At 35.3% G+C, this 144,179-nt stretch overlaps 1 protein-coding gene and 1 pseudogene across 1 annotated transcript; one reads left to right on the top strand and one right to left on the bottom strand.

Moving 5' to 3' along the window:
* Window positions 1-76,754: 76,754 nt before the first annotated feature.
* RGS21 (regulator of G protein signaling 21) lies at window positions 76,755-123,860 on the bottom strand. The gene is made up of 6 exons (XM_057495180.1): window positions 123,794-123,860; window positions 114,888-115,026; window positions 99,100-99,172; window positions 94,695-94,884; window positions 90,440-90,606; window positions 76,755-77,783 (listed from the first exon to the last, which is right to left on the bottom strand). Exons 1-6 carry the CDS (start codon window positions 123,858-123,860, stop codon window positions 77,580-77,582), a joined length of 840 nt encoding a protein of 279 aa, XP_057351163.1. The 3' UTR covers window positions 76,755-77,579.
* Window positions 123,861-141,303: 17,443 nt separating this feature from the next.
* LOC118929534 (ferritin light chain-like) lies at window positions 141,304-142,306 on the top strand (annotated as a pseudogene).
* The last annotated feature ends 1,873 nt before the right edge of the window (window positions 142,307-144,179 follow it).

The following is a 144,179-nucleotide window of genomic DNA, read 5'->3' as shown; positions in this document are numbered from 1 at the left end:
CCTGCTGCTCTGTGATTCTCATTGCCAAAAGAGCTGTAGAATAAAAAATATTGTTAAGATTTTAGAGTAGTGTTTTCAACCGTGGCTGCACATTGGAATCACCTTGAGAATTTAAAAAATCCTGATGCCCAGTTAGCTTCCCAAGCCAATTATATCAAGTGTCTGCAGGTGATTCTGATGTGCAGCCAAAGTTGAAAACCACTGGCTTGGTGGGAGGGAGAGGTGACTTCGACGTAAGTTGGTAGGGAAGTGTTTATGGAGAGAGTAGTCTTTAAGTAGAGTTTGACAGATGAATTACATTTTGATAGAAAAAGAAGGATACATTTTAGGTGATATATTCATTTCAGAGAACAGAGACTGGTGAAAGGAGAGAACAACACAGACACACACAGAAAGAAAGAGATGGAGAGAGAGAGAAGAAAATCAGAAGTAGAGCACGGCATTAAGAATCATAAATATCTTGTTATGTTTACTTCTGGCTCTATTATTATCTGTGAAAATATGGCCAAGTTTCTTAATCACTTAATCTCTATTTCTTCATCTGCAAAATGGAAAATAAATGAACCCACTGATGAGGTTTAGGAAAGGCTAAGTGAGAAATTAATATAAAATAAACTGAGGCAATGCATTAAATGTGTGTAACAGCAGTGTGCAGGAATGATGGACGAGCGTGGGAAGCAGGGGCTGGGAGACAAGCTAAGGGAGGTGTGTGTACAACAACCCAGAAATGAGGTTCCTGGGGCATGGCAGTTGGAACTTACGAGAAAAAGTTATAAAACAGGTATTGTTCAGGAAAATTAGAGAATAGAAACGGATTTGATTTCTGTGGCAGTAGTGAAAGAAAGAAAAAGGTCAGTGACTTTGAAATTGAAAGAGTGACAGAGAAGCCAATACCTACTTTGGAAGAAAAGATGAGGAGTTCATTGTGACTTTCTAAGTCTGAAGGAAAGCAGAGTTTGAAACATAACCGGGATATCGGGAGACGTATGGTCCATGGTACGAAAGTAACTGAGATTCCGGAGGAGGATCATAAAGTCAGAGGGGCAGAAAATCATTCAAATTCCATAGTTGATCATAATGTGCCTTTATAACCCCCCTTCCCATTCTCCCTTTCCCTTGCTTACTACTTCTTATCCTCCTTTCCATCTTACTTTCTCAAATCCTACCATTTCACTCACATAGACAGGTACATACTATTCCTCATCCTCTTCCACATGCCTGAGATTCTGCATATAGCTTCCACCGATTGAGATATTCTTTCACTCTTCTCCTCTTATGCTTCCTTCAAAACAGATTAGACATATAAGTGTGTGTGTGTGACACACACACACACACACACACACACACACACACGTATATATATATTTCCCTCCATAGCCTTCTCAATTTCCCAGTCATTTCCTTCCTTTTATATTAGCATCTTGTATATGTTTTTGCAGTACTGTAAGTTGGGTAGGGCCATTGATCATTAAATATGTTTGTCTCTCCAATTAGATAGTGAGTTCCTATTAGGTGTTATTTGATTTATAATTACAGATATTTAATAAACTTATTGAATAAATGAATAAGCATTTCTCTTTTGCCTACTTCAGTACTCATCTCTGTGCTCCCAAAACTTTAAGGAGCATCTGAAAATATATAGAAAATATATATATGATTTTTAATAGAGACTGGTGAGTGCTGCCGGTATTCGGTGCCTGAATCCAAGGGATGTAAATATGCTGCAACGTGTGGGACACTGTTTACAGTGAACAATTGCTTCTTCTCAAATGTCAGAAGGGGCACTGTTAGAAAACACTGATCTAAGCGGTGTTAAGTGGATAGCGTGACTGTTGAAGTGGGTAAAGGATTCCTCAGCTGACAAGCAGGAGGGGTCCCTACTTCAGGGGCAGAGTCATGTTTGAAGTGGTTTTTAAGTACCATGGGGCAAGAGAGGCAAGGATAGAGGGAGGTAGAAAAGGGAGTTCCAAGTGAACTGAGCTTTGCTTTGATACTATTATTTATTAATTTAAATTAGTGTGCTCTTTTTACCCCCTGAAATGTATATTACATAATTTGATCAACCTTTGGAAAGGATTGTTCTATAAATTTCACAATCGCCAACTACTTATTTACAATTTTAATCTCTTGAAGCGGTGATCAACATAATTTTTGATGTCTTCAGGAGTGTGAACACCCTGCAAAAAGTGTTTTCTGACTAAAACTGTTTTGATTCCTTCTGAAATGTAATTATTACATAATTTTTGCTGTAACAAAATTGAATCAATGTCAGACAAACCCAAAGAATCAAAGCAGAATAAAAAACAAACAAACAAATACATTTCATTTCATGAATTGACTTAACTTGGGTAGGGCCATTGATCATTAAATAGAAACTCACTGTGTGCTGCAGAGTTGCTTACCTCATACTCTTATCAAACCTGCATATTTACTGTGGGGTTTCTAATGGGACCATTTCCTATACATTCATTATGAATCATTCCAAGTTCAAGACAACTTTTTCTACTCAGTGAAGTCATTTAGTAAAACACAAAATAAGTCAAAGCAGACTGTTTTCTAAGGCATTTTTTATTTGACCTCCTTTCGAAAAAGGGGGATGTTCTCATGAGCCTTATGAGAAGTGGGGTATGGATTCCAGCGATCCCCTCCTATGTGCCATATAATTTCTGAGGTCTGGAGTGCATTAAGTTAGCTACCTCACTATAGTGTAGCACACTTGGTGTGAGACTCCAGAACCTTTATACATTAATTAAGCATGAAAAATAACATTGTAATTATAAAACCTTTCTACAGGATATACCTTTATAGTTTTCCCAAACAGAAAATCACCAGCACAAGAAGTTTTTTTCAATCTGACACAAACTGTGATGATTTCCATGTTTATTAAAGGTACTATAACAGGGTTTAATAATTGATTTCTCAGTTCCAGTCTCTTCTTCAAAACACTTACCAGAAATCAAGCCCCACTGAGAAAATGCACATTTATTATTTTGTTTTTGTGAACCTAGTGGCTAACAATGTTTCTGATCCCAATATAATCCTTAATAATAATTGTTGGCTAGATGCTTGAGTATAGTATTTTAAAAGTTTTCTACAACACGACAAAAGTGATATAGTAGTAGGTTGTTATATGGAAATGTGCCACAAGGTGTCACCAGAGCATTTTAAGTAAGGGCATTTAGCCATCATTACAAAACTGATGGGATAGGGCTCTTTCTTTAAAAAAATAATTAATTTACATAAATAACTTAGTAAAAACGTTACAATTTTAAATGTAACACATCTTCTGGGTACTATTATGCTTTCAAATGTGAGAAGACGCTGAATAAGCATTTTAAAAAACAACTGTGGATCAAGACAGAACTGAAGGGCCAAAGTAGAGGTGTACAATAAACAGCACCCCAAAGGCTGGTGAAAATGGTTCCATTACTCTAAGGCATGGAAAACATATATATGTATCTGTAGATATGTATGTATGTACACCCATATTCATTTATTATAAATATTCATGTATGTGTATATTTTACATATATTTTATATAATGTATATGCTACATACACATTGCATGTAATATATGACATATATTATGTATTTTGTCTATTCTTTCTACCTGTCAAAGCAGAACATTTTCTTCAAAGGAAGCTGACTGAGCCATTCTGTGCCCCTGTGCCTTTCCTGGAGCTGTTCCCTGCCGCACATTCCTTTCCAGACTCCGCTCAGAAACCCCTTCCTTTCTGAAGCCATTCTGATACCTCTCCCAGGTAAAATGTGCTATTTGCTTTATTGTTTGTGCCCTATTGTTTCCTTGCATATTTTATATCAGTATCTATGCCTTTTGCGGTAGTTTTTTACTCTCCTATTTGCTACATTTTATTTAATGGTGAGTCCTTTGAGAAATGAACTGAATCTTATTTGGTCTGACCCAGAGCCTGGCAAGTAACAGGCACCTAAGAATGCTTCGTCGAATGAATGTCAGCATTCCATTTTTGGAAAACACTGTGAAAAAAAGTGTCTAGAACAAAGAATTCATCTTAAATTGTGGCCCTAAATGTCAACATTTTCTGGCTAACATAGATAGCAATCACATTTAATCAGTAAGAGTGATCATGAATTTATGAACTTATCATTATTTTGCTAATATTATTAATTGGTAATTATCATAAATGGTTTCTATTCTTATTTCTTGGGATGTGGGCTGGAAGAACTTGAAGGAGAACAGAATTTATCACTGTAAAATATGCCTCATTAGCATAAGGATTATTTAAGACCAGTTGTTTTTAAGAAATAGCAGACAATGGAGAAGTTCTGAGAAATGAGTAAAAATTACCATTTTGTAAGAGATTTCACATTTGTAAGGGAAATCTTCATTTGTAAAGGTGTCTCCCTCTCTGCCCCAGGGGAAGGCAGAGACATCTTCATAATAATCTTCCCTACAATTATGGCGCTTTGCCTGAAAACCTCTAGTAACTGGCTCTCCATCCCTAACATTTTATGTTGTCTTTAGCTGGAGATGTTATATAAGGTGGCAGCTTGGGCCATTTCAGGGAGTTGGCCAGTTTCCCTGGGTCTCTCCCATGCATACAGTAGGCATCATGTTAATTACTTCTGTTTGTTTTTCTCCTATTAATTTGTCTTTTATTACAGGGGGGTCTCAGTCGAGAACCTGGAAGAGCAGAGAGAAAATTATTTTCCTCCCTCACAAAATTAATCTTAATAGATATGAGGATTAAATAGATAACCATTTTCTTAGCCATTTTGCTAAGATTAACTTGTACTGTTAAACTTTCAGCCTCCCTATTCACTGCATCTATGAACCAGATCAATGAAAACTAAACTCAACATCGATCCTTCCATATGCTGGTTGACACTCTGTCATCACCTAGGAGTTCAGATTCTAAATTTTCTTAGAAACTTCACTTATAAACCTGCTTATTAAAAAAAAATGCAGCAATGCTAAAATCCTGAGCCAACAAGACTTAATTTTCAAGAAACAAATGCTCAGCTAAATAATGATACAGTATCTTGGAGATATGTGGATTAATGAATACCTTTGTGAGTAGTTTAGTTTCTTTGAAGAAAAGTATTTAAAATAATTGTTTGCATTATACAAAATTGGAATCGTATTTAAAATGGCAATATTATAACACAGTATTTTAATTTCAATTTTAAAAGTAGAAAATGGAATTGACCAAGATCTCATTTTGCTACATAGTAATACATTATAGAAGTGCATGTGGGCGCACATCCACACACACATGTGCACACACATACACCTATCTCCACTAATTAAGATCTTTAGTGACTTGCAATTAAAGACAGTTGATGATAATGCATTCTGACCAGATACAGAAGCCTCCCAGAGTGTCCACTGGGCAAATTGAGAGGTAGCATAGAATCTGGTGCTCATAGAATACTAGGGTTCTAACCCTGCATTTTCCTAGATATTTCTTATGTTTTCTCAAATTCAAAAACAGTAAAAATGAGCTATTTGACATGGAAAGTCTAGAGGAGATATAAACATTTTCTATCTTTTAAAAAGCCATCTTTGTTTTCTTCAGCACTTTGGACAAAACCATTTTTTATTCCTCAGAATGCCTTATGTAGAGTTTGTAGACAAAACTTCAAAAATGTACAGCAGATTCTTAAATCTATGGATTTAAAACACTCCCTTAAGCATGCATAACTTTATTCATAGATATTTCACATCAATTTTAATTTATTCTTCCCAGGAAAAATCTATGCATTCTCTCTCTTCCCTGTATCTCTCCCTTCTCCCCTCTCCCACCCAGGAACATGCATACCTATTTTAGTCATTTCTTCCATGCTTTAGGTAATCTTTTAGAATCTGTTTTTCTGTGCGTGAGTTGTGCATCACTTTGATGAGCCATTATCACAAGAATTCAATCCTACTTCGGTTTTTCTTTTACTAGCAAGGTGTTTTAGATATCTTACTCCTAGAATAGAATGCAAGTGGGTGATTTATAAAGGTGTCCTTTCTTTCATTTCACCACTTGCTGTTCTCTCTGCCTATACTGTTGGCTGGTTTTCTGATTAATACTATGCTAGGCACTCAGTAGCCACTTATCAAATGCTTGATTAATGAATGAATGCACCATTTCCCAGGTTGTTGAATTAAAGATTTTTGAGAAGAGAGCTATTGTCTCATATGTGTCTTGACTTCTTATTTTGCTTATAGAAGTCTCAAAAACAAGGGTTAGTTTATATATTTATTTCATATTTATTCAGCAACTGGCAGTTTCTTACCTATAGTATATGTCACAATGCTGTCTTTACAGTTTCTGATTCTATAACTGTGTTTGAATGTGGCTTTTCCATTTGTTAGCTGCATTAACCACTCTCAAGGCTCAGTCCCCGTTGTAAAATGCAGATAATAATAATCCCCAGCTAATAGATTTCTTTTGAAGATTAAATGAGATTATGTGACACTAACACTTAACATAATTGTTCCTATAATGAATTGCTGCTTAATTAACCACCCCTGAAATTTAGTGGCACAAAAATGGGAACTATTTTATTTTGCTCACAAATTCAGAAGGGAAACATTGAATTCTGAGGCCTCAGCTTAGAAAACTCAAACAGCAGGGGATGCATCAGTTGCTGGGGGTGGTCCTATGGAGGGCTTCACACCTTATCGTAATGACTTAAGGAATCAAAAAGCATTTTTGTAAAGCATTATTGTAAAGGATGCTATATCATTATAATGTATACTTGTGAGCGTTTTTGCCTTTGTGGGATTCGCAATGGACTCTGAATTCAGTGAGCACCTAGGAGAGTGACTCATGCAGTTAGTTCTCAGTCATTATTAGTCGAATGAATATGAATGATTTAGTGACTAAGCTCGTTCTATCGCCTGGTCGTGCTTTTGGGTTCTTAATCTCCACTGCTGCCTGATACACTTTCCTGGAATGAGGTACAAGAGTTTGGCCACTGAGATAAGTAGAGCCGGTGATTTATGGTTCTTACAGAGTATGACAATGAATGCACCCAAAAACCTCATTTGCCTTCTGTCTTCCCCATGCTTTCAATTGCTCATGTTAAAATTTATATGATCATTTCTGTCTCCTCTTTCTCCTACCACCTTTTCCAATATGGAAGATAATTCTCTCGGCTCTGCCTTTAAAGTATGTGCTCATCATTTCTCACACACCCTTAGTGGTGACCCTGACCCCTTCCATCATCCCCTCTCGCCTTTGTTATATCCATATAACCTTGTCCCTGGTCTCCATGCTTGTGTGTCTGCCTTCCTCTGGTCTATTCTCAAAAAAACAGTAAGAATGAATTTTTAAAAATATAAACTAGTTCATGTTATTTCTTTGTTCAAAATCCTCCTGTCTTGCTCAGTGTCTTCCTATCTTATTCAGACTAAAGTTGAAGTTCATATATTGGCAAAAGGCCCTTCTTCAAACACACAGACATAGACACATCCACATCCCTGTTGGACATCCTTTCTAGTTTCCGTGCCCTGTTCTCTTCATCATTTCTGTACTGTCCTCCGGCCCAGTACACTCCTGCTTTAGGGCCTTTGCCACTGCTGTTTCTTTGTCCTGGATTTCTGTCCCTCTGGAGAGAAATCGAGCCACAAGACCATTTTGCTCGTCTTCAGGCCATTGTACAGTTGTCAGCTCTTCTGTGAGGTCTTCCCGAGCATCCTATTTAAATCACAACCACTCAACAGTCCCCATTATCCTTCTGTACTTAATTTTTTTTTTTTTTACCATCTTGCATAATATTTATTCATGTATTTTGTTTGTGTTTCATTCCTTCCCTGGAACGCAGGTTCTGTGAGGGCTAGGATTTTTGTCCGTTTTGTTTTCCTTAATGTCTCCCAGCTCCTAGCGCAGGGCTTCTCCCAGGTACTCGAGAAATATTTGTTGAAACAATGAATAAATTATATCATATAAGCTATTATAATATGTTTATATTCAAATGAAACAAAGAATAATTTATCATCTATAAGATATTTATCAAAATGAATACTCATCAAAAACACTCCATATGTGTTTTTTTATAAGCTAGATTTTCCAAGTGCCCTGCACTTATTTCAGGTTGCTTTGTTTCCCTAAGAGCTTCGGCAGGCTGCAGGCCCTTCATTAAATGCTTTGTATGCATCGATGCAGCTTCCCTAGCGAAATAGCTTGTACACTAGGAGCCATTCTGGATCCTAGAAGAATCTGGCTCCATTTTTAACCTTATTTTAAATATATTTTTATTAAAAATAGAAGTTTCCTGAATCATTTTCAAAGATAATAGCATGCACTTTTAAATATTATTTGTACATTATTTTTAACAAATGCAGGAAAGTTTGGTGCTTTCCACTGTAAGACAAACGCAAACCAAATCAGGTCGATGTTTTAGTCAATATTATAAAAGTATAAATGTTCTTGTCTTACAAATATGTTTAGTGCAAAAATACACAGCCAGGTGTAAATTGGCTCCTCGTGTGTAAAATGAAGATCAAGAGTCCAACTTAATCCTCTAAATCTAGGCTGGTAACAATTGTGAATTATGTGCATCATGAAATTCAGGTGGGTGATCTGGCCATGCACTCAGATTTTTCAAAGCTTATTTGGAGAACTGCGTGAACGGTGCTGTTTCCTGCGCTCTCCCACAAATGAATTCCTTTATCTCTGTAGATTTCCTTTAACAACCAGAGAAAAGAAAAAGAAAAAAACGCACCTGTTTTATTTCAAAGGTGAACTGTTTTCCTGCATTTAAAAGACATGTATTTGGTTCTATCACTCTTGCTCGACTTTTCATTCAGTTTTCAATTTTGTGACATATAATTCGAAAAAGCTAAATTTAAATTTGAGCTGTTAGACATGATTGGTTAAGAAATTAGAAATATTGAAAATTGAGTAAACGTTGATGGAATTAAAGCCTCTGGCTATCTTGGAGCTCGGAGTCGGGGGTTGGCACATGAACTCATCCAAGGTCAATGGCTTGTGTCCGGGAATAGAAAAAAAATAAACAAAAACCGAACCACTTGTTTCACGAAAAATATTTCATAGTATCGATGGACAAGCCACACTGCCTTCGGATTCCTCGCACCCGGGATGGGCGGCACTGGCCGTCGGCAGAGGCCGGGCCTGTCTTCACCCGCACCGCGGAGCCCGTGTGGACGCACTGCTGTCACATGAGAAAGAGCAAAGCGGCGTCTCAGCGCGGCTCCGCGAGCATGTTCTCTGGGATTCGCTCACTGTTCCAACATCTCCAAGGAGCAATAAAAGAAAAGTGAACAGTACTCCCACTTAACAAGTGAAAAAACAAGTTCAATGACACCAAGTAGCTTATCCGTTATGATGAGTAATTTACAACCCAGTCAGTAAACAGCGAAGGCAAGGATAAAAGCCACTTCCTTCCATTGCACAGAGCCGTGACGCCTTCTTAGCCCACATGGTATTGTTGCTGTGTAGACTGCTTCCCCACCACACCTTGACACCTTAGAATGCTGTCTCAGGGCAGGGACCTAAAGGTACCTGTTGGATATCAGAAAAAAGTCAGACACCACAAACTTAGAGTGGAGTACTGTGGAAGCATTTAAAAAGAGTAAGTAGTCACTATGCTATCTTATTTCAGCCTCTTGAGCTAATAACAATTTATTTCCTAAGTATCTCCTCTGTAACATCTGAAACTTTTTTAAAGGAGAATAAATGTAATTATCTGTGAAAGAGTAGATATAGTGCTTAAATGTTTATTGCTGAGTAGAAACAGGGATTAACTGTAAACAGGCACAAGGGAACTTTTGGGAGAAATGGAAATGTTTTGAAAGTGGATTTTGATGAAGATTGCACAACTCTACAAATTTACTGAAACCGTTGATTGCACATTTACAGTGTGAATTTCATGATATGTAAGTTATACTTCAATAAGGCTGCTAAGAAAAGAGTAAGAAAGAATGGGGGAAATTGTATTATTGTTAAAAATGAATAATATGAATATATTAACATAAATAAAATAGTATTAGATTTTAAGTAAAGGAGACAACAAAGTCAATGAGTACCTGGATTTAAAGCAATGAGGACTTGGGACCCAGAAAGAGAATGCTAATGGGAAATGATAATAACATCAAGTATTTTGTAGCACTTTGACTATTACATTGCACAGTGTTAAAATTACAATCTCATTTGATCATCACGAAGCTCCCATTTTATATTTCCATGAGGAAAAGGTAGCATGGAGAGAGATTTGATCAAGATCACAGAACCAGTCTCAGAGATAGATTTCACATTCAGCCCCTATAATATAAACCTTGAATTCCAAAGAAGTTAGGTTTGCTCTGGAGCACGCTGGTACTGTTCTGTTGTTTCTAAATATTCATTCATTCAATAAAGTTTTGTTGAGCAACTGTTATATGCCAGCCATGGCTAGCCATATATCCTCAGGGATAATCCCATGAGGCAGAAATTATGATTGTGATTTTAGTGTAATGTGAGTCTCTCTAGGCCTGACCTATGGGGATAGGGTCATGTGAACATCCACCAGTATTTTCCCAGCACTTACTAACTCTTTCCTTGTAGGACCCCAAATACTTGACGAGGACCGCCTTGTCAGACATCCCTGCAATTCCCAAAAAACATGCTTGCAGAGCCGCGCTGAGACGCCGCTTTGCTCTTTCTCATGTGACAGCAGTGCGTCCACACGGGCTCCGCGGTGCGGGTGAAGACAGGCCCGGCCTCTGCCGACGGCCAGTGCCGCCCATCCCGGGTGCGAGGAATCCGAAGGCAGTGTGGCTTGTCCATCGATACTATGAAATATTTTTCGTGAAACAAGTGGTTCGGTTTTTGTTTATTTTTTTTCTATTCCCGGACACAAGCCATTGACCTTGGATGAGTTCATGTGCCAACCCTGACTCCGAGCTCCAAGATAGCCGAGGCTTTAATTCCATCAACAGTGAGGGAACTGCCTATGGAGGCACCTTGTAAATAAAAAATCCCACATGTAGGTTAGTTCTTCCCTCTCATCAGCGATACATTTATGACCAACTGTGTCTACAGTTAACTCGTTTTGCCAAAGCTCTAGGATGGAGTTAATAAATAAATAAGGTAAAGTATTTTTCATCTGTGTATTTATAGACTCTGTCCTTCATTAGGTACATGGGTTGAAAGTAATTAGCAACCATTTGAATTACATGTCTGCATCCCTTGAATGACTGAAATATTAGTATTAGTACTGCATGTAGAGAATTTATTTAAATTTTAATATAATTTTATTTTTGAGCCCCAGAAATCTAATGCTTGACTCTTCCTGATGTAATTTGCCAAGAACTTTCATCTTTCCCCCTGAGAATGAGTTTTAAGTTGCCAGTGGCGCTCAGCAGGGAGCTTCCTGCAAAAAGAGATGGCAGTTTCACTCTGCATCAGGGCTAAAAGCTCAACACTATCTTGTCTTATAAGGTAGAAATAAGCTATTTGAATTGTCTTTAAGTGGAAAGAAATGGAAAAGGGAATTTATGAAATTCTTCAAATCCCACTTCTCAAACATCTTTTCTGTCAGATTTCTCTGCTTTTGAATGAACCCGTTGTTGATAAAGCCATCTGAGCCTTCTATTGCTGAACTTTCTTCAGATTGTGTGCACCAGAGAAAAGACTTATTCTTTGCAGGCGTACACTGCACAGCTTGAGATGACTGGGCATTATAGATTTTAAGTTCTATTTCAGTATTCTTTCCTTTTAGGGTGCCATCTTGAGTGGCTATTGGTATTGTCTACAAAGGGCGTGCCATTCGAAAGAGCTGAATTTAATAGTAGGTGGCAAAATCAATGAGAATTTTTCAAATACAGTTTTCTCACAATCATTGCCTCAATTATTCTTTAATTAAAGTGAAATCAGAGATGAATAAGTGTTAATAAATAACTTGGTTCTCTCTCTTGTTTGTTGCATTGGTAAGAGAAACTTCCATATTTCCCTTTTCCAGGGTTTCTTATTCTGTTTTTGATCTATTATCTAATTTATGTACTATCTTATTATTTTCATATTTTCATCTTTACTTGAGATTAGTTTTTAAATTTTGAGTTCACAAGTGGTTTTCCCTCACACTCAAGTAACAAACCTCTGTATCCTGGAGTACACAGCCCTACATGACCTAACACTGGCCTCTTCCTGTGGCCTGATTTTCTGACTTCAAATTGAGCCATTCTTCTGACAGTTGAACTCTAACCTTAACCACTTTTCTTTGGCCTGTCCTTCCTACTTGGAAAGCCACTGCACCACCAGTCTCTTCCTGGAATGCGTATTACTCTAATCATGACATAGCTAGTGCTGCAATTCACTTTCCCAGGAAACAGGCTCTGAGGTGGAAATTAGAACGTAGGGAGTTTATGAAGGAGAGCTCTCAGAATCAACATTATTCCAGGGAGGAAAGCAAGATTAGGCACAAAGAGAAGTTGGGCTGCAGCACAGCCTCACTAAAGTTCTCAGGTGACCCCGCAGGGAACTGTGAGGTTGGTTGGCCGCTCAGAATTGTCTAAAGCTGAGCTGAGGAGATCAGGCTTTTATTCTCCATCACGAACAGTTACTGCATCAATGCTGCTCCTGGAAGGGGGTGATCTTGGGCAAGGTCAGTCTCTCCAGTGAGGGAAGGTTCTGGAAAGGACTGACCATTGTTAAAAGATAAACTGAGGCATACTAAAAATGTTCAGAGTGTCAGGTTCTCAATTTGAATGAGGTAGGGCCAAACCAGAAGTGATTAGGAGCATTCCACTGACACGAACTGGAAAGAGGCTTTTCTAGAGAAAAGACAGAGGCAAAGTAAGGAAATTGTTACTTGGCTACAGTTGAAAGCTAGTTGGCTGTTTGTGATTATTTGCCCTTGAGTTTCAATTTAATAACCCTGAGGCATTTACAGGCTTAGAATTTGGTTTGTTTTTGTAGGCTAACAGAGCATTAGAGCCACCTCAGTCTAATGGTCTCTTTGTTGAATTAATTTAACACAACTGAGGGCTGTCAGCCAGCAGCACTTCCAGGAGCTGGGGGAATATCCCTCCGTCCTCGGGGAACTCTGTGTGGTGAGTCACATAGTCCAGCCCAGCTGTTTGTTTCTGGTAATTCAGATCTCAGACTAACCGCCACCTAAAATATAAACTCACAAGGGCTGTTCTTGATCACTGGGGCAGACAGACACTCCTAAGGTGACCCTCAGTGAGTCAAAATCCTGTATCCTCTCTTCCCCGTGAGTGTGGGTGGAATCGGTAACTTGTTTCTCATCAGTAGAATATGGGTGACGGGAAGCCACTCGCATGACTATGGCATGCTATACAAGATTTCCCTTGTAGAGGAGCAGAGAGCCTGGCTGTCCTGCATGAAACAGCCTTGCTGTGAACCGCCCATGGAGACAGCTCAGTGGAACAGAAGTGGGGCCATCTCTAGGACCTGGGACTGCCTCCAGCTATTAGCCACCAAGAAGCCAGTTGGGTCTCCCCATCATACAGCTTCCAGGACATGAATGCTGCCAACCATCTAAAGGAGCTCGGAAGAGAATTCTGAACTGCAGAAAGAAGGCAGCTTGGCCAGTATCTTGACTGCAGTCTCGTGAGACCTGGGTAAGAGGACCCGTAACATCTGACCCATGGAAATTGAAATAATGAGTAGGTGTTGTGTTAAGTCACTAAATTTGTGGCTGTAAAAAACCAAAATGTGCAAACTAAAGTATACACTAAATTATTCCCTATCATATCTGTTTTAATTCTGTGTATAATACTTTGATCACTACAATAGTTCATTTATAAGCTGTTTTTCATCAGCAGATGGAAGGACCATGAAAGCAGTCAGCTTGTTAGTCTCACTTATAGGTTTGTTCCCAGCATGTAGCACAGTGAGTGACACGAATACATGTGAAAAAATATGCGACAACTCTCCCTCACAGTCCTCCCTGTCCCTACTCCTTTCCTGGAGTCCGCTCCTATTGATGTTCTGGAAGGCACCTTCCAGTTCTAATTTTATTTTAATCTCATACAAATATGAAAATATGTACACTTTACATATTAAACACTTTAACACTTTAATGTGATTTTGCTGTATGTCTTATTCTTTGACATGCTGTGGCCATTTAACATCTTTTAGAACTATTTCCAGGTCACGTCACATCTCTTTAAGTCTGTCTTGTAATTGCTGTGTAGCATTGTATGATACGAATATATTGTAATTTGTTTACTATTTCCTTGGTAACATTTAGGTAGTTTCCATTAAAAAAAATCACTGTTGTTAAATAGCCATATAAACTTTTCTTTACATATATGTTCGTATAAATATACCGGTATCAGTGTAATAGATTCTAGAAATGAGAATTGCTAGAGTAAAAGTGTTGTGTATTTCATTTTCCTCAATTTTTCTTACCTGAGCCATTTCAGTAATTTATTGAGATCGTGTCATTTCCAGGTCTTCCTCACTCCTCCATCCCACAAACTTTTAGTGTTTCACTAACACATCTGTGGTCATGCAATAAATACTTTAAAGCTTTCAGTGTTACTTTATAGTCTACCAAATAAAGTTTTAACTCCTTAATCTGGCACTCATGACAGCTACATTGTTCTTCTGACCTTCCTGCCTCATATTTAACTATTTACCTCACGTATTTTATTAGTGAATTAACCAGAAGATCTATTCTGCAAAGCTTCCCTGGAAAAGCTGTCTTCTGCATATCCCACTTGTTCCTTCCCTGGAATGCTGTCCTTAGCCTGCCTCTGCTGCCCCTGCTCTTTCATGTGGTTCAGATTCTCTCCTTTCTAATAAAATATTTTTTGTTTCCTAGTCTTTGATAATGCTCTTTATATCTGTAGCTTTTTTTTTTAATAGTTCACAAATACCTATTTGTTATATCCTTTAATTCCTAAAACAATCCTCTGAAATAGGTTATTCTATATGTTTTGCAGATGAGCAAACCGAGATCAGAGAGATCAAATGGTTTACCCAAAATACACATTTTTTTTAAAGAGGCAGGGCTGTAATGCAAAACCTTCTAACTCCAAGTCTAGTACCCGGACCACTCTGCTATGGCTGCTTTTTTTCCCTGAATCCTTCCAGTGTCCTGCCTGTTTAGTGTAGACTTTGGTGCTTATTCATTTCTGATGTACATTTTAAATAGCGTTTTTATTATAGTATATTCCCTCCTAACATATAAACTCACTGACATCAGAAACTCCTTTTAATTTAATTAAAAAAAAATTTCCCCCCTGTCTGTATTCCTTCAGTTATATTTTATTAGTGAGTGAGGATGAAGGATCGAGTTACATGTCTGTTGTGTTTAATGGGGACAACCACTGTGCAGAGAAGAGCCTGTCGGAGTCTAGCCAGGCCAAGCTTCCTTTTGGGCTATGTGCTCAGGCGCACACATCACCGACACTGGCCGTACAGGGACTCTCCCTCTGCTGCCTGGCGTCTGGGTGCGCTTGGTCCCCAGGCACTCAAGCACATGGCTCAGCTACTATTTTTACACACTAGTTCACAGCAAATTTTCTAAATACTACCTGATTATCAGTAATCAGTCTGAGGAACTCAGCAGAGATTTTAGCCACGTTGAGACTTTGAGTCACCCCCAGCAGACTGAAGGTTGAATCCTCTCTCCGTCCCAGGGCCAGAGGTTTTGCTGGGGCTGGCCAGGCCAAGACTATTCCTGCATGCATGTGTTTCGCCTCCTTTTTTCATATGAGAACCAGAAACTCACCAGTTTACAGAGAAATCTGTAAAACCACAAATGCATGCTCAGGGACAGACCCACTGATCAAGATGAACAGTTAAGATAATGTTTGTATATTTGCTTTTATAAATATTTTAAATATTGATTTATTTCATTCTCTTAAGGATTCTTGACAGATAAAATATTATTAATTCTCCCTTAAAGCTATGCTGCCAAGAAGAAAACTGATAAATTCATGAGTAAATACTGCTTATACCAAGACCAAGATCTTTTCTGTCTTTTCATTCACAGTGTTCTGCCTGACAATAAAATAAAATAAATTGTCACAGGGTATGACCAGGTCTTAAAGGGCATATTAAAAACTGGTGAACAGGTCCCTCTTTTTCCCTCCTAATAGCAATTTATACAGTTCTAAGCCTTTCTTGTAGTAACTGTAGGTTGTTTTTAAATTATGCAAGTACATAAATCAGTGAATATCTCCATTTTTCTCCTACTTTTATTTCCATGAATAGTAACTGTTAACATTTTGGGTTATATTTTTCCAGATGTGAGAGTATGTATAAGATACATTCATGCTATTGCACTATTCTGCAAATTATCCTCACTCAAAAATTATCATGGGTCCCTTCCCTGTCAGTATATAGCTTCTGCCCCTATATTCCTCTGGCTACAGGCTGTCCTACACAGCTTCCTCTCAAAGCTTTGTTTATATTCATCATATTTCCTTATCAAACCTCAACTTTACCCAGCCCTCAACCAGGGCTTGAGGGGTGTTGTCATCTGCAAAACATATACAATAACCTATTTCAAAGGTGAGGTGGTCAAAGGTGAGGCAGTGATGTGGCAGGGTCTGCACTGCCCTGCAGCTCCCTGGAGGGGCTTCACTTTATCCTTTGACTCCATGTTGTATGAGAGCAAAATGATCTTTCCTAACAATAGACTGACCACCCTTAATATTTGCAGGTAAACTGTAAAACAAAGTAGAACATTTTTCTTTTTACTTATTGATTACTGAGTCATACCATCCTCTGGACACTTCCCTGGTGATGTGAAAGAAAAGTTTTGAGCCTGTCAATGCATTTTCATTTTCTAACAATAACCAGTGCCTTTTAATGGGCTACATATTTTTGATAGACTACTTTTTAGAGCAGTTTTAGGTTCATAGTAAATTTGAGAGAAAAGTACAGAGATTTCCCAAATGCCTCTGTGTCCACACATGTATAACCTTACCCATTATCAATGTCCCTAACCGGAGTGGTACATTTGTTATGATCTATGAACCTAACTCAACACATTATTGTTACCCAAAGTCCATAGTTTACATTAGGGTTCACTCCTGGTATTGTGCATTCCATGGGTTTGAACAAACGTGCAATGACATTTATCCACCATTATAGTAGTCTCACTGCCAAAAAATCCTCTGCACTCTGCCTATTCATCTTTCTCTCTCCTCAAGCCCTGGAAACCACTGATCTTTTTAAAGTCTCCATAGTTTTGCCTTTAATAGAAGGTCATATTGCTGGAATCATACATATTTCATTTAGTAATTTGCATTTGAATTTCCTTCATATCTTTTCATGGTTTGATAGCTCATTTCTTTTTAGTGTTAAATAATAGTCTGTTATCTGGATGTACCACAGTTTATCCGTTCACCTACTGAAGGATATCTTAATTGCTTCCAAGTTTGGGCAATTATGCATTAAATTGTTATGAACATCCACATGCAGGTTTTTGTGTAGACGTATGTTGTCAATTTCTTTGAATTGATGCCAAGCAGTGCAATTGCTGGATCCTATGTCAAGAATATGTTTAGTTCTGTAAGAAACTGCCACATTGCCTTTCAAAGTGGGTGTGCCGTTTTGCATACCTACCAGGAATTGATGAGAGTTCCTATTGCTTTGCATCATTGCTAGCATTTCATGGTATCAATGTTCTAGATTTTGTCCACTTTAATGGGTATGTAGTGGTATTTTATTGTTTTAATTTGCATTTCCTTGGTGACATAAGATGTGGAGCATCTTTTCATATGCATATTTGACACTTGTATATCTTCTTATATGAGTTGTCTGCTAAGGTCTTTGGCCCATTTTGCAATCAGGTTGTTTGTTTTCTTATTGTTGAGCTTTAAGTGTTAGTAAATTTTGGGCAATAATTCTTTATCAATTATGTCTTTTGCAAATATTTTATTCCAGTCTATGGCTTGTCTTTTTATTCTTTTGACATTGTTTCTTGCAAAACAGATTCTTTTATTTTAAATTCAGTCCAGTATATCAATTATTTCCTTCATGAAATATGCTTTTGGGTTGTATCTAAAAGTCATTGCTAAACCCAAGATAGTCTAGATTTTCTCCTAGTTAATTTCTAGGGGTTTTATAGTTTGGCAATTTATACCATTAAAGTCTGTGATCCATTTTGAGTTTATTTTTCTGAAGGGCATAAGGTTGTCTTTGAATTCTAGCTATTTCAGCATCATTTGTTAAAGAGACCATCTTTGTTCCATTTGTCAAATGTCAGTTGACTATATTTATGTGGGTCTATTTATGGAGTTTCTAGTCTGTCCTTTTGATCTGTTTGTCTATTCTACCAATACACACTTTCTTAATTGCTGTAGCTTTGGTTTAAGTCTTGAAGTTGTATAGTGTCAGTCCTCCACTTTGCTCTCTTCTTTCAGTATTGCATTGAGTCTTCTGGGTCTTTTGCCTTTAATACATAGAATCTTAGAATACATAGAATCAATTTGTTGATATCCACAAAAGAAGTTGGTGGGATTTTGATTGACATTGCATTGAATCTATACATCAAGCTGTGAAGAGCTGACATCTTGACAATATTAAATCTTCCTATTTATGAACATGGAATATCTTTTCATTTATTTACTCTTTGATTTCTTTCACCCTATTTTTGTAATTTTTCTCATATGGATATCATACATATCTTATTAAATGTATACCTAAGTATTTAAATTTTCTGATGCTAGTGTAAATTGTATTGTGTGTTTAATTTCATGTTCCACTTGTTCATTGTTATATAGGAAGAAAATTGAATTTTAGTACATTAACCTTCTATCTTGCAACCTTGCTATAATTACTTTGGCTTACATTTAAAATAGGTCACATATGACTTTTAAAATAGGTCACATCTCTAAATATAATCAAATTATTTAGATTGTCTAAATATTTAGCAGATACTACACATTAATTATTGCTCACTTAATATATTTAAATATTCTTCATGTGATAACTCATCTCAAAATTTCATTTCCATTTTTCTTTACTAATCAAGATTTGAAGATTTTTCTTTTTTCATGCTATGTTCCTTTATACATATGTACAAACATATAGATATTTGTGTACATAAAATACATTTCTTCAAATTAAATGCAATTTTTAGTCAACTTCTCTCATGGTATCCTTTTCTTTTTAGGTAAGTATATATACAAAAAGCCCCACATATTTTAATATGGCTTGGGAGAAATAAAAATGTCTCCTAATTTAAGAAAGTATTTCAAATTAATGGAGAAAATATGTTTTTTATTTGTTCACTTACATCTATGTTTTTGTAAATTTACCCTTTCTCACAGCATAGTTTTGTCCACAATCTTATTTTTTTATTTTTTGAAAAGATATCTCAAGTTTAGTGTTGGAAGGTATTCTGACTTTCTAAAAAGGAGCAAAAATATCTTCCAGGTGTATAATTCATTCACCACTCACAGAATATGGAAGAGACATTGTCTATTATCTATAAACATTCTACATTGATTACTGTTTAGGTTAAAACCTCAAAAATCATTTCCCTAGGAATATTTAATTACTCTTGATATCCAAGTTAGAGAGTCTGGTTAGAATATGTAGTTCTTCTCAAATTGTAACCTGGCTTATGTTGTTGGGATTCATGAAGGCTGTGCCATTTCCCATATAATTGCACAAAATAAGTAATATGAAGTTTAACATGCACATTTAAAGATATTTTGTTATTCATGTCTCTGTTTTGATTATTGCTTATTGATTTTTAAATTCTCTTTTCAAAAGCTTTCAATATAGTATGTATTCACCAGCTCAGGGGTCAGCAAACATTCTTTGAAGGGCCAGATATTAAATATTTCAGGCCTTTTGTGCCAGATGGTGTCTTCTGTAAGTACTCAGCTATGTCTTTGTAGTAGGAAAGTAGCCACTGACAATAAGAAAAAAATGGGTATGATAGTGTTCAAATAAAACTTAATTTATTAAAAAAAAAGTGGTGGGTCAAATTTGGTTCACAGGCCTTAATTTGCTGATCTGCTTTTGCTCAGTTATTATAGTTATTACAGTCCTAGACTGAGATAAGCATTTATCGCAGAATGTAAATCTACACAGTTGTTTTCTTTGGTGAGAAAAATTTTGGTTTTACAAATATGCCAGTTAAATTAAATATTGCTTAGTGACTATACAGTTTACATATATTCTGTTGCAAGTTTCTTATCATGGACTAGGAAAAGTTTTCTGTCACTTTGAGGACCCTTTCATTTGCACTGCTCAAACTTATTCTCCTACATATCAGTCCCCCCAAATTTTGTGACTTATGATTAGATCATATATATTTTTTCCACCATAGAAAATACTTTCTGTGCATTTTGTTGTTACTGTTGAAATTACAGCCCAAATGAAAGACAAAAACTGGAGTTGTGGCAGGGATCACTTACTTCTTCAGTGGCTGTGGGAGAGCCATGCAGCTCTGTCACTCATGAATATTCTTACCTCCTTCCCTTCATTTCCTTGACTCAAGAAATATTCATGTTGTGCTTGCTCTATGGACAACAAAAATTGTTTCTTGAACTTTAAAATAAGTTGTGGTTTTTTTTTTTTTGATAATTATTTTTTATTGAAGGGTAGTTGATGCACAGTGTTACATTACATTAGTTTCAAGTGTACAACACAGTGGTAGAACATTTATATACATAATTCTAGGTTCCAGCTATCACCCTACCAAGCTGTTACAATATCTTGACTATATTCCTTATGCTATACATTACATCCCGGTTACTTATTTATTTTACCATTGGAAGTCTGTCCTTTTTTTTTTTTTTTTTTTTTTTGTGAGGGCATCTCTCATATTTATTGATCAAATGGTTGTTAACGACAATAAAATTCTGTATAGGGGAGTCAATGCTCAATGCACAATCATTAATCCACCCCAAGCCTAATTTTCGTCAGTCTCCATTCTTCTGAGGCATAACAAACAAGTTCTTACATGGAGAACAAATTCTTACATAGTGAATAAGTTACATGGTGAACAGTACAAGGGCAGTCATCACAGAAGCTTTCGGTTTTGCTCATGCGTTATGAACTATAAACAGTCAGTTCAAATATGAATATTCATTTGATTTTTATACTTCATTTATATGTGGATACCACATTTCTCTCTTTATTATTATTATTTTTAATAAAATGCTGAAGTGGTAGGTAGATACAAGATAAAGGTAGAAAACATAGTTTAGTGTTGTAAGAGAGCAAATGTAGATGATCAGGTGTGTGCCTGTAGACTATGTGTTAATCCAAGCTAGACAAGGGCAATAAAACATCCAAGTATGCAGAAGATTTCTCTCAGAATGGGGGGGTGAGGTTCTAAGCCTCACCTCTGTTGATCCCCAATTTCTCACCTGACGGCCCCCCTGCGACTGTGCCTGTCTTAGGTTGTTCCTCCCTTGAGGAATCTTACCCGTCTCTGGCTAACCAGTCATCTTCCGGGGCCATACAGGGAAATGTAAAGTTGGTAAGTGAGAGAGAAGCCTTACTGTTTGAAATGGTTAGCTTTTTATTTCTTTGCATATTTATGCCCTGTGGCTTCTATGCCCAGCATTTGTCTTGAGGTATCTTTACCACTTGGAGGAGTTATGATACTCGGTAAAATCGATATGAGGCACGAATTCTATTTGAGGGTTGTAATTAGGAAGGAAGAAGAAAAGCTATAGAAGTAGCAGGCGGCAGAAAACATGGGAAGATTGATTATTTCTTTGACATATCTTCTTGTAGAGTAACTTCAGCATGTATAGGTTTTAAGCTACTACTTAAATTGCGCACACACATTAACATAATAGGAATATAGTTACATAACCAAAGCATATCTGTAATTACCTGCCATCTCCAGTGAAACCAAGAGAACCAGTTAGGCACCTTAGGCATTTGTGAAAACTTATCTATGATATGGTGGATATTGTCCAACTGAACTTGAACAGTCTGAGAGAAATCAGACAAATTAAAACAACCCATTCCTGGGGAATGTTCACATCCCTTATGTTCTTTTAACAGTAAATAATCTGTAGTTGTAAGATTTTGGAGCGCTACAATTTCCACTTTTCCTAATTCTTGGTTGAGTTCCAACAGTGTAGATCCAGTCAAATTTGTTGTTTTACTGTATGCACAGGCCAGCTTAGATATCTCCTTCCTCATTCCCATGGCAAGTCCAGGAGCTGGTGGGATGAGTGCATCTACAGCTGTAGCAGTGCATGGATCTTTGTTGGGGTTTTTTGATGATCATCTTCTGGCATGAGTCTTCCAGAGAGTGCAGATGTTGGAAGTTCTCTTTCATATTATATCTTAGTTCATTTTCGGGGTAGCCCAATTAGGCTTTGATCCTCCGTATAAACGCAAACAGACCCTTTGCCTACACTTTTATATGCCCTTTATACCCTTGTGTAGAACTCATTGGAGGTTACCACACAGGAACTGCCCTTTTTTTGTTTTGTTTTGTTTTGTTTTGTTTTTGGTATCACTAATCTACACTTACATGATGAATATTATGTTTACTAGGCTCTCCCCTATACCAGGTCTCCTCTATAAACCCCTTTACAGTCACTGTCCATCAGCAGAGCAAAATGTTGTAGAATCACTACTTGCCTTCTCTGTGTTGTACAGCCCTCCCTTTTCTCCTACCCCCCCATGCATGTTAATCTTAATACCCCCCTACTTATCCCCCCCCCTTATCCCTCCCTACCCACCCATCCTCCCCAGTCCCTTTCCCTTTGGTACCTGTTAGTCCATTCTTGAGTTCTGTGATTCTGCTGCTGTTTTGTTCCTTCAGTTTTTCCTTTGTTCTTATATTCCACAGATAAGTGAAATCATTTGATATTTCTCTTTCTCCGCTTGGCTTGTTTCACTGAGCATAATACCCTCCAGCTCCATCCATGTTGCTGCAAATGGTTGGATTTTCCCTTTTCTTATGGCTGAGTAGTATTCCATTGTGTATATGTACCACATCTTCTTTATCCATTCATCTATCGATGGACATTTAGGTTGCTTCCAAATCTTGGCTATTGTAAATAGTGCTGTGATAAACATAGGGGTGCACTGATCTTTCTCATACTTGATTGCTGCATTCTTAGGGTAAATTCCTAGGAGTGGAATTCCTGGGTCAAATGGTAAGTCTCTTTTGAGCATTTTGATGTACCTCCATACTGCTTTCCACAATGGTTGAACTAACTTACATTCCCACCAGCAGTGTAGGAGGGTTCCCCTTTCTCCACAGCCTCGCCAACATTTGTTGTTGTTTGTCTTTTGGATGGCAGCCATCCTTACTGGTGTGAGGTGATACCTCATTGTAGTTTTAATTTGCATTTCTCTGATAATTAGCGATGTGGAGCATCTTTTCATGTGTCTGTTGGCCATCTGTATTTCTGTTTTGGAGAACTGTCTGTTCAGTTCCTCTGCCCATTTTTTAATTGGGTTATTTTTTTTTTGTTTGTTGAGGCGTGTGAGCTCTTTATATATTCTGGACGTCAAGCCTTTATCGGATGTGTCATTTTCAAATATATTCTCCCATAATGTAGGGATCCTTTTTGTTCTATTGATGGTGTTAAAATAAGTTGTGTTTTAAGAGAGGTATTTATTGGGTGATAAATTTTAACTTTTTATGTCAAATAGTAACTATAGAAAGGGCATTTGAAGAAAACTTACTCACATTTACCAACGGACCTGTTTATTCATATCAATAACATACAGTCAAAAATGTTAAGATATGTTGCCATGATAAATAATATGAAAAGTATTTCCCTTTATTATGTAGGTAATTTAGGGGAGCGTTGAGCACTGGATGAATAATATTTGTATGAATTTGCAAACTAACAGCTACACTTTAAACTGGTATTATGGATGTATCTTCTAGTAGGTTTAGTCTTTAAATAATAACAGACATGGAATTTTAAATGTGTAATATCAGGAGATTATGTTCTTTCTTTCTTCTGTCCTTATCTACATGTGACAGAATTTCCAACTTTTCAAACTCTGAAGCACTGGGTGTTTTTCTATACTGTATAAGCTTTTTCAAATTTACCACTTAAGCTTAAAATGATTTACACATTGGCCATTCAGTTTTGAATTTTTCTTCAATTTTCTCAACCTATCAAGTGACAGTTTAAAATGGACTAAATGGCTTCTGTGTCAAACCTGTCACCATTAAATATTTTGTTTCACCAGTTATGATTAGTAGATAATTTGTGCAATGTTGTGCCAATTCACTACTGCAAATAAATAATTTTATGACACATACTGCATTTCTATTCACATTTTTAAAGAACTTATCAATATTCAAAATGTGTAGGATTTCTTCTACAAGAAATACAGCACCTTTTCCTTCTTTTACAAATCACTCAGAAAAGGTTGCCAGCCTTGGTTTCATGTGGATTTTAGAGATGTGAAAGCAAGTATCTCAAAAGATAAAGTGTGGATTGGTAAAACCATATATTCATCCTTCATTAAGCATTTATTGGTTCACTATTCAAAGCTCGGATCTTCTGTTTAAAGTACGAAAGGTAACAATTCAGTTTGATAGGACTTCATAAATGTGCTTTGTAATTTAGATTTAGGTTTTCACGGCTTTTATCAATTTAGTCACATACAAGCAGGGCTGTTTGATCGTATTCTATTTCCTGGCTTCAACGTTTCAAGCCTCTCCAGGGCAGAAATGAAAGATTATGAGTGCGCTACAGTACTATAGCTCTTTCCTTTCTTCCCCAACCCTAGCTTACTTTCATGTCTGCAATAAAAAATTTGATCCAGGTTGGATTTATGTGAACATTATTTTTTTGAGATTGACCTACCCTGTGACTGAATTTTGCAATGAAACCGTATCAGGTTGTTAGACACCATTGCAACTGGGCACCTTAAAATTAGATGGAAGAAACCGAATATGTTTCCAAAGATGTGCTAACTGGATAAAAAGTGGGTTTTACCTTGTTTCATATTTTTTTAACATAGAAGCCACTCTAAAAGTTTTCAAGTCTTTAAAGCATTAGCTCCAGTTATTTTAAATGTGCTAAGTTTAGAAATTGCAATGAAATACATAAAATATTGTTTGAAGGAAATTCTGATGTATATATACTCTTATATTAAAGAAAGTAGATGAAAGTTAGGAATATATTGGAAAAAAACCAAGAAAGCTGTTTTCTTGTTTTAACTTCCCTAAAACTAGTGAGATGATGGATGAGTCATGATCTTCCTTGTGTCTCAAGATGTCTACAGACTTGTGATCACAAACCAATTAGTTGTTACCATTCTGAATTGATGTAATAATTTTGACCAAAGACAAAGAAACAGTGTTTTATTTAGTTCATCCAAAATAGAAAAATCTGCAATGTCTATAAGATAGTTTGGAACTGAAAATAGCTCCCAGACTTTCTATGACTATCCTGAAAGGTTAGTATTCATAGTGATGAAAACATCTAGGTTGCTAGGGTCTGAATCTTAACTCAGTCAGTTACTAACTGAATGACCATGGAAAATGCTTCCTCATCTATCTGTACATTAATATCCTCATCTGTAGAATGAAGAATACTAATCTTATAGCTTTGTTGTAAGGATTAAATATTTAATACACATAAAGTATATAAAACAGTTCCTGGAATACAGTAGGCACACAATAAATGTTGTTTCTTACTATTTTATCAATACCATCACTACATTGTTATTTTAGAGTCCATTTTGGCACGCTGAGTCTGGGGTTCTAGACTGAAAAACATTGATTGGAACTCATAAACTCGCTAAATTGCATTTTAATAGAGAAAAATAATTAAAATGAACAAACATTTATGAAATATTTTCATTGTCTGTTAGAAAAGTTATAAATCATTAAATATTGTGTATATATATATATTGTCTAAATGATTAACTTAAAATAGTTCACCCCATTCTGTTTTGACTTTCTACGTTGAATTGACAAAGATCAATCAAAGGTTGAATGTTATTTACTTATAAATACATAGAAGACTTTTCCACGCAAGGTTATATACACTGAAAAATAAATTGGGATTTATGCTATTTTATCAAAAATCACTTTTATTTTTAATTTCCAACGGTGTTTACTTTTCCTTTCTCTTTAGCATTGATAACTATAGATAAGTTTTCTGTGCTGTAGCCTAAGGATGCTACATTTGGACTATATATCCAATTGTTTTGAAGAGTAGGAACTTTTTATTTATAGTCCTACAAACAATATAAAGGACTCTGGGTAAATAAGATCATGTATCAAAGAGCTCATAGTCTAATATATACCATATTATGAGGGATAATAATATACAAAAGTTATTTTAAATTGTAGACTGAACTGTGATATACTTCCACAAAATGTCATTCTAGTAACACCACATTTGATTTATTATTTCACTTGGGGAGATTGGTTTTGCCTGGGCAGCTCTGCCTTAAAGTAGGACAGGTTCTATCTAATGAAGCATCTTCTCTAAATGTTGCTTGAAGTACTCTGTGTTCTATAATAATGTGACACAAAATAATGTAAATTTAAACAGTTACTGGTTTGGTTTTATTACATTTAGTTCTGAGTTGTGGTAGACATATATTATCTAAGGTCCACTTGGCACCATATAATAACTTATCAAAGGTGCAAAAAATATTTTGTATACAAACAGCACATCGAACTTTTTATTTAAATGCACAGATTTGCCTAAGAGCCACATTATCACTGCTATTTACATGTAAAATGTATTGCCTTAAGAAGCACTATCACGATACCTTTTCTCAAGGTCTTGTAGAAAGCTATGGATTGTAAAATTTTATATTCTGACATTTTCTTCTAGTAATAAAAAAGTCCCACTTTCTCAGAAACAATACACATGTGCAGAACTTCATAAAAATTCTCAATTTTAAATAGCAAAATATTTGTGATAATAGAAAGTATTTTCATTACTGTTTTCATTCATTCTTAACTTTAAATTGCCTAAAAGAAGTTTTAAGCTTTCTTTTCTAAAGTCTTTGTACTTTTCCTCCCTTTCCACATTCAAAGAATTTTGTTAGCTCTTTTACATCACTGACAAAGAAAAATACCAAAAAAAACCACCATGAAAAATAGGCTACTTAATAGTTCTCAGTTGAAATATACTTAATTGTAATAGGAAGATGATTTAATTTTCAAGTTTGTGGCATACAATTTGGTCCATAGTGGTGGATTCATTTGGAAAACCCTGACTGTTTCTTTTTTTCTTCTGTAATTATAATGTTTTTAAATTCACTTGGAGTTTCAATTAAAGTTGAAAATATTATTCATATCATAAGGTGAGTGGCTGATTTGTATAGATTACTTAGGAGTCTTTGAATCACATTTTATTCTATGGAAACTTTAGAAGCATATATTTGTTGGGTTTTGATCATCGAATTTGATGTACTTTGTTGATAACCATTTATGTCGTATATTTAGCTATATATTTGGGTGTGTGACTTTACTGGCATTCAAATCATACCTGACGAATTGATAGGGATTATTTTATAAGAACTCAACAAATCTAATTCTCACAATTTGGTTATTGTAATTGAACATTTCACTCAATCTTTCTGTACATGTCCTAGGCAAGACTATACAGACATTGTTAATAATCCATGTTTGTTTTCAAACAATACTTGAAAATGTATGATGACATAAGAATTTATCAATCTATTCACAATATTAGTAACAAAAATGATATTAATAATTATTTGGGATCTAGCTAAAATAGTTAAATACTGATTTAGTTTGAGATCTCAGGATAGAAGGATAAAAGAGTGTGACTCTTATGCAGTAAAGATGATGTAGTGATAGTGCCTTAGTTAACATTTGAGTTAAAAATAATAGTTCATAGTTTCATATTGGATTGTGCATTTTTAATTTTCTCATTATCCTTATTATTCTCACCATCAAGCATCAGTAAGGGTCTTTTATTCCACTGTCTCAAGCACACAATATTCAGAAATATCCTTGCCTTTAATTGTTGAGTCAAGTGCTTTAAAGAGAAAAGCATTTAGTGAATTTTACCATCTAATTAAAAAAATATCAACAACCAAAATCTAGATGACTCAGAGCATAGGGTTTATATCAGTGAAAGAAGATTGACAGTGAATTGAGATAATACACGAGACTGTATTATCAAATCAGATTCACTAGAATAAGAGATCATGCCAATGACAAGCTTTAATAATAATTTCAAGAAGACATGTAATTGTGAGGCATAGGTGAGACAGGGACTGATCCAGGACTTCAATACAGTTACCCAGGTCACGTCTTGCAAATCAGGATGTGCTCTGGCTCAGTTTTGGCTGAGGGGTTCTGTGTGATATTCATGATTACATAAATGACATAGATGAGGGCCATTCTGCTTTGATGCATTGTCATTTTATTTTCAGACAAAATGTATAGCTATTGTGATTTTCTGGGGAGCCATGTAGTATGAATTCATAGATTCCAGGATTGTTTAGTACAAACAATCCTAAATAAATCAAGTATATTTTGCTAAAATGTTTTCACAGATAAGACTCTCTCGAGGGAAAATACTGTTAGTTTGTGTCCCATGAGAATTGTCATCAGCATGTGTACAAGGAGCTTTGGCTAGACTGGCTTGTTTCTCAGGGTGTCTCTGCTGTCCTCCTGTGCTTCATAGGAGATTATGGACTCCCGGCATTCTGCTTAATGATTTTCTTCCTGGGAGCCATTCTTGAAGAAGATGGTTCAACCACAGGACAGGAGAGAGATTGGAGGAAAAGTGCGCTGTTTGATGGTTACAGTCTTCGGGAAGCCTTTGCCATGTTGCCTGAGCTGAGTCCAGGGGAGAATGCGTGCCTCTGGAGACACCAGATGGTCGGAAGGTATCTCAGAGCTGAATATATTTTGATCGATGAGTTTCAGGGCACAACTAGGCAAGATGACAGTGCCTTCAAATATCAGAGTTATAGGTTATTCATGGTTGTGTGAGGTACTTTGTAGACCAGTTTGAATCATAGCAACATTCTATAATGTTGCACATCCAGGCCAGGAATGTTGAGAGAAGATTTATAAGTTTACTGTGTCTCCAAGAAAAGCATGGAAATAGATATGAGGACCTCACCCTTGGAAACAAGGTTATGTAGAGTGTGGACCTATCAACTGGAAGTCATGTCTAATCAGACATCAACAGCAGATACAATAGAGATAGAAATGACACCTAGGCAAGGAAGGATCAGCTGGCCACAGGGAAGGCCATAGACAGCCTTGGCTCAGTTCCAGGAAAACATGCTAGGTCACACTGGAATTTATATCACTTCATGGAAAGGAAAAGAAGGAGCATGGAGTTGTGGGAGAGGAGGAGAGAGGAAGAGAGAAAGAACTTGATTTGCTTCAATTTTATATTAGAAAGGACTATGCTACCTGGAATTGGCAAGAAGATTCTCTGGGTTAAAAAAAAGAACACAAAATATTGTAAGCCAAATTCCATTTAGTTAAAGAACAGCAAAATTATATTTTTTGAAATATTGAATTAGAGATGATGCAATTTTGAACATGATTATCTTTGCTGAAGAATAAATAAATAATAGAAGAAAGAAAATACCTTAAGCAAATTGCCTAAGAAAATACCTTTGCTCTTACTAATTGTATTATCTTGATCATGTTACTTAATCTCACTGACTCTTTTTATTTATAAAATAAGTATAACTATTCATACAGTTGCTGTAAAGAGTAAATGAGATAAATGAAAGTACCTAGCATTTGGCTTGATACATGTAGATTACCAATAGGTGCTTGAAAGGCATAATCTGAAGTAGTGTGATTGCCATGATACTACTCCTTAACATTTTGCAAATTATGTAGCTCCTGTTTCCACACTAAGGCAACTCTTCCACGGTCCTTTGAGATTTGAAGTCATCACTTTTGTTGTTCTTCTGCAATCCAAACATTGTTTGTGGCAACCAAGTTTTCAGCTGTTATTAGAAGAAATTTCTATTGCAAGTGAGTGAAAAATGTATCAGGTACTACAAAATCCCTTTGTACTAGTGTAGTGATAGGTGTCCTCAATGAATCCTCACTGATGCGGGACTGAAAGAGTCCTTGTGTTTCTAGTAGACATTTAGAGCATCCATTTGTTTTAAACACTGATGTTTAACTGTTTGAATTCATTATGGGACTTTTGTTGTCCCATTGCAATTATATGAGAGGACAAGGCAAACACATCTGTGGTATTTAATTATTCATTTATATATTCATTTTATTTTACATAATCAGTGGAAGCATTGATATTATGGGCATGTGTACATTTTCAGGAGGTGCTACTCTCCTTAAAAATAGTAACAGCTGCAAGCTATGGGGAGCACTTGTTCTCCTATGGGGTTATGAATGTGCAGGTATGAAAGTCATTTCTTCATGACTTTTTTTTTAAGTACCAACCAAAAGTCAATCGATGCCTTCATTTTCAAAAGAAGTCTACTGAGGTTTGCAAATTCATTTGTGTTTGAATGCTGGATGAAGATGTGAAACTGATTAGGGACCAAAAGTTACCCTCCCATTTTGTCTTCTGTACGTAGCACATTTGAGGGGTTCCAGGATAAGGAAGCTTGAGGGGAACATAAACTGAGCTTATCATTCTTTAACAAGATAATTCAAAACAAAGCACATCCCTGCCTATGATTTTTTGAATTTTAAAAGAGACTCTGAAGGAACAAGAAGAGGTTAAAAATACTCTAAATAGAATTTTTAAAATGGCCATTACAGCAACTTTTAATAAAGTAATATATTAATAAGGTTAATTTTTCAAAATAACACGGACTTCAAAAATTCACATTAGCGTGCAAATTACTTGAAATTTGTTAATGGTAGAGGAGGAGAATGTGGCTGATAGAATAATGATCTGGAGAACCCTTAGTTTTGTACCACGGAATTTGTAGTAGAGGAAACTGGAAATTATGAAAGTTTAAAATGTATGTTTGTTTTCTTTGAAATTCACTGATATGAGATTAAAAACATCAAAATGAAAATGAGAAGACTTGGTATTTATTCTCAGTTCTTTCATTAACTGGTTCTTTGATCCTGGGCTCTCGTTTTCTACCCTGATCTGTGTCTTCTCTTAGGCAAAATGAAGACATGGTATTAAAAGATCTCTAATTTTCTTTTTTCTAACATCTCCTGAAATTGCGTCCACATTTTTGTTGACTTTACTTCTGAGTTTTGTAACACTTACCATAAACATATGGTTGTTTTATCTTTCATAACTATGCTTCTGAGATGCACTCTGACTGCATTGTGGACTAAAATGAGAATCATTTGGAATAACATACCGAAGTGGACATTATATAAAGGGCAAATTAAAAATATATCATCACTTGGAATCTGGAACTCCTTTGTTCAGTGAGAAGAATGAGGTCTCCTGTACGCCATTAGAACTGTGTTCGGAATCCGGTGACAAATGTTGCTCTTACATGCTAATGACTTTCCTTGAAATCAGGAGGAACTAAGTATGTGTAGGGTCAGCACCAGCCTTTGTAACAGGCGTCATTGCTCTCTGTAGCTCACGTTCTTATATCCTGTATAATTCCCAGAGTGTTTGGTGAATTCAATTTCAAGTCTGAGAAGCCAGTAGCAATGATTTGCTTTCGCGTCGCAGGCTGAAGCGAGCAGAAACAGAGGGACTGACGCGCAGGATGAATTTACTGGCCTGGAGCCACTAATTACAGAGGCTGTGTTGGAAGAACCTGAAATGCTTAAGTGGTGAAAAAAATCTGATGCTCTTAAAAGGATTGGAAGGAACATTTTCATCTAAAGAAACAATGGAATTTTAAACACAATTGGGAGATGATTGCGTACTCATTTAAAGTCATCCCAGGCTTTGTATTATTATAGACTTTGAATCAGTCTGTCCCAGAAAAATAGTTAAGCTTGGTTTTATTACTCTTTTCTTCAGAAATCTAGAGATGAGAGAAGGAATCTTCATTATGTTAGTAACTGACATAAAACTGGAATTAGAAATGAGGATAAAGTTAACTTTCTGGAAGAAAGAATAGATTTATGCCCATAGTTACCTGGAATATATCTCTATTTGCTGTGCCTAGTAGATAGAGCTTCTGTCTAAAATGTTTCTCGAATTGCATTGGCATAGCCAACTCACAAGGGGTTTTTAAAACGGTCTAACAAAATCAAAATAGACAAGTTAGTATATCTGGATGGTATCTGTCTGAGAGAGTTAAAGGAATCCAAGGAGAAAACTGAGGTTTTACAAGAAAAAAAAATTATAATTCATATATAAAAAGCTTAATGACATTTCAAATTTGATCAGCAGTTAAATTCAACATAAGAAAGTATTTAGCCTCACCTCCACAGTAGATAAACTATAGAAATTTATGAACAGAAGGAACAAAAACCCTGAATACTTAACAAAATGACAAATTAGAAAAAAACAGATATTGTGATATTTCAGTCCTTCTATGGCAAATCATGCTAGTTTAGGATATATAAATAAAAAAGATACTCTCTTTGTCTAATCTACTTGAATTTCTAAAGAATATCTTCAGGGTTATACAAAGAACTAAGATTTAATTTATCAGTAAAAACACAAAAAACATTTTTTTTTTCAAGAAAATGTCTAAGAGCTAACAAAGGGCAACGGCACAGTTATTCTGTGCTAAAGAGACATGCCAACATTTGCATCAGTAGAAGGTCTCAGGTTATTTCTATGTTTGATAAAACGGTAAAATTATAGATTTTTTAAAGCAGTTAAATATTTAATAGCTATTGATGTTGGTAGTGGAAAAGCATCTTAGATTCAGAGATGTTATCCCAAGGTATTAATTCACTGTGATGCAGTGACCAAAAAAGCTAGTGTGATTTTTGAAAACAAAAAATAATAGTTTATTCAGAAATAAATTTTTTCAAAAGTGACAGCTATAAAATGGACAGTGGAGGGCATAAACTTATAGGCTCAAAAGTCTGAAAAAAGTTGAACTATATAGAAATCAAATCTAGATATATGAAATCATGAATCACATGGATGAGGTAAATAATTTTTTTCTACAAAAATCCTGAAATGCTAGAATAAACGTACATCTTTCAAGCCTTAGCAATCAAAGAAAAATAAATTGTATTTGATACAATGAATAATAGAATTTATGGAATCTAAAGGTTAACAGTTATAGAGAATAGAGTTTCAGTAAAAAGGGTTAACATTTTTACTTTTAATTTAAGAACCACATATACCTTTTAACAGAATCTGTGGCTGGTTGTCAAGGAGAACACTGTTCTTACAGTGTCATTTTTAAGGCCCCAGATGCAAATAAATATATAATCCTGGACACTAAATAAAATAATTCTAATTTAGATGATTTGAAGAAATTGTTGAAATAAATGGAATGAAGTTCAATAGAGCAAATTTTTACAATACATGTAAGGAGAAATAATTTAAATAAATATTAAACAAAAATGATATAATTTAGGTAAACACTGTAGAAAAATTCACTAAAAATACCAGTGTTCAGAATAAGCTAAGTAATCTAAATAACAAAATACTGTTATTAAAAACTTTTCATTCTATTTATTCATTTTAAGATTGTATGTAAAGTTTGTTGTTTATTACAGGTATATATCAATATATATAACTATATATAAATATATTAGGTTTCAGAAAGCTCCATTGTTGCAGAATCTATTCATCTATGACCACCTGAATTTTGAGTGTTATTCTTAGCTAATATTAAAGTATTCTGAGTTTTGATTATGAATATACATGAAAGAATATCTCTCTGACTCATTGTTTATTCTATCTCTTTTACAATTAGTCATATGTCATTTTGTGACACCTTTTATAAATTTCTAGCAAGTTTTTCTATCAATTTAAAAATCATTTCATTTTTCTTTCCAGATCACTCCAGATCAAACAATAATACTCCTTTAAATATTTTGCAACACTTCCATAGGAAACAATCTATTATTATCAAATTTCCTTATATGTTGGAAAATGTGTAATTAGTTAAAATTACTTCTCATTAATTTTGTCATGCTATGGATTGAATCAAGTTTTATTTAGATGAACCTCAAATTATACCTGTTTTGCCCTATGGAGACACAGTCTGACTATAATTATTGACTTGTGTCATTTTTCATGAAACAAACCCTAGAGGATATCTTGATCAAAATGTAGACAGAAACTGCATGTTTTTAATGGCACTGACACTGCTGGATAACAGTTTTAGGACAAATCAACTGAAAAGGGTGTTACCTATCAGAACTTAAGTTCTTTCAATGCACATGTTGAGAAATACAGAAAGCCAGAAAGAATCAGTTAAGTGTTTGAAACATTAGAGGTCATTGTCAGCAGTAGAAGAACTGGTTATTCTCTTTATAAATAATATGGCTGCATGTAAATTTAACTTGTCTATACGGTTGATCTGCTTTGATGCAAGGCATAAACAACAGACACTGTTGTATGCTGATCATCGGGTTGGAAAACCACCAATACAAGGCTGTGGGACATGTGATCAGCGGAAGGGGGTGTGTTTGATTCCCCATTTTACTGACATTAGGCTTCTTAGCTTAACAGGCACTTCCTTTCCCATTTGAATTGGACTCCAGTTAGCAATGACCATCTGGTTAGCATTCAGTGACAGTTTATTTAGTCTTTTATATAGTTTCTACTTATGAATTAAGTAGTTAAGATACTCTTATTTTTTTATAAGAAAAAATGAGCAAAAAAACCCCCTGATGAGATATTGTATATATTTTGGCATGTATAGAAAAAAAACCAGGAATTACTCTAGATCAAAAACAATGTAATTGACTAAATATAATTATAAAAATTTAATTATTATTACATACTGACATATTTTCATAACATTTAAGGAAACAATGTAAATCAATGAATATTTATTCTTTGTAGGTGTTATGGCATGTATATACAAAGATTAGTTCCTGCCTCAAGAAGTAATAAACAAAAATATTCAAAAATAATAGAAATTTTTGTTAGAAATAAAAAGTTTTTTAAAGGGTGCCACAGTGGTACATAATTAATTGTGACATTGTTACTGTTAGAATGCAATGTTAAATTTTCCCAATTTTTATCTTCTTGAAGGAAAGAATTCAGTTAAGAGACCAGATAGTGAGAAAAAAGTAGCAAGGAATTTATTGGGTTAAAGTGAAAAGTACACTCTTAAGACAGGAGAACAGACTGTCTGGAAACCAGAAGTAGCGCCACTATTAGGGTTGGGCTGGCTTTTATTTTTTCTTAATATGGCCAGAAGTCCTGCCCTGAGTCTTACATCTTTTGATTGGCAGCTCTACGTTATATAGCCTGTTTCTTGGGGGCTCAGGCACCTTACCCATAAGTGCCTAAGCAAAGCTCACAGGGGGGCCAAAACCACAATGCTAATTAGGTAGATGTTATTTTTTAATTAAGTGGGGTTATTTTTGGACAATGTCTTCAGACTTTGTGCCTGCCCTGTAATCAGGGAAGCCCCTGTGGTTCTGGGCCTCTTGACAATCTCAGTGTCCTTGACTGACTGGGACTCCTGGTAAGCCAGGTGCCCTTGGCTGTGGCACTGAGAACTAAGGGGGACTTAGGGATTGGCCACAGAGGAGTCTTCCTTGGTGATGTGCTGGCCCTTTTTTCTGCTTATGTCTAACTAACTGCCTTCTCTAACAAAATGATTTCTATAAACAATGTGCCAAAGATAGTGTTATCCTATGTACATTTTATAACTCATACTTGCATCACTGATGTTAATATGTTAGCTAAGAGTGATTATAAGCCTCTAGGTCTAGTATTCACATATGAATTGGTATTGCTACTTATAATGACATATGAAATATATTGAATGTAAAATGTAAATGCCTAAACGTTTTTGAAAACAAAAGCTTGAATCCATCAATTAGCTAAACTTTCATGTACATGTAATTTATTGAACATTTTTTTAATTTGTGGATTGAGTGAAGAGGAATTTCAGTTCATTATCTATCCAGGTAACCATATTTTTGAATTAATAGAGCTTATGTTATAAAAGTTTTTACAAGTCTTTAAGAGTCTGAGTAAATATGAATCATTTTTTTCTTCTTCCACATATCTAAAATTAAAGTGTATATCTTTCCAAAGGGCCTACAGATTTATAAACAAAGAATAACCAGGCTAGTAAACTTAAAATTCTTATTTCTCCAAGGAAACCACATACTCATAAAGAATGGCCAGGCTGAGTATTGTGACCAGTACTTAAGATCTAGAGTGATTTAGTGTAATGCAGTTGCTCTCTGTCTTACCCTCTGGTTGTATGAAATGAATTATTGAGTAGCAACTTTGTTTATGTCATTAAGATTAAATCTCTGTCAAAATTGTCCTGGTGGAATTCTAAAAGGTCTGGAAAAATGTTTTTTGGTATTAACAACACAGCAGTTTTTCACACTAAAAAATGTTGCTTTTTCTGACATCTTAATTTGTGTATTTATGTGGGGTGTGTATGTGTGAGTGTGTGTGTGTTTGGAAGACAGAATGAAAAATGTCTAACTTAAAAGTGGGTAGATAGATATTTCATTAGAGATTTCAGATTTATTTTTTGTATATGCAAGTATGAAAAGTTTTGGATGTATCTGACGGTGAATGTGTATTATTTGATATAGTTGAATACATTTGTGTATGGTAAATTTTTCTATCATATGAAATTCAAACAGAAATGCTCAACTACAGAATACTAAAAAGAGGTAATATTATATCTGTTTAATGTGCAAGAGGTATTAGAATGAGAGACATGATGACTTGAGATATTATCATTCTACTTTAATTTCCAAAATCAGTTTTCAATAATTGTTTAATGCATGTTAAATGCTGAATGTGATCATGCCTTAAAGACAGCTACTTTTGATCATGGACGCCCTGTGCCTATGCACTATGACAGTCTTGCATTAAGAAACTGCTAGCAAAAAATTCATTTTCTTCCAAATTCAGACTTGTTGTTATCCTTCTTTAGCTTAAGAAAAGAGAGAGCATAAAAAATGCTATTCTTAATTTCTACTTGAGAGATTTTGGACTTTACAGGAAAAACCTCTTGATCTTAATCATCTTATAGTTCATGATCATAAAAATGTTACATTCTGCTGAGTCAGCCACCTCACTAGTAGTACCTGTTTTTATGGAGAACAGCAGTGTCTTAGAAAGTTTAATCACTTAACAAGCATCGCAGTTCCATTTAATGCTCTGTCTTTATATTTAGAAAGCATTCTAAGGAAATGTGAGGTAAAGGAAATTTATGTGAACTCAGCACACTAAATGGTAATAGGGAGCAGTATCTAGCCCTTAAATCTTTATTGAAATAAACTGATATTGACTAGGTTTTCTATACTTCATTAATTGATTACTGCTGTCATCAAATACATTGTTTTGAAAAAGAGGTTAACCTGCATATTAGTGTTCTGTCATGCCAGCCCTTCCTTTTGTGTCTCACCTGTAATAATTTATGCCATTGTCATAATTTAGTGTGCATAGGAATTGCTTGAGATGATTATTGAAAACCAAATGGAAACCCTGTATCAATATAGGTATATTTTTATTGTGTAGATACTGTGGGAGCTTTCTACATGAAAAGACTGTTCGAGTGATATTTGATAGTCTTATCCCTACAAACCAAATTCATTTGAGGTATAAATTAATAGACAATTAATAGAGTTTATAATAGTAGTAGTAGAAGTCAAAATAATAAATCATTATCTTTATATAAATATTTATATGAATTCTTTCACAGATATGATTAATTTCATGAGAATTTTTCAGTGTTTATTGATGATTCAGATGCTCAGAAGGAGATGAGAACCAAATTCTGGTGAGCTACACTGAAAAATACCATGAGTTATTTTTCACTTTTGGTTCTGAAAATGCTCACCTAACTGTTTTCTCACTCATATTTTCATTTCCCCAACATTCAGGGTGGGAATTTGTTCCCCTAAAATTTCCTGAGAGGTGGCTGGATTTTGGGAAGATGGCAGCATGAGTAGGGCAGCGGAAATCTCCTCCCAAAACCATATATATTTTTGAAAATACAACAAATAAAACTACACCTAACAGAGACACCAGTGGATACAGTACAACAGCCAGGATACATCTACATCTGTGAGAACTCAGCACCTCACGAAGGGGGTAAGATACAAGCTGTGGCCTGGCGGGACCCGAGCGCCCCTCACTCCAGCTCCCCAGTGGGAGGAAAAGAGTCAGAGTGGGGAGGGAGTGAAAGCCCAGGACTGCTGAATACCCAGCCCTAGTCATCTGCACCAGGAGCGCAGACACACAGTGCATGGTGAGCTGGATATTAGGGAAATGGAACAGTAAAACCTGTGAGCGGGTCCCCACAGCTGGCTCCCCTGGGACAAAAGAAAAGCGAGTGCTTTTGAAAGTCTTAAAGGGACAGGTGGCTTCACAGCTCGGTGGAACTGTCCTGGCACACTCAGTCCAGCAGCTGGGAACCCCAGGGAACTTCTGGTGCTGTAACTCCCTGGGAGGCAACAAAGCTCTGACGCCCCTCCTGGTGAAACACAGCCTGCCGTTCATTCCCCCTCCCACATGGCCCCAGCAGAGCAGCCAGGGAGTGGCCACGCCCACAGCAGCCGCCCAGAGTCTCCTCCCAGTGCGCAGCCACCTGGGCCAGATCCAAAAGCTGCCACTGGTGAGCAGCTGCCCAGCACAGGCAGAAGCAGCCAGGGCAAGGCGCAAAGGGTCACCGTTCTCGCAGGAGAGCACACTGGGTATGCCTGCCTCTCCCCGCAGGGCTCTGGGCTTCCCCACCCACCACAACTCAGGAAATTAAGCCAGAGCCTGCTCCCTGTGTGCAGGTAACTGGCACAGGCAGTGGAGAAGGGCAAGGCAACCAGCAAGCATGAAGGGACTTTTTTCTCCCCACTAACACATGTGCTACCTGCCCATGACTACCTCTATCACCATGAAAAGGTGGAAGACTTTGATCAGGTCCAGAATTCCCCCAGACAACCCCTAAGAGAGGGCCTGGGGAGAAAGATTTAACCAACCTTCCTGAAAAAGAATTCAAAATAAAGGTCAAAGCCTTGCTGATGGACCTGCAGAGAAATATGCAAGAGCTAAAGGATCAAGTTGGGAGGGAGAATACAGAAATAAAACAATCTCTGGAAGAACTTAAGAGAAGAATGAATGAGGTGCAAGAGGCTGTTAATGGAATAGAAATCAGAGAACAGGAACACAGAGACGCTGAGGCAGAGAGAGATAAAAGGATCTCCAGGAATGAAAGAATATTAAGAGAACTGTGTGACCAATCCAAATGGAACAATATTTGCATTATAGGGGTACCCGAACAAGAAGAAGAAGAGAGAGAGAGAGAAAGGGATAGAAAGTGTCTTTGAAGAAATAATTGCTGTAAACTTCCCCAGACTGGGGAAGGAAATAGTCTCTCAGACCATGGAAGCTCACAGATCTCCCAACAGAAGGGACACAAGGAGGACAACACCAAGACATATAATAATTAAAATGGCAAAGATCAAAGACAAAGACAGAGTACTAAAGGCAGCCAGAGAGAGAAGAAAGAAAGGTCACCTACAAAGGAAAACCCATCAGGCTAACATCAGACTTCTCAGCAGAAACCTTACAGGCCAGAAGAGAATGGCATGATATATTTAATGCAATGAAACAGAAGGGCCTAGAACCAAGGATACTGTATCCAGCATGATTATCATTTAAATATAAAGGAGGGATTAAACAATTCCCAGACAAGCAAAAGTTGAGGGAATTTGCCTCCCACAAACCACCTCTACAGGATATTTTAAAGGTACTGCTCTAGATGGAAACATTCCTAAGGCTAAATAGATGTCACCAGGGAAAATAAAATCACACTAAGAAAGCAGACCAACGAAATACTAACTAAAGGCAAAGAATAAAATCAACTATGCACAAAAGCAGTCAAAGGAAACACAAAAGAGTACAGATTTAAAAAAACCTATCATATAAAGAATGGAGGAGGAGAAATAAGAAGGAGAGAAATAAAGAATCATCAGACTGAGTTTATAATAGCTTAATAAGCAAGTTAAGTTAGATGATTAGATAGTAAAGAAGCTAACCTTGAACCTTTGTTAACCATGAATCTAAAGCCTGCAATGGCAATAAGTACATATCTTCCAATAATCACCCTAAATATAAATGGACTGAATGCGCCAATCAAAAGACACAGAGTAACAGAATAGATAAAAAAGCAAGACCCATCTATATGCTGCTTACAAGAAACTCACCTCAAACCCAAAGACACACACAGACTAAAAGTCAAGGGATGGAAAAAGATATTTCATGCAAACAATAGGGAGAAAAAAGCAGGTGTAGCAGTACTGGTATCAGACAAAATAGACTTCAAAACAAAGAAAGTAACAAGAGATAAAGAAGGACATTACATAATGATAAAGGGGTCAGCCCAACAAGAGAATATAACCATTATAAATATATATATGCACCCAGTACAGGAGCACCAACATATGTGAAACAAATACTAACATAATTAAAGGAGGAAATAGAATGCAGCGCATTCATTTATGTGACTTCAATACACCATTCACTCCAAAGGACAGATCCACCAGACAGAAAATAAGGACACAGAGGCAATGAACAATGCACTAGAACAGATGGACCTAATAGACATCTATAGAACTCTACATCCAAAAGCAGCAGGATACACATTCTTCTCAAGTGCACATGGAACATTATCCAGAATAGACCACATACTAGGCCACAAAAAGAGCCTCAGAAAATTCCAAAAGATTGAAATTCTACCAACCAACTTCTCAGACCACAGGTATAAAACTAGAAATAAATTGTACAAAGAAAAACAAAAAGCTCACAAACATATGGAGGCTTAACAACATGCTCCTAAATAATCAATGGATCAATGACCAAATTAAAACAGAGATCAAGCAATATATGGAAACAAATGAAAACAACAGCAAAATGTCCCAACTTCTGTGGGATGCAGTGAAGGCAGTTCAAAGAAGAAAGTATATAGCAATCCAGGCCTATTTAAAGAAAGAAGAACAATCCCAAATGAATAGTCTAAAGTCACAATTATTGAGAGTGGAAAAAGAAGAACAAATGAGGCCTAAAGTCAGCAGGAGGGACATAATAAAGATCAGAGAATAAATAAATAAAATTGAGAACAATACAACAATAGAAAAAAATCAATGAAACCAAGAGCTGGTTCTTTGAGAAAATAAACAAATAGATAAGCCCTAGCCAGACTTATTAAGAGAAAAAGAGAATCTACACACATCGACAGAATCATAAATGAGAAAGGAAAAATCATGATGGACCCCACAGAAATACTATGAGAATCTATATGCTGAAAAGGTGCAAAACCTAGAAAAAATGAACAACTTCCTAGAAAAATACAACCTAACAAGACTGACCAAGGAAGAAACACAAAATCTAAACAGACCAATTACCAGCAACGGAATTGAAGCAGTAATCCAAAAACTACCCGAGAACAAAACCCCTGTGCCAGATGGATTCACCACTGAATTTTATCAGACATACAGGAAAGACATAATACCCATTCTCCTTAAAGTTTTCCAAAAAATAGAAGAGGAGGGAATACTTCCAAACTCATTCTATGAAGCCAGCATCACTCTAATACCAAAACCAGGCAAAGACCCCATGAAAAAAGAAAATTACAGACCAATATCCCTGATGAACATAGATGCAAAAATACTCAAAAAAATATTAGCAAACCAAATTCAAAAATACATCAAGAAGATCATACACCATGACCAAGTGGGATTCATCCCAGGGATGCAAGGATGGTACAACATTTGAAAATCCATCAACATCATCCACCACATCAACAATAAAATTTCCTGAGAGGTTATATAGCCTAAGAATCAGACGACACAATGCTGAGAATAATGTTCATATGCAATGAAGAAAGGAAAATTATTTGTTGAGGTTAAAACAAGAGTGACATGTCAGAGCTTCAACACAAAATCCTAATTATTTCCTTGGAAAGACAACATTCAATGAAAAAGGCATTGTGAAACATTGTAAAACCTCTGGATTTTCAGTGTTAAAAAATGTAACAAGACCAAAGCATTTTAATGGCCTCACTGTGGAGAAGAGGATAATTCCCATGTCAGATTCCCAGTTTAGATGGTGATTGCCTTGTACTCCCAGCTATGTGACCAAGTCCGATAGAAGATAGAGGGAAGTTGCATGTAGTTTTCCCCTTGATGTGCTTTCACATATTAAACAAATTGTTTTTACTATGCTTCCTTTGTCTTGTTTGGACATATATACATAAATAAATAAATAAATAAATAAAATGGAGTTTGAAGTGGAATAGGAGCATATCATCTTGGGTCAAATAAGAAATTATGAGTTCCTAATTTGATAGTTTTTCATCCTTTCAAATGATATGGTAAACTCTAGATGCAAAGGCTTTTCTGTCTCTAGGGTCTTTAAGACCGTTTTGGAATTGATATAATTTCAGGGTTATTTTTTGCTCATGAGTATGGAGAAAAAGAAAATAAATTCATCCATGTCTTGTGAAACCATGCAGGTGAGCACGATTTTAATGCTAAATTCTTGTTTTTATACTAATCATACATTATATAATTATGGTTTAGCACATAATTCTTTTCAATATTCAAACCTCTTTAGGATGCTGCAATGCTTACTGCTTGCTTTGAAGTTAAGGAAAGCTCTGGATACAAGTGAGATGTCTGAAAAAAAAAAATACTGTGAAAGTGTTAAATCAGAATAAAGCCAGCATAAAAAAGGTAAAGTAATAATAGGGAATATTCATTTTGTTTTGAAAGTCGCCAAGGCAGTCATGTCAGGACAGCCAATATGCAGCTGGTTTTGTATTCATGCTGTTCAATTACATGAGGGATCATGAGAAATTCCCAGTGTCTCTGCCACATTTCTTTCCTATTATAGTTCTTATTTTAGAACTTGGATTTTCTTTAAAATGCATGAAATGCCTACCTCAGGGCAAACTTTCTCACCCCATGTGTCCTGTGTTGAAATAGCTGCAATTTACAGCTTCTATAGATAAGGAGGTCAGTTTGTTTTATGTAATGTGATGTTATTCAGGAAATACCTTTGATTTTTAAATTTAGGACTTGAGGTTTCAAATATTTGCTCTTTACCCAAGAGTGCCACATGGCCTGACCTGTCTCTCATTCCTAGGGCCAGGACTGCCTCTGGTTCCCTGCTTACCATTTCCCCCAGACACACACTTTTCCTATCTTCTGAAAAGTCATTCCTGCTATTTCTGCACTCTACTCTTGACTTCCAAGTGGACCGGACAGCATGCCTTCTTTGTCAGTGTCAAGATTCACACATTTCACGGAGTGATGCTAAAGATAGATTAGCACCTACATTTGGGTTTCTTCTTTATATAATCAGAAGAATTAGAAATTCAAAGGAGCAAACTTTGGAGACAAAGACAAAACATGAACACTGGGCAGTTGTATGAAATGTTTTGCAACTGGAATAAATGCTTGCAATTTTGTTCTTTCTTCTCAGGCATCTCCTGTCACTGGGGTAAATATTCTATATGAGTATTTTGTTTGAATAAGCCAGTGTAATTATTTATTTACCCAGTCTCATTTCATAAGCTCTTCAAGTGGCTCACAAGAAATTAGTACAACAGAATACATGAAGGTAATGTTCACGACATACTAACCATTCTCAGCTGAAATTCTAGACCTTTCTGTGTCTGCCTTTCTTTCTATTTAATGTTGATGTTTTGATAACTACTAAAAAAACCTAACTAGGAACTGTTAAACAGTTAATGACTGGATCAGTTCATATGTAGTGATCCAATCATTTCTCTAGATGTTATAAATTCCTGCAGGTAATTGAAAAGCCCAAGTAGCTGTTCAATTGCTGCCCCATGTAGGGTGGGCTCAGCCACCCCGCCCAAAATCAGACCCGGCCCTCCAGACTGATGACACCACCCATATACTATGAGGGTGTGAAGGGTGTGTTACTCACATAAACAGGATTTCTGGGGACAGTGGAAGAGCAGGCTCTTAAAGTATTCTGAAAATGGCTTGAGAGTGTGGAGAGGCAAATGGTTTTTTCTTCCTGTGGTTAGAGGGTAGGTGAGTTGTGAGTTTCCAGGGGGGAATCTTGACTCATTTAAGTCAAATACTAAATACTAAAATAGAGCAAAAACAAATTCTGAGTGTTATTTATTTGTTAAAGGTTTAGGGCAGAGCAGCGACTTTACTAAAGAAATACGAGCTGGAGACACACTTCTGATGACAAAAGGATGCTAAAATTTTAAACCATTTATGGGTTATGTAGACATAGCTACTCTTTGTTCACAGAAAGCAACAAGAAATATCTTAATTCCTGGAACATGAAGTGGATTTTCAATTTACAATCAATTATGTAAACTGCAGGAGGGCACAACTGAAGTCAGGGAAAATCTAATGAATACCTTACAAGTGAAATTTGTTATGTGTCGTTATTAACAAACCAAAATACCCCCTGAACAGAAGTGAATATAGACACACAGAAAAGTAATTAATAAATAAAATGTATGAATTAGATGTCATTCTGCTTCCCAGTCTAACCCACATCAGCACACAAAAGCTATTGTCTTGGAACTAAACAACAGTTTTTTGATTTGTTACATATTCTGAGAGGTGGCTATTTTTATTTTAGTTCTTCTTAAATATTTAGTTCACTCTAATTAGTAACTATTATTACACAGGCATTTGATACTCTGCAGCTGTGAAATTATATGGCTGCCAAACTCCGTGACTGATTGCAATGCTGCCAGAGTCTTGGAAAGGTGGCTCAGTCAGACCCCTTCTTGGTGTCCGACCCTCAGTTAGGTTAGCTTTCAGCTGCCTGCCTTTTATTAACTAAGGGATGTAGAGAACTGCATGCTTTTCAGAGAAGTCTGTTGCTCAGCAACCAGGTCTTCCCTCTTAGGAAACGGGTCAGGAAAGAGGGAAAGAGATGAGGGGTGATTAAATGTTTGTCTGCCATCCCTGATAAAGCAGAAATCCTCTGAAAAGAAATCGTTCTGTATAGAAACCTCCAACCCACAGGGAAACAAATTAATCTCATTAGGCAAGGGGTTAATATCTGTCTGCTAGGAAGGCTGTTTCCCCTATCACCTGAAGGAAAGTTTTAGTGGTTTTAAATAATACATAAGGCCAAATATAGCATTATATTTGATAAGGTTAGAAATTGTTGCATGTTATGGCCATCGACTCAACGTCAAAGAAAAAAAATTCTTGAAAGACAAGAAATGATATTGTATATCGTATAGTTGATTTACTTAGTTATTCAGATACTTAAAATCTTTAACATCCTGTATTTTTGTAAATCACAAAAAGTCATCTAAATGTCTTTCTTCTTCTGTTACTTAGGAATACTGACTGATAGCGCTTGTCAAGAAAAATTCCAAATGAAAAATGCATTGCAGAATCTTGACTATCTCTAATTGAAATTTTTGAAACAGAAAGTTCTCTTTTAAAACAATAATTTCCTTTCATGTATTAAATAATGTGAAGTTGTGTTAACTGTATACCATTTGGTGGATTTACAGTCTAAGATAATTAAAAATTAGATCTGCAAACATATGGTAAAACAGACATTTTGTCTAGGAATAGTAGGTGGAAAAAGAATCCATGATTCTTTAAGAGTCCACTCTTACCACTCCTCTTAAATTAAACTTAAAAAAAGAATTAGTCTCATCTGGTAAAATTACACATGCCAAATGATCATGCATTTGTTTTCTATATTATGTAACTGATATGCTATTTAAAAGGAACAACAGGCCACTTTAGTTGCTTTTAAGTTAAGACCTTTACAGTGTTCTCAGGAAATTAGAGCTCAATTTAAGGTAGGAGTCAGTTAAGAAAATGGGGTGTTACCCACGGTAATACCAAGTGTCCACCTAGGATGCTGTGGGTGCTTCTAAATATGTGTTGATGACTCTGCCAAAATCTGAAACTAGCTCTATGTATCTGTTTGTCTACAACTTTCATTCATTTATGTGTCAGGTTTTACAAGGCCAACAAGAAATATGAATAAATTAATTTGGTAATTATTTTCTGACTTTCATCTTGTTTTCTCAGTAGAGAATATATTGACTTGAGAACTGAAGAAAACTGAACATGTATAACACCCATAGAGAAATATGGGGTGAAAGTCAGCCTTTTTTAATTCATGAATGCTCACTACATTACAAATCCAAAAATCTACCTTAACTTTATCTGCTGTAAAATAGGGTTTAAACTTTCTCTTGCACCTTTAAAGAGGTATTGTTTGGGAGTCTTATGAGATTTTATTTTTGAAAGTATTTTAGATCTTATAGTTAATTAATCATAATTTAAAATAACATTGCTATAAAACCAATAACAATTCCAATCTATCCATTTAAAATACACACATTTCTGTTCATGTTTATATATATTTTATATGTATTTTTGAGTTGAGCTCATATAAATTGTAATTTGAGTTAAACAATTTACAATAAATTGTAATTATTATGATTTTATTTAATATACTACATGATGATAATGGAAACTTTATCACATAAACACGTAGTTATATTTTACCCTGATTCTTGTAGAATTAGTTTGGAAGATTATAATTCTAATTAGAGCTGGAAGTTTTCATCCACATCTTTCTCACTCCCACATTTCAGCTCTTGTGCTGGAGGTTAAACCTCTGAGAATCAGAGAACAGAGGTATTCCATTCACTTCCGAGGCGATTTTCTGACCCTTGTATTATGGTTTAGCTCCCTTCACTAAAACATAAAGAGGTCATGTTCTATGTGAGGAATAGCATTTTCTCAAAACTTAAAACATTTAAGACTAATCCCCATAGGTTATATTCATTTTAACATGTCCTGTTCGGGTTTCACTGAGTAAAAAGTGGCAAAAAGTATGCTTATATTATTTAGGCACAATGTACTTTTTTAAAAATAAGAAAATAATGCAAGCTCATATACCTTTTGCAGCTATAACTAAGCTATGGAATCTCTTTGCTTTATAAGATTTCTTCACAACTGTAACAGACTAGCAGTGTATCAAGCAATTTGCATTTAAACGTGATGATCAGGAAAAAGAGATTATTTAAAATATAAAGCTCAGATTAAGAATAAATTGTACATGCAAATGTGCTGATTTAGATGCAGAGGATGAATTTCAAGAGTAGGCAACTATAGAAATTAAGGCTAACACTTTTCCTGAGTGCCCAGTAATGTTGAATTACAATTGAACACCTATAGAAATAAATGTGACATCCAAATGGTTACCAAATGAATATATTATGCTCTGTGATGTTTCACTGAATTCTAAACGAGTTCAGAATGATGACATACCAAGAGGTGCTGAAGTACTTCAGACACACTCAGTCAAACGTGTGTGGTTAAATAAAACTCTGTGGAATGTTCCTTATATAAAATGAGTTTTTCCTAGTCAGAAGGAAAGTAGATCAATTAATTTTTTTCTCATACATTCTCATTACAAGTGGGAGTTTACTTTAATAAACTTGCTTTGGTTTTTAAAGAAACTCTTGTAGTTTGAAAGTTACTTTGTAATGTTTTCAAACCGTGATCTGCTACATTTGGGATCTTGCTTTTATTGTGTCCTGTAGCATTTATTAAGTGACATTTCCTGTATTTTATATTAAAAGCAGTAATGACCTGGGTAAGTGTACTAATGGGCAGAATAGTTTATGTTACCAAAGGCTGTCCAGTAAGCTGGGGAGTGGGGATGTTCAGATTCAATGTTCTGGTTAATACTCTTAATGATATTTTAATAAGTAGTATTAAATGTTATAAATTTAGATTACACGAAAACTGCACTTATATTCAAAATCCCTACTCCTTTTGATAGGTATGAATTAGTGATTATGGAGTAAACTTCAAAGAGTAACTCATAAAGAGTGGCCCCTCTGAGGATGATTTCCCTGCGGTGGAATTTGTATTTGAACAATTGTTTGGAGGAGCCAGTGCCCCCCAGTGAGTTACAGCTGAATCTGGGCGATTACTAACACAGAGGAAGGACTGCATGCGGGGGCAGAGTGGGGATTCATTCCTGGGGCCAGCGGAGGGAAGGGAAAAAGGAACGGAGGGAGCGGGAAACGTCTCCTAAGCTCCTCTCATGTCTCCTCATATTTTTACCAAGAAATCAAATCCAGTAACTTCATAAAATATTGCAAATTCTGAGTCTGCCGGTTATTTGCTGTGTAGCCTTGATGAAGTCATATAACCTCAGTTTCAGTCTTTCTGTCTTTATCTTTTTTTTAGTTGTGGTGCTGACAGTTAAACCCTTGAGAATCAGAGAGCAGAGACATTCTATTCTCTTCTAGAACCATTTTCTGATCCCTTGTATTATCTGCTCAGCTCCCATTTCCCATCACTACAGTATGGAGACCACATTCTCTGGAGTGATGGGATTTCTCAAACTTACCTGCTAAAGAAAAGGATTGTACCAAACAAGATGAGCCGAAAAAAAGTTGATTGTTTCTGCTAACGTCAGCGCATTACCAGCCAGCAATAGGAAGAGATCACAGACCAAGCCTGGGCACCAGCCCCGCTGAAACGGAAGCGCTGGTGGGGGGGGCGGTGCAGACCAGCTGTGCTTGCCGATTGGCCTTAATCAAAGGAGAAGTGAACTTTCTTTTATCGTGATGACAGAAGGTAATTTCACATCATGGAGCAAGCTGTCCGCGGAAGTCAGGTTCCAGCCTCCGCACAGAGACTGGGAGATAGGGGAGCTATCTTCCATGATGAGCGTATTCCAAAGGAATGGCCCCGGGTCCTTGAGAAAGAAATTCCTGGATCAAAATCTGACAAGAAGTAAAAAACATTTACTTCTCAAGGGGCAGAGAATGGATTTACAATGGCAAGTTTTCTCAAGTAAATGCTCTAATAAAACAGAAGTCAGGGGGCCAAAAGTCTAAAGTTAAGTCTAGCTGAGGGGAATGTCAAGACCCCCTTGGCCACCAAACATGTTTTAATTTCCTTAATGACTAAATTTAGAGGTATTTTAAAATGAGATGTTCATCTGGAAACCAGGTTACTAACAATTTGCTTGCATTTTCTCTATTTTTCTTGCCTGGAATGTGAAGATTTTGGCTAGCTTAAAGGCATTCATGGCTTAATGGTATATTTATTCTCTCAACTTTGTCTTTAAAAATATCACAGAGTGCACTTACCTAAATTAACAGCACAGTGAGTCCTGCTGGCTCTTTGGCTATCTTCATAGTGGTTTTTTCATCTTAACTTGCATTCCAAAGTTATTGGTTTTAAGCTTGATGAATGCTTACATGACATTATTAAAATAAAAAAAAGATTTATGCAAGTCTTATGTTAAAGTAATAGCACAACAGTAACCAAAATCATCTGTAAATGTTCCTATGTGTATAAACAACAGCTTGGATCACACAACACTATCAAAGTTTACAAGTGCTTAGAATATTTAGAAAAGTTTAGAATATTTCTGTTTACCTGCAAAAGTACTGCCCGCTGGGAGGCATAGACTGAAGCAGAGTTTATAAATCATTTGGCCTTCCAACTTGGCAATGTTGCCATTACTAACTGAACTTTAACATTGATGCGAGGTTTCCATGATTTCAAACTTTGTCATGAAATGGGCTAACGATATTAATCTATAGCAGTACGTGGGCCTGTATTTTAAATTTCAAATGGAATTCTTGCTTTAGTTACAGGTGGCCACAATCTTAGCTAGTTACGTTTTGAAAGAGCAGAAACTCATCTTAAATTGCCTGGGTCAAGCACATGAATGCCTGACAGCATGTCTCTCGGGTTTATCACAATTATCTGAGCCATCTTTGCAAGCGTCAGTGTGCTAGTAATGCTGATACTTGGGCATTAGCTGGGGATGTTACTGCTTTTATTTACCTGCAAATTGTGTAATAGAGTCATCCTTTAGGTGGCTGTTAAATCTTTTCTTTGACGTTCAGTTATTTTCAAGTTCGTGACCACTTTTATTTCAAATGGTATTTTAATTAAATGATTGAATTAGAGTTATGAGGTATCATGTTGTATGTCTAATATTTAATGAATATTTGATATGACTTGAATGATATTATTTGTGTTGCTGTTGAATTGAGCAATCAAATCTCCTCCGTATTTGATGTTACACTTTTCTATAATAGTTACAATAAAGAATGGAAACAAGCCCTTGATAAAACACATATACAGGAAATGAAAATGTCTTTTCTGCCTGCACTAAGGTTCGTGAAAAAATGCTAGTGCTCTGAACTTATGACAGTTGTATATGGCAAAGTTTTTTTTCAATATAAAGCATATTGCTTTACACCTTTAATTTCAATTAAAATTTATGGAAATTATGAAACAAAAATACAATGAGTGGCAACCAAGGAAATGAAGCACAGAAACTATTACCAGATTGTTTAATGCTTAGAAATTTTTATATAATGGCTGACACTTAACCTAAAAGCAGCCACATTTCTTACCACAAATGGCTTTATTCACGATAACTCCCATTTACAACAAAGTTATCATTTTAAACTAGGTTTATTACTATCTACCAAAAACATAAGAATTCACTGAAACTAAGGTTAGGGTCAGGTTGGCGTTAACTGTGGAGGCTGGCACCCTTTATTTTGCTTCTTCCTGGCAATTTGGCATCTGAAAGACAATTAAGCAGTGTCTGAAGATTTTCTTTTTCATCCATGAGCTGTGAATTAATCACATGCATTGGGTTTTCTCAACTGGGGTGTGAAGGTGCTGAGTCTGTCTCCTGCACACCCCTCTACCCCAATGCCCTACATTACGAAAATATTCTAGAAGGGGATGTGGCTGTTAATGAGCAATTTTTAAATTGGAAATTTTTCCAGATACCTAAAAAAAGTAAGCATATTCTGAATCAGCTGAATGGCCACACTGTAACTGTTAGGTCATAGTATAGTAATAGTAGCTATCTGCAATTTTGTGTAAAATGTATCTCTTGAACTTTTTCATCTTGCACAACTGACACTTTATATCCATTGAGCCTCCTCCTTTGCCCCCTGCTCCCAGGTCCTGGGAACCACCATTTTCCTTTCTGTTTCTTAGAGTTGGACTATCTTAGAATCCTTGTATCAGTGGAGTTGGCAGGATTCATCTTTTTGTGGCTGACTTCTTTCATTTAACTATTTCTAGAAAAGTGGAAAATGTTAAACGGTTATTAACAAATAAGGTGAAGAAAGGAAACATTGACAGGGCAAAACAAAGGAAAAAGAAAAGGAGAGGCACTGAAAGCAAGTGGGGTGGAAAACTATAGATAGTTATTAGGAAAAGGGATCAATAAAATGGACATTGATGGGGGTTAAAGTTTTCTTATAGCTGTGCCAAATGTTCAGCAGACGCAGAGGGCCTCCCTGCCTGTTTCCAGACATTAAAGGGGCCCAAATAAGTCCACTCTATTTACCCAAGTTTGGAGAACTTAGGTAAACTTAGTTAGGAAAACTTAGTCTGCTAATAACCCTGAGGCCATTATAATATCATTGCAATAAAATTTACATTGCCATTTTGGCCCCGACCTCATTTGGGTTTCTCTTAGGCATTTATGGGCACATGACGAACACAAATTTGAACAGAGAGGCTGAAGGGGAGCCTGAAGGGGAGGAATCAAGGCAGATCCAAGGGATGGTGTGAGAATGACAAAATGGAGGGAAGAAACAAAATAAACCCCAATAAAAAGACAGTGTAAAAGCCAGCAGGCTGCTGCCCACCCTCAGCGTCAGCCTGCTTCTCTGTCTTTGGAACATACTTTTCTCTCACTTTGCTGACTAAAAAACCCTTCGCAGCTTTAACTCTCTATTGGTTCTTGACTCAGTTTTTTCCTTCAAGAAGCCAAGAACCTAGGAGTTCCACAATCCAGTGCCTCCTAACACGTGCATTTAGGGAAACGGTTAAGTAGATTCATCAAGATGACGAGGGAGAATAGGGCCAGGGTCCCTTGGGTCACCCCCCTGCTTAGGGACCCGAGGCCTTTGGCACAGGAATGGTTAAAGCAGATGATGGGAAGGTGAAGTCTCGAGCGCCCTTCACACAGGAGCCTCACGCACTGTGCTGCCGAAGCTCCGGTGAGGCCAGGACTCAGGCCCCGATCGGACTGAGAGGATGTAGGGCACACGGGCTGATAAGGTTAAGGGGAAAGTTGGAATGTTTAAACGGACTTTATGTAAAGGAACTGCATCTCTTTTATCTGTTTTATGTCTGACCCAGGAACAGTTTTTCTACCGACTATTAAAAACAAGAAGACATACAAATTCATCCTTCAAGCAATATGACTGGACAACCTAAGTGGGGACCATGACTGCCCCAGAGAGCACATGGTAGCATGGAAGCTGGGGCACAGGTAAGGCCCCTCTCCTGTGTGGTAGCCCTGTGGAGCGTGGGCTGGGGCTGTGGCAAAGGCATTTGGGATTAGAGAATGTCCATCTGAGGGGCAAAGACTAGTATGTGTCCATCTATTGAAACTGTCCCTATGACTGAAGGACGAAAATAATCTTGAAAGCCAAAATACCCATGATGTTTTGGGTGATGTCGGAGAAACACTCTAATGGGAATGGCAGTGCCCAGGAGAGTTCTGTGATAAAATGGAAGTGGTTTTTCCAGGGTCATGCTGGCTGGAGAATGCAAGAGAGATGCTCATGAGCAGGGAGCCTCTTCTTCACTAAGACTGACTTTGGAACTGGGTGAGTTGCTGCCAACTTCTGCCATCACTTGGACAATGCCCTACAGAAAGCCCTGGACTGGCCAACAAATAGCTGCTTGGCTTGTGGACAGAAGTTCCAGAGTGAATGGACAGCATCCTATCTGGAAGGCTGTCACTCTGGTTGAAGAAGTTAAAAATAGATCAGCTCTGTGTGTTGAATTGCACATTGTTTTCCTAGCTGTGATGGAAATGTTGAACAGTGGTTGAAGCCCCTGTGTTTGGTATTTGCTGACTCAAGTAGAAGGGCAAGAGAAACCAGGAGAACAAAGCTGGGTGAAAGGGTTTCAGCCCAATAACATTCCACTGTCATTCTTTGATCTCACTGAATTTACAGTGAACTTGACCAGGGCTGAAACCCACTGGCGAGACAATTGGTGATGTCATCAGGATTCATTGTTGACCAAGAACAGAACAGGCTGCCCCAATGGGTGCAGTGCTTCAGTGGCCTGCCTCTATGAATGGGGAGACAATCGAGTGTCTGCCAATGGTCATGAGGTCTGAGGTGTTTTGCCTCCTAGAGGACTGGCCCCCCCTGGGACTGGAGGCAGGTGGAGGTGATACCAGGGTCAGTAGAGGTGGTATAAAAAAGAGCTCCTTTGAGAAATAGAATGCCCATGAGGCAGTGGGAACTGTGGGTTGGCTGTTTCTCACAGTATTAAAAAAGTCTACAGATGAGAAGAATGTGCTCTTAAAAGAGACACAAGAAATGGCAGCACAATAATACGAGCTGTGAATTGCTGTGTATTCATTGAAGAATGAAATGGCTTTAATATGAGAGGAGGCAGTACAAGAATGCTGGCTGTGAGGTGCTATGGAGGAAATAGAAGATTTGTTAAAAACTGAAGTGGTGTTGCTGCGAGGTACTGTGGAAGAGGTAAAGGCCATGAAGGAGAAGAACGTACCCCTGCAAAGAGCACAAGAGGCAGTGAGAGAATATGTGCTGGGAGGTCCAGCAGAGGAGGTAAAAGATTCCTTTCAGAATGAGACAGCAGTGCTGCAGATGCTCTGAAGGAGGCAAAGGCCATGGAGGAGAAAGACGTACTCATGAGGGAAGCCCAGGAAGAGACAGCATGAGAACAACAGCAGCAAGGTGTTGAGGTGAAGGTAAGAGAACTGCTGAAGAATGAGCTAGCATTGCTGCGAGGCACTGTAGAAAAAGTAAAGGGTGTAGCAGAGGAGGCGATCAGGGGAGTGGAGAGAAAGTTGCCATCAGCCCTGGAAAAGGGGGCTGGGAAAGGACAAAGGGGTGGTGCCAGGGGCACCAACCCCTCCTCTACTGAAAGCATGCCAAGTGGTTGTAAATAAAATAGAAACACAGCAACCAAGGGTTCCTCTGGGAGAAGAGCAGCCCCCTCCCCAGGTCGTGGGGCACTCTGTGCTTTGCCCTATACTCAGGCTGAGGTGGTGGATTTGGGCTCCTGGTTTAGGCAGAAACCCTCAGAGTCAATACCAGCTTGGCTCATGCATCTGTGGGATTTAAGGGTGGATGGAATTGTTCTGTCTGGATCAGAGAAGGGAAAGCTGGCTTCCCTGGCAGTTCATCCTGCCTTGAGGCAGTGTTTACAAAATGCACATCAGACCCCAGAAAATCACTCCATCCTCTATTGGCTTATGGCTATGCTTTGTGCTGTGAGGCTCAATCAAGGTGTTAGGGGAGCAATGCATGAAAAATGCCATCTGTAGTCCACAGAATTATGGCCCATATGAGGAGCCTTTTACTGCAGAGATGAGAAATGTGATTCAAATGGCTCCCACATCCCTCTTTGGGCCCCTAGGGGTGATTTTTGCCTCTCACTTAGCGCAGCCCATAAGTGAGGTTACCCATATAGTAGAAGACTTCAGAGAGGCTGAAGTAAAGACAGCACAGAAAGAAAGGTCTGCTACTCAGGGGAAGAATTTAAAGGGCCCCATGAAGGTTACAAGGCCCCAGATGTGGGTTGATGTCATACAGGTAGGAGCAGACATAAGGAAATTAGATGGGAAGTCAAATAGAATCTTACTGGATCTGTGGCAACAACTGAAACTGGAGTAGCAGTTCCAGCCACTGAGGACAAAGAGGCAGAAGCCAGAGATAGAGCCACAAGTCTGGCCTGTGTTTTCAAGACTTCCTACTGGAGAGTGAGTCAACCTAACTTGAACCCACACAGGAAGATGACTGGGGACAAGGCTTGATTGAGGAGAAGGTTGAGGTACCTGCCCTGAGGGACCAGGGTGGGACCAGATGCCACATTTGAAATATATATCCATTGGTCTGCAGTGAATGTACAACATGTCCTGGCTCTGGTAGACACAGGAGCTGAATGTTCACTGATTCATGGTAACCCTGAGCAGTTCCCCAGGACCCCCACTATCATAGATGGGTATGGGGGGAAGGCTATCAGAGTGAAACAAGCCCAAATCCCTTTGGGAATAGGACATCTGCACCCAAAGGAGTATACGTTGTATATCTCTTCCATTCCTAAATATGTTTTGGGAATAGATATCCTGCAGAGTCTATGGTTGTAGACCACTGTAGGTGAGTTCAGACTGAGAGTACATGTGGTGAAGGCAGTTCTGAGGGGATATGCTAGGTACCCGTCTGTAGCTCTGCCTGTACCTCAGCAGGTGACCAATATCAAGCAATGTAAGTTGAATAAAGGGTATAAAGATATTGGAGAAACCCTCCAGGAACTGGAGAAGGTGGGTATTATAAAGCCCAACCATAGTTCTCTATATTCATAGAGAATAGAGATAACTCTCCTCTCCTCTATAAATATGCTCGAAACACGTGAAGATTTCTAACATGATTAACTGCTTGATAGAAAAATATTTTCATATGTACCTATTTTTTTTTAATTTTGGTACCACTAATCTACAATTACATGAGGAACATTATGTTTACTAGACTCCCACCATCACCAACTCCCCTCCACATACCCCATCACAGTCATTGTTCATCAGTGTAGTAAGATGCTGTAGAATCACTACTTGTCTTCTCTGTGTTGCACAGGCCTCCCAGTGCTCCCCCTACATTATACATGCTAATCGTAATGCCCCCTTTCTTTCTCCCCCACTTAACCCTCCCTTCCCACCCATCCTCTCCAGTCCCTTTCCCTTTGGTAACTGTTAGTCCATTCTTGGGTTCTGTGATTCTACTGTTGTTTTGTTTCCTCAGGTTTTTCTTTGTTCTTATACTCCAGAGATGAGTGAAATCATTTGGTATTTGTCTTTCTCTGCCTGGCTTATTTCACTGAGCATAATACCCTCTAGCTCCATCCATGTTGTTGCAAATGGTAGGATTTATTTTCTTATGGCTGAATAATATTCCATTGTGTATATGTACCACATCTTCTTTCCATTCACCTCCTGATGGACACTTAGGTTGCTTCCATTTCTTGGCTATTGTAAATAAGGCAGATTTAAACATAGGGGTGCATCTGTCTTTTTCAAACTGGGCTGCTGCATTCTTAAGGTAAATTCCTAGAAGTGGAATTCCTGGGTCAAATGGTATTTCTATTTTGAGCATTTTGAGGAACCTCCATACTGCTTTCCACAATGGCTGAACTAATTTACATTCCCACCAGCAGTGTAGGAGGGTTCCCGTTTCTCCACAACCTCGCCAACATTTGTTGTTGTTTGTCTTTTGGATGGTAGCCATCCTTACTGGTGTGAGGTGATATCTCATTGTGGTTTTAATATGCATTTCTCTGATGACTAACAATGTGGAGCATCTTTTCATGTGTCTGTTGGACATCTGAATTTCTTCTTTGGAGAACTGTTCAGCCCCTCTGCCCATTTTTTAATTGGATTATTTGCATTTCGTTTGTTGAGGTGCGTGAGCTCTTTATATATTTTGGATGTTAACCCTTATCAGATCTGTCAGTTATGAATATATTCTCCCATAATGTAGGATGCCTTTTTGTTCTCTTGGTGGTATCCTTTGCTGTACAGAAGCTTTTCAGCTTGATATAGTCTCACTTGTTCATTTTTGCTTTTGTTTCCTTTGCCTGGGGAGATATGTTCATTTAGAAGTCACTCATGTTTATGTCCAGGAGATTTTTGCCTATGTTTTTTTCTAAGAGTTTTATGGTTTCTTTACTTATATTCAGGTCTTTGGTCCAATTCGAATTTACTTTTGTGTATGGGGTTGGACAATGATCCAGTTTAATTCTCTTACATGTAGCTGTCCAGTTTTGCCATCACCAGCAGTTGAAGAGGCGGTCATTTCCCCATTGTATGTCCATGGCTCCTTTACAATATATTAATTGACCATATCTGTTTGGGTTAATATCTCTGGAGTATAACAAAAATCTATTCTGTTCCACTGGTCTGTGGCTCTGTTCTTGTACAAGTACCAAATTGTCTTGATTACTGTGGCTTTGTAGTAGAGCTTGAAGTTGGGAAGTGAGATGCCCCTGGTTTATTCTTCCTTCTCATGATTGCTTTGTCTATTCGGGGTCTTTTGTGGTTCCATATGAATTTTAAAACTATTTGTTCCAGTTCGTTGAAGAATGTTGTTGGTATTTTGATAGACATTACATTGAATCTGTAGATTGCTTTAGGCAGGATGGCCATTTTGATAGCATTAATTCTTCTTAGCCAAGAGCATGGGATGAGTTTCCATTTTTTAGTGTCTTCTTTAATTTCTTTTAAGAGTGTCTTGTAGTTTTCAGGGTATAGGTCTTTCACTTCCTTGGTTAGGTTTATTCCTAGGTATTTTATTCTTTTTGATGCAATTGTGAATGAAATTGTTTTCCTGGTTTCTCTTTCTGTTAATTCATCATTAGTGTATAGGAAAGCAACAGATTTCTGTGTATTAATTTTGTATCCTGCAACTTTGCTGAATTCAGATATTAGTTCTAGAAGTTTTGGAATGGAGTCTTTAGGGTTTTTTATGTACAATAATCATGTCATCTGAAAATAGTGACAATTTGACTTCTTCTTTACCAATCTGGATGCCTTGTATTTCTTTGTTTTGTCTGATTGCCGTGGCTAGGACCTCCAGTACTATGTTAAATAACAGTGGGGAGAGTGGGCATCCCTGTCTTGTTCCCTATCTTAGAGGAAAAGCTTTCAGCCTCTCACTGTTAAGTATGATGTTGGCTGTGGGTTTTTCATATATGGCCTTTATTATGTTGAGGTACTTGCCCTCTACCCCCTTTTTACTGAGAGTTTTTATCATGAATGGATGTTGAATTTTGTCGAATGCTTTTTCAGCATCTGTGGAAATGATCATGTGGTTTCTATCCTTCTTTTGTTGATGTGGTGGATGATGTTGATAGATTTTCAAATGTTGTACCATCCTTGCATTGCTGAGATGAATCCCACTTGATCAAGGTGTATGATCCTCTTGATGTATTTTTGAATTCAGTTTGCTAATATTTTGTTGAGTATTTTTGCATCTATGTTCATCAGGGATATTGGTCTGTAATTTTCTTTTTTCATGGGGTCTTTGCCTGGTTTTGGTATTAGAGTGATGCTGGCTTCATAGGATGAGTTTGGACGTATTCCCTCCTCTTCTATTTTTTGGAAACTTTAAGGAGAATGGGTTTTATGTCTTCTCTGATTAAATTCAGTGGTGAAGCCATCTGGCCCAGGGTTTTGTTCTTGGGTAGGTTTTTGATTACCCATTCAATTTCTTTGCTGGTAATTGGTCTGCTTAGATTCTCTGTTTCTTCCTTGGTTAGCGTTGGAAGGTTGTATTTTTCTAGGAAGTTGTCCATTTCTTCTAGGTTTTGCAGGTTCTTAGTGTATAGATTTTCATAGTATTCTCTAATAATTTTTTGTATTTCTTTGGGGTCCGTAGTGAATTTTCCTTTCTCATTGCTGATTCTGTTGATGTGTGTAGATTCTCTTTTTCTCTTAATAAGTCTAGCTAGGGGCTTATCTATTTTGTTAATTTTTTCCCAAGAATCAGCTCTTGGTTTCATTGACTTTTTTCAATTGTTTTATTGTTCTCAATTTTATTTATTTCTTCTCGGATCCTTATTTTGTCCCTTCTCCTGCTGACTTTGGGCTGCATTTGTTTTTCTTTTTCCAGTTTCAATAATTGTGACTTTAGACTATTCATTTGGGAATGTTCTTCCTTCTTCAGATAAGCCTTGGATTGCTATCTACTTTCCTCTTAGACCTGCTTTTGCTGCGTCCCACAGAAGTTGGGGCTTTATGCTGTCAGTGTCATTAGTCTCCATATATTGCTTGATCTCTGTTTTAATTTGGTCATTGATCCACTGATTATTTAGGAGCATGCTGTTAAGCCTCCAGGTGTTAGTGAGCCTTTTTGTTTTCTTTGTACAATTTATTTCTAGTTTTATGCCTTTGTGGTCTGAGAAGTTGGTTGGTAGAATTTCAGTCTTTTTGAATTTACTGAGGCTCTTTTTGTGGCCTAGTATGTGGTCTATTCTGGAGAATGTTCCATGTGCACTTGAGAAGAATGTATATCTTGCTGCTTTTGGGTGTAGAATTCTGTAGATGACTATTAGGTCCATCTGTTCTAGTGTGTTGTTCAGTGCCTCTGTGTCCTTACTTATTTTCTATCTGGTGGATCTGTCCTTTTGAGTGAGTGGTGTGTTGAAGTCTCCTAGAATGAATGATTTCTATTCATTCTATTTCCTCCTTTAATTATGTTAGTATTTGTTTCACATATGTTGGTGCTCCTGTATTGGGTGCATATATATATTTATAATGGTTATATTCTCTTGTTGGGCTGACCCCTTTATCATTATGTAATGTCCTTCTTTATCTCTTGTTACTTTCTTTGTTTTGAAGTCTATTTTGTCTGATACCAGTACTGCTACACCTGCTTTTTTCTCCCTATTGTTTGCATGAAATATCTTTTTCCATCCCTTGACTTTTAGTCTGTGTGTGTCTTTGGGTTTGAGGTGAGTCTCTTGTAAGCAGCATATGGATGGATCTGGCTTTTTTATCCATTCTGTTACTCTGTGTCTTTTGATTGGTGCCTTCAGTCCATTTACATGTAGGATGATTATTGAGAGATATGTACTTATTTTCATTGAAGGCTTTAGATTCGAGGTTACCAAATGTTCAAGGGTAGCTTCTTTACTATCTAACTGTCTAACTTAACTTGCTTATAAAGCTGTTATGAACTCAGTCTGATGATTTTTTATTTCTCTTCCTTATTCTTCCTCTTCCATTCTTTATATGTTAGGTGTTTTATTCTGTGTTCTTTTGTGTTTCCTTTGACTGCTTTTGTGAGTAATTGATTTTATTTTTTGCCTTTAGTTAGTATTTGGTTGGTCTGCTTTCTTTGGTGTGATTTTATTTTCTCTGGTGACTTCTATTTAGTCTTAGAAGTGCTTCCATCTAGAGCAGTCCCTTTAAAATACCCTGTAGAGGTCATTTGTGGGAGGCAAATTCCCTCAGCTTTTGCTTGTCTGGGAATTGTTTAATCCCTCCTTCATATTTAAATGATAGTCGTTCTGGATAGAGTATTCTTGTTTCATGGCTCTTCTGTTTCATTGCATTAAATATATCATGACATTCTCTTCCTATAAGGTTTCTGTTGAGACATCTTATGATAGCCCAATGGGTTTTCCTTTGTAGGTGACCTTTTTACTCTTTCTGGCTGCCTTTAATACTCTTCCCTTGTATTTGATCTTTGCCATTTTAATTGTTATTTGTCTTGGTGTTGTCCCCCTTGGGTCTCTTGTGTTGGAAGTTCTGTGGGTCTCCATGGTCTGAGAGACTATTTCCTTCCCCAGTTTGGGGAAGTTTTCAGCAATTATTTCTTCAAAGACACTTTCTATCCCTTTTTCTTTGTCTTCTTCTTCTGGTACTCATGTAATGTGAATATTGTTCCATTTGGATTGGTCACACAGTTCTCTTAATATTCTTTCATTCCTGGAGATCCTTTTGTCTCTCTCTGTATCAGCTTCTCTGTGTTGCTGTTCTCTGATTTCTATTCCATTAACGGCCTCTTGCACTTCATCCAGTCTGCTCTTAAGTCCTTTCAGAGACTGTTTTATTTCTGTACTCTCCCTCCCAACTTTATCCTTTAACTCCTGCATATTTGTCTGCAGATCCATCAGCATGGTTATGACCTTCATTTTGAATTCTTTTTTGGGCAGTTTGGTTAAATCTATCTTGCCAGGCCCTCTCTCGGGGGTTATCTGGGTAATTTTGGACTAAACCAAATTCTTCTGTCTTTTTGCAGTGATAGAGGTAGATGGGAGGACATAGTCCTTTCCTGCTTGCTTGTCACTTTGCTCTTCTCTGCTGCCTGTGTCAGTTACCCGCACTCCTGTAGCCACCTCCGGATTAATCCCCTAAGCTGCTGTGGACGGGCTCTCCATCAAGGTAAGGCAGAGCCCTGCGGGGAGTTGCAGGCATGCCAAGTGTGCTCTCCTGTGAGAGCGGCGCCCCTGCCAGGCAGCTGTGCACTGGTGGCAGCCTTTGGGTTTGGCCTGGGTGGCTGTGTGCCAGGAGGAGATTCTGGGTGGCTGCTGGGGACGTGGTTGCTCCCGGGCCGCTTGGCTGCCACAGGCTCGTGCAGGCTGCTCCAAGGCCACTCTTTCAGCTGCCACTGCTGTGGGCTCACACAGGCCATTCCTGGGCTGCTTGCTCGGCTGCCACCGCCGCCACTGCCACCGGCTCACGCGCTACTGGGCCAGTGTGTCGGGGTCTGCACCAGCCCGGGGAATGACTGCCTGGCTGCTTATCACCGTGAGGGGCTTCAGAGCTGTGTTGCTACCCAGGGGGTTAGGGTACCCGTAGTTCCCCGGGATTCCCAGCTGCTGGGCTGAGTCTGCTGGGACAATTCCGTCCAGTTGTGAGTTCCTTGTCCCTTTAAGACTTTCAAAAAAGCACTCGCTTCTCTTTTTTTCCCAGGGGAGCCAGTTGCAGGTACACACTCTCAGATTTTGCCCTTCTGTTTCTCTAATATCCAGCACACTGTGCACTGTGTGTCTGCGCTCCTGGTGTGGATTACTAGAGCTGGTTGTTTAGCAGTCCTGGGCTTTTACTCCCTACCTGCTCCGACTCCTTTCTTCCCGCAAGGGTGCTGGAGTGCGCTCAGGTCGCACCTGGCCGCAGCTTGTATCTTACCCCTTTTGTGTGATGCTGAGTTCTCACAGATGTAGATGTTAAATCCCTTTTCCTAATTGTCCCACAAATTTATTTGAAATGTTATTTATTCATTTAAATGGAGCTTGAAAAGTTCTGATCTAAAATAATTTCCATGATGTCATTTTCTTTTCTGCCCACTTTTCTCTTTACCCATTTGTACAATTTTGGAGAATGAAAACTTTAGGATCAATTGATTATCATATAGAAAACTGTCAAGGTATAGTAGGCATTAATATGACATGTAACTGGATTTACTGACCTTTGTATCAAAAGAATGCAAAGCAAAATCTATTACATTCTTCATAATTGTAACCATCATAGTACTTACATAATACACCTTTTCCTATTTGACCTTCCTTTTTCATCCTTTCATTTATTTTTTTACATCTTTTTTTTCTATATTTCCCTTGTTTACATATGGTTCTCTATGTATAGATGCTTCTCTTTGCTATATTTCTCTTGTGTACATACACTCTTCTTGTCCTAATTCATATAAAAAATGTTTTTGGAAGGTAGTATTTATGTTTTAGCAAATTTCTTGGCTATCATTGTGTTTTAGAGCTAAAGAAAAATGGGAGTGAAGAAATCAATAATAACACCAGAAAGAAAAATAAAATAAGCCTACAGATTTGATCATTTCGTATAAATCGTCTTTGCTTGTTTCTATGACTAATGAATGCAGTATGGAAATGTTCACACCCAGCAGCAACCTCCTGCAAACCCATTCGCAGAAGGCCTTAAAGAAGAATATAATTCAGCCTTAGTTCATTTTTAATGGAAATAGTGGAATCTGAGTGGGACAAGAGTGTCACAGTGAAAGGTTGTGTTTTCCTGCATTGCAGAAAGCTGTCATGGTGACTAGGAGGCATAGCAACTTACTTATTTATAAAAATAAACCCAAAAAGAGAATGAGTCAAGCACAGGTTTGTGATTTTACTCCTGTCAATGTTAGATGGAGAATATATCCTGAAAAATCTTACTTATCAGGATCCTGAACAAAAGCATTAGAGAAAGAATAATAACAGAAAGCCACACCTTTTCAAAGGTGGAGATACAAAATGTATTCATTTGCAAGTTATTTGAGATTCCAGTAACTGACAATCTTTGGAATATTTTCTATATTAGAGCAAGGAGTAATTTTTTGTGTGAAATTTAAAAATATGTATGTATATGAGTTCAGATTTCTATTAAAGTGTTTGGAGTTTTATAGTGATCATTTGAATCCATCTTTTCTCACAAGAGTAATTTTCTCCAGTACCTTTCTTATCATAAACTGAATAAAATATCAAAGACTAGGGACTATGTTGAAACTCAGAGAAGAAAATTAATTGGGAATCAATCCTAAACAATATGGCAACATCCTAAAGGTAGAATATGCCCTTTCTCCGTTTGAGTGTATTAGGATAAAGTGTCACTGAGATTAGTTTGAGAAGCATAGGGTTGAAACCCTGCTCTGGGCAAAGAATTCCCTGCAGCTACAGCTGTGAGATCTGTAGGGTCCAGACCACAAGGCCCTGGTGCTCAGCAATTAAGCTTAATTGGCTAGCCAGTCTTCCGTGGGGGATTGTGGAGGCACCCAATTAGCAGCAAGCAGGTGATTTTCCACCAGGGTGCTCTTTCACTTCCTTCCATATTTAGACTTTGAATTGGATGAAAGGTTAGTGGTGAATTTTACCCCTTAATGGTATGAATTTTGATGTGAAAATATCAGGTAGGAAGGTGTTCTCATTCTCAAATACATATGTGGATCCCACTGGGAATCTCACCTGGAGATTAGCTGGAGAGATTCATGTCAGAGTTTAGTCTGTGAAAAGTGTCAGTTGTGTCCCCTCCCAAATCAATCATTCCAGGGTGCAGATTAAGGAAATGGGCAAGAAACTGAGGCTAGCTGATATTTTAAGGAACTGATTACAGAACTTCAGTCAAACTTTGACATAATTTTTAATTCAATGGCATGAAGAACACGAAAGGCTTATGAAATCAAAGTGCATATCATGATGTTAGACATGTTTGTGGCCACTTTTAGGGTTTGTAATCATCTTATTTACAGTTCACAGAAAGCAAATACACTGCCAGCTTCAGATGGTTGTATTTTCTGGTTCTGGATTAGACATTATAAAAGTACTTAAAATGTGCTTACTGTGTATGAAAAACTGTCCCACTGCTTTGTGAAATAAAAGTTTCTTGCCCTGGAGTTGGTTATCATTTGTACGTGGAAAAGAGTTTGAAGAAAAAGAATATTTTGGTGAACATTCCTTTTACAAGACTATACCTAAATATTTAACATTCTAGAAGGAGCAGTTTTGTTAATTTCCAAGTAATTTCAACATTTCAGACATTTATCTTTCTCAAAGAAAATTCTGATTTTGTTTATTTCATTGCTTAAACTCCTTTGATAGCTTGCTTCTCCCTCTGGCACATAGAATCTTAGATACCTTTTAGAAAACTTCATCTGAGCTCTCCATTCCTGTCAGACTTATGTCCTTCCACAAACACTGTCCTTCCCTTTTAATAGAAAATATTATTGGGCTTGTTTAATTTTCTCTCTGCTGCTAAATTTTATTTTCCACAGAGACAAAGATTCTGTCTACCCTATATAATTGTGTATCCTTAGAAACTGGCACACTGGTACACCTCATAGCAAGTACACAATAAAAATTTCTGGAAAGTGTGAATATTAATACCTCCTACTTGTGGCAGATCAGCAGGCAAAAAAGGAAAGCCAGAAGTTCTGTTCCTCTTTTGTGTGAATGCCTACAATCTTGGCTTATTAGGTGTTGGCTAGGGAAATAGGTGGCAGAATTTATTGGGGTGCTGTATGTCTCCGCTTTCAGAGTCAGCTACAGAAATGAAGAGAAAAATGAAGCTAATAGAGAGAAGACTGTAAAACACTCACTTATGCATGGAGCTGGCTGGGTGGGCATTCAGATTTCCTAAACTCAGAGTCTCTCTCCTTTTTTTTCCTGATACCTTTTCACATCCGATTGCCCTGTCTGGTCAGTTTTTAGGGTTGGTTTAACCCTAACATTCCTCAGATTTCTTTTGAGGCTCTTCCTGTTCCAAACAGACAGCAGACACACCCTCACACAATATATTCTTTCTGTCTCTGCTCCATCCCATCAGACTCATTGCATTCCTATAATAATTTCCTTATAGTGTGATCAGTAAAAATGATATATTATTTAACCCATTGAGAGAAATTCCTACTTTTTACTCATTCTTACCACAGTTAATTTTTTGCTGGATTAATTAATTGTTGAAAAGAATAGAAATGACTGGATAAATAAATGGAGGGATTAGATCAGTAACTCCTTTTTTCCATTATTTTGTCAAGTTGGATAATTCTAAGTTCTAACAATAGATTAAGTAGATGAGAGTAAAAACTCTGCAGGAAGAAATTAATAGCAAAATAATAAGCAAAATGAAACATTTAAAAGTACTGCACGCAGTCTGGTACAGGCTCAGACATTTATATTACACAATAATATGTCAAGTTACTTAAGACATTTACCTATTTTGTGCAGATTTTTGTTAGGGTTGGAGAAGAAATAATATAAATCTTAAAAATGAGACTCTCATGGAAAAGACTGTGATTTTAATGCACTTTTTTGATTACGGTTTTCCTTAAAAATTCTTGCTATAGTTTTATAATGACATGAGTTATACCCGTGTACTTGATGGTGGTTAATAAGAAGCCATAGTAGAAAATGTGTTTATTTAAAAAACTTATATAACACCAGAATTTAGTATTAGTTCCAATGCACACAAATTGGTTTACACAGAAATACAATGATTGCTTTGATGTCTACTGAAGAGGCCTTTCAGGCCTATTGGCATTCAAGTGGCCAACATTGTTCAACTGCAATATTGCATAACTGCAATATGGAGCCACAAGTGGTGTGACACAACTCAAACTACATATGGTAAATTTAGGACTTGAGATGATTTCTTTTTTGAAGACAGCAAACAGTAGAGCTGGGAGCGGTGAAGTTTCAGTTGAGTCATCTCACTTGTGACACATTTTAAATGCAATCTGTTTAACTCAAAGTATTACCATCTTTAGAAATATAGGCCTACTTTCCAGGGTATTTCTCTATCCGTTTGTAGGCAGCTTGTTGAAGAGCTTCCAAAGAGAAAAAGCCCAACTCATACAAAATAATATACTTTGACATATATTTATAGAGAGTATCTTTTCTAACACAAAAAAATGGCTTGTTACTTTTTCTCTGTTGATTATTACCACCTGCTCTCAGAGAATGGCTTCCGGCAAGGTCTTATGGAGTTATATAGTCACAACCCAAAAAGCAAAGATGTCTGAGCATTTTCCCCATGTTCCCTGCAATAAGACTGGTTATTTTCTAATCTTTGGATGGTTTTTGGGAGACAGTTTTCCATGGGCCTTTCACATTTCTGCCCATCTTGCAAGCAGAGGCATGGACTAATTTTGTTCTGGTCTAATTTGCAAGGTTTTTTTTTTTTTTAAATGTAGCAAACAGCCTTAGAAAATAGGGTGTCTCCCTCCAGAGCAAAGGATAAGCATGTATTACTGCCCACTATAAAAGATCCAGGTTCCCTAGGCTCAGGCTTTCTCTTGTAACATGTGCTGCTGAGTATGCAGTTATCACATGGCCCTCTGCACATTACCCTGTGGAAGATGGGGCTCAAGGGTTCTGATACTCTGGTTACTGCCATTACTGTGGGTAGTAACATCTTTTATCTCTGATTCAGTCATCTTGTGTCTTCTGCGAGCATCTATGGAATTGTAATAGGATAACATCTCATATTCTTCATAATAAGTGAGAATAGTAGGGAAAGATATTATTTTAAGCATTGTGATATGGAATTAACTAATTAAAACTTTGGTTTTAACAATACTTCTAACATATATTAACTAACTCTTTACTGATGGCTGAGTTGTATGTTAAGTTTAAAATGCTACAAAGAAATGCTTCATTATGATACAGTATGTGCATTTATTCAGTGTTAGAGCAAGGGTGAAATTATATTTGCATAATGTATTGCATGGGTCTTGACAGTCAGTACGTTGCATGTTTTGTCAAAAGTTGCTACTTTTTCTAAGCTTAACATTTTAATCTTGAGAGAAAAGTAATTTTAAAAGTTATACATTAAAAAATTTCAGGTACTTTCTACCATAAAGTTACTTGATTATTTTCTTATATTTCATGTCTCCAAGAAATCAGATTTTCCCCAAGGCATGTTTCTGAACCAATCAGGCTTAACAAAAATCTTTATGTGTGTTCTTTTTCAAATATAGTTAGATTTTAAACTTACAAATGTTTAATTACTATTAAATATTATCTTAAATTCATGGAACATTGTAATTGTTTCTAAATTTGGTAGCATTCTCTTAAAATCTTAAAGAAGCCTAATTTAAATAGCAGTTTTAAATAAGTCATATAGTTTAATCTTCTATTCTTTTCATAAATAAAAATTTTCCTTAAGCATTTGCACAAGGATTTAAATAACTTTTTCTTTCATATTGTAAATTTAATGAAAGTAATTCAGTGCAATAATATTGTTATTTTATTTGGGATTTAAAATTATCTGAAAAATGTAAATTCAAAGAGATATAATGTTATTTTTCATTATGTAAATTTAGGTGATATTTTAAATAGTATCTGGTAATTATAATAATAATAGAAAATAAATGTATTGGAAATTAGTGAGTTATGCATATTTTATAGTTTTTTCTTTTTGAACACCCTACCTTTCATAGATTAACTTGGGTGATTTAACAGAGCGGGGTTAGGCAACTTTTATTGTGCATAAATGAAAACACTGTCTTGAGAATCAATATGTCCCTTGCATGTAGCTGTCCAGTTTTCCCAACACTATTTATTGAAGAGACTTTCCTTTCCTCACTTACATTCTTGCCTTTTTCATATATTAATTCACTATATAGATGTGGGTTTATTTCTGGGCTTTTTATTCTGTTTCATTGATCCACATAGCGATTTGTGCCCCAATTCCATACAGTTTTAATCACTGTAGCTTTGTAGTATAGCTTGAAATCAGAGTGAATGATACTGCCAGCTTTGTTATTCTTTCTCAAGATTGCTTTGGCTTTGCCTATAAATTTCAGGATTATTTGCTCTAGTTCATTGAAAAGTGCCATTGGTATTTTGACAGGAATTCCATTGGACCTGCAAATTGCTTTGGGCAGGATGACCATTTTGACAACATTCACTTTTCCTACCCATGAGCATGGAATATATTCCCATTTATTTGAGTCTTCTTCAGTTACTTTTATTAATATCTTATAGTTTTCAGAGTAAAGGTCTTTTACCTTCTTGATTAGGTTTATTCTTAGGATTTTATTATTTTTGATGCAATTTAAAGTAGAATTGTTTTCTTGATTTATGTTTCTGCTAGTTTGTTACTAGTATGTAGAAATGCCACAGATTTCTGTATGTTGATTTTGTATCTTGCAACTTTGCTGAATTCATTTATTATTTCCCATAGTTTTTGGATAAAGTCTTCAGAATTTTCTATATTCAGTATCTTGTCATCTGCAAATATGTTTTACTTTTTCCTTATCAAAGTGGATGCCTTTTATTTCTTGTCTGATTGCTGTGGCTAGGACTTCCAGTACTATGTTGAACACCCATCACTTTTTATACTTAATTTTAGGTATTAAATTTCCTCTCTCAGCATTCCCAAAATGGTTTCTGTTTTCCCTACTGGACCCTGAAAACTCTTGAAGGGATAAGACATCTTTATTGCCTTTACTAGTCAGAGTTTCTTCTCATTTCTATTTTAATTTTTTACCCTTGAATGTCATTTACTTTTTGACAGGTAGAACAGATTATGACTATAACTACCCAATAGAACATATGAAAAACAATGTTGGCTGAATTTCTGTTAAACATTTTATGTATCACAATATAAAAGGAATAAGTAAAATAATTATTTTAAAAACTAATCAAAATGCATAATTTGTTTTGTGTATGTCTGTGTGCATATAGGTGACTAAGAAAAATGAGAGAGCAAGTCATTGAAGTCAAACTCAAGTACCAACTGTGCAACTTGCTTTAGAATTTTGAGCTAGTTTACTAATTTTTTTGCCTTTGCTTCTTCATTGGTGCAGTTAAAAAATACCTAAAATTTGGAAAAAAGCAAGGGAAGACTGTAAGTGTTTTGTGTCATATTAGGACACTGCTGCACCAGGCTCATCCAAGGATTATTTTAATGTCTAGGGCAGGGGTTTAGCAAATTATGGCCCACAGGTGAAACCTGGCCCAAGTAAGGCCTTGTGTTCGTTCAGTTTGTGAGCTAATTATGGACTTCACATTTTTAAGGAATTATAAAAAAATGATTAATTTGTGGCAGAGACTTTGTATGGACCACAAATATTAAAATATTTACTATCTGGCACTTTACAGAAAAATGTTTGCCAATCCCAGCTCCAGGGGAATGAACCATTGTTGGATTTACTATTTACAATTGATCAGGATTCAGACTTAGTGAAGATAGAGGATAATTCGTATATTGATAAATAACAGATGATTTTGTCCACTGGAGGAACAATAGATTTGTTCCTGGTAGAGCAGATCATTTCCAAAGAAGACTCAAAATGGCTGTATTACTCTCTAGGACATTAACTGGTCTCACATATAACTGTAATTATAGTTTAGCACCTTCAATTGGCTGTAAGTAGTTCTGTTTCTCTCATTCTCTTTTGAAACAGCTTTACTATCCTGCTTGTTTCCTTGTTAATAAGTAAAATAATTTTGTCAACATTTATTTATTTTATATTTTCACTTGAATCATATTTTTAACTCTTAGATTTTAGCTTTGACAAAAATGGCCCACTCCCTTTTTCATATTTAGCTATTAGCTCTTTCATGGGTTTAATAGAACATGGTATTGGACAACTAAGCATGGATTTTCCTATAATGCTCATCTTAAAAGTCAGTCTAGGTATTCTCTTAGCCAAACTCCAATTAAGGACCTCTCTGAATTATTCCACTTTCTCTGTTTTTTCAACATCCTGTTTGATGTCTGCAATATGGAATTCTTGTGGCTAGTGCTCATCTCCTCATACCAATAGAATTGTATGTTTTTAATTAAAAGTGTGTTTATTAAAAGACAGTGAAGTTTTATTTTTCCTTTATTCTTTATGTGTGTTTTACTTATTATTGCTAATATGTAATTTAATTAAATAATGCACAAACAAAATCAGTGTAGGAAGGAGAGCTGAGTCAATGACTACTAAATTAAATACTTTCAGAAGACTCATGAAGGGTGAATTTCTAAATAATTGCCATGCAATTACATGTGGGTGAAGTGGTAGCACAAAGTTGGCATGCTTGACTATGACCAGGGCTCTATGGAGAAGCACCTAGTTTTAAAAACATCTGTGTTATGTGTAAAGTCCTTCTGTTACATCTTTTATGCCTCAGTAACAATTAAAAGGCTTATTACCTTTTGTGTGATATGGTAATAACAGGGTAGTTACATTTTCATAGGTGGACACTAGGGCCAATTTGTGGAAATTGGGGCTAAAAGCTCAGTCACAGAAACTCTTCTGTCTTACGAACCAGAAAGCACCTGTTGAGGCATTTGGAAGGCACGGGAGAGCAGGTGTACCCTTTCTTCTAAACAGCTGAACTCTTCTCTTTACCAAAGAAAATGTAAGGAACTACTGTAAATAGTCTGAGTGTTGACCCCACAACTAGACTGGGCTCCCATGTTTGAAAATAAAAATTTAGAAAGTTTCCTAAGGTGCCTGGTATAGAAGTATATGGCTCATCAAGGAGAAACAAAGTCTGAGTATATGAAAACACAAGTTGTTCTGTGAAAAATTCTTCTAATCATCCAGATGTATAAAACTTTCAAGTGGAGGCTTTGGTTCTGACTAATGCTTGGTCAAATAGAAGTTCTTTTCTTTTGTGAACATATTTGATAATGAAATATGTAATTATAAATGTCATATATATTTAAAGGGAATTGCAAGAAATGAACTTTACCTAAATTCCTTTTTTTAGGACACAAATTTGTAACAACATTACTTACAGCAAGTTCATCAGTATGACTCATGTTCTTTGCATTTCATATATCAGTAATAAAAGATAACATCTGGTTAATCATGCTAAATGAAAGACTCATTTATCTTTCTATTCTCTAGACTATTACAAAATAATCAATGAAAATGGAGTAAATTGTGGAGTTGTGTCAATTAATGAAACTGTGCTCATCTTATTTCTATGATGCTGTGATATTTGTCAGCCTTTTCGAAAATATTATTTTGTTTTGTTCTAAGTATGCATTCACTTTTTTAAACTGAATTTTGTATCCAGAATTCTGTATTCCTTTTCTTAAGGAGGGTCCTCCGTATTGGATGAGCTTCCGACCCCACCGGACCTGAATCACTCCAGGAGTCAAAAGAGTCACAGTGCTGAAGCCTGGGGAGCTGGAGACCCCCAGGCAAGTGTGCTGAGGGACAGGAGGAGAACAAGGACGGAAACTGAAATGCGGGAACATAGGGGGCAGGCGGCCAAAGAGGAGCCCGAGACCCAGCCAGAAAGGCGGCGGCTGGGGAGGGAGGCGCTCACGGCGACCACGGGGCAGCGCTGAGGATTGGCGCCCAGCCCGGCCACGAGGAGAGGCCTGGAAACTGGTCCCCAGATCCGCCCTCAAAGAGCCTTGGTAGTTTCAGGGAGAAGCCAGCGCCTTGGGCTAAGGTAGATAAAGAATTTAAGATGAGCAGGTGAAGACAAAACTTGCCTTATGCTTGGTTAAAAGATTATAAATTATGGTAGAAAGAGAGCAGGGACCAAGTATGAGAAGAGCTTTCTCATTCCAGAGCGAAGAACTGAGAGCTTGTCGCTGCTCGCGGAAGCTGCGCTGTTCATGTCAGGCCACATAATCTATGTAAGAGCCTCTGGTTTCTTTAGGAGAAGCGTGCACTTCTTCTACATCCCTTAAAACCACCCGACATGAGGGACCTTAACAACTGTACTTGTGAAACTGAACACCTTTAATGTGAACCTAAGTCATGTTCTTGCTTCGTTCTTCCCACTTTTCTATTAGTTTTAGCATTATTCTTCCATTCTTCCAAGCCCAAATCCTGAAATCCACCTATGATTTAGCCAACTGCAAGGTGATCTTCTTTTGCCCTGTTTCTTTCCCAGACTCCTGTTTCTACATAGGTCCAATCCTGCGGTTTCATGTGCTGTTGAATGCTTTGCTCACACTTTCTCCTGCTCTCTTCTCTGGTTGATGGCCACTACATTTTTCACACATTGACTCACAATTTCTCTTTTCTAAGTCTTAGCTGGTCTTATTTTAATTAGTCATGACTTTATAGATTTTTTATATATTGATATTATCAACATTCATATGCATGTATATTATCCTGCAATTATCACATATGCTACAGTTCTTTTCATCATTTATTTTACACACAGAAAACATTACTTTGAGAAAATACTTTAAACTTAAGAGCTGCTGTACAAATTCTATTGTTCTTCTGGTTTTTGGCATACTTTTTGAAGACTTAAAAGTCTTTTGTGTTTTCTATACTGCTTACTTCAGAACTGTTAACTCAATGAGAAATTCTTAAAACTCAACTGATTAGACAGTAGTTATTAAACACTTAGGAATATACAATTACAGTCTTTCAATATTGACTTAAGAAATGCCCCTTCATGTTTCAGGGCTAATGATATCATTTTAATTAACTTAAGAATGAGAAAATAAATGTATTTTGCTTATATTTAGCCTCTTTTTTCAAAGTTATAGATTTAGAAAACAGATCTGATTTGATTAATACTTGCTTTCATTTTCTTTTTGCTGAAACTTTACTCGTATTTGGCATGGAGATAATATGAAATACAATTTATAGGGACTTACAAAATAACCAAGTGAAATAAGTAATTGATGCTTTAAAAGACAAAAACGTATATCCACCTTAAGTGGATATAAATGTATGCGCTTATATATACTTGTAAACGTAGAGTTCTCAATAAATTTCTAAATTTACTTACAGTCACTATGTAATGATACTTGGTATTCTCCATTGACTTCTACCACTAAATATAAAAACTGCATTTGAGAAAATGGCTTTTATCTGGCTTGCCACAGTATGTCATGGTTTGAAGTTTCCAATCTTTAACTACTAGTGTTAGAGTTTATTTACTCATTTTAAAAGTATGCTTCTAGCAGAAAGAAAATCCTATAAAGGAATCTACAGAATTATTGGGCAATAAACAACCCTTTAAATGAAAATTTTTAGTAGATAAATCATAAATCCAACATTTAAATCTCTCTCGACGTGTTCTTGAATTTTAAATGGATTTTGGCATGATCCCATGAAAGATTCATGTTCAGATATTAAATAAATACTGCTTTGATTGATTAATTTTAAAGTCTACTTTCCTACTAAATAATAGGAATTTCCCCTGTCTTTTCTGTTTGTAAGAGGTAAGGAATACCAGTCTTAAGATTTTGAATTCATGATTATGTCTTTGTGGTAAACATGACATATTTGGAAAGAAGAACAGAAACTATAATTCAAAGCCATCAAGCACAAAAAACTTTTTAGTTTAAAAGCCTAAAACTGATACTTTAAAAATAAGACATTTTAATCAAAATTATATGAAATTAATGGAAGAATATTTAATATATGGAATCTTTAGCTTTTTTCTTACTGGTTTTCAGGAAACATCAGATATTTATTATATTTTTATCTAAGCAATTATCATTCCCAAAATTAATGATCCAAATATTACAACTTATTTTCCTAAATGCACAAAAGGAATAAAAGAATTAGAACAAGGAAACCACAACAAATTTGTAAGGAATTGTATGCTCCCAAATTCTCATTTATAAGTCAATGAAATGATGTCTTACATGAGGTATCCAGTAATAGTTAAACAATCATTCCCAAGAAAAAAATGTGAATAGATTATGACAGTCTCCTTTTCTTTGGAATATTCATAGCTGACTTTAATGTAGATATAACACAAAACATCAACGTTCAATGGCTAAACAATAACCTGGTTAAACTTTATTAGGTTTTTTTTTTCTCTACCAGATCCAATACTGATTTTGCATCTTAAACAAAATAAGGCAAAAACAGATGTGGTTTCTTAAAAATATAAGGTCATTTAAAACATGTTATTTTCTCACCTTGTATTATAATTGGAAAAACACCAGTATCTGTTTATTTATTGTTACAATTAATAATGCACATTTGTTTTGTATTCAAATACTATAAATGGCAATTGTATATAATTTAAAAATTTTCCTCTGAAATGGATAGCTGCAGTAAATTCTTACCACTTGTTATTCACTCCTGATGCTTTCCTGTTAAAAAGCAATGGCAAATCTGACAAAACAGTAAGAGGAACATAAAGTCAGTGCCTTCTTATTCTATAATAATTGATTATTTTGTTTTGACAACATCCCACCTGTTTCATGTAGTTGTGGAAAGAGTTCACTTTAAATTGATTGGTGTCACCATAAAAGAAATTACATGACTGTGTGATTGGGAAGCAAATCAGGCCCACATTAATATAGTTTGGGTGAAACTACTAGATAAGGGGTGTGTGGGTGAAGGCTAGAGATAGAATTGTTGTATAGGGAATAAATGTGTGAAAAGGCAACGTAGGGTTACTGAGATCAGACTGCATGTTTTGTTTTTTAAAGGTAATTTTCCTTTTTTTTTTTTTTTTACAATGGATCTCTTTAGTTTTGCAGCAATGATTTATATTTATTGCTTATGTTAGGACTTAGCTTATAAGATTGGGAAGATTAGCTATCAGCTTCCATTTAAACAAAATGAAAGTCAACTTAATATATATTTCGAGTCCAGGACAATGGATTTGAAATTTTATTGAAATTCCAGGAAAGAAATCTAGACTCTTCTCCAAAATTATGGGCCAGAATACTATTATTTTAAAGGCCAAGATAATATTGTTTATTAGAAAGGATATGAGAAAGGAAGCAGAAAACAATTTTTTTCTGCTTTTATTATATCACCATTTACTCTTATTAGGAATACTATGGATGCACATAGTTACTACATAACACAAAATCAGGAAAATTTTGGAGAAAAGTAAAACAATGAAGGTGAGTAGAATGAATTGTATATATAGACAGACTAAAAGACTTTGAGATGATAAAGTTTGACACTAGCTCATGTTTGGAATATCCTAAAGGTTTTTATTGTATAGTATTAGTAAAAAAAAAAGTGTTGATTATAATTTGAGGCTGAAATAGATTCTTTCTAGGCAAGTATGAAAACTATATTTGTATAAACTTAAAAGAATCAGTAATCATTATCGATGAATTAAATTATTTCTACTTGATATTCACATAAATTCAACAGGATTTTAGATAAATTCATGGATTGTAACATCACATTAGATTGTTAAAGAACTTATGATTCTTTTAGGAATATATCATTTGATTTCTTTAGATGTGATCTAATGGAGGGCAAACAAATTGTTTTAAAATATATTTTATAGGAACTGCCAGAAAATAGGAAACACTGTTCTTGGGAAAACTTTTCTTATGATTCAAAGGTCATTTCTACGTCTATACCTTGTAATTTCATTGCTGTTTTACTGCTTAGCTTAGTTTTTCTTGTAAGCTCTTCATTTCTTAAACTAATGTAAATATTCTTAGAAAATGGCATTATGTAATCATTGAATATTTAAATATGTTAGCAGGAAAGTTGTAATCATTTTTTGCAAGTTAATCATTTTTATTTAAAAATCCCATCCATAAAATCAGTCATTAATGATAACTGATGAAATAAAATAACATATGGGGTGAGAAAGACATAAATAGAACCACATGTGAAAGATATGCATCTCATAGTTTTACCAAAACTCTTCACTTCCAAATATTCCCCAAACTTGCTTTTGTTTTCTTTTCTGTCCTATTAAATAAAGAACCTATAGCTTGGGATGGGGAATGCATTGAGGAGGTGGAAAGAAGACTTTGTGAGAGACTTTGGTTGGGGTCTACTAGAGTTCATTCAACACTCAAGTTTTCCACATATCATTTTGACACTTACTGTGTTTTTATCCACTACCAAGCCCCTCCTGCTTCTAGGTGGTGAAAGTTTGCTTTGTGGCTTTCCACCTTTCATGAGAGAAAACCTGAAAGGCGATCACTGAACATGAAGTCTTACTTTATAATACAAACTGACTCTGAAAGGATAGCTGAAACATTAATGAAAGAAACAGTGCCTGAGTTTTTTAGGGTTAGTAGGAACTGAGATTTTTTCAGGCCTCAGCACTAACCTGGGGGTCCCCCGCAGTGGGTGGGGAGCCCGCACTGCTGCGCAGGCACGGGGAGCTGGTGCGGCCCAGCGGTGAGAGCGCTGTTCTTACGGCTCTGCCACTTGCAGCTGTGTGACCGCAGGAAATGACTGAGATCTCTTTTTCTTTTTCCAGGTCTGAAAAGAGGGGATGTGATTCTAATTTTTGAGTTGCCTTCTATCTTCTAAAGTGTTTCTCACCTCTTGGAATAATTTAAAATTTCTTATTTAGGTACAAGCTAAATTAAGGTTGGAAACTTCAGAATAAATGTTGAAAAGTATAGAGCTGTTTTCCACTAAGTACACCATGAGATGCCCTGAATATTCCACAGTCAGTTTGTATTACACTTTCCTGTGAAGAATTTGCAAATGTACAGGGAATACTTCATTTTCATGTATTTCAATATTTGTTTTTTGTGACAAAAGGGAGACAAAAATTTGTCTGTCAAATGAGCATTTGTGGAAACAAATTAAGTCATGCTCTTTTTCCTCTATTTTTTTTAATGTTCAAATAATCTCCAAATTAGAGATATCAATAAAGATAAATCTGTGCAAATAAAATGGAAATAAGGATGATCTGTTGAATCTTTATAGCTCCTCTTACTACATTAAATTATTCATGCTTATTACAAGACATTTATATATAGAAAGAAACAATTTTAGGAACGACTCAAAATAAATGTTTTTAAAATTTATTTGACTTTTATAAACATGTTCCAGTGCTGAATGAGTGAACAGATACTTAACTCCCTAATTTGAGTATATAATGTTGCAATATTTTTTTATTTTGTGTGACAATTACTGTTATGCAGTTCATTATATAAGGACTTAGCCATACTCCCATTCCTCTTCTTTATATTTTTATTAATCTAAGAAAATCAGTCTTCCACACACTTCATACTCTTCCCATACATATGCCTATGTGATGTCAGAGAATTGAACCAACCGATAATATTTTGACAAAGTCTAAGCCATGGTCATATATAAAATGTGACACTTTATAAAAAGTCATATACATAAAATATGTATTTATTATATATATATAATGACATATACAAAAATATGTATACATTCTTTTAATTTTCTTTTTAATTAAACTGAGGGCCATAGCAGTTTAGATAACCACTGAGTTATTATGTGGCAAATCCTGGCTGAAAAGAAATAGCTGAGTACACTAGGTAGAAGGTTGTATTTGGTACAGAATTTCTCTTTCTACTTATGTGAGGTTCTAAACAATGCAAATGGTGTTTAAAATCATGTATATGATGCTAACCAGGCTCCCATTCAGCAACATGAAGGTATATAATTCTTTGAGTTTATAACGTTATATGAATATCTACTTAGTGTATTATCTCTACAAACTCCCTTTGTATTTTCCCAGTAGAACATTTTTTAAGTACTTGATAAAGTGAATAAATTATAAACAAATGACTCAGAATATCAGGCATCATATAGAAAAAGTATTCTTCCTTTGGAGCAAAAAATGTTTTCTAAACCCTAAAAAACCTTTATGTTGTATTAGTATATTTAACATTTTAGCCTTCAGGTACAGAAATTAAGAATTATTCTCTCCTATCATTTGTTTTCCCCCAAATTGTAACTACTTGGTTATTTGTTTACTGTTTACCTTTACAAGAAAGGAAGCCATTTTTTATTATTTCCAACCTGTTTGCTATTTACCAGTTTCTTGTAAATCTCTGACTTTAGAAATCGAGGGAAAGAATCCTTGGCCATGAGACTATAGATTAACTTCTGAGCCTCATCAAAACATTTGAGAGTTGGTTCTGCAATATTCTTTGAGATGAGATCCCTGGTACTGAAGTCAATGTTAATCTGTGGAAATAAGTTTGCATACCATTAGATTAGTTTAATCAAAGAATACATGACTTATACAGACGGTAGATACATGTACTTCTTAAATTCTTTTCTGAGCACAAAGTTAATTTGATGCAAAACAGCAGAAAGGTCATGTGTTAACTTTTTGGAATGCAGGACACATGCTTTGTTCGATTATTTTTCCTAGGTAGTGGGTTGGCATAGACCTAATACAAAGGTAAAGCCTTATTTTGAGTTTATAAAAAATGTCAAAGAGAAAACGCAAACAAGATATTTTATGATTTTAAATTTCTGTTTCTAGTACTTTGACCCTAATGCTTACTACATACTTTCCATAGGCAGAGCAGTAATTAGAATTTACTAGGTTGGCTTCCATGGATCCATTTCCATTCTCCATACTTTCCCTTGTTTGCCACATATCGCTTTCTAATTCTTATTTCATTTTGTTTGCCAAAATGGACCAAATAACACCCTCTTCACTGACCTTGCCTCCCATAGAATATACATATATATGTGTCCCCTTGCCACTACCACACATAAATATCCCCAGCAAGGTCTAGTAGAGATCTATTATATGGGAACACACCATTCACCTAAAAATACGCAAAATGTCCCACACCTTCTGGTGGAGACACTCATCTACTCTACACATATTCCAGGATATATTCTGAGAAACAGAAAATTTCATATACAAGTTGTTTAATTATTAACTGAAAATATTCATGAAGTACAAAAAAGATTTCAATCTTAAAATTGAAAGCTCACCAAAACAGGTGCTCTGTCTCATTCTGCATTCTGTTTTATGGCATTTAGCAGAATGTATGCCACCGAACAGACAATCAATAAATATTTGTTGAATAGAATTAAAATGTCTTTTGGAAAAATGGGGGAGACAGTGAAAATGCCAGAATTTTGAGGTCTGGTAAAAGACAGTATAAATGACAACTTATGCTTATTGAATTGAGGTCAGAAGATAGCAGCCAGCCCCACAACCAAATCTCCCCTCGGCTATTCATTTGCTGTTCATATAAGTGAAGCAAGTTCTACCATTTTCTTTCATCTTCGATTGCCATGGTATAAAAGAGAATAGTAATAGCATCTATCTTAAAGTGTTTAAAGTACCAAATTAGTTAAATAACATAAAAATATTTTAATATTATTATTCTAGGAAGGAGAAATAATTCTAATTTGAAAAGAATCATCAAAAGCCCATCAAAAGGCCACTGTTCACACATGACTTCTTTCTTTAGGGACTTCGGCTGCTCCGTGATCTTAGAGCACATCTGCCCTTCTATTTATTCATTCATCAGAGCTCTAGAGTGAATGCTGCAACTCCCTTGGAGGTCTTAAAATCCAGAATCAAGTTCTCCTTCTCTGGGAAGGAAGAAGGGGAGGGGTAGTGGAAAGACTTTGGGCTTATTTTCAAATCTTGTGCTCTGACACTGATGACTTCAGTGTCCTGAATTTCCTGTAATATTTCTGAGCTGTGCTTCCCCATCTTTAAGCTAGGTATTTCTTGACTGAGTTGTAAGAATTAAAGTGAGGCAATCCATATATTCTTTGATTCTGCCAGTGTTAGTGTCTATTTTGTGCCAAATGCTTTTTATATTTGGGGAAAGATAACAAGTAATAAATAAATAGCATTATTTTAGATTTAGACTTGAAAGATGAGAAGAAAGAAAATCCTCTGAGAATCTGGGAGAAAATGTTTCTGGAAGGAAACACAACAACTACAGAGTTCTTGATGCAAGAAGGAATTTGCTGTATTCTGAAAAGCCACTATGGCTGGACAGCTGGAGTGTAGGATGTGACAAAGAAAGTTCCTGTGATGAGGTTGGATGTGGAGATACAGGACAGGTCTAGTCAGATTGATGTGCTGTACTAAGGAGTTCTTACCTTTCACCTAGAAGCAATAGGAAGACACTGGAAGAGTTTTTGAGCAGGGAAGTGTCATGATAGTGTTATGAACCCAATGTAGTACCTGCCTCATAGTAGGAATCATTGAACAGTGGGTGTTACCAAGATCTTGTAGTGACTTTTAAACACCTAGGATAGTCTGTCTCACAGATCCTACCTTGAATTGTGGGGATATGAGATAATATGTATTGCCTCCTATAACTGTCTTGTTAATTGTTTAATGGCATCATTTGAAATTTGTTTAATTTTATATCCACTATAATGATAAACATAACAACTTAGCTCATTGAAGTATTCATTCACTGGATGAATTTTCACTGAGAGCAGGGTTCGTGTGTGCCAAGGGCACAGTGTTGGCTTATTATTTTTATCAGAACTGAACACCTGCAATAACTCCCCGATGCCTATTTTAAAAAGTCCCAAAGCCCAGTTTTGGCATTTATGGCCTTTACAATGCAGTTTAACTTACGTATTTTTTCTCTTCTGTGTGTGCTCTGTATTCCCACCAAGCTAGACACTACCCCTTTAATTTCCCCGATGAATACCTTTTTAAACCATGCCCGACTAGCTGAAAGCCATGCTTTTTCATCTAAGTCTTTCAGTCTTTTATGTCCTTAAGGATGTGTTCAAATAACATCAACCCGTGAAGTTTACCTGTGCATTATTTCCCTCTCTGACCCCTCAAAGAACTTTGTGTCACTTAGATGATATTTACATTTTGTGCATGTCTCAATGCCTTGAAAAGTGTAAGGGCTCAATAAACATATGTTGTTTAAATAAATGTTTAAATATGTATAAATAAAGTGAAAAACATTTCTATATTTGTTAAAAATCATGTTTAAATTTTAAAGAGCATTGTTCTATTTCAAATTAATACTTATAACTCATATTATTTATTAAATTATATTAAGCATGTACTTCTGACTTATCTCTCTCATTTTTTCTTATTTGCTTGTTCTCCCACCACAGACCTGCCAATATCAGCTCTTGATAGTTGAGTGATGGGCACATGTGCTGAGATAATCAGCAGTCTTACGAAGCTGTGTCTCGGCAATTCAGCTTAATGTCAGCGACAAAACATCGCACCCACATGTTTGTATAAATGTCATTATTTTTCTCCAAGTTGTTCAAGCTGGAAACATAGGAGTCATCTCTGACACTTCTTTTTTCTCCGATCTCTTATTTCATATGCATATTTTTTCTCATTTGCCTTTTATTTTGTTATTTCACACGATCTTTTTCTTTCTCACTTTCATCTCTCCAGTGTAGTCTTTTATAACCTAATCCCTCCCCTGAACTGCAGAATTTACACCTAAACTCTTCTTATAATGCCCTTCCCTTCTGAACCTCTAGAAGCATTACTATATTTATTTCACCAAAATATCACTTTCATTGTATGAATATTCAGCTGAAACCCATTATTTTTTATGACATAAACTTTAAACATGTTATCTTGTCATTTGAGCTTCAGCCCATTCAGATGTCAATGCATTATTTCAAAATGGTCTCCTCCTTGTCCCTAGTGACACCCCTAAGACTGGTCTATTCTCTAATTGTGAAGTGAATCTTGCACTACAGCCCTTGTTCATGCTGTTTCACCATCTAAAATCCTCTGATCCCCACGGTTCTATTCCATACAGACTTTCCTTGCCCCTATTGATTTAGCTCAAGTTGAATATCCTCTAAGAAGTCTTCCTTGGCCACAGGAGGAAAGTCACTATCATTTCCTTACCATTATACATTATTTTGAGTCACAAATCTTAAGAAATTTGATTTCTTGCTGAAACAGATTTGGGTATGAAGGCTTCTATTGATATTATGTACTCAATCTGATTATCAGAGTAAGAAGATCTGTCAGTACAAAAGGGAACTCAGTGGTTCATGACATGGAATTAACCTGACTTTTATCTGTGATCATTTCCCTATATCTTTCATTAATTTGTTTTCTCTGCATGTTCCTTAAAATATGAGCAGAACAGATATGCATTCTCCAAGTTCTGTCCCAACTCTTTTCTCCCCAGATTTTTTCCCTTGGTTACTCTGTCTTCATCCACAGCAAGATATCTGAACAATGGCATTATCTCTAACACAATCATAAGAATATTTAAAAATGGTTATTTTAACTATAAATAATAATAATAATTAAAGTTTACTGAATATTAGTACTGATGTACCAAGTCTTTATGTGACTATTTTATGTCATATACACACAGCTATCAGATGAATAGTAGTATTGTCCTCATTTTTCTGGATAAAAAAACTAACGTGCGTATGAAAAAACAGTTATTTCATTTGTGATCATTTCCAGAATTTATTCATGTGAAGTATTTTTTTTTTTTGAGTGGATGCTGAGGAATTGTGCTAAGGATCTGAAGATATAAAGTGATTAAGATGAAAAGTCAGTTGAAAAGACAGATTTTCAAAAAGCAATCCAAAGGGAAAAAATACGCTCTCTAAAGGAAATTAGAGTTTAAGTTTACCATTGAAGTGTTATTATGAATAGAAGATTAAGGAAGGGACTTACACATGGAAGCATAAACCAAAAGAAGCCCAGTGGGTTTTGTGGGGGAAGAAAGCGAAGAGCCTGGACAGGCACGGAGGTGCCAATCACACAGAACCTTGTAGGTCTTCTTCATGGAATTTTTACTTAACCAGGGAGCAAGGAAGAGAATCTGAAGTAAGGAACTGATGCAAACACATATTTGAAAAAACATATCACTGTGTGGTGTAGTAGCCAGGTGTGGATAAAAGGAAGAAAAATTAGGAAACTGTAACAGAAAGTGAGCAATGATGCTGGGTCAGTCGTTGAGAATCAGGGGAACTTCATAGATTTCCAAGATATTTAGAAAGAAACAGACTTGTGATCAAATATTTATGAGCTGCGACAAAGGACAAAAATGTTTAAAATGACTGGATTTCAGAAATATTCTGAAGAGTAGATGGCAGAGTGTTGGTGGGTTAGATATGAAGTACGAACACAAAAGAAAAATCGAGGGTGAATAGCGATTATTTAGCCGGAGCTAATAGAAGACTGGAGTTGCCATGAACTGAGGTAGAAACTCAGGTAGGACAAAGTTTTGAGCATAAAATCAGGACTCAGATTTGAATTTGTTAAGTTTGAGAGGCCCTTTTAAAGACTGAAGACTATAAAAGAGATCACCGAGAGAATGAATGTAAGCAGAAGATAAATGAGGATTTCCTCCCCTCATTTTAGTGCATGCTGGGTTATGAGTAGGAACAGCAAAATAAAATCCGAGAGAACAGTCAGGAAAGGAGGAGGAAAATGAGCATGAGAAGCCACCTGAAGGCTGTATTTCACAACTAGAGACAGTGATCAGTTCGGTCACATGCTCCTGAGAGGTCCACCTGTGCGAATAGGCTATCAAAAGTGCCGTGCCTTTTCCTCTTGACTCCCATGAAATTTCAGTAACAAGAAATAAATGAAAACATTAGGGTGAGTATATATTTTGACACATACATTCCTTTAATAGGATCACTTTTCTGGGGGCTTCTCTGTAAACTCCAACTCCAACTTTACACTTATCTCAAATTTGATTTTTGGTTGGGCTCTACAAGAAGATACATGGATGAATTTCTATCTCAAAAAGTAAGACAGAGGAGATATCTTACTTATAATGCAGTTGAGTGAAGTTTAATGGGGTAGACTGAATGGGAGGCCCTGGAGGCGACCTTCTAGAGAGGGCAGACTTTCCAACCGTGTGGTCTAGGGGGACTCCTGTGAGTGGGGAGTTACAGGGAAATTATAGGGAAACTTTGACTTTGCTCGGTATCTCAAACAGCAAGGGCTGAACAGTGTATCTGTTGATTTAATAAACAGTTATGTCTGTATTATTTACTGATATGAATAGTCACTTGCATTTTGTTTGTAAGGATCCTCTTCAGTTTCAAGGACTCTGAGAAATAGAGTATTTTGTTTGCTTATATTTCAAAGGGTCATGAGCTATCTTAGATATCTGAGACCGCTGCACTGCCAGTCTCAGAAAACAAGATGTAGGATTGTGATTCTTATGAAATGACAGCTGAGATGTCATCACAACCGTTTAGAGGCTTTTAAATCCTGTCAATTTTGAAAAGGCCTTGACACAGCTGACACTGGCAACAATCCATTGCATTAAAATGACTGCCTTCTGAATAATGTTTGTGGTAGTTGTTTCAAAACAGTTTCATTATAAAGACCCAGAATATTTGAATGCTCATGTGCTTTTGTTAACTGCAAGTTATGCAAGCCAAATTTCTCTTTCCTATACCAACAGTTTTAAATTATTTTGGCTTTCAATGAATTATTTTAGTAGGAAAAATACCTTTTAAAGTGCACCCTTTGGCTTTCCTCTGACCCTAAACTGTGCTTTATATGTTTTTACATAATTTGAATGAAAAGCTTTCAACTGTGTTCTCACATTCAAATTACATAATCTTTTCCTCATTTAGAATGGATAGTGTAGCAGGAGACTGTCATTATGCAAAGGGTGTGTGCCTGCATATGTAAAACACCTTACTAAAATGGAGCAGGCAGCATCTTAGGCCTCATTCACAACAGAGCTTAAAATTACTATTCAAATTAAAGCTGCCTATAATCATGTTTTTGGTGGCATAATTCTATTTAATCACTACTAACGCCTCACGCATTACTGCATTCTTTGCATCATGAAAAGCAAACTAATATCCTGAAATATATTCTCAAGGATGGTTATTAAAGTTGAGAACAGCAAAGTTTGTAACATCTAGAAGGAATCCATCCTTGGCCAGGACTGTATTCTTTTGTTATTACTGGTTTTCAAGGCAGAAATACATGACATGACTTGGGAGGCAGTACTAACACCTGGAATTGGGCAAGAGAAGTGAAAGAAATCATAATGCATGCAATCATAATGTACAAAACTGTAATACATACAGATTGCCGAAAATAGTTGTACATGAGCAAAAGCTGTCTGGAGCAGCTGAAAGGGAGCCACATATACTGGTTTCCTTCACTAACCTCAGTTTGCTAATCCAAATTAATTTAAGTGTCACAGGGATGTGTGGAAATTCAAAAAACACTGAGCATTTTTGTTTTTGTGTTGAAATGTAGCCATCAATTTTTCAGAGTGCCAAAATGATTCCACAGATCATTAGAAGAAATACTCCTGCTACTATATTCCCTCCTGATGTCTTATCTGAATCTGGGCTTCACAGTTTAAGAAGTTATACAAATTAAAGGAGATATGAGAAAAGAAATGAAGGTTTTGATAGAAAGGAAGATAGACTTGATATGACAAGATCGTTTTATGCTTTTGTCCTTAGCATACACATCAGTTCCCAGGCTGTGTCATGAACATTTACAATAAATGGCAGATCTAGAAAAAGGAATTTGAAACCTAAAAGCGTGGGCTGTACATCTCCCTCCTCAGGGTCTGTGTATCTTAATGACTGCAGGACTCATCAGTTTATCTCTTGGTCAGGTCATTTTTCTCCTGCACAATGTGGATAGTCTTGCAATACCTTCCTTAGAAGTGAACACAATCAAATGAGATAGTTCCTTGAAAGCTCTGTGCAGATGTTTCTTTATCTCTGCTTTTCTTTCTTTTTTCCCCTCCTTTCCTTCCTTCAGCCCTTACTCCTCCTTCTCCTCCTCCTCCTGTCTCTCTCTCCCCCTGTCTCCTCTCTGAAATCCCTTCATTTTAAGATGAAATAAATACAGATGCGGAAATCACTGGGATCCAGGAGGTACAGGCGCACTCAGAGACACCCAGCCCCAGGCTTCCTGACTAGCCTTGGGGGCATAGGCTGGTCCTTTGCTCGGCTCCTCCTCTCCTCTTTCCCTCCTCCCTTCTTCTCTTGTTTCCCTCCATGCTTAAATTTCTGGTCAAAGCTTATGAATTACATTTTTGAGATACATTTCCTGACCCCATAGACTTGGATTTTCCTGCTGCGAGCTACCACGTCACCTGTATTTCCCTGCCATGATGCTCACAGGAGTTTATTGTTATTAACTTTATCTGGTGTCTTCCCACCAAGACAGTATTTTCAATTCAGGGACTCTGTCTTTTTTCTTAGGGGCACCAGTATGGTACTTGGCATATAATAGACACTTAACTATTGATTAGTGTACAAAAACTTAGGAAATTAATAAGTAGACTCATTATATCTGGGAATAATTCTATAGTTGTGGGGTATTGTTGTCAAGCAGCAATTTGTGGGGCAAGACTAAAACCAAAAATAACATCAACACATCGGGGGAATGGCACTTAAAATGCAAAGAAAAAAATATGAATATAAAATGGAGAAAACAAAATTGGTATTATAGTAATATTAAGAAATGCCTCCAAATGTCCATTTTCACTGGCTTCCTGTTACCAATAATTCACATATCTATTTCTTCCCTTAAGACTCAATTTAAAACTAAAGGCCATTTAAAGTAAAGGCCATATCTCAGTATCCGGTGTCACTGCTATTCAATCATTATATCCTTTATGCATAATGCAAACAATCTTGTCTGATACTTTATCTTCTGCACCTGATCACTTGTTTTGCTATTTTTGACTAGTTCTATACATTTCTTCTTTAAACCAACTAGATTGACAGTTTCTTCTGAGCTAAATCATAGTTCTGACCTATTTTTTTTTTTTTGCATTTCCTTATTGAGCTGCCTAGTTCACACAACACATTGCCTTATACTTTTGAGTTTATTATCTGTTCTCTTGCCTAGACTGAACTTCCCTTCTACGGAGGAACTTTATCTTATAAGGAGGTGAATAGCAGGCATAGATTAAACATGTTGATGTGAAATAAAATAAGTCAATAAATAATATTTACTGCATTAAAAATAAAAATAAAAACCAGACACAGATATTAAAAACAAGTCCTGCACAGATCCATTAAGATATCTTCTCCTTTATAACTACAGTTTCTTCTTTGTTTTATGAGTTATGCTCCTCACATTTAATTAATACATTTAAGAATTAAATATTTTGTACTAATATTTTTGGGCTTAAAAACTTTCCAATATATTTGTTCCTGGAGTGGTGGTAGTGTGAATTTGAATTTATATAATTTTTAAATATTACACTGTACTATATTTTGGAACATTTTCTAATCTCACAGGATAACAACACAATCTTCTTTTTGATCACATATTTTTCACCCTGACCAATTTGTTTTTCAATATAAAGTAACAATGATATGAATATAATGTAAATATTTAAAATACGCCAGTGTCCTAAGTTGACCATGAAAATATTATTTAAAATTTTTGAAGATTTACATTCTCTTGAAACCAAGTAATATTTTTTCTTGAAACTTTCCAAATATTATGAAATTAGTGGTCCAAATTGAATGAAGAATTAATACAAGTTTAAGTTTTTCCTTTGTCACTCATAGGTTCTTCCTGTGTGCAAAATAAAGACCCTTTAAAATATACATTGCTTTTCTAATAATTTTCTCATTTCATATCACTTAGTTGAAATACCTGGCTCAGACCTATTTTTTTTTCCTCTCAGCATTTTCTTCTGAAACTGACTAGGTACGATCCATTCAGTGAGTAGCTCTTTTTATCTAAAACTAGCGTTTTGTTAACATGTTTTTATAACATGTTCATGTATATATATTTATCAAGTATTTTAAGGTTGCTTATCTTCAAATATTCTCAAGTTTGTTGATGGTTGTTTTTGGGTTGATTCATAATGATTTGTTGAATAAAAGGATTACAATTTCTTAAAATACATTCTGCATGATTTAAACTCTAGACACATGAATTTTCATCATTCACATGTACTGTGTAGTTGTTAGCACTTTTTATAGACACATTTTTAGAGAGGAAACTGAGGTTCAGAGAGTTTACCACAGAATTACAGGATTTGAACTTAGAGGTCTTGATGTTTCCAAATTTTAGGTTTTCCATTACATCACCCTATTACTGTAGAAACTGAAAGTGCCTATTACTGTAGAAACCATATGGAAGGAGACATTGTGAGAGAAAGAGAATAATGTCCAGTTGGAATTGTTATTATCTCTCAGAGAGACCTGAAGTTCAACTTTTGTGTGTAGTCTTTGTCTGTTAGAACAGGAAGCTGAGAAGCATTAGTGATGTTAATTTAAAGACAGGGATCATTTAGTAAGGTTAGTATGGTCTAATTATAAATTGCCTAATTGCATCAATTAAAAATTTTAAGTCATGCCAGCAATTTTATAGATGAAGAAGTAAAGACACAAGAAATTGAAAAGAAAGTAAATGGAATTTAATAGACATCTGGATAGGATGACCTCATTGTTCTTTATTTTAACATTTTCAACCAAGGAAATTGGTTATAATTTTGATTCTTTATAAAAGTCAGTTGTACAACAATAACTGAATGTAGAAAATGGAGAATAGTCTCAAATGAATCTCAATCTTGAATTAATTTTCTACTTATGAAAATTATATTTTCCAACCACCATATCAAATACATCAACTTGTCTTGTTAAGTCTTGTTAAGCCTATGAGATAAACCTAGAATTCTTCCCATGGTTTCTTTATCTTTTTTGCTGTCTATCTACTCCTCATTAGCAATATCAAAATGATTGTAATTTTCAGGGAGTTTTGGGCCTCCATGCTATCTTGTGCCTTCAGTCTGAAATATTCTTGCTTCATTTGCTTTCTTGATAAATATGACTTACTTTTCATCACATATCTTTTCATATGTGAACCACTCTGCAAATCCATCCCTTAATTCTCCAGATAGATATACTACTCTTTCTTATTGTGCTAATGACAAACATTATATGTGATTTTATTATTATATTACCTACTGTGTCTTCTACTGGGAGCATTATATGTCAGTGTCTCCTTCGGCTCTATGACTTCATTGTGGGGACAGGCACTCAGAAAATCAGTTTAATGAATCAACCTTAACTGCTGTATTACACTTAACATAAAACTGATGGACCACATGGATCCTTCTTTGTTTTCAATGAATTTTGTCATATCCAATAATAATATTTTTAGACACTTCAAGGATTCAAGCAGACAACATAATCTATTACTTGATGAGCAGCCATAAATTTAATTATATTTTACTTAGTCAAAATTAATGAGATGGAGAAATTATAAAAAGCTATGAAAGCTTTAAATCCTAAAATAGCTGCACTATTCATTTAAATTATTACTATACATTTATTTTGCAAAAAAGGATTAGGAGATAAACAAAACTATTTTGTTAAAATTGATAATTTATTGTACACTGTGAGCTTGAATTCAGCTCTAATGAAAAGATTACATTTTTTATTAGAAGATTTTTCATATATAATGTTTGAGAATGTTATCCTAAAAAAATCACCATTAATTAGATGGTCTCATAAGAAAAAAACCTGGCTTTCAGGTCAATGTTACAATAAATAGGACATCTTTAGAGTTGATTTCAAAGCCTTTTAGGAAATGACACATTACTTGAAAAATCTCACATACTACATTTTCAATTTTCCAGATTCTTATTTATTCTTACATGGTGAAGCAAAATGTTGAAATAGCTCCATAGGAATTAAAGTTCTTTTCTTTTTCCCCCTATGAACTCTAGGCCATGCTTCATTGGTTAATATATCTGCAATGTTATATGAGACCAGTATATCCTGCAATAATTAATGTCCATCTAAAACTTGAACTGTTGATACAGCAACTTTATCCCTAGATTTTCTGAAAATGTTTGCACATCATCTATTCTGTCCTTTGTCCCCATAAGTACAAAAAGGCTTCTCATACCCCAATCTTAGTTTTGGATCAGAAAATGAGGTGACTGTCACCTATGAGGATATTGGCATCTCACCTCTATAAGAAAGATGACTTTTATTAGTAGTTTATGATTGGTACCAGTAGTTTAATGTAGCTTCCTGCTTGCTACTTAAGCATGAAAACTATATGAATATGATATATTCAGTGAATAATCACAGTGGTTAAAAAATATAAATTGCCTAAACTTTAAAATTAACCAATAGAGTATGTGGAGATAGTCATGGTTTGGGTTCTGGAAAATAATCAGATATTAATGAGATGTCACAAGCATAAAACATTTCTTGAGGCTATTAGCAAGGTCATTCCGGGGTTTCTCTCTAAGGTGTTTTCTATGTTCCTGATCTTGAAGAAGCACAGGTGGGTCCTGATCCCTTGACGTAATGCCGCACACCTTTAGCTCATTTTCACCATCAAAGAAATAAAGGCAAGCAAACCTTTTTCTTTTTTTGGTGGTGGTGGTAGGGGGTGGGGATTAAGACTATTACATGCTTAACGTGAATCTCCAAAATATTAAAAGTCAAGAATTTGTACTGTTCGTAGTTGTATCCAACCTATATTGTTCTTTTAAAAAACATTTTTATTTTATTCAAGAGTTTATTTCCACATTGACTTGCATGGTTCACGAAATGAAACACAAAGGTGAATGTGAAATCTAACAGCACATTTAAATAGAATTTCTGGAGGGTTAACTTTAGAGCATTTAATCTGAGATAGTAAACACTATTTTTCAAGAGTCTGCATGTTTTGCTAAGAAAACAGAAATATTTGTCATATCCAGCACATAGTAGGTGTTGAAAAATGTTTGCTGAATCCATAAAAGACAGAGGATAATTTTAAGGAACTTCTATTGAAGTTTACAGATATTTTCTATTTGAATACAGTGACAATTTGGTTTCACTTTAGATGGATTTAATGTCTTTTAATTGAGAGCTTTGCTAGGAGATGAATATTCATTATCCTAGAGTATTTTACTTACCTCTTTAGGGGCATTGGTTTCAATGAATTCAGAATAAATCATCTTGGCTTTAGAAGCAATTTTTTCTGCACTTTCTGTTTTCTTGAAGTCTTCACAGGCAATCCAGAATTCAACATTCTCTTCACTAAACTCTGACTTTAGAAATGTTCGAAAAGCATCTAGACCAGCTGTAAAATATGTGAAAAATCTTTGTATGGCCTGTACTGCAGTAGTATGACAAAATGAACACATTGTTGTATGAGTGTATATTGAATATTCAGTGGCAAATATTTATCATTCTTCTAATATAACACATATGTTTCTCTTTTTAAGTTTTGAAAACCTTGTTTTGGATCAATAACATTAACATAAAATATTTCTATCTGTATTTTTATAATTAGCTCCATTAACAAAGAAAACCTGTATGTGGGGAAAATGGAAGTTCCCATGGCCAGGATCCTCATCTGACCCTAACTACTTGATGATGTAACTGGCCTGCTGCTAGGCTCCTGCTTCCACACCAGTAGGCAATGAGCTGTTATTGTCTGAGTCACTATATAAAGAGCTCTGCCCAGTGCTCTGGGTGGAGGCAGAGACGAAGGGCGGGGGTTGCAGACCTGTGGACTGTTGGATGCAAACACGATCCTCATGCTCAACCTACCAGTGGGAGAACAAGCCGGGTAATAAACCTTTTTCCCCAAGAACATTCCGTTGTCATTCCTGTCTCACTGAATCCATAGTGAACTTGCCCAGGGCTGAAACCCTCAGGCAAGACACTGTACTTTTTCTTTCTAGGTCTGAAAAATCTAGGATTTTGTTAGGAGAAAGTCTTTTTTTTTTTTTTTTTAAATGGAAGTTTTTCATAGGAAACTCTGTGGACTTTACTGGACTTTCCAGACCCATTGGTCGAAGCCCAAGTGTACTGAATGATGTTATACTAACTTCAGATTAAGAATACTTTTGTTGCTATGAGTTGGTGAGGAAATTCGAATTGATGCTATGGGGATAGATTGTGTTGGTTTGTGTTTACAGTGAAGGGGGAAGGGCTGGCAATCATTAATTTTGGATGATATATTGGTCAGTTGTAATCTCTAAAAGAAGAAAGATTTGGTATGAATGCTTCTTCCCTTTATGTTGTGATGGGCAACTTTAATTCAATAAGGCCAGCGCACGGACTTTCCCTGATGTTGCCTTAAGCAAAATGGTGGCGCCTGTTCGGACTCAGCCTGCCAGTGTTTTCCTCCCGTTCCCAGGCATCCTCCGAGCATGCATTTTCCAGACACTTTAGACCAGGGACTGTAAATGGGCCCACTTACTTGCAGGCTTGTTTACTTTGCCTTGACTAGTATATGCATCTTTTAAAAATTTAATAACAGATAGTGCTTGTATTTGGGATTTCCATAGGTCCCACTTCTCTCCATTACCCTACTTTCAGCCAAATTTACACATTTGCCATTCCTTGCTCCCACAGATAGTTGAGTTTATGGCCACCGTTTATACTGTTCCTTTCTCTATTTTCCTCAGCAAAATGTGCCCTGACATAGTCTTCTTTGGTATATCTAGAGCTCATTTGGGAAGGTAATTCTCGCTAAATCTTATAAGGTTGAGTATGGTTAAAAGCGTGCTTCTGGTTAGATAATAGGTTAGAAAGAGCATTATCAGATTCCCATAGTTGAATGAAGTAAGTCAGTTCTTTAAATTCATATTATTCAGTTTCAGACTTTTTAATCTTCTAAGGGCAGTTTCTGTTCATAATCAAGACTATGTATCTCTCTGAGGAGGAATATGTATACCAGTGCTTTTATCTCTTAGAGGGATTTGCCCTACAAAATGGTGGTGGTTTTCTCCTCTACCTGCCCCCTGTCCTTTACACGTGCTCGAAGCAGCTTGGCCCTGCCTGCATGCTCAGAGAGCTGACCCTTCAGATTCCAAAGGAGGGAGAAATAAGTTCTATGGGGACTCAGGGGCAAGGAAAAATTGACTAGAGAAAAAGAAAATATAAGAAAAATTTATGTAAAAGCAGCCAGTCAGTTATTTGTAGGTTGCTATAGGTAGGAGGTGAAGTGAAGGTTAGTTGAGAGAAAAGAGAAAAAGGCTTCATGGAGTAAGATTAAAGTGTCTAAAAACACTGAATTAAAAATAGATATAATGTTTTTTTTATTATTTGAAACAGAGGTGAAATAACAAGTCATTGCAAAAGGTTATCAGGTACAATTAAAATTCTTAGTAGAAATATTGGAGAGTGTGGATGTCGTTAATATGTGAACACTATAAAAAATTCAATTAACTCACATTTCTTGCATTTAAAAATACATCCAAGAAGCTTCTGTGACACAAATTTAGGTTATAAAAATCTTCTTAGTAACACTCAATTAAAATTTTCCATGAGTTTGGTCCAAACAACAATGAATTTGAGGGGTCTAAACTGAATATATGCTAATGTCTATTTTATATAGAGTAAAGTATGCTCTAATAAAAATGAAAGAATGTTGCAGATTCAGGTCTGTTATATCCATGTGCCATTAAGGCGTATGAAAGCTTTCTTGTGGTGAGGATTATCTAAATTCATCCCCAAAAGATGGGAAGTTAGAGATAAAGAGACTTACTATTTTCTTCCATTCTGCAATTTTAATGAAGGATACTCTGAGCTAACAATTAACATCTCTCCTAACTTCCATTGCTAAGTGTAGCACACAATGGAAGAGAATAAAAAATTAAAAGGAGCTAGTTGTCTTTGTCTTGGACACACTATTTTATTGAACTACTCTTTTGTGCTGTATATATACATTGAATGTTCAAAGATGTCATATGGAATGATATGCTACATGCCATTAAAATCATACTATGTGATGATATTCTCTGCAAGATGAAATGATGACTGGTTAGACCCAATAGGGGCTTACAAATGGATACGTTAGCAATAGGTGATGCAACCTGCACTAGCACCTGTGCCCACTACAAGTAGACAAAATAATTAGAGAATTCAGTGAGTCCTTTAGCTGTTTGAAGCATTCAAATGCATGTAAGCTGTTTCGCTGGTATTATAAAAAGCAAAGCAAAAGCCTAACAGCTATTCAGATGAATCTATGACTTTTCTATTTTATGTGGGCATGAAATAAAAAATCCTAGGAGGAATGCAGATGGAAGTATTTGCCTCTATCTCCCTACTTTCCATGCCTCTGTTCTGTGGTTCTGTCCTCTAGGGCTCCCCTACTCTGGAGCCAGCCAAGTCACCACCTGCTGAGATATTTCCTGAGGCTCTTAGCAAACCTGATCTGTTCCACTGGTTACATATTTAAGGAGGAATGAAACATGCCATTTAAAACTTACAAAAACGCAATTCCACTTCCTCGATGTCTTTATTGTACGTCTTTAGTTGGATTCTAGGAGTAATGTGGATTATTTTATATCTATGCTTTAGGAATCAGTTACTTAAGAAACATAGAATCAGAGGATAATTGCATCTAATTAAATCTAACTTTATATATTAATAAACATTTATGAATAATTTATAAAGTTTGATCATATTTTAATCTTCTCCAATACTCTGATATTTACTGTATGAAGTAAAAGTGAAAATGACATGTGACTAATACAAACAATATTACATTTAAAATGTAGTCTATAAATGACTATATAGCATCAGTTTTCTCCCTGTATGAAATAGAATTATTGTAAAGCAGGATTATCTATACCACAAACAGAAGCTCTAGATACCTTTGTAAATAATTACTTCATAACAAATTCTGGATTTTTTAATAATTGGCCAAAATTAGCTTTTTGAACCACCCTATTAGATCCAAATTCACATCTGCAGATGTACATTAATATCTACACATACATTTAAGTGTGATTTTGTATTCACTAAAAATAAGACTAACTCAGTTGAAATAAATATTTTAAAAACTTTATTTTAGCCCACAGGACATGAAAAACAAGTGACTTATTTAAAGTTTCAACTTTTTAATAGTTTGTATGTTTCTTTAATTTATAACAAACGTAGTCATTATATACCTCAAATGTTAATGAGTCTAAGAAAATGACAAATTTCTTACTTCTTAGTTGGGATTTCGTTTTTGTTTTAATGTTCAGAGTTTCTACAATCTTGTCATATTTTAGTTCTAACTTAATTCCATTTAGACTCTGAGCCTGTATAAGTCTGTGACTATTGGGACAATTCAAATATTGATAAGACTTATACTTTATGTCTACAACTTTCAGAATTTAACAATTTACTTTTAATCATTGTATGTTTAAACTTATTATTGGATCTTACCTTGGTTTGTTAAAAGTATGTCCATATTTTCAGACCACACTATTGCTTCTGTCGTTGGTGACCTGTAGAAACAACATCTACCCTTGACAATAGCATTGTGATCTTTTTCTTCTATAACATATGGTAATACTTGAGCTATATATATTTGTTGAATTACATAATTTAAATCACCTTGGCACCATAAATCAAACTGCATTTTACAATTACAAGGTCAACAAGAATTATATAATTTTTCCTACACGGGACTGCAATAGCAACACAAAGTGGGGTGTAATTTTGATACCAGCAAATTATTTATTAATATAACTGACACTGTTAACAGTATTAGCATATTCTTAAATTCTAATAAAGGCAAAAGGGAGATATTGCTCATCATTCTATGGAGCATAGTGAATTTTTTCTTTATGCAACATTAGTCTATTACTGAAAAGTTATCATGATAGAATAGTGATGAATGAGCTATTTCCTAAGTTTTTCATTATATGAAATTACCAGATTCACAATTATACATCTCAAAAAAGTTTTGAAAAAGTTTTGATTAAGGATTTCTAACATGTGATGACCCTGAAAATATTTATTTATTGTATTTTGAGAAGTCTTTAACCCACTCTAAGACAAGCCTTTATTTCTCTTTAGACTGGTATGCTTCCAGTTCTGGGCTGATTTATTTAAATCTAGGCATCTGTCAGGCCAGAATAATATCTTTTCCAAAGCAGTCAAAAATTTATAGACTTAAGTTTTCTAAAGAAATGATACTTTTGGAGATGTGATGTAGAAATAATAAATCAGGTTTAAGATACAAACTTTCTGAGATGCAAATATATCATGTATTATTCCCCTTAGTAAACAAAGATCCCAATGAAATAAGCCCCCATCTATAGAAAGCATCTGTTGTCCAAAAAAAAACCAACACCTTGGTTTATGTAGCTGTGGTGTGCAAATGACTTACTTGCAGAGCGGGATGGGCTAACTGAAGAATTCTATTAGTGACTGATAATTAAATGGAGTCTCATATCTAGTCATTCCTAAAAAATTTTTATTTACATATCAAGGTGACTAATCTTAAACCAGCATGAAGGGACCACTTTGCTCATATCCTATGATTTTCTGTGATCTGCTGCAGTTCTTACTCTTTGTGTCGGGCTCGATGGGTTCCCTTGTGTTGGTACAGTCGGAGCTGTGTTTTCAGGTGATGATGGCTGTCCTCGGGACACAGAGAGGGGCTGTATCACTCCTGTGACATTTTGTTATCCTCCATTACTTATATGTCCTGTCTCAAATTTACTTCCCCAGTGGTGGCAGCTGATTTTCCTTTCTCCCTTGATTTTCTCAATTTTGGTGACACACAATTTCATCCAAAACCATTCTGAGATGGTGGTTTTTCATTCAAACAGACATTTTACAAGTCTAAGTTGCTCAATTTCTATCTTTCATAAATGGAGAATGAGACCCAATCTTGAGTTAATTTTACATTGAAAAGCTTTTGTGTGCTATAAAACCTGTTACTCTAATAAGCATATATTTCGTATGAGTCTAATAATAGGAATTTTATCAGACAGTGCAAAAATCATCATACGGTCTCTTAAAATGAACATGTTTCAAAATGTCTCTATTTGTAGATTGAAATTTGGTGGTTAGAAGAGTATTTGAATTAAAATGTACTTAGGACCTGTGGAATCTATGTTAATGAATAGGGCAGAGGGTACTTTTGAGCCTCAGCCTGACCACACCATGTAGCCATTTTGAATGAGGAACAGCCGTCCAAGAAAAACACTGTGAAATAAAATCTTGACAAAATCAAGGACAAACATATGTTTCCCCATTAGGATGTAAGTTCTCTGATGACTGGGATAAATGTAACTTTTCCACCAAAAACAGAGTGTTTGGTCCAAGAAATATTTGTCAAGCATATAAATGAATAATGAATGAATGGGCACACCCCAAATAGTGGCAGACAAAGCCGGCAGTGGAATAGGGCAGCGGCCTTCGAGAAGCTGGTAGGTAACGGCGATAAGAAGGTTACTGAGAGGTATGGCTGAAGTAGTGTGTTGTCTTCAAAGGGTGCTCTCAGTGAGGGAAAAGGGGAATGGTATGAAAGCATCCCCGGGCAGTGACACACCACAGACCTCACCCTCAGCCCTGAATATGTGAAACTGGAGATAATGGACACCATCCATTCTGGAAGGCATAAAGGCAAATCATATCCTTTAGCAACAGCCAGATTTTGCTTAAGCCAAAAGCAAAAGGAATAATGAAGAAGTCTTTTTGGAATGGAGTGTTCAAAGAAATGGTAGTTATTGTTATTATCTTGGTTAATGTAGGAAGACAGTAAAAAGAGAAAAAAGAAAGTAAAGTTTGAGAGATGGTACAGAACCAAGCACAGAAGAAAAATCTTGTTTTGAATTAGATATCCTAGAATATGATAGATAGTCTATAGATAAAGAATATCATATATAATAGAAGTAGAGATACTGGCATATTTAGCACCCTATTTGAGGTCCACCAGTTGCTGACATTGTTATAAAGGGAGAAACTGCCCGGCTCTCAGAAGGAACGACCGCTGGTGTTTCGCAGTGCCTGGAAGGCCCTCAGCTCATTGTCTGCCAACTGATTGCATGTTGGATCTGAGAGGTTTTATTCTGACTACCTGATAGGTTGGAAGGCTGGTGGCACCCCAGTACTTACTTTTCAGAAGCTGGGTAAAATATAATTATTTTAAGGAGTAATGTTTTTAATTTGCTGTACAAATTTTTAAGTTTTGGGTTGACCGTATATTTATAATTCTGTGGAAGTAGATTATTGCTATATATGAATAAACAGAGAGACAATGTCTAAAATAGCCCTAAAATGCGCCAAAATGTATTGAATATTTACAATCTATACCACCACATGGTGCTAAGCATGTCATATGCTTTATCTCATTTATTCTTGAAAATGACGTCTGTTTTTTAATCTTGTATTATTAATGAGTGAAAAGGCCCAGACGTGCTAATAACTGGCAAAATATCTCACATATATTAATGAGAAGTTAGAATTCAAACACAGGTGTATCTGCTTTTAACCCCGACTGTTTTTATACTTCTTTCTGGAATAGATGAATCAATACACATATGCTTACACTTTGTTCATGTTTTGAAACATTACGGTAAATAATTGGAAAGTGCTTTTTCTGCAACAGAGTTTTATTAAACACACAAATATTACCTCTAAGTAATAGTTAAATTGTGATAATTAGCTACTCAATAGAAAGTTTACAGAAGACAAAGATTCTTAAATCTTATGCATTATCAAATGAAAATGGGATATTTCTCATTTGAGATGTGAGGGAGAAATGTGTTTTATGCTTTAAAAAATGCATTTATATAAATGTTAAGAAGGAAATCTATTGAATTTGAATTGTGGAAAAAGAGGGTAACTGATTTAAAAGTGGAATGATGTGGCTGAAGTTTACCTGCCATGTGTTACCTTAAGTAAATGTATGATGTGTCACTGTCATTTCTTTCTTTCTCTTTTTTTTATGTTATTTGAATTTTCATTGTAATTTGAACAGAGCTCTTGCTTGGCCCCTCTCATTTGTATGCATGTATGTATTTCCTGGATAATTGTGATGCATAATCAGAGTAACTTTTTGTATGCATATGATTTGCCATGAAAATTCACCATATATCTGGAGCCAAAACTGCACTTAGTGTTTCATGGGGTTTTGGCTGATTTTCTTTCTGTTTCCTTCATTAAGCAAGTATCATCAAGGCCAGCAGTTCCCATATTATTTGTCCGGAGAAGAGCCAGGCCAGATGGGAACTGCGTGAAAGCCACCAGTTATCTTGCTAATTGTGCCAGCTAGAACCAGTTGTATTGCATTAAAATATTTGGAATCCAACAACTTAGCTGTTCACACTCAATTAGCAGGGTGCTGGAGAATGGGAAGTTCAAGCAAGGAGTCCATGTGTTCAAGGAAGTGACAGCTGCTTCCTTACCCAGCGTTTGAGATCTATTTTCAAATTTCTTAATAAGTCCTTACCCAGCATTTAATATCTATTTTCAAATTTCTTAATAAGTATCACAAAAGTAAATAAGTTTTGCAAGGGTCATATATATCTTATGTCTTTAACATTTAATAATTTGGAAAGTTTCACTGAGAGAGAACTCAGTGTTTTTTTTCTCCACTTTATAACCTTTCTTTGTCTTAGCAAATATAAAAATTAACTGTAGAAGAGAACCACAACTTTTGTTGACGTGTATTAGGAAACAAGAAACCTACAGAGAAAGGAGAAAAAATAAATCAGGAAGACAACAATTAGCATATTTATCATAAATGAAGGAAAAAACTACCCAGGTTAATGGAGACTCAAGTGTTGCATTTGTACATCTTTGGAGATAAAAACAGCTTTAAACAGCAACTCACTTTACTGGCATTTTTCCTTCCTGTCTGATTGTCACAGATGACGTCAAATTTCTCTTTCTGACAGATCTTCAAGCTGAAGGTAATGTAACAGTAGGAACATTACAATTAGTATGCAAATACCTATCCCCTGGGTTCTTTAAGTCATTGGCATTCTTTAAATCATGCTTTCTCAGTATTTTTCATTTTGATGTTAACTTTTCAATGGTCAAACCACTTAAACTTCTAAGTAACGAATAATTCTGAATAAAAATATGACATTTCTCCGAGTCTGTGGCATGACTGAAATAAATTCCATTTGAAAGTTTACTTTCTAAAGTTCATATACATCCGTTTACAAGACAGCTATTGTTCACATGAGGTAAAATCAACTCAAAAACTTATAAAATTTACATTTAGCTTTAGGTCTTTAATCTGTCTAAGAGATCATTTTCTTTTCCTTTTTACTTTCATTTTCAGAAAGTCTGAGGAAGACTTTTTAATACACTTATCTTAATATATTTTTAAGTATTTTTACAATTTTATTCATGGACTAAAATATTCTAGTATGTGGCATTATACTTTTTAAAAAACTATGCACTTTTTATAGCTTGATAACATGCATTTCTCTATTTTTTTAACCTTGAATCTCATGGCATTTTACACCAATATTTCTTCATGCAAAGCTGATATTTAAGGTAGTCATGCTTGAATACATTTATCAAAATAAAGGCCATATGTTGGTTTTTTTATTTGTAGGCAAAGTTTTGTACATGTAACCCATGCTTTATCACGTTTTAATCTAATATAACAAGAGTTCTTTGGTAGTAAAATCCTACCACTATACATTTGTAACCCTCAATGTAAATTAAACACTCCCGAAAAATTGAAGAGTTTCAGGGTGGAAGAGCAAAAGGAGTCAGAAGACAGCAGAAAAGCTCTCTCCCTGACTTAGCACTGGCACATTCCCATTTAGCTGATCTCTGCAATGCCAGAGGGTGTCTCCTATGCAAGTGGCCTTGAGCTATTGAGACTGACAGAAGAAGGAATGACCCAGAGTTAGTGTATCATTAAGAAGGGATGTCATCAATTACTTAGTTCATTTTAATTCAAGCACCATTAAGTAATGTTTTTATGAAATGCAAAAACTGAATCATTAAACTTATTTAGACTTTTTTTTTTGCAGAGAAGGGATAATGAAGTACTAACTTTGTAATATTTGCTCTAACATAGTACCTTTTGGAAAAATAAACTGTCAAAAATTTAAAGACTCTCTTGGTAAAAACCATGCAAAATATGTAAAAAATATGAGCCAGAGTTAGGCTTACTTTATAAAACTTTAAAACAAAAAATGAAATTTCTGTTTTGATTTCAACGTAGCTGAAAGTGTGTGCATTCTCGTACATCCTTCCACAGCACGAATTATCATTTGTTTAATGTGTACTGCCCATTCCTTACAAACTTCTTTCACTTTTTCAGGAAAATTGTATTTGATTTATCAAATGAGGCTTCCTAATAAATGAGCAGAAGAGTAAACTGATTTTTTTAGGCTGAATGATTCATTACTGCATTCAATACATCTTGGCAAAAGACTGCCATATAGAGGTAGTGTTGGAACATCTAAATATCATCGTGGTCTCAGGGGATTCAGGTCCCATTATCAGAGCTCGTGCCCAGCATGGTAGGCTAAATAATGGCCCACAAAGATGTCTGTGTTAATGCCTAGAGCCTGTGAATATCTTACCCTACATGGCAAAGATTTGTTGATCATTCTAGATTATCCAGGTGGGTTCAGTGCAATCGCTAGGGTTTTACAGGAAAGGGGCAAGAGGCTTAGTCACTTGTAGCATACGTGAGGACAGAAACAAGAGGTCAGAGCGAAGGAGGCAAGGAATGTGGTGGCCTCCCTCAGCTGAGCAAGGCAGGGCACCAGGGCTTGCTGACAAATCGGTCACGTTACTTGGTAGGCACATCTCAGGTCCGTGTGCCTTAGGGGTACTTTTTCTGTGTTACCTTAGGATTCCCAGTCACTGATGATCAAAGAAACATTCACCTCAGGAGAGTGAAATGTTTAACAAGCTTTCTGATGTAAGCAAAAATGTCTTTTATGTTTTAAAAGTTGAATACTATCTTACACTTTAATGGATTCATATACTTCTATTAATTAATTGTAATTAAATTTGAATAGTATGATAGCAATGAGTAAAAGTAAAAGTGTTATCCAAATCAAAAGATCACTTTTCTCTATTATTTTTGCCAAGAATATTTAACCTCACATTATAATCTCATTGTCTTCATAATATCTGTTATTAATCATTTCCTTGTAGTTTTTTTCTTTAGCTGAGTATTTTAACAACATAGAGATAAATAACCATTTAATTGACTCTTCTTTCCCATATTGTAATTTCTGGGTTGCTATCTCATACACACAGCAACTAATTATTTGACTTTTCTCCTGAACTAAACTTCCCTTTCTTTACTATATGGTAGAGCTCAGTATTCAGTGCAAAAACGTGTAAGGCAGGGTAGCAGTTATATGGAATATTAATAAAGCTAAGTAACTATTTTAAGAAGAATATTTCAACTGGTATCTATGTACATCTTTGGCTAAAAATACTTTGTTCACTTTTGTGGCCCAACAGACTACTCGAGGCTTTGTAGTAGGGAATAAATACCTTAGTCTGGGTAGTGGAATTTTGACATATTGAGAAGAAGGATAGGCTGTACATTATAGCTTTTTAAAATACAAAGTAGAGAGAAGATGCTAAGGTGTTCTTATATTTGAAAGTACTAATCCCTAAAAAGGAAGAATGAAACACAAATTCTGGCTATGTATGTCTAAACTGAAATTCTCTGATACACCCAGATACATTTCAAGCCCAGTATACAATATTCATGACCATTTTATAAGGCAATGGCTCTATTTATTTTGTCACTAGAATCAGTTATGTAAGCCATGATATAAATTTAAGTTTATTTAATTCTGTTATTTCAACCAGATCCAAATTCCAATTAGGGATAAATTGGCCCTCCCTATTTAGTTATCCAGAATGGAAAAGGTAAAAGAAAATAAAATTCTAACCAAGTCAGTCAACTTTCTTCCTTAGCATACGATAAGACTATTTTCATGTCGATTTTTCATAACAAGACTTTATATCCTTGCATAATAATTTTCCTTTCATACATATGTGTGTGTGAATATATATGGAAAATTTCGCATATTTATTTATGATAAAATATATAACTTTTAAATTTGTGAAATTATTTTTCTAGAATGGAGAGGGGAGAAAGGCAATGAAAAACTACTCACTTTTTATAGCAAGTATTAGTAAAACATCTGGCTAGATTCTTGAGGACATTCAACCATTTAATTTTTTGACAGGCTGAATGAGTTTCTCCTAATTTGTGGATTATTGCTGGAAGAACTCTCTTTTCAACATTATAAAGGAGGCAGGAAGTCATCAAATATGTTCACTGCCGGGAATCAGACAGTAGCAATGTCTTCCATTGAATTTATCATTCCCTGGCAACTTGAGCCTTTTATCTTCTGATCAGTGGTGCTTAGGCTTGACTTATAGACTGGCTACAGGAAATTCAGAAATGTCATACCTACATTAATTTTCAATCAATTGATCTTTAGACAATATGCTTCACACAGAAGGTTACAGAATTGTTAATCTAGATACTATTACAATGAGTGTGCTTCCCAGAACAACAACAGAAATCTTCAGGAGTTTCCCATTGCTTACTTAGTAAGTCAAGAATCTTGAACATGGCCGTATGTACCCTATTTCTCGAAAACATATTTTTTTGCCGTTACTAAGATGCTATTGGATACCAGATACTGTATATAGCTTTACATAGAGTGTTTAATTTCATTCTATAAAATTCTAAGGTCCTCATTTATATGGGAGGAAAGAAGTTAAAAAAGTCAGTTCCTTTCTCCCAAAAGAAATTTAAATGATGGAGCAAGGGTTCAAATATGGGTTTAACTGATTACAAAACCTATGTTCTTTCTTTGCATATTATTTAAAATTTCAAATCATGTACATCCTTTGCTGTGAAGGTATTTATCATAAGTTTAAAAGAAAAAAGTGTCAAGTGTTACTCTGATGATCTTTGAAATTATATTTTTTATAGAAGACATGGCAGAGTGGGTTATATAATGAACAGGTTTGTTCAGGATCATATCTCAACTGTTATAGGTCCAGACATGGTAATAAATACATATTTGGAAGAGTATATGAAATTAGACTTAAAAATAGGAGGCTTTCAAGGTTTGTAATGATGTAAGTAGAATATGGGTTATGATTTATTTTAAAAAGCGTGCTACCCTAACATCAGCTCAGTCTTGGTGGGAAAAGGGCAAAGAAGTGAAGGCAGGGGGTGCATATACAGCACATATCCTTTTGTAAATTTAGCACTATGATTTCACACGTGTCATGCCCTTTATTACATGGGTTCCCTTAGTACGCTTAATGTACATATATGTAAATACCACATTTTATTTCCTCATGTTTGCTCAGAATTTTGTAACTCATTCTTTATTCCAACATCTTCTCGCTCTTCAACATTTGTCTTTACTTGATTTTTGGGGGGGCTCCTAAGTTTCCTACACATATTCCAGCATGATTTTGATGATGCATGTTCTTTATTTGTTAAAGGTTTTAAATGAGAAATAAGGTGGTCTCTCATGATATAATCATAAAAGTAAGTTATGCTCATTGTTCTATGAAGGGATGCCAGTTCTTTCTAACATAGACAAATTCAATTCTAAAACTAATAAGGAAGAATGTTGGTAGAAATCACTTCATAAATTGTGTCTTATCTTGACCACAAAACTATACAATCATGATTTATTATCCTCACTTTAAAGATGATAAACGGAAACTTGGAAAATGAATTAAGACTTTCATTTATGATTACACAACTAGTAACTTCTTAAGTGAATAACTGCTGTGTCTTGGATTGAAGTTTTGAACTCTTTAAATCCAAATATACTTTCTACTAAACTTCTTATGAGAAGTTCTCTGTCTTAAAATGTAGCTTAGATTAGCAAAGGACATGCAGACCCAAAGACAATACTATATATACAGGAAGTCCATCTTTTTATAGTCACAATGTGTTTAGAGAGCCATATGTTAAAGTAGTTCACTTTTATCACAGGATTAATGATATAATTTTGAGTTATATTTTAAGCCATATAACATGTTTTAATTTTTTAAGGCTTTTTATTTTGACATAACTATAAATTAACAAGAAATTATGAAGATAAGACAGAGAGGTCCCATATACCCTTCACTCAGTCCGTCCCAGTGGTTGTATCTTATATAATTACAGCACATTGACAGCAACCCGACATTGGTACATGGATGTTTATTTCTGTCATTTTATCACATGCATAGATTCATGTAACCACTATTGCCGTCAAGATACAGAACTATTCATCCCCTAAGTGATCTCCCTTATGCTTCCCCTTTAGAGTCATCCTCTGCATCAATTCCTGCTCCTGGAAACCACTAATCTGATTTAATCTCTCTATTTTTTGTCTTTGGATACTGTTCTATAAATGAAATTATATACTTTATGACCTTTTGATATTGGCTATTTTCACTTAGCATAATGTCATTTAGCTCCAGCCAAGTTGCTGTGTGTATGAATAGTCTATTCTTCTTATTGATGAGTTGTATTCCATAGTACGGATGTACCACTGTTTGTTTAATGGTTCACCTACTGAGGGACATTTTTGTTGTTTATAGTTGTTGGTCTATTACAAATAGAGCTGTTATGAACAGTTGTGGGCAGGATTTTATGTGGACATAGGTTTTCATTTATCTGAAATAAATGCTGAAGGTTGTAATTGGTAAGACTGCATATGGTAAGTAGATATATATATGTGTGTGTGTGTATATATATATGTTTACTAATATATGTGGCATTTATATATGTATGTATTTACATATATATGTGTATACACGCACATACTTTTTTTTAAAGAAACTGATAAAGTATTTCCACAGAGACTACATTTTATATTCTTACCTGCAGTGTATGAGAGACTCAGTATTTCTGCATTCTCACCAGCTTTTACTTTTGTCATTGTTTTTTATTTTGTATGTTCTAATAGGTATGTAGTGATAACACCTCATGGCGTTAATTTAATTCCATAACAGCTAGTGATGTTGAGCATCTTTGCACGTGCTTCTTTACCATCTGCATATTCTCTTTGGTGAAGTACCTCTTCAGGTGTTGCACGTTTTCTAACTGGACCACAAGGTTTTTTAAAAGCTTGAGTTTGAGAATTCTTTATATATGATAGGTATGAGTTCTTTGTTAGATATGTAGCTTGCAAATACGATTTTCTAATAATATATTTCATCCTCTTACCATGGTTTTTCACAGAGCAGGACTTCTTAGTTTTGGTGAAGTACAAATGATTGTTGTTCTTTTATGAATGTGCTTTTGGTATTATTTCTAAGAACTCTTCCCCAAGTCCTCTGTCTCAAACATTTTCTCTTGTTACATTCTAAAAAAAAAATTCATTTTCTGTTTTACATTTGGAATATTATTCAGTCTTAAAAAAGGAAGGAAATCCTGCTGTTTGTGAGACTACGGATGCCTCTTGAAGGCATTGTGCTAAGTGAAAAAAGTCAGACACAGAAAGACAAATACTGCATGATCTGATTTATATGTGGAATCCAAAATATTCACATTCTTAGAAGCAGTGAATGAAATAGTGGTTGACAGGGATGGACACAAGGGGGATAATGGAGAGCCATTGTTCAGAAGGTACAAAGTTTCAGTTATACAAGATAAATTGGTTCTGGAGATCTAATGTATGCCATGGTGACTACAGTCTGTATGGTGTAGTTGAAATTTGCTTGAGAGGGTAGACCTTAAATGTTCTCACCACTCCCAAAGGAAGAAAATGGTTAACTATGTAAGGCAATGATCATGTTAAGTAGCTTGATTGTGGTGATTGTTTCAGTGTATACATATATTAAAACATTAAGTTGTATACATTAAATGTATATAATTCCTATGTTCATAACTCAATAAAGCTGAAAAAACAGTTTAAGTTAGGTACATCTATTTTTATTTAAAATAGTAAATTTTTTTATCAAGTTACTTACAGCTTTTTCATCCAATCACAAGTAAGAAAGTAAAATGTGCACAGCTACATGCAGCTAGATCTTCAACTAGAATGCAAAGCTCCTCATAACCCAGGGCTACACGTGCTCTACCATGGAATCATTCTTGAAGTTGTCTAGAACAGTATACATCAACCATAATCATGAACTATTGCTGTGTACATAGGCATCAGTATAATCTATATCGTCATCACCCAACTGATTACCAAAGTAAGTCTCAGTGACACATTTCCAATTGTTACACACCTCAACCTGGTTAACCCTCAGCTCATCAAATTCAAGCATCAGAAATTTAATTCCCCATTTTCCATCCTTTATCATTCATTCCTCATTTTATGCTTATGATTAACCTGTACTCTCAATCATTCAAATGTCAACTTCACAGTTATCATCAATGGTACCTCACACAAAGGTTACGTATTGTCAGATTATATATCTCATTTTAGATATCCCTCACATTTATCTTTGCATCCCAGGTCTGCCAACATTACCCTAGTCCACGCCCTCGCTTAGGCGGACTGACACATCTGTCTAACGGGTTGCGTTTTCTCTGGATTCCTCACTCTCCAGTTCACCTTGTGTATCTTAGAAGAGTCTTGCTGAAAACAGCTACGATCTCAGTATTTTCTGTCTTAAGACCTTTTGTGTTCCTGTTATTTACTAAATCACATGTAAATCTTTTAAAATGACTTTCAACATCTACCATAGTCTGGTTCACAGCCGATTCTTCCAAAATGTATTGTCTTAAAGTAGATTGTAGTCAGGAAAACTAAAAAGTAAAGTTCACACTTAACTTTAATTTATCCATTCTGTGCTTTTGTCCATACTTTAAACCCACTATAGAATTGCTTTAACCTATCTTTAATTTTCCAAATTCTTCTCCGAATCAAAGTTTGGCTTTCTGATCTCCAATCCAAAGAGATGGAAGTGAATTCTGGTTTCTCTGCAGTTCGATGGCATATGTACAGGATGTTTTATCACTTTCTAACTTTATATTTCTAGTATATGACTAAGTATTCTCTCTTCTTTTAGATTTCTTATCCATGAAGATGCCAGGTTTTTATTCAGCTTTTAATTCCTTTTCAATACTTAGCACATTACTTCATAAATAACAACAAAATTGGTATAATAGTAATAACATTAGATATAAAAATAGAATTCAATAGAGTAGAATTATAAATAACTTTTTTCCTCCCTCAGCATCTAGAGAGTTATTCATGGCAACATGGCTTTAAATTGCGGTGAACGTGTCTGCAAGAAGGCATTTATCATTGAGTTAGGATACCACTGTTTAAATAAGCTCCTATGCCTAATCCTGTTTGTAATGTAGAAAGGCAAAGAATGTCTATTCTGTATATGTAGATTTTGGGAGTTTGGGGCTTGATTCAGTTTTGTATTATTTCTTGTCTATGCTGACCTCCTTTCCTCATTTGTATTATTGCTTCAGGTAGCAAGATTATAGCGATTATAGCACAAAGATTTGGCCACAGTTTTACATTAATTGCATGACACACCTCATTTGAGAAACGTTCCTCTCCTTTATAGAGTCTATGAAATTGCCTTTATACTTTAATTCCTCAGTTACTGGTATTTCCTTAAGTCAGAGTAAGAGTAGTTTTTTTAGTTTTTCGTTCTTGTGTTAGCTGCAGTTTGCATAGCTACCCTTTTCCCCTTTATAATAAGCAGATAAACTAAACGACTCTCCCAAATTTCACTCTTTTCTGAAGTAGGCATTACAAAATCAGAAATAGTCAAAATGTTACTTTGGTAAGTAGGAGACCTGGTTAATCTTAGGGTGATGGCCTTGAGAAGAAAAAATTAAAACTGGAATAATGTACATCTTATGCTCATTAAAAAGCTAACACATAATCCAAAGGAAAAAAGATAATAGATGATTAGATTTTTATGCTCACACTAGTGGGATCAGTCCTGTATAACATCTTAGGTGCCCAATATCTACTTTTATTTTTCACTGAGTTTAGCGAGATATTAAACCACTAAATGTATATGTAAAATTTGTTGATATTATATGTGTGATTTTTAAAATTAAATAACTCATCTGTGCCTCTCTGAGATGAACTGCTCGGATCTATCATTTAAAAGGAAAAAAATTGGTTCATAGAATTTTTAAGAATTGATTCGTAGGAAATCATTTTAAATCATGTAACACTTTACAAATAAATTTAATCATATTTCTAATGAGAAAATATGAGATCTTAATATTAACCTTTAACCTTTGCTTAACCTTAACCTTTATCTTGAGCAGAATAGCTAGTGTCTGCAAATTACTTCATTATTTATTTAATCAATCCTCTATTAAAGTTTACTTATAACAGGTGAGTGATGCCACTATTGGATATAACACTGTAATAGACAATCTTGTGTGCACGTATTTTGCACATATGTGGTAATATCAGTGTAAATTCTAGAATTAAGATTGCTAGGTCAAATTTTATGTACAATTCATATTTTGATACTTATTGACCAACTGCTCATTAGAAACTTTGCATCTGTTTGTAGTTACACAAAGAGCATTTCCCCAAACTTTTTTTAAATAAAAAGTTTTTATTATTTAAAAAAAACCTTTGTAAATATATTTCATTTGGAAAAAATATAGAGACAAATTATTAATTGAATTTACTAAGCACTTACATTACCAATAATGAAACTAACATTAGGTAAATGAGATCCATCTGTTTTTAACTTTTATCTTCATTTTATACATTGAATCCTACAAATTGAGTTAGTATATAATATGAAGTTGTACATGTATATAATGCATAATATGAAATTAATGTTAATTTCAATAGTCTACAACATTTTGCATGCTTTCATTTTTAAAAAGACAGAATACTGTATTTTGTTTTGCATATGCGATAGAGTCACATTGTCAATTACTTGGATTTTACTCATCAAAGTAAAGACAGCTTTCTTAGTCTTCCCTTGATTAGGCAATGTGACTTAAAAGTAATAAGCATCCCATAAGCAATTGTAAATACTCTAATGCTGCAGATAAAGAAGTCAGAGTCTCAATATTTTTCCATGATAATTTTGCTCATGTTTTGCTAATTTTCTTTATTTACCAAATGCTTAGTTAATTATTTACTAGGACTTTGCTTTCCAGAGAGCAAATCCTTTTAAGATGCTTTTGCTTTCCCTTTAAAAATATAATATTCCTTATTTCATACATTTTGGAGATTCAGCCTTATTTATTTTTTCATTTCCCCTTTCCAACATAATGGTCTGTGAATTGTATAATCGGCTGTTGCTAGAGTGTTGTGTTCTCATTACTTCTAACCTTTTTGCAAGGCTGCTGTTATTTTCTTTGGTTCTGCTCATTGAGTATTGAACTTAGTTTTTTTTTACATGTTGTCCTTTACCACTTGATAATGCCCATCTAGGCTTCTTATCAAGGTTTCATGCTATTTGTCTGACTCTTAAAAGCTTCTTAGGCCAGTTAATTTTTAAAAGTTTAACCATATTCTTATTATTTGATACACATTGAAAAGGTTTGTGTGTTTCCAGAGATTCTCTTATTATTTTTGAAGGAAATGACTAACCTTTCTTGAAAGAGTCATTGTAAAAAGTGTTTTATCAGAAGGCAAAGAAAATTTTGGTTGTTCTACTAGCCTTAACAATATTCTAAAACAGAACCAAGGGGGACTAGAGTTTTGTGTCTTCTAGAACTTTCTGGAAAGCTCCTTTGACTTTCACTCAGGCATTCTGGAATTATCCAGATATGTTTGTCAATTTAATGGCATCACTCACCTGTTATAAGCAAGGATCTGACACAATTAATGCCCTTCTCGACCTAACTGGATTGGCATATCTAGATGCTGATTTTAATGAAAAAGCAGTTTCTGTGCATATTATAAACAAACTAAATTAAGTGTTAATTTCAATAAGACTGTGTATGTCTTGCTTTCTAAAACTGAGAAAATCATTTCTCATTTTTCCTATAGGATATAGTTCATATTGCTAATTCCTTGGATTTTACTCATCAATGTAAAGGCAGCCTTCTTGGTTACATTTATTGGATTAGGCACTATGACTTTAAAATGTAAGCACACACATATATTTAGTGCTTATAAAATTATTTTTTTATATACCTTCAAAGTTAGTAACCATGTCTTTGGAGGTAAATATTGTTATCTGTATTTTTTAGGTGTGGACACTGATACACTTAGGTCATGAAAGTAGCATTTATAGAGTTAAAGTTGGAATCCAGGTTTGTTTAGACATTTCTGGGGAGTCTAATATGGCCTCTTCTTTTCCACAGTCAGTTATATAATCCTGGGTACAATACCATGGTTATCTCATAGCTATGTTAATGTATTTTGAAATAACTTTCCATCATGTCATATAACATAAATAGGGGTATCATTATTTTAAAATCATGCTAGCATTTTTCTAAATCCAGTCCTACAAAGCCTGACTAGATTTGCCAGGCCATGTAGACAATTAGTTTTTCCATATTCGTTATATTTAAATTGTGATAGTTATAGGATACATACCTTTTTTAGTGTTAATTATTATTAGTTATAAAATAACTATATATATATTTAAGCCGGTCTGTTTATTGTTGGAAATCTTTAACTGTAGAAAAACTATATTTTATCTTTATAATAATTAATTACATTATACTCTTCCATATAGCACACTACTTCTTTTTCATGAAATAACCTTAGAAGGTCTATATTCTTTCTGCAGGCAATTTAAAATTAAAATAATAAGATATTCATTCTAGAACACCCTCATTCTCAGAGATAGTACAAGTTACAGACAGAGAAGAGGCATAAAGTATCAATGTCATTACAAAACTTTATTTTAAGAGCAGTTTTAGATTCACAGCAAAATTGAGAGGAAGAAATGAAGAATTCACCATACATCCTTTGCCCAACACATTCCCTGTCAGCATGGTGCATTTGTTGCAAATGATAATTGATAAATCTCCATTGACACATCATAATTATCCAAAGTCCTTAATTTACCTTGGTGCTCACTTTGGTACTCTATATTCTATGTGTTTGGACAAATACATAATGACTTATTTCCATCATTAAAGTATCATACAGAGTATTTTCCTGTTCTGAAAGTTTTCTGTGCTCTGCCTATTCATCATTCCCCTCCCTCAAACCCTTGGCAAACCACTGAACTTTTTACTATGTCCATAGTTTTTTTTAATTGTTTTTTTCCCCATAATATTATATATTTCAGAATGCTATATATTTGGAATCATACAGTAGATAGTGTTTTCAAATTGGTAACTTAGTAATATCCATTTAATAGCTTGTCTTTTAACAGCTTGGTAGCTCATTTCTTTCTAGTGCTGAAACAAACATCCATTGTTTGAATAGATGACAGTTTTTATCCAGTTACCTACTGAAGGGCACTGTGGGTGTGTCCAAGTTTTGGCAGTTATGAAGAAAGCTGATAAAACTTCAGTGTGTAGGCTTTGGTGTGTACCTAAGTTTCCAAATCTCCTGGATAAATACCATGGAGCCCAATTGTTGGAATGTATAGGAAGAATATGTTCAGTTTTGTAAGAAACCACCAAAGTGAGAATACCATTTTGCATTCCTACTAGCAGTGAATGAGAGTTACTGCTGTTCCATATCCTCGTCAGAATTTGGTATTGTCAATGTGCTAGATTTTGGGCATTATAATAGATGTGTAGTTGTGTCTCATTGTTTTAATGTGTATTTCCTAGATGACCTATAATGTGGAATATCTTTTCACATGTGTATTTCCCATTTGTACATCTTCTTTTTGTGAGGTGTATGTTCAGATCTCGTGCCTATTTATTAGACAGGTTGTTTGTTTTCTCAATGATTTTTAGGTGTTCTTTGTATATTTTAGTTAACAGTCTTTTACCAGATGTGTTTTTTTGCAAATATTTTCTCCTAGTTTGTAATTTGTCATTTCATTCTCTTGGGAAATGGTTTATCATACCTTAAGAAGTCTCACTTTCCTGCTCTTAAAACATCATTTTCTGGATGACTACCTTGTGATTAAGACATTTGCTGGCATGGGACTTTGTAGGATCACCTTTGGATTCAACATTACAGTTAAGGAGAAATAACTAGTGTTTAACAAAGATGGGTGGAACCAATATAATTATCATCTTTTTTGTAGGTGGAGATTTTTAGAAGTTAAAATTATATATATGTATGTATATCCCTCTGTGACTACTTGTGGTATTTCATGTGCAGATTTCCAAGTGCAATGTAATCATTATTTCCATTTTCCCCATGTGAAATTCACATTGAAGTGAAATACTATTCCAAAGGAGCAGCAAATCATGTTTTTGACTTTTAGTACAATTTCAAAACCACTACAACATGAAATCTCTGTTAAGTTCAACTACTAATGCCTAATCCTTCTGTGAAGTAGGTACCTTTCACAGAGAAACCGAAACATGGGGAACCTTGCAGCCACATGTAGACCAATAATCAAACAGAAGTGAAAACTCTCCTAGTGAGAAAATTATTTAAGTATAACAATGGTAGAATTACTCTTGTGTGATTTGTTATTATCCTAGGGCTTTACCAACTTGATTTTAACCAAAATGTAACTATATTTAACCAAAGTGTAAGTATATACATATATTTATTTACTTCTTTGGTCATAAGACTCATTGGTCTCTTAAGAGGAAAGAAAAACTATGCTGATTTTTTGACACTATGACTGTAGAGAAATATGCATGTGTCTGTGGATACAGTTAATAACTAAGACGTGTATAATTTCTATCTGTATTTAGCTACATTTTAGATTTGCTTTGTTAATTGTGATATTTCTTAGGGATGAAGAGTAAAACATGATATAAATATTTATATGAGACAAAATTAGCTTTTAAAATTAATTTTTTCCCTATAAACTACTTTTTTTGGCATAAATTCCTTAACAAAGGGTTATGATTCTCTCTAATAAATAACTCGGCAAATCATCTCTGGGCTGTATATTTTTATGGCATGGCACTTGACATTTTTTCCCTCCTGGATATGTGTTGTTTGGATTAGCTCAATAACTATTTGGGTAATCTTCAATAAATTCATTCATGTCATCTTAAGGCTGATGATTTTTAAATTTTCAAATTTTCATTGGCAGCTTAGATCCTTCTCCTGAATTTTTTACCCCTTCATCTCTACTTAAAATTTCCACAATTTCATTTTGCCTTTTATCTAAATGACTCCTCCTTCTATTTTTCAGTCAATTTTTCTGTCATCTACTCAGTGAGCTGAGAAAAAAAATGAGTCATTTTTGATTCTTTCTTGTCTCCCACCACATCCAATATAATGTCCTAATATCTCTTCATCATTTTGCTATCTCATTGCTTTCACTAGTTTAATATGGCTTTTGCCTGACATTTCTACAACAGCCCCTTAACTGTTCACCTGGTATCCTCTCTTGACTTCCTAAAGGCCACACTCCATAATGCAACAAGATTCACCTTTTCTGAAAAGTAAATCTGAGATGTGTCATTGCCTGACCAGATGTCATGCAAATGAATGCAATTTCCTTCACAACCAACCTTTATGCAAAGGCAGACAGTGGCAGCTGTCTCTATGAGGTAAAATGAAGAGTGATGGAAAGTTTTTCATCTCAAACGTCTCTCTTTAAAGCATCAGCATTGTATCTGAAATCTCCATCTTCTTCATTCCTTGTGTTAATAATTGGTTCTCATTTTAAAATGCAACACTTATTTTTTAAATAAATTACTTATTTGGTACTTTTAAAAATAAACTACTTAGTTTTAGTTTTATAGAGAAGTTGCAAATTTAAAACAGAGACTCCATAATCTATTCATCCTCCCCCCTCAACATATTCTATTATTGTGGTATGTTTATTAAAACTAAGAAATCAGCACTGCTGTTATTACCACTAACTAAACCCCCAAATTTACTCAAATTTCATCTGGTTTCCCACTGACTTCCTTTCTCCGTTCCAGGATCCAATCCACAATGCCACAGTGCATTTGGATAACACTTATGTTGACAGAGAAAATTAATTACAATTATTGAAAACTTAGTTTAAGACCATTTATTCGATTAACTAGCCAGTCACTCTTTATATGCTGAAGAAACAGAGGGAGAGTAAGAAAAGCAGAGTGAACAAGTAGGACAGTAGTTAGTAAAATTCAGAGAGCGTGTTGGGGTGTGAGAGTGGGTGCTCTAATGTGGGATCCCAGGCAGGAGGGGGAGGGTATTGCTGGGAGACTCTGGGAAATGAGGGGACAGCCTGAGGATGCAATTTATTTAGAAGATGCAAAATGGAGAGGAAATGCAAAATGGAGAAAAATGAATCATTACAAACAAACATTTCAATTACAAGTTTGTTTGAGAATAATATTTATTGATTACATAGATAATGATCAAATCATTAAGAGTCCAAATCCAGAATGGAAAAATATTTTGGGGAAAAAATTAAAAGCATATGTACTAGTAACTAGAATTGCATATTTACAGATTTCTCCTTAAGAGATCTGGTTAAGGGATGGAAACAATATTCTCCTGTTTGGAGTAAGTAGTTTGATTACAATCTTGCCATGATAGGGTTGTTCTCAGCTGATAGAAAATTTACGGTTGACCTTAGGCATTTGAATGTCATGTTTCTATGCTCAAATGTATCTTCTCAGGTTCCAAAGGGGACAAATATAAGTACTTTCTGGGCAAGTCGTCTATGTAGGGACCTGAGGGGAATGTCCGGTGTTTGTCGGCTTCCCTGGGAGCATCAGCTGTGGTCCTCTGCAAGGGCTCGGATATTGGATTAGCTGCTTCACTTTTAATTTCCTGGGAACATACTGTGTGGTCACAAGAACATTAAAAGAAAAATCTGCATTAAATTCCTTTTTAAAAATGAGACATTACAAAAGACGTACTTGCTAAAATCTGTACATGTGTGGGAGGGGCTTGTGGGCATGGGTTTGTGTTTTGGTTGTTTTTGGAGTCAAATTTTCCCTTCAAAGGTAGTAAAATTGTGCTACTAAAAATGAAGAATTTGTTCAAGTAATAAAGATGAAAAAAACCCATATATTCAAAAAGCATATTATGATCTTCAGATCAAGGCTCATCTTGCTATTATACCATTGTGTGTAGGTAGGGCTAATGAGACGAGTTTGATTTATACTAATTGTATAGCCATACAGTAAATCTTTTATCATCATGTTTATATTATATGAATATACAAATAATTCATAGAAAAGTAGTAACAAGACATAAAAATAAAATCAATAAGAATTTGCTGCTTTTTATGAAGTGCCAATAACTTTCCCAGTCATTTATATTTTTAGTGTTTAGTACCAATAGTGTTTAGTACCAAAAGTTATAATTAGAAAACAGCAAAGATCAGGATGATTTTCTTATTAGAGTTGGATTTCATCAATATGCTTAGGGATTAGAAAAGCCTCAAGTCATAAGATTTTCCAAGTTCTAATGACAACTCGAGCCTAATGTCAAATCATTATAATTTTATTAGGCACTTGTCATAACAACACTAATTATAAATTAGATCATTTTATATTCTTGAGCATAGGAAGAATAATTAAATTGGTGGTTTTGTTAATTGATGGACAGTTTAAAAGAACTTATTTCTTTTGGAAAATCAAGGTGTATTGTTCTTTATTCTTCTAAATAAGTGCTTAGTGGGAAAATGGGTTTAATAGAAATTTAAATCTAATAGAATAAAATAATTTTGTTATGAATATTAACTTGATTTTGTTAATAAGCTTTAATATACTTATTTTAAAGATGTGAAGCCTTAGCTTAGAATTTAAATATTAGAATTTTTCTTCATTATGTGAGGCTCCAATTTTAAAAGAGATATTTCATTAATAGAATTAAAGACAGAGAGTCATGATAATATTATTGGTTGTATAGTCTATTCTTTTAAAATATGCTAATTGTAGGCTCTATAAATGACGTGGAGATGAAAATCTCTGTAAATCCTTTAGTATTGTAATTAGCCTTATGATTTTTTTCTTGCAGATTTAAATACATACAAATGATTAATTTAAAACCAGCCAAGCTGAAAGACAACTTTTCAATTTTTAGTCAATTAGCTAATTTTAAATTTACTTTGTTTCCTCTCATGCTATTTCCTCATCTCAGTTTTTTTCCTGAAGCTGCTAATGTAACAGTAGGAAATTAAATTAACAATATAGTAAATTATAAATATCATGTTCTGTTGAAGTTTTCGGGCCACCCTTTGTAGCCCTGTTTTGAACTTCAGATGTTTTTCTTACCGGAAAAGCCTGTAGAACATATAACAACACACTGTCACACACACATATGCTTGCCTTTCTATTTTTTTTATCATCTGAGTTAAAGAGTTAGCATTTACTGAATTTCTACTATATATTGTCCTTAGATTCTCAACCTCCCATGCAACCATTTTAATGTGAAACAAAACACTTTGTGTGTTTATATTCTTGCAAGATGTGTATTGCTATTCTATATGCATATATTTTAATTGAAATTAATAAATGATGATTTATTACATATGTCATTCTGCTTCTAATGTCTTTCAACCAGCACCGTGTTTTTTAAAAAGCTGTACCCACGTTGTTATGTTTCTGTTGCTTCTAATTGCTGTAATATACTTCATTGTATTGTCCATCCTATCTTCCCTAGACTCAAATGCTTCCCCCTTGGCAACCGCAGGTAGAGCTCAAGTGAACATCCTCCTACCACTCCCCTTTATCACTATTTTTAGATGAGGAAACTGAGGCCTGGTGAGTTGAGTCATCTTGCCAGGATCACACAGCTGAGATTAGAACCGTCAGATTCCACTAGTACGCTTAGCTCTTGCAGGGCACTGCTCTGATTCAGTAGCCATGGGAGCAGTGCACTGTTCTTGGACAGTATATTCTAAATGGCTGTCTCCAGAAGGACTACATGAGGCTCACCTTTGACCTTAGTTTATAGGTCAAGGAGAATAATTCAGTGACTGATAACATGAATTTAACCTCTATTAGCATTATAATTAGGCACATAGGATATGATGAAGAGCTAAAAATACTATTTTATATAGGTCTAGTTAAAATTGAAGTGGAAAAGGAACCCCCAGTTATTAAATGTCTACTGTGTGTCAGGCATTATAGCAGAAATTTTATGTTCAATGATTGACTTCATCCACTAAAGTGCTCTATGTAGTAGCTAACGACTCCTTTCTAACAAGTCAGAAAAGTAGCTTGAATTTATAACTGGTAATTGGCGGAGTTAGCTCAATATCGGTCAGCTCCCAAAGCTTGCATTTTTCTTACTCAACGTCAATATCTTGTTTCTTAAATCCATTATTAAAAATAAATAAAAAGATTAAGGCAATTTTGCTTAATTACCCAGATATTTATCTCATTTAAGCAAATTGTATGCACAGCCAATCTTAGCAAAGTTCGTGTGAAATTCTTTCCAAATACTAAATTCCATATGTTTGCCTTTGTTTAGATTTCTAAATAACCTATAGGAGGCAGCAAAAGTAGAAAATATATGTTTTATATATGAAACTAAGATTTGAAACTAAATTGATTTAAGAAATGTTGGAAATTTTAAATTTCTATGTTAAGTTCTGTACTCTTAAGGTGGTTTGAATCCTGCCCTCTTCTTTGTTTATTGGTGTACAGATGGACATCATAACTATATTAAAACATTGCTGGCTTCCATTTACCTCTAAGTGAAAATGCCTGCTTGTCTTTATGGTGATTATGACTGAGAATTGGTAGGCTGTGTATTAGTTCTTGGAAGGAACGTTTTTGAAATTTTTTTTTTCAAAAACACTGTTGAATAAAAAATGTCTTATTCTGTCAGTAGATAACTTTTCTTCCTAAGCTTGAGCAATGACAAGCATGATGGTAAATCAATATCAGTTTAGTTATTAGAATGTCTCCTGAATGATAAAAACCCACCGATAAAGAAAGGATTACCTTAGCCAGAATCAGGAAGTAAGTTATGTTTAGCACAGGAATGTCTCTTCCTTTAGAAATACCTTCCTTCCCTCATTTTGCTAGATCAGTCTTGGAAGTAGACGATGGGCCAGAGCAGAGTTGAGTTTTGCACAAAAGTTCTGACAGATTTTGCTCTGCTGGGAAGGTCAGAGGCCCGTCCGAGGTTGGGGAGAGTTAGAGACAGGCTAGCGGGCTGAGATCCTGTGATGTACTTCCAATCAAACCACTTAGGAGGCTATTTTTCTCTTTCCTCACAAAGTGTTCATTCGGCTCAGAGGTAATTAGTAGAAGTAATTAATAATGTTACTTTGAGAATGCAGTGGCTGCTTGATTTATTTTCAAATCAAATCAGAAATTGTCATGTCCCCTTTACAAACCCAAAGGCACACTTGACATTTTTAAGTTTAATGACTATGTTTTAAGATAATGCAATATTTTGACAGTGTCTAAAATAGCAAGGCATTGATTTCTCTAAAAGGCAGATATATGATGAAAGTATTAATATTTATTGTTATTTTATAATGTGATAAATATTAGAAACAAAGGAAAAGAACTGTCAGCATTTGATGTCATGGATTTCAGAGCCTGGTACAAACCACTGATATATAATTGTATCCCTATATGTACTAGTATGATGCTTATAGTAGTAAATGTACAAATGCAGTGACACCACTTCTTGAGTTGGAATGTGCATACTGACTATCATTATCTTACTGAATTGCAATTTAAAAATATAAAAACTATTTTGAAAGATTTTTATTTAGGATGGCATGAGGTGAGGATACATTTTTCAAAATGATTTTTAAAATAGTTGGAGAATAGTGAAAGTGCTCATCGAAATATATCTTTAAAGCTTTAAACATTGTAAAAATAGTACTTTTATCCTTTTAAGTTCTGCCTGTTATTTGAACTATGTATGTAGATACAGAAAAGAGTAATTTTATATTTAATATATTTTTGCATGCTATATGCAACATCTTACAATTTCTATATTTATATAATTCATTACTTTACTTTAGAGTCTGGTAAATAGCCAACTGTGTGCCCTTGAGTAAAGTCTTATTAATACTTGTTCTAGTTGCTTTTCTAAGAAGATATAGAAAAAGGATGAGATAGTTTTTTACATTCCTTCTAGCTCTCAAATTCTGTGCATCTTAAGACCCCATGTCTTGCCTCTTTTTTTCCTTCCCTATGGAGTCTGATATCCTTTGTTCATCTTATTCTTTTACAAATTTGAATCAAAGACTACTTGGCAGAGTGTCAGTTCACTGACAATCTGTGACAATATATTATTTTGTGCAAATGTTACCAGATGAACAGCTAGTAAAAGTTTTTCTCTTTATGATTCTAAACTTGCTGAGCTTGATGAATAGGATTTAATATTTGTCATTTTTATATTTAAATGTCATCATTTTAATCTTTAGCAAGTTCATTTATATAATAAACTTTAATCTCTTCATACTCACACAAATGAAATGCAGGGGAAGCCGCTGTCTTCCTTGCTGTCCTGATTCTTTCTCGGTTGACAGGATGGAGGGGAGAATCTGTGCTTCTTTAGATGATTTTTTTTTCTAAGGGGAAACTTTTCTATAATGACATATTCTGTATCATTTATATTTTGTCTACAGAATCTTCATATAACTACATTATTTTTTAGATCAAGTTTAATATCTAAACACCACTGAATCCATTCCATACTCAAGATATTTAGGTTGGTTTTAACTTGAAAACTTTGGGTGGTATTCTTCCAAGTGTACAATAAATCAAGTTCAACAATAGGCTTTACTACCTGAGCCTCTTTTTTTTAAATGACCCTATACGAGGCAGAGTCCTGAAATCCCCACATTGTGAAGTCACTTACCTTGTGATACGTAAATTATTTTTTCAGTCAAAAATATGTAAATCATTACTTTGCAATTGTACTCTGAGGAAAGGGCTTAGTTTAAGAGAAAAAAACAAGTTTTTTTCTGTTCTTCTGAAAGCAGCATTTGCATGATTTTCATAGGGTATAAATGTTTGCATAGAAAAAATTTATTTTTTATTTTACATGTACATGGCTTACAGTCTTTACTGTCAATAATTCAAAGCTTATCTGAAGATGATTTAAAATGATAAAAGGGCTATACTCTATTTTTATGATTTCAGTTAATCAGGAAATGCTTTTTATTGAGTAAATACATCTCTATCAAGTCAAATAGACTTGAAAGGAAATTGTAACACTATAGTATTTTTTTAGGGGGTGAATGAGCCTAAAGTTGGGAGGTGTATTTGAAGTGGGGAAAGAGGACTAAAGAGCCACTTAATCTTCCCACATCATTTGAATCTTTCTTGCATCTATAAAATGTCAGTTGCTGCAGTGAGACCATTTTAATGCCCATCTTATACAAGAGTTTAGAGGAACTAATGATTAATCTATGGAATATAGTTTATCTTCTGAACCATAACAGTGACATGTCAAAAGCCTAAACAGATTAACTTGCCACATTTTTACTCTTCAACATTCTGGATTTTAGTTCAAATAATTAACTCTTTCCTTTCTCACATACCCTCAAATGAAGTAATAATTACATCACTCGGGGAAATACACTCATATTCCTTTATTTGGTAGTTTACTTTTCCTTTTACTTTACTCAGTTAATCATATCTTATGTGTGTAGTATTTGAAATGTGATACACTTAGAAAATACTTTGCACAATTGTTAGCTTTCCCAATAATCCTTAAAACTAGATTATTTTTGCTTTTGTCTCAGTGTCTGTATACTTAACATGGTTCTTTGTCCTGAAGATTTTACATAATGTGACTGAAGAGAAATGAGCTTCATGAGAAGAAAGCAGTTTACATAGAAGGCTAAGTCCTCAGAATTAAGAAGTCAATGGGAAAAGCAGATGCTCTGCAATGAAGTAGGCCATTTGTAACAGACTAGCTTTAAGTAACTAAGTAGGCCATTTCACTAAGAAAAATAAAACAAAATGGGAGACCTGTAGCTCAGGACATAAAAACAGGAAACATATCCTTTGTAGAAGATCTCTTTCCTCTTTTCTCTAATGGTTTTATTTAATTTAAAAATACATACTGAGGTAATATTTTTAATCTAGTTAAAGATAATGGTTTAAGCTTGAAAAGAAGTACTGACAATTGTGTCTAGATTTTAGACTAATTTATTCAACCAGTTTGATCACATAATTTAGTCCCAAAATACAGTGTTTTATAGATAGTGGTGAATTCTGAGGATAATAAATATTACTTTTTTTTTTTCAACTTTTAAGAGACAATGTAGCGTGATAAATAGTGATGTGTTTTGGCTACATCAATCCAAGTCCATGTGGAACTACTTACTATGCATGCCCTTGAGCAAGTTATTTAACCTTTGAAAACCTTAATTTTTCTATCTCTAATGTATAGAGAATAGAACTGAGGTCTTATTCTTACAGTAAATATTAAATGAGGCAATCTACCTGAGCATTTACCAAACTGACTGATTCATGGTAAACATTACCAAATGGAGCAATTACTATCAAGGGCTCAGTCTTTTAAAATATGACTTTGGTATGAATATAAAAATCAAATAAAACAATATTATTTTTCATCATCACTAGAAAAATAAAATAAATTGAAAAGGGACATGATTATAATTTAGGGCAAAGATAAGTGGCATGGTTTTAGAAAAAAGCAAGTATGACATGTTATCAAGTCAGGTCATTTTGCTTTCATGAGGGAGAAGAAAGAAGGGGGAAGACCTTGTTGACCTAGTGCCTAGCAGGTGGACTGCAGGAAAGTTTTGAAATAGAGATGGTGAATCCTGAGAACAAGGTTAGAAAGGAAAGTCATTTGAGTGACAGAATTATGCTTATTTTCTACAGATGCGGGATTCTGAAAATGTGATTTACAGAGTTTATAGGAAAGGCAGTGAAGGAAGGAAGAACTAAAGATACGGATTGAGGTTTCAATTGAGGCATAGTTTAGCCAGGACGATGGGTGTTGTGAGAGAAATTTTAAGGATGAATGTGGTAATATATATGAAACACTCCCTGTTCCCTGCAAGAAAGGTTCTATAAAAACATAACATATTGCTGATTCTTAGAATGAATGGTGAAGGTTGAAAGATTTTCAGACACAGGGAAAGGGCACATTCACAATTCAGTGAGAAGCAAAGGATATTGAAAACAGAAGGTCAGAATCAAGAAAAGAAGAACATTTTAAAGCTGCTTGTAAGAATACACACACACATGCACACACAAAATGTAGCTTTAAACAGAACTATCTTCATTTATAGTTATGATGTATATAGACATATCAACAGATATATCAATAGAATAGTATAACAATAGATCATATTTTTAAAGGATTTTTATTTCCAAGATAACTGTACTTAGAATTGAATAAATTACGTGCATGAAGTTAAAATGAATACAATGATCAAAAAGAGCAAAGAGTGAACTTGGACTAAATGTCGAAGGCAACAATATTCTAAAAGAAAAAGGGCAATAGAGACACTAAAGAAGTAGGTATTAGAATAAAAATTGTTTATCCAAAACTTCAGGAAAATGTTTTGAAGGGTGAAATTGATTTTTAGAACTTCCCTAAAAAGTTCTGCATATTGTGGACAGAGAAAGAATGCTTATGAGAGGATTTATGGCCCCATTTAGATATACAAAATGAGTTGGAGGATAGACAAGGAAATTAAGAGTATGTCACCCACAGTGTCTCATGTGGAGCTGCTGATTACATATCCAGCTCCCATAATTGGTGCAGAGGTGGCTATCAGGTAACTTGGCCAACAGAATGCCTTTGAAACAAATCAAGTGTCCAGATTACAAATACTACTGAATTGACCTGTGTTACCATAGAATGTCTATACTCCCTTTATAATCTAAATCTGGGTATAATTTTTGAGCTCTGATTAATTAAGCACCCAAATTATGTTTTTACTATTATTAATTGGAATTTTCATAGTTAAGTGGAACTGGGGTTCTACTAATAAAACTGTATGACTTGAGGAAGGGGTTTTTGGAAAACAGTTTTAGTGAATGCTTCCAGGGGACAATTTGGTATTACGTATCATCACAAACTGGAACCATGTGCTTTGTTGTGTGTCTGATACATACTTGAAAAGACAGTAGCGTTTTCATTTGCTACTATTATGGCCAAGGAAATCCTATGAAATGTTATCAGATTCTTTTGCCAATCTATCACATTTTTAGGTGCAAATAAGGAAAGAATAATCACTAGTGATGTCATTAGGGTTTTATCCTGGGACTTGCAAAGAGGGAGTAATTTTGACTTTGCAGGCTTTTCCTTTGACTTTTTGCCTTTTAACTTCCTTCAGTTCTCTTACCAAATTCTTTTGATTCTATGTTCAAGATACAATCACCACCCTAGTTGCAGTCACTCGCATCTGTCGCCGCCACACTGATTCAAGCCGTAGGGTCCTCTGCCCTGGGTCGCGGCCCTTGTCTCCGCCCTAGCTCCTTGCTCGGACCCCTGCAGTCTATTCTTCTTATGGCCACCTGGGTGATCCTCTTAAAATGTGAACCAGGTCAGATCACTCTTGCAAGCACACCTTCCCAGGGCTTCCTACCTCATTCAAGGTCAAAGCCGCGTCCTAGAGCAGACGGAAGCCCCATCCACCTGTCGCCTCTCTGACACTGTCTCCTGTAACACAGCTGTTTGCCGGCTCCACTCCAGCCACCCGCATTATCCGCTTGCTGCTTTTCCACCTCTCCAAGCACCCATTTCTCCTCAGCATCTTTACACTCTCTATTCTTGTTTTCCAGACATTCCTTCCCTAGCTATTTCCGTCCTTCATTCTCTCACTTGATTTGCTCAAATGCCCAGTACGGCCTTACCCGACCATCACATTCAGCATGGCTAACACACTAAAGCCTGGCCTAACTACCTTCCTTATATGTTTTTATCCATAGATGTAGTAGCATTTATCACCACCTGGCATACCATACCATTTATTTCATTTTTCTGTTTATTTTCTATCTCTCACTATTGAGTGGAAAACTCCAGGCAAACAGGGATTTTGGTCTGGTTTACTTTTAAGTCACAGAACCTAAAATGGTATACAATAAGTAAAGACATTTAAAAACTTTTGTTGAATGCATAAATGAATGATGTTATATCCAAAAGGTTACCAATGTAATGGCTCCTCAGTAATGCAACATTGTCTTGAAATTGTAAAACACTGGGGAGAAGTCTCTGGATAAGAGTCAAGGGGTAGAACTTAGTGGGAGAAGGAGGTTAGGGAAAGAAATGAAATAAAGGTAATGAAAAGCCTACAAAAGATACGTAAGTATGCAGGATGGAGAAGACAAGTAGTGACTCTATAGCATCTTACTACACTGCAAAGGGGCGTGAGGGGGACTTGATAATATGGGTGAATGTTGAAACCACAGTGTCAGTCATGTGAAACCTTCATAAATCTGTATATCAATGATACTTTAATTTTTTAAAAAAAGAAGGATACATAACTATGGTCTAATTTGAAAATTTAAGAAAACACCTTTTTTTTTTTAGAGTTAAGAGTATCATGTATTTGCTGAGCTTTAGCCTTTTGTAAAATTAGAAAATAAAGATCCCCAAACTTGAAACTTGTTCTAGGACCAGATGTTTACTTTTTTTATTGAACAAAATTGGCTTTCTCTCTAACATAGTAGTATTGTCAGGGGAAAAAAATAGAAGTTACTTACGCCACTTCTAACACTTTAGATTTTGGGCCATAGGTTTCAAGAAGTATCCTATTTCCTTATATAACTTAACCAAAGTGTACTTAAGTGTTGGTTTCTAAATAAACTTAATATAGTCAAACCAGAGTCATTAAAAAAATCCTACCTGCGTTTCTAAGTTAACCAAACCTCATCTGCTTATTTTGGCCAATAGATGTCAGTGGTTGACCAGAATAGTGAAATTACTGCAGCTGTAGTTTTATGTCACTGTTAAAGGCTAGTCTTTAAAGAAATGTGTCATTCCTCCAGTTGTCCTTTTTACTTTTTTTTACCTTGAGAAGCAATATATATTTATGACACGATAGAGTTGACAATAAGAAATGTTAATAGATTCCCTAATTGATTGCAACTATTGAAATATTTAAGAGCTATAGGAAGTGTTCACAAAATTAAAATGACTTTTTAAAATGCTTGCTTTGTTTATATAGATTTATGTGTATTCTTCCAACCAAGCACTTTTCAAAGTGCAAGAGAAACTGTTCATTTATTAGTGCTTGATTCACATTCATGTCTGCTAAGGGGATTGTTATTGACTCTTCAAGCAACTTATTTAAAAACAGATCCAAGAACAGATCCTGTTCAAGGCAGTTTGCAAATAAAGCTTTTCCTTTTTTTAAATTATAAATGGTTGTACATAGCTGAGTAGTCATCATGGCTTATCTGTTAAACATGATTGTGGATTGTGAACTATTGCATTCAGCACGAAATAATCTCATATAAAGTCTTAAACACTTCTATTAAGATACAATTGTTTTCCCATTTCCTTTTCTACTATTTAATACTTTCACTCCCTCAATTTTTCTTTCCTTGAATATATCTTCTTAAATTAGAAATAATGTTAAAAGTAAAATAGTGTATGGTATATTTACCTGGATTAATAGCTTCAAAAAACCTGCTAACAGTTTATAATTTTTAGCAGTGATAAACCATGCCTCTCTTCTTTGTCAGTGGGAAATGCACAATCCCCAGAGATATTTCAAAATTTTCTTAATCATGGTTGTTTTCTCCTAGAAAACTGCCATTACTATGTTGAACAAATATCAAGGCAATATTTGGGTAAGGGTTGCATTGAACAGAACAGAAATGTATGTTGTCATTTTTGATTAATTGAAGACATATTTATTGAGTTCCTTCACTATACCAGGAACTTAACATGGTTTCTTTCTTCCCTCTTGTTATCTGTTGTCATGTAGAGAACTTATTTGCTCCTTTTTTCTATGCATAAAATAATTGTGTGTGTGTGTGTTTTAATAAGCTCATTGAGTGATGGAAAATACAAGCCACAGAGTAGGAGAAAACATTTGCAATGTATAATCTGACAAAGTGTGTGCATGCAGAACATATTAAAAAACCTCACAACTTAAGAAAAAGATATTAGCCTAAATAAAAAAAGATGGGCAAAAGAGTTAAGCAACCACACTTTATAACAGAGAACATCTAAATGGCAAAAAAGCATCTGAAAAAATGACCATTAGTATTAGTCATCAGAGAAATAACAATTAAAACAACTATACAACCACTATAATGTCTAGATCTAATTTTTTTTTTAATGGCAATACGAAATGTAATGAAGGAAGTACAACAGTACTCCTCACACAACTCTGATGGAAGTGTAAGTTGTTAGAAACATTTTGGGAAACTGGAGTATCAAGCAGAGCTGAACATATGCGAAACTATGATCTGATAATTCCAAGAGAATTTACATACAAATGTGGACCAAAAGGTATGTGTAACTGTGTCATTAGCAGCACTGTTTGCACCCCCTCTAAAGAAATCTTTCTCTAAGGATTCTGCAAAAGATGTCACTCCCTCTTTCTTTTCAACAGTATTTTGGAAAGAATTATTTCTTAATTCTACAAATACAGATTGCTTATGTTTTGTGTCATAGGCACACAAAATAATAATGAATACTAGAGTTTTTCCTCAGAGTAAAGCATTTTGAAATGAGGTTCTGATAGTCCATCAGTCCATGGTCGTGTTCTCTAGCAGGGCATTCACTCAATAACACACATTCTGCATAGTTTACTTTCAGTTCATCTGTCAGTTTTTTTTTAATGTACCATTAGCTTCATTTGTACATCTACAATAAGGGGAGGAAAAACTACATAACTTAGCATTAGCCATAAATCACATTTGTTTTCCAAAACTGAATAAACACAAATCGTTACTTTCATGTGTAGTTCACAGGTCCGGGAAGTGAGCTTCAGGCTGGCCCCCCTCATCTGTGTTCACCTGTGAGGAGGTGTAATATTGCAGCGAAAGCTTTCTCATCACTGCAGGTAAGGCCTTAGGTAAATGTATGGATAATTATGAATTCTAAGGACTGAATGGCTTAGTAGGGACCCCTCTCAAATTTTTCAATATTATAGTCTGAAAACATTATTTAGATGAATGCTCTAAGTTGACAACACAGAGGGGAAAAAGGTAAATATTAAAAACAATTCAGACTGTGGCTATTCTTGGAAACAGAGAGATTTGAGCTCATATTCATTTTCTTAGTTTTCACCACTCAAAAGCTGAACACATAATTATAAAAAATGTTATGTTTTGTTTATGATGATATACAATGACGTAAATGGAACAAAGCAGATTCTATATACCTTTGTATACATACATATAATACAAATTACATGGGCTTATATAATTTATTTATATATAAACTTTATGTATACTGCACATGTACATATATATACATACATATGGAAAATAGAAATAAGGTGGATTATCAGCAAAACATACTTTATTTTAAAATTTCACTTTCTTGTTCTCTAGGCTAATATTTCTCTTGAGGTTTCTTACACAACAAAAGAAAAATAACTGTTTATAAGCATAAATCTGTTATCTTTAGTCATAGCCCTTGGGCAACATCTTGAAACTTAATAAAGATGAATTTTGTCATAAAAAAAGTGAAGGTAATTTAATGGTCAAAATTCTGCCATAGAAAATGTGCTTCTTAGAGCTCTCTGAAATTTGAGTTGGTGAACTTCTCTCTGGCAAAAGGCAACCAGGAGACCAAATATGAGATATACTTTTAAAGCCAGTGAAGACAGAAACTATAAAATTATATGCAGTTTAAAAGTGCTGCTTTTCTATAGGCCCCTTTCCATAGGAAAACAATGTTTTCATTAGACTTGGAACTGGAAAACACAAGTTCAGATACTCATTCTGTCACCTCTAGCTGAATGATGTTGAAAAGCACAGTCATTTTTGGACCTTGGTTTCCCATTGGTAAAGTTAGGATTGGGTCAAAAGATTTAAACAGTGCTTTATTAGTTCTAAATTAATGCCATTCATTCTCACACATTCAAATATCAGCAGCTTAAAATAAATTAGCATTTGTCTTATATATTCCAGTGAATGTTCTAATTGTTGCTGCAAAACAAAGCACAACAAAAATCTCATAAAAAACACTCTGGTCTGCTCTTGAAAAACAATCTGGGGAGGCAGATTGTAAGACATCTAGCAAGAAATAAAGCAAATTTTAAAGCTTAAATTTATATATCTATCCTTTCTGCTTTTCTTTCATTTTCATGGAGTCATATCAGCATTTCAACTCTACCACTTAATTCCTGTGTGAACTTGAGCAACCTGAGCTTTGGTTCCCATGATTATTAAAGAACATAAATATATATCAGCAAGATTTGGTGAAATTAAAAACATCTGTAACATATGCAAAGCCCCTAACACTGTGTCTATAATTTGTAACTTCTCAAAATGGCTAGTTCCGTGCTTTATTATTTTGAACAAATTGGTTAGTTTATTATAAGAGGATCATTAAGAGGTCAAAGATAATAATATAATATCATTGAGGATATAAGGACAGTAATAACAGATCCTTAGCTTTGTTGAAAGAAAACCTTTCTACATTTCTGGATTTTTGTCTCATCCTGAAATGTATGCCACTGTTCATAAGGGATAGTATTTTTAAGAACTTCTCAGGGGAAAGTCTAATTTATGGGGAACTGGGTCAGAGAATAATACTTATGGACAGTGAGCCAGATGAATTATCACTATTTCAAAAGGTTGGTGTCTTACATTTAATTTTAAGATAGTTGAACGTCTACTAATGACAACAAAAATACGACTTCAAGAAGCAAAACTTTTTTCCTTGAATTTTACTGGAGAATTTTATTACTTCAGTTGAAATGTGTAATAATTAACATTTATGCATACTTTTTCCTTTCCATTTAAGTATAGGTTCTAGAAATGTATCCACTTAAGAATAGGTTCTAGAATTTTCTAGATAATATTGATTTGCTTGTGCTAATATCATTGCTTATGCTTATAAAGAGAGTATATTTTGAACAGAACATTAAGAATTAAGTAAGTTGGATTAAAAAATACTGAAAAAAATTGATTTGTAGTTACATACTTTATCTTACACCCATTTTGTCTTCAAATCATTGACAATACCAATATTAATGATACAGGTAATTACCCAAGAGGATTGTGATTTACATGCTTGTAATCTTTAGCAATATCTTTAAAATATAAAGTCAGATTTTTGGTTCATTAAACTCAGGTTTATCTCTGACACTGGTACTAAGGGAATAATTTTGAAAGTTAGTATTCTTTCCAAAGAACTCATCCATTACAATCTCAAAATTTAAGTATAGTTATCTCAAATATCTTAATTTTTCTTTAAAGTAGTCTGTTACAAGCATGTCTTGCATTACCCTGTAGAGGTTATTATAGAATCTAATCTTTTTCAGTTTGGGAATAACATATGCTATCAATTTTCTTTCCTTCATGTGAAGCACTTTTATCTTTCCTATTTATCTCCCTTTCAAGATTTTAAGGTCTATCACTATTTCTGGTATTTCATTTGTTCATTTTAAGATGTTTTCTTTTAAGGGTAAAATCAAATTCTGTTTCTCATTGCTCATAATATTATAAATCTTTTTAGCCAGAGGACCAAACTGCATTGATATATTCGGAGAACATGCTACAGAGACCTCTACTTTTATCCTAGTCAAAATCAGTGGCTTTGGAGTCCACCATCATGTAACTATTACTCAGATTGTTTTTCTCTCAAATTACAATGTATTTATTTTTACCATCTAAAGAGTTTGGCTGTATCTTCCCATAGATCAGAATTTTTTTTTTTGAGATGTCACTTTGTGTGGCAGAGTCTGTAAACTGCCTCACAGCATCCACTATCTCTTTCTCTAGTTATTAGTGAAATCCTTGATATTTTAGAAGCTTGGTGCAGCCATGTGACAGGGAATTAGCCAAGAATATATCCAATGGAAGTAATGAGATGGATCTTAGACCATAATTTTATGAGAAAATTGCTTGTTTCTCTCTTTTCTTCTTACTGGCTGGATTATGGATGTAGGAAGACAGAACAAGACAAAAGCTGCCAGGATCTCTGGATGACGCTGGGAAATAGGATTCTCGATAGGATTCAAGCTGCCCACCTCCAGACTCGTATGTGAGAGGTAAGTGAACTTCTTAGTTGTTTGGACTATTGAATTTTGGGATATCTTAGAGTAACTTAGACTATTATATGAATCATGCGTTGTTTAAAACTGAATTTTCATTGTAAATTCCTCTAGATGATTTATGAAGTGCCACAGGTACCCATATTGGCCATTTTCCACCTTTAGATTCATCCTCAGTTTTTAATGTCCCTCTTAATTAGTTAAATGCCACTCATTGAAAGACACCTGAAAACATATCAGATATATCCTGTGAGACCTTTTAAATTTCTTTTTGGAAGAAAAAATGAATTTAAACTAATAAAACAAAAACCAAGACATTTTTGCATTCTGAGAAAATCTACATAACCAAAACTTCTTGACATTGCTGGAATTCTTAAGGGGTTGTTTATTATCATGAAGATTTGCAAGGCAATTACCTTGATTATTTGAACTCACTTATGATGTAAGAGGTGATTTTTTTGGGAAGTTTAAATATGCTCTATTTGATTTCTAATTATTGCATAGTTTCATTTTGGACACCATGGAGTATGTAAAAGTGAATGAGCAAAATTTCTCTTTTTAAAAGTTTTCTGATTGTGTAGGGAACAGAAAATGTATAAATGATATTAAAATAAGGTTGAAAGTGGCATATTCTATAAACAAGACACTGTGGCATTTCAGAGGAAGAATCTCAAGGTATCAGAGAAAGTGTCACTTTCAGATGACATTTGAGATGGGTTTTTAAACTTGGAGTAATTGACTGAAAAAAGAAGGTCCCAAGAAACATTTCAGGGGTATTGAATCTTATGAACAAATGTATAAGATTTTAAAAGTTTAAAAAAATCAATATTTAGCCTGAGCATAGAGAATGCGAAAGCAGTAGGCAACATGATGGCAAAGTCAGGCTGTTCAATTGTAAAGCTCTTCAAATACAAACCTACCACTGGACATTTTTCTTTGGCTGATGGAAAATTACTCAAGGTTTCTGAATGGGGATGTAACATGAGCAAAACTGTGTTTTATAAAGAAAATGTGTCAGCTGTATAGGAAATGGATCAGGGATGAGAGAGACATGGTGGACAGAAAGTGAGGATGTGCATTAAAGTATGGGGAATCAAGTTAGGATAGTGGGTTTAAGGATAGACAGTAAGTAGATATAGACATGTAGGGCATAGATGATACTAATAAGAGGACTTAGCATATTATTTGTGGGCAAGAAAAAGGGACAGGCATAGATGAGTCTGATGTTTCAAACTTTTATGACTGGGAAAAATACGTACTTTATATAAGAAGGTGGTCATCCATGATAAGATTGAATCCAGTACAGATTATGAAGAAATAAAGTTTAAAAAGTGAAGCAGGACTGTGTCTTCCTTGGGGATACAAAGGAAAGATAAGTACATTTGTAAGCATAAAAATATTTTAGAAGGATAAAATATATTTTAAATTAATATAGAAATATCTTAGAGGATTTAATCATCCAGAGTATAAGAATTGAAGTCCTTGACAAACTGTAAAATTGTCGGTCGCCTTTACATTCCCTTTATTGCCAACATCAGCCCTGCCCTCTCTCAGACTCGGCGGTCAGTCCAGCCCCTCCCGGACAGGCATAGAGAGCTCGCCTCTGCCTCTTTGTCCTCTGTTTTGTCTCCCCCAGTCGGCTGAGAGTCTCTGGCCTTTCTGTCTCAGCATCTCAGGGTCTCTGTCTCCGTATTTCAAGGTGAAATTGGATAATCACATGAGCCAACTTGTGTTAATATTAATAGCAGAAGATGGGGTGAGAGCTTTCCTTCCTCCTTCCATGGAAGATTTTTATTTAGCCAGACATATTTTTCTGTAATTTTGCCTTTGTTGTTAATTCATCATAGAGACTACACTGTGGCAGTTTTTAGGAAGGGATAGTAGATGGTTGTTTTGGAACAACTCACCTTCACATTCTGACAATGTATCACTCTAGTTTCTCAAATGCTTGGCCATTTTACTTGCATTAGGAAACTGAACCTATTGAACTCATTAATTCTATAAATTTGACAATGCATGCATCTAATAAAGATGTTGGATCACATTTTGCAGAGGATATAATGCAGTATGTCTCTCAAATGACATCAGAAGGCTTCTTGCCAGCTTCTTTGTAAGTAAAATAGTGATAATGTACCCATTCATCTTGCCTTCTAAAATTGTTTCGCAATTTGGATGAACAAAATGAGTATAATTTGTGAATTAAAGAGTGCTATAAAATGTATAGTATTATTGCTCGTGATTAAATACACACAGAATATAGTTTTGCATGATGATTCTAGCATGATTTTCTTGGTATGATTTTCATTATGTTCTAATTCACAGAATCTGGCTCTTTATTGGTGACACCTGAGGATATCAATGAATGGTATAAATTCCCAAATACCATACTGCAGACTTGCTATTTGTTGAAGTATTTGCATTATCATAAAGCAAAAAGTCTAGAAATTTTTAAAAAGACCAAAAATTCCATGTGGTATACTTTACAGCTGCCATCTAACTAAAAAAATCCTAAATACAGATGCTAATTGGACTTTTAATGAATTATTAAAATAAAAGTAATGCATATTCAGATATGTTGCAATCAATAGTTCAGTAAACTATTGCTGAGAGAATCTTTAAATCCTAAATGGGTAATAATGGAAAAGTTAAAAAATATGTCAAAACATTTCAAGATTCTTTTTATCTTAGTACTAACTTAAAAATAAGTTAGTAAGTTTGTGTGTGTAGAGAGAGGGACTGTTTGGGGAATGAGTCTTTAGTCAAAAAATGAATGCCATAAATTATACATAATTTAGCTCAAGTTTTGCATATTCCTATCTTTTTGTAAACTTCCATAGCCAAAGAGATACTTATCTCCTTATATTGTTTCTCTAGGCATTGTGACGAATATTCTAGAATTCAAACAGGATAGGTATAGTGAGGGCCAACGCTAGGGTAAGGCAAGTGAAATGCTGTCAGGCATTAAGTTTAAGGGTGCACCAACAATATCTCAGTAAAATAAATGTCATGGGAATGAAAAGTACAGCATAGGGAATATAGTTCACAATATTGTAGTACCTTTGTAAGGTAACAGTTGGTAGCTACACTTTTCTTGGTGAGCATTTCATAATGTATACAAATGTCTAATTACTATGCTGTATATCTGAAACCAATGTAGTGTGTATCAACTATACTTCTTCAATAAAAAAAACCTCAGTAGTCAAGATAATGTTTTAATGAAATACTTTTAAAGTAAAAAGCAATACAAACAATGATGAACAGAATACCAAATTTTAAATGAAAAGAGCAGAGTTCCTGATTTTTACTTTTGCCTCAGGCTCTAAGTGTACAGATATTTTCTGGTCTCTTAACCTTTACATTTCTAAATTCTCTCTTCTAAATTGAGTACAGAACTCAATAATTAGAGCACACATTTATTATTAGAAATGATCAGATATTGTAATATATTTTTAAATTATAAGTTTTATTTCAAAAAATCTATAGGGTTGTATAATATTATCTTTGATATCTTGATGGGTTTTGTACTTGAAATTTGGTCAGTAAGATAAGGTTTCCAATAAGCTGAGCTGCATATTATTCATCCCTAGAAGAAGAATAAAACATGTATGCACTATTTGATGGAGACCAATTTATTTTTTATGACTTAAAAGGAAGATAGATCTTTCTTTTATGAATATGCTTTTAGAAATATGTTTGACTACACAAACATCACAATCAACCAAGAGATTATTCAGTAATATTAAAGTATAAGTATAATAGAAAGTTTGGGCCACTCGAAAAATGTGGACCTAATATCCAAAGGTGTGTATTCACTTACAATAATAATTTTTTAAAAAGTCGGTTGACTCTGTAGATAGTAGTTCTTTATCCAGTTCAGGCTGGGAAAGAACTATATCAATAAATTATCTCTTGTATGATTATAAGAAGCGTCTTCATCAGAATATAAGATCCTGTCTCCCAAATTACTATTAAGCAATTCTACTTCCATAATTCATTTTTCTCGGAGGGACTTCAAGTGTGATTTTGTTTTTAGCCTTGTGACAATAAAGAATACAATTAAATTGTAAGCAGTGGAGTATGGTAGTGAGAACTATGGATCTGGACTCAGAGAGATTTGGATATGATGAACACTTACTAGCTGTGTGCATAGGAAAGCCTCTTAAATTCTCCAACGTTCATATCAGGTTCTGTGTCTAAAATAGAAAACAGCAATGCCCACTCAGTGAATACCAGTCCTAATACACGATTCAGTCTGGTCACAGCTATTGCATTTCTTCATTTTCTTAAATTTATATCTAATAATGAGTATCCCAATCCACTGGTCAATTGAACAATTTAATCCTATTCATATTTAAGTTCTCTTAACCTGAACTTCACACAACTAGCATGGAGGAAGGAAGTCAAGGGATCTTAAATTGAATAACATAGTAGGGCAAACCTCTCTACTTTAAGCACACATTAGTTGCCTTTGAGATGCCAGCTGTCTAATCCTGCCCCCTCTCTGTAGTTTGGCCACACCATGTCTGCAGGACAGGGGATCTGGACATTGTGCTGATGCTGGGGGTTCTTGTTTCCCCAGATTTCATCTTTCTACCTATATTAAATAACCAACTCATTTGAGGATCTTCTGCCTCCCTAGTACGTTGTCAGTTTGGAATGGAGTCTCTCTTTTCCACTCATTGGCACATCTTCAGTATTTCTTGGATTTCTACCTATTCTTGAACAATCTCCATCTTTTTTGGCAGCCCTCAAATTACTCTTTTCTCTCTGCTCTTGGAACTCCTAGGTTACTCTTTCAAGAAAAGATGTAAAAGATCTTTTATACAAGAGAAAGGAAATCTGTTGACTTTAAGCAGTTTCAGCTGTCCTCTGCAAATCTTCTTAAAGATTTGTAAAGTGCTTTACTTTGGGGAGGAGAAAATATATATAAGCAGAATAAACGTAAGTCATGCTGCCACACCTATTCAATAGTCTTGAAACTGAATGTCAGATTACATTGACTCTGGCATGTCCTTGATTCTTGACAGGTATCAGCAGTGCTTTGCACTTGTCTCTTCGTATGTGCATGAATAAACATGTGTCTTTACATAAATTAAATTCTTTTTTTCTATATATGCACAGAACTTTTGAGATAGAAATTTCACTGAATAAAGATGTAATTTCCAAGGTTTTGAAAAGATCAATGGTTAATTATCTGATAAGTGCAAAATACTATGACAAGGTTTATCATTTTTGCTGAGGAATTTACTGAGCCCGCCACACAACTTGGCCCAAGAATAATTGGTTATTGTATGTGTACATACAATATCAGTATAATAATTTACTATATTGTGTACATATATTTGATCTCTATGCTTTATTTATGCCTCCTTCTAATAGACTTATCTGAGTGGTTACTAAGAAAATGTATAATTTATCTTTATATCCTCAATTTCCTGCAGAAATCTAGTTTAGAGAAGTTTTCATTTCATTTGTTTGAATGAATTAACGGGATTCATTATAAATGATTTCATTTATAAAGTGTCTATATGTCTGTATATGTATTACATAAAATACATAATTTCTATAAATTACATAAAACATGCTTACATATTCATATATTACATACTTTATAACATATTTCATATAACTTTATATATTTTATAAAGTAACATAACGTATATTTTTATAAAACTATGAATTACATAAAATATGTATCATTTTCTATTCTTAAGATGTAGTTAGATATTGAATTCCAAACTGTAATTTCCCTTTATATTATTTGGCTATATATTTTCCAAGAAATATTGAGAAACCAAAAACAAAACTTCAATACCACATGATAAATAAAAAATGAACTTTTATCATAATAACTATATTAGTCAGTGTTCTCCAGAAAAACAACCAACAGGAGACAGAACAAGAGAGAGAAAGATTTTCTATATTTAGAAGCTGACCCGGCAGGCTGGAGACAGGGAGGAGTTGCAGTTCAAGTTCAAAGGCAGTTTTCTGGTACAATTCTTTCTTCCTTGAGGGCATTCAGTCTTCGTGCTATTAAAATCTACAACTGATTGGACTAGGCACACCCATATTATGGAGAGTAATCTGCTTCACTCAGAGTCCACTATTCAAATGTTAATTCCATCCAGAAGACACCTTCACAGAAAAAAGAAAAATAATGTTTGACCAAGTATCTGGGGACTTTGGCATCACTGAAGTGACACAAAATTAGCCATCCCAGTAACCTATGATCCTCTATTTTAATTTAAATGGTAATGCTCTCAGCAATAAAGACTATCATGGTGGAGAAATCATTATATTTGTTTCAATTTGTTTTTAAAAAGTTAACTCGTGCTAGTAATTTGAGTATTAATAAATCCAGGATCTTTCCAATGAAAACAATAGCTTAGTAGTCAGACAATCTTCAGGTCCTAAGGAAAATGATGGAATATTGATTTTAAAGAATGTGAGTAGTGATGATGGAAGGAACGACTGAAAAAAGAAAAAAGAAGTGGAGGAGAATAATCCAAGGGACGGTGTTGATGGTGCTAGAAGCAGGTATGGGGATGAGCTGAGGAGCGTCTAGTCTTTCGATCAGAAAACACAAATTGAAATTTAAAGCTTAAGTAAATGAGAAACCACTGTTTGAATAATACCATCGGGTTTTCACAAAGCCAAAATTGGCAGCGTGCAATATTATTTGATTTTCTTTTTCTGTTTAGCCAGGAACAGAGAAAGAAACAAATAAATATTTCATGACACATTGCAGGGAAGAAGTTAAAAGTTTCTTCTTGTAGAAAGAGATCAAAAGCTTATTTAATGGGTTTTTGTGGTTTGATTTTTTGTGTGTGTTTTCTTTTGCTTTGTTCTACATAAAAGGCTATATCTAAGTATATTGGTGTCTTTCTGTCCACTTAGTTGATTTAGATAAAGCATATTAAAGAAACCATACTATTCAGTGAATGATTAGCAAAATACACAGGTAATTAGTTCAAAGTTGTTTTCTGTCTCAAAGCCCTATTCTACGGTAAGTATTATTTTCTATAGAAATTGAGTTATGAGATATACTTACTTTCATCATTTTTAAAACACTGTCTTAGGTCAAGTATGCTGTATTGTTTCAAACTGCAAAATGGGGTTTTGAAGGCAGGACCTGGACCACATCTTAGAGTAGTTTACTTGGATTTTAGTCAGAGCCCCTGCTGGGAGGATGTGAAAATTTTAAGTAAAAGTAACAGCAAAAGTCAGAATCATCTATTATATTCCAAACAAATTTTCTGAGACAATCTGATCATACCGCTTTTCAATTTGCCATCTTTCATTGGTTCATTTCCGTGGGGATCAAGCCAGTACTTTTACCTGGTCTTCTGTCATCAATCCAGTTCCCTTCTTTTCTACCTTATTCTCTCACTGTGTTCCTTCTCTCACTTCATGAATCAATCTAATAACCTGCTTATTCATAACAACCTGTGTCCTTGGGAGTTTAGTATGGCTCTGTGTGGGAAACCTGAGAAGTCTGGTTTGAATGGCACCTCTTGGGGGAGGAATTTCATTTGCATCTGCCACAGATCCCAACAACTGAACCAAGTAGATAGTGCACATATGGATCACCTATACTTGTTAGGACAATTCTGTGTCAAAAATCCTCAGGATACCTTTTTTCTACTCAGATTATTTAATTGTTTCCTTTTCTGAGTTAGTATTTTTTCTCTCACCTTTTCTGATTGAGTACACTTCAATTATTCCAAATTGATATAGAAATCTCAATTTCCACTTCTCACCAAAACCTTTGTCTCCTGCTCTTAAAAGCCTAGCATAACTGCAGGCCGGAAGGGGTTCCGAGATCTGGGAAAGTTCATTCTGCATTTGCTGACACTAAATAACAGCAGAATGTTAGGGGTAAAAGAGTTTATACCAAGCTTATTCTCACAGTGGCAGGTCACGTCTGCAACATGGCAGAATCACAAGTCTTTAATCCACAATTAGCCTTAACCTTCACCTCTCTGCAGACACTAGGTGGAACTCTTTATATAGCAACACAGATAATAATGACTCATTGCCAACAGGTGTGTGAGCATTGACCTACACAGTAGGCCAATTACATCATCAATAAGATTAAGGTCAGGTGAGGATCCTGGCCATGGTAACTTCCATTTTCGCTATACCTAGACTCCAAATTTCTAAGATTGGTAAATCTGAAGTTACCTTGGAAATTCCTACCCTCAACACTTTCTTGTAAGCTCAGTTGTTCATATGAAAGCAGTCCATTTGTTATATTTAGCTAGGATTTATGTTTTTTGAAGGAGAAGTTTTATCATGTTTGGTCTTTCAGAATATTTTCTCTATCATGTTTTCAAAAATGAAACTATATCTTTATACAAAAAAGTTAGAATAAATAACTCTTCTTCCTGAAATTGAATATATTCTGGAAGGATTCTACTTATATATTGTCTTGTCAATGGGTTTCAGCCCCAGGCAAGGTCACTATGGATTCAGTGAGACTGAGGAATGACAATGGAACATTTCTGGGGTGAAAGGGTTTATTACCCTGCTTGTTCTCCTGGTGATAGGTCTAGCACTAGAATCACATCTGCATCCCACAGTCTGCAGGTTTGTAATCCTCCTTCATCTCTGCCTCCATCCACAGCACTGGGCAGAGCTCTTTAAATAGTGACTTAGTCAATAATATCTTATTGCCTTTGGATGTGGAAGCAGTAGCCCAGCAGCAGGCATTAAATGATCAAGTAGTTTAGGTTCAGGTGAGGATCCTGGCCACAGGGACCTTCACTTTATCCACATGTATATATAAGTAATTGGTTTTAGTGCATGTTACTTAAACTGTGCACTTATAAACAAGAATTTGTGATGCTCTAGTCCATTCCTCTCCAATAGTATTTTCTACAATGATAGATAGATATGGTTCATAAATATGTTGTCCATTATGGCACATGTGACTATTCAACATTTGAAATGTGGCTTAATATGTCTGAATTTTTTAAAGTTAATCTCAGTTTCATTGGTGATATGTGGTTGGTGGCTGCCAAATTGGATGGTGAAGTTCTAGTCATTTACATACAGAAGGTGATCCAGTGGTGTGAGAGAGATGGTTTTGGCATTTGCTGCATGGAGAAGAGTGAGGAAAGAAAAGAAAATAATTAATAGCACTAGTAAAAATATTGAAATGAAGATACCAGAACCATGGGGCTATACTGGGAAAAAGAAGCTTGAAATAAAGTACAGTTAGGATAATGAAAAACTGATAATAGAAAGTTGTTTTCAGTGGTTCTTAAATGTTAACATATTCAGAATCATCTGTAGGACTTTTAAATTCACGTATTACCAGACCTTGAACCCAAAGTTTGTGATTCAGTAGGTTTGGGTTGGAGTCTGAGAATTTGTATTTTAAGAAGTTCACAAGTGCTAATGATCTTACTTGTCTGAAGACGATATTTTGAGAACTATTGGTCTAATTGTGTCATAGAGTTACTAGCTCTGATGTGAAGGTAATTTACTAGAAGAGTAACAGCTATTACATGAGCCCCACAGCTTGTTTCAACTGGAAATGCTCTTGCTTCTCAGCACCTGGGAGATGATAGTATGACCTCCAGGAAGAGATCCAAAACTTGGTTAAGAGGTCAGATCTTTGTTATTTTGAACAAAGGCATACTGTGTACCTTTTTACCTATACAAATGTATACTTAGACTCTAATTAATTAATATTAATTAGTAAACTATTATTTATTAAATTATAAACTTTTCATGATAATCAGTAGGTTCAGCAGAGTAGATTCTATTAGTTATCTACCCAACACTTTTTTCTGCTCCATAGAACCCTGATTTTTAAAAAATTTCCATTTTATTCATGCCAAACAAAGGTAAATTCATTCTTACTTTCAATTTTAGATCTGATATTGTTTAAACTGCTTTAGACCTTAAACTAGTTATAGTACTCTCATTCTCCTAGCCAGTGTTTGGTTAAGAGTAGACATTTAACCTAAATAATGAGGAAAGTTTTTTCATTGTTAAGAAAGTGGTGCAACAATCGATTCTTTTTTTTTTTCTGGATTTGCTATGTTTGGTTCTGATACCTGGAAATACTGCACTCTATCAGTCTTTCTACCAGCTGTTCCTCCACTAGCCCTTGGGGGAGAGCAGACCTAGAGAATATCTAAGAGAAAGAGAAAGCCTATTGTCTTTATAATTACATGAAATAATATTACATGAAAGAACAGTCCAACATTTCTTATAGTTCAAGGCATTTTGTGTTGATGTGTTCTGCTACATAAGGCAGAAAGCCTTCTAACTGCCCTCTTCAGGGGGTGATGATCAAGTTTTGTTTCTTTTGTTTTTGTTTTTGTTTGTTTATTTGATCACAGAGGTAGACAGAACATTTTTCGTCCCTCCTGAAACTGTCAGTGTTAGGAATTAAATGAACAAACCATCTCTTTGGTATTTCTGATTTTAGTAACAAGAAATGATATTTACTAATCACAGGCTACAAGACACTTGAGAGATTTTCCATCACCTATTTTACCAACTGAATTGTGAACTCTTTAAAGATACTTTTATATTGTGTTTGGTAAAATTCTTGGCAAGTAGTAGTTTCATAATAAATTTAACAATAAATTCTTGTGCAAATGACATATGGACAAATAAATAAATCAACGTTTGTTCTATAGCACCCTAAATAGATTTTTAAAGGAACATTACTAGTTTACATGAATTCAACCTTGCTTTGCTTGCAGAATTATACTGAGATTTCACTGACAAGATTTATCAAGAAATCAGAAATTGCATGGTTCTTTCTTGTTCTAGGTGGCTATGCTGACATGCTACATCTAATTTTTTTTCCAACATGACTTATTTGTAAAGCAAAATGGCAATAGATATGACCTACTTTTTTTCTCTTTTCTAGATCAAATAACAAAGTAAAATAAATGGCAAAAGAAACAATAGCACTGCGATAACCTCTAGTTATATTTTTCAAATAAAAAAGAAGTCTTACAATGTAACCTTCAGCATGATATAACACTAACCTTTAAAAATGTCCTTTTACTTGGCTTTGACATTCTAGAGCCCATCAAAAAGTAAACTCTGGTGTGACCAGCAGCCCAGCAAATCTGTCTCTTCCTTAACAGCGTTTGGATGAAACAGGACCAGAGACGCCCCTGTAAGCAGTCTCTGACAGCCCTCCAAGCTTTTCTCCAGTCGCCACCTTCAGAATCACCTTCTCAGTCATTCTCTGTCACTGGGATTGACCCAAACTGTGTTTTGAGCTTAGCACTTTATTGCCTATCAACCATGAGCTCCCAGATTAGTAATAATCATTGTACCAAAGTGGAGGCCACCGTCCGCAGCCTGGTCAGCCTGTACCTGCAGGCCTCCTGCATCTGCCGCTCTCTGGCCTTCTATGTCGATGGTGAAGATGTGGCTCTGGAGAGTGTGGGCCACTTCTGCAGAGATGCCAACTAGCAGGGTGGGCCACCACCCTCTTCCAGGATGTGCAGAAGCCAACCCAAGATGAGTGGGATAAAGCCCTGGGTGCCATGGAAGCCACCATGGTCCTGGAGGAGAACCTGAGCCAGGCCCTTTGGCTCTGCATGCTCTGGGTTGTGAATGTTCAGACCCCCACCTCTGTGACTTCTGGGAGGAAACACTTCCTAGATGAGGAGGTGAAACTCATCAAGAAGATGGGCGAGCACCTGACCAGACTCCTCAGGCTGCCTGGCCTCCAGGCTGGACAGGGCGAGCATCTCTTTGAAAGGCTCACCGTCAAGCCTGCCTAGAGCCTCTGGGGCCCAGAAGCTTAGAGGGGCCCCTCTGGCATCTCCCTGGTGTCAGGGCTTCTGCCTGAGCCTCTCCCTGCAGCCACTAGGCAGCTTTTTCACCACTCCGGAGGCCTCTCCTAAGCCACAGATTGAATGGAAACAGTAAAGCTTTTTTCAGGATAAAGAAAAGTCAATCCAAGTTGATGACATGTAAGGCCTCGTGGATGACAACATTGCCACTGACTGACCCATCTGTACTTTTATAAGCAGTAGCATTTACTTTTAGATGGCAGACAAGTCATATAATCAACGTGAGCTTTCTAAAGTTTTTGTAGTCTAAGGAGATCATAACAGAAATGGTCTGTTTCCTAAATGTCATGTCTGAGTTACACACATCTAAATTATTTCTTATCATCTTGCAGCGAATTTTTCCATGTTGATTGGAAACTTCTCAAACTTGTCTTAATTTAAGAGATTGGATGATAAAATTATGAAGGAAAATTGCATATGAAATATTTCATAGCATAATTCATTTTATTTTAAAAATAAAATTATTCACCAACTACAATTGATATGTGTGAGTCAAACCATTATATTTTTTTGACCTTTTAAATTTTTGGGAAAAAAAATCCTAATTATCCACTTCTATAGATTCCATCAGTAGGTCTCTTATTTTTTTCCTTATAGTGAAGTTATGCAGAGCAGATCATTTCCATTCCAGTTATGCTCCTCTATCCAGCTGTTAAGCTGTTCATTCCTTCTTTTCCAGTTTTGTGAAGCTATAATTGACATGTAACTGTGTACCTTTAAGGTATACAATGTGATGATTTGATATACCTATACATAGACACATTGCAAAATAATCAGCAGAATATTAGTTAACACACTCATCACCTCACATAGTTAACATTTTTTTGTGTGTAGTGAGAATTTTTAAGATTTATTTACTCTCTAAGCAACTTTAAAGTATATAATATCATTAACTATAGTCACCATGCTATACATTAGATATACAAAACTTATTCATCACATAAATGGAAGTTTGTACCCTTTAACCACTTTCATCCATTTCTCCCAACCCCTTTCCCTGGCAATCAACAATCTATTCTCTCTTTTTGTGAGTTAGGTTTTTAGATTCCACATATAAGTGAGATTATGCAGTATTGGTCTTTCCCTGTCTGACTTATTTCACTTAGCCTAATGCCCTCAAGTTTCATTCATGTCATGAGTGGCAGGATATTCTCCTTTTTATGAATGAATAATGTACATACCACTTCTTCTTTTTCCATTCAACTTAGGTAGTTTCAATGTCCTCGATATTGTTAATAATGCTGCAGGGGGGTGCAGTTATCTCTGAGAGAGTGATTTCATTTCCTTTGGATGTACCCAGGAGCAAAACTGCTGGAACATATGGTAGTTTTATTTTTAATTTTTTAAGGAACCTCCATACTGATTTCCATAGTGGCTACACCAGTTTACATTCCCAGAAACAGTACACTAGGGTTTTCTTTTCTCCACATCCTCATCATCATTTATCTTTTGTCTTCAAACCCAGCTTACACAAGACTTAATTTTTGCCATCTCTTTACAAACCACAGACTCATTGCGGTGATTGGCACTGAGGTCCATCCACTTTAATGAAGAAAATATTTATTGATCATCATGGACCACTCTGCCCTCTCATATCTCACACTTCCCATTCCAATACATTTTCAAATGCTTGAGGGTTTTAAAACAGCTTTATTTACATTCACATACCACATAATTCAGTCACTTGAAGTTTGAAGTGCACAATTTAGTGTTTCTTAGTACACTCACAAGGTTGCATAGCCATCATCAGAGCGAAATTTTTTAGAGCATTTTTGTCCTCCTGACAAACAAAACCTTTTACCTATTAGCAGTCATTCACCATCCTCCCCCAACCCTTCCCACAGTCTTAGGCAACTATTAGCCTAATTTCTATCTTTATTTTTTTGTCTATTCTGGACATTTCATATAAAGAGAATCATATTATATGTGATCTTCTGTGACTTTAATTTAGCACAATGTTTTCAGACTTCATCCATGTTAAACATATATCACTACTTCATCC

The sequence above is a fragment of the Manis pentadactyla genome, chromosome 19 (assembly GCF_030020395.1).
Source record: "Manis pentadactyla isolate mManPen7 chromosome 19, mManPen7.hap1, whole genome shotgun sequence".
Lineage (NCBI taxonomy): Eukaryota > Metazoa > Chordata > Mammalia > Pholidota > Manidae > Manis > Manis pentadactyla.
The sequence above is the reverse complement of the archived record's forward strand: the minus strand, read 5'-3'. Positions and strand labels throughout refer to the sequence as shown.

Excerpts from the sequence above, each read along its gene's own strand:
- RGS21 (XM_057495180.1), bottom strand. The coding sequence starts at position 123,860 with ATGCGGGTGGCTGGAGTGGAGCCGGCAAACAGCTGTGTTACAGGAGAC. Across the intron at positions 90,607-94,694 it reads CATACTTTTAACAAACCAAG|CTGGTCTAGATGCTTTTCGA; the intron begins GTAAGATCCAAT and ends CATATTTTACAG. Across the intron at positions 77,784-90,439 it reads AAACCAATGCCCCTAAAGAG|ATTAACATTGACTTCAGTAC; the intron begins GTAAGTAAAATA and ends TTATTTCCACAG.